Source organism: Hemibagrus wyckioides, linkage group LG27, assembly GCF_019097595.1.
Source record: "Hemibagrus wyckioides isolate EC202008001 linkage group LG27, SWU_Hwy_1.0, whole genome shotgun sequence".
Classification (NCBI taxonomy): Eukaryota; Metazoa; Chordata; class Actinopteri; order Siluriformes; family Bagridae; genus Hemibagrus; species Hemibagrus wyckioides.
In genome coordinates, this window is record NC_080736.1 from 11617953 (window position 1) to 11731658 (window position 113706).

Sequence of the window (113706 nt, forward strand, 5' to 3'; positions counted from 1 at the left end):
TTTTCAAAATTCATCTTAAAGCTTCACGGGCAGTTTTTCGGTCATCTACCATTTTGGCTAAAAGACCTCACAGATATTTATTGTGCACACATACAATTGGACAGAGGTGCAAAATTAAAATGAACACGGTTGTATCTATTGAACATAGAGGAAAGGGGGGTGTCTATCACTTATGCAGTTTGTAGATTTTATATTATTTAGAACAATTCTGAGGACATTTAATATTTATTATTTTATTTTTGTAGAGAGTCACCGTAAAATGAGCAAAAACGTTTGGAAAAAAAAAAAACCCCAAACAACTTAGATTTGATGATGCAATACAGAAAAAGAGAAATAATCACTAAGGACAAGTCTTTGCTGGAGGCAAAGTATCATGTAAATCAACATGAAATCATTACTTTTATTTAACATAAGTCATTACCCTGATTTATGTTGCTCTCTAGACTGTTTGCTATTCGTAATGCAGCATGACTCTGCTATATCTTTATACTTTTTTAAACATTTTTTTAATTTTTTTAATAACAACAACATTTTTAAATTATAAACACACTGTATTTTTTGATGCAATTGCCATTATTATTATTATTAATATTATTATTATTATTATTATTATATTTTTTTCCACATATAGACAATCTATGAATAATAAATAATTTAGACATTAAAGAGTTAATAGGTAGATTAAGTAATTCTCTTATTCAATAAAGTGTAGATTTTAATCGTGCACTGCATCTGCAGCTCTCTGTAGGATGACAATAAAGAGATTTTTATTCGTAATTAGTTTCTAGCGGTCTGGTATTTCTGGCCAATCAGAATGCCGCACATTTAGAGAGGGCGTGGTTTTGTGTGTGTGATTTTTTTTTTTTTTGGGGACCGCGGGTGTGGAACAGAATAGCGGTCGCGGCGCGCGCAGGCTTATTAGCTGCGGATGCACGCGCTGGTCCTGTTCCTTTAAAAGCGCTCGCGCTCCGTTAAGCATCTCGGGGCGCATCCTCTGAGCGCGTGCGGGCTTCTGTGTTCCTCCACAACAGCTGCGGGCGTTTATGTGAAGATCACCGCAGTAACGACGCTCATAAAGGTAACGCGGTATTCTATGTGTCTATCTATGAAACTGGAGGCTTTATTGTGTGTGTGTGTGTGTGTGTGTGTGCGTGTGTGTGTGCGTGCGTGTGAGGTCTGCAGAGTCTTCACGCAGCTTTATGTCTGTACATTAGCCGTAGCCTGGTAATGTTTCGTGATTATTGCGGGCTTTAACCTCACACTGCTTTCTCTCTCCAGTTTATTTAAGCTCATTTAAACTCCCCGACTAACTGTTAAGTGAATGTCCGCCCGAATATAACCGAAAACGACCGAGCATTCTCATTTAAGTTTATTGTTTATTATCACTATTAGCCGCAAACAAACGGTGGCTTTAAACTTGCTTTTAAAATGTTTGCTGTATTTTTATATTATTCTCCGACAAAAACACTGCGACTCCGAAATAAACCTGAAGTCGCCTACTTTAAGGTGCTTTAGTAACTAGTAACAACATGCTTATTAACATTATGTTTAATAATTGCATTACATTATAATTTAATTGTCTGGGATCCTTATATAGCAAAGTAAATTGTATAGAATAAGCGCAATCTTATTAATTATTATGTACCTGATATGTAATAGATGATATTAGGGCTGTTGTTTTGTTTTCCATTCTCTCTTTCCGTTCTAATCGCTGACTGATTATAACGTGTAATAACAGTGTCATAAACACAGGCATGGTTTAATGACTGCTGATAGGAAAAAATATTCATACAGCGCTTTTCTGTCTTTTGTGAACGGCGTTGTCTTAAACAATGTGTGAGTGAGAAGGTGATCCATGTGGGAACCACACCTTCTGACCATCTACTCAAATACTGGATAAGTATATACATTTTATATAGAAATATAGAGCTATCTGTATAGAAATCATGTAAATATTGTGTAAATAGAGAGCGATAGAGAATGAGTTATTGGAGAAAAGGAAAGAGAGAATGAGATGGGCAGTAAGAATGCTGAAGTGATACTTGTTCTGTGCATATGTCCTGTGTGTGTGTGTGTGTGTGTGTGTGTGTGTGTCATGTTCTGTTATCCCACCGGGTAGATGTGTCTCCACGATGGTAACCTGCTGTTAACTTGGCCAAGCTGCAACACATATACGCACACACACACACACACACACACACACACACACACTCACACACACACACACACACACACTCCTCCCCCCAGAGCCCTCGTTATGTCTCTCTGTGCGACTCTGATGATAAAGAACACACCCCGAGTCACATGAGTGCGTCAAGACGTTATTCATGCACCAACAGGAGCAGGAGAATTTTAAATTGGACTCTTGTGGGAGGGAGAGAGTGGAAAGGAGGAGAGAAGAAGAAAGAGAGAGGAAAGGAGGATAGAAGAGAGAGAGAGAGAGAGAGAGAGAGAAAGAGAGAGAGAGAGAGAGAGTGAAAGAGAGACAAGTGGAGACGAAGGAAGAGAGAGGAAAGGAGGATAGAAGAGAGAGAGGGCGTAGAGAAAAGAGAGAGAGAATGGAAGAGAGTGAAAGAGAGAGGTAAGGAGGATAGATAAGAATACAGAGGAGAGAGAAGAGAAGAGAGGCAGAGAGAGAGGAATGGAGGATAGAAGATGGAGAGAGTTGGGGGAGGGGAGAGAGAGGAAAAAGGAGGAGAGGCAAGAGGAGAGAGAGAGAGAGAGAGAGAGAGAGAGGAACGAAGAAAGGAAGAGAGAAATGAATGGAGAAGAGAGAATTTCAGTCTTACCAAAAACATTTTAAGCTGACTGCTGGCTTAAAGAATCCCTGACCACAAAAACGTGACTTGTTAATGGAGGCTCATCCTGAATAGGTAGACTTTTTTTCTTTGAATCAAATTTGTTAATAGAAAAATATTTTTTCCCATTTTAATACAGAGCCTTTCTCAATATGCCTGGAACAGAAATGGATTCCCTGAGTATCCATGAGCTCAATTTTTCTTAAACTTTACAGCTTTAAACCTGTTACATCTGTGACTGGAGGATGATGTGATACCTAGAAACTTTTAGCTTCAGAACCTATATCTATCCCAGCGTCCATAATGTGACAGATATGAGCTACATTAGTGAAAGCTATTTCACTAAGAAACCGGAGAGCTATTTAGGATGATAGGATGTAAGGAGTGAAAGACCTTAGAGTGTACTGTTAATCAACAATGACATATTGTGATGTGGCCTGCCCTGAAGCTGAGTTAATTTTACCATCCAGAAGTTGATTATTTTCCTATTAAACTGTGTTTTATTCCTATTATACCACTAAAGTTGACCATTTCTTATCTTGCTTTTTTTTTTATCAGTTTTTAATTGCATTTAATCTTGAGGTATATTTACAGGGTAAGTTCATGTTATCATGTACATTTTAGCAATTATATGCAGTCTTCACACACTAGTCTCTGTTTCTCTTCAGTCTCCGCTTGAGGTTAATAAGACAAAAAATCCAGTAGAGAAACATCTTTCCTGAAGAAAAAATTACTAGCTGTTTTTCACTGGACACTCCATTCATGGGTGTTAAACATACCACATACAGAAAGCATCACCATAAGAATGGTTATAGATTTTCATTTTCAAGCATTACAGTTTTTTTTTTATTTGCTTATAATTAGTCTCAGACTATAAGGTGTGTCTGTCATACAAGTCCCTGTAAATGAGCTGTTACTGTAGAAATGATGATGTATTTGAAATGAGCTCATTAATATAAAGCTGTCATTTGAATTACAGCCAGCACTACTGTCAGACCTGCTGTTAGAGTGAATTAATCAAAACCTGCTGACTAGATAAACTGGAGAATTCAACAGCACAGTGTTATAAGCATACACCGATCAGGAATAACATTCTGAGCACTGACAGGTGACGTGAATAACACTGATTATCTCCTCATCATGGCACCTGTTAGTGGGTGGGATATATTAGGCAGCAAGTGAACATTTTGTCCTTAAAGTTGATGTGTTAGAAGCAGGAAAAATGGACAAGCGTAAGGATTTGAGCGAGTTTGACAAAGGGCCAAATTGTGATGGCTAGACCACTGGATCAGAGCATCTCCAAAACTGCAGCTCTTGTGGGGTGTTTCCGGTCTGCAGTGGTTGTCAGTATCTATCAAAAGTGGTCCAAGGAAGGAACAGTGGTGAACCGGCGACAGGGTCATGGGTGGACAAGGCTGTGATCCGATCCAACAGACGAGCTACTGTTGCTCAAATGCTAGTGAAGTTAATGCTGGTTCTGATAGAAAGGTGTCAGAATACACAGTGCATGATGGGTCAGGGTTGTTTTAGCAGCAAAAGGGGGACCAACACCAATATCAGGCAGGTGGTCATAATCTTATGCCTGGTGGGTGTATTTATACAGTACTGCAGTTATTTCTGGTACTGCTGTGATGACCTGTGAACGGCCGAACCACAGCTGTACTGAGTTTTCATATAACTGCAATCTTCCTCATGCGATATTGCTTGATTATAGATCATGGCATGTTTAATGTCTGTAAAGGTGTCAAGGTGGTGCAGAGAGAAGCAGTTAATTGAGCATTAAAAAACAAACAGCGGAGTTCCTACAGTGATTATGTGTAATGGATGTATCTGGGTGCACACGGTGTCTTGCAATGGACTGGCATCATCCAGTGTATCCAGGCTCTGGCTGCTCTGCAACTCTGACCAGGAGAAACTGAAGATGAGTGAATGAATGGATTACGTGAAATGGTTTAAAGTGACGTTTAAGATGTGTTAAAGAGACATTTAAGCTTAGGGTGATTTTTAAATTCCAAGTGTGTTGCTTTGCAGATGTGTGTCGTCCTAGCCCAGAGCCACTGTTCTGTACAGCCATTTAATATGTGTTCATTTTGCAGCACTCAGAGCTATGCAGCTGGTTGTCCTAGGAGAAAGAGAGAGAGAGAGTGTGTGTGTATGTGTGTGTGTGTGTGTGTTTGTGTGTATACAGTGAATTGGATCTATGTAATTGAGGTCAACTTTTCCAGCTTCTATTGCTTGTTGAACTAGAGCACATTAACTCTTTGTAATCTACTAGAAAACTACACTGTATTAAACCATTAAACATTCATATTTATTAACCCTTAAACAACAAGCCAGTTAGTCCTTGTTCTTAACTGTGTGTATGACTGATACTTTATCCTGAAATGCATCCAAAAACACACCTGGTTAACTCCACCTGTTAAGATACAGAACAATCAGAATTGTTCAAAAATAAAGGATTATTTTAGAAACACAGTGGTATGGAGTCTCTGAAGCCTCTATTTGTCTGAAATGACTTTTAGCCATTTTATCAAATTTAAGGCATTGAAGATTAAATTGTCTTAAATACAATGACTTAAATTTTATGCTAGAAAGATGCTTATATGAATGCTCGAGCAGATTTTTTAACGGCTCATTAAAACATTTTAGCCCGGAAACAACAAGATAACCACATCAAACATCACAGATTATTATGAACATGAATTATCAGTTTATGACTGCATGCTGATTGTTTTCCACTCATGATTTTCTTTTTTATTTTACTCCTGAACTGAACTGCCATTCATAAATGTCTCAAAATATCAGTTTGAACTGGCTCCTGAGAGTGCTGCTGCTACTGTATGGCTACAGGCTAAAATATAGATCATCTGCAGTAGCTCTTATGGGTATACACTGCAGAAGGTTGTTAATCCAGGCAGATTTACTCTATGGCTGATATGACAAAAATATCATTCTCAAAGGCATTTCCACATGTGTCATGATGCTATAATGGTTTGTTCGCTGATTGCCAGCAATGCAGTAGGATTGCATTTAAAAATGCTGTTTAGATGTTAATGTCTACTATTATTTTATATTGAAAATACCACAAATACAAAAAGTACAAAATTTCAACTACAGATCAGTTGCAGTTATATCACTAAGACCTTCTAATCAAAAATGTCCTATTAAAAAAACCCAAGCAGTATTTTTAGCTGTTACAAATAAATCTTATTTATCACTTTAAATGCTCCTCATTTCTAAGAATCAGCATCTCATTTATTATTTACCTTGATAAAAAAAAAATCTGTGGAAGCTGTGTGTTTGTAGACTTTCAGGGAACGGCCACATTTGCTCTGCAGTGTGAGATATGCTGTTATTTTAATTGAATTCTGACAGTTTCATGATATATCAAATTTTTCAGTATGTATTTACTGTATTTTTCCGTTGTCGTTATACTGTATGACATCGAAGGAAACTGATAGCATTGGTTTAGCATAAGCTTCCTTCCACTGAAATATCGAGAGGAAAGGCAAGGCGTTTGTCCATTATCAGTTCAGATGCTAATTTTTCTTAAGTTCAGGAGGTTAAATATGGAGGGAAGCAATAGTTTGTAATCTCAGAGTGCTGTAGAAAGATGAGTCTTTGGGAAGGGTAGGGCATTAGAGGATGTTATCTGATGAATGTCGCCGTTTAATCAGGGTCTTAAGAGCTGCCACTTTATTAACCTCACTGCCAGGATTCTCTGATTCTGCTCCAACCTGGCTCACTCTGAATTTCAATCAGTGTTAAGGCCGACTCTTTTTAGCTGGGCAGTATTTCAGAATATTTTGGCATTGCTTTTAAGTCTACTTTTGTGTGTGTGTGTGTGTGTGTCTTTGTGCCATGTTATATTGTTTACTTAATATTCTTAGTTTGAGCAAACAAGGCTCTCTGGAGGCTTTTCTGTCCTTGTGCATGTCGTGAATATGCCTGTGTTGATATTAAGTTTTATCTTATATGTTTTTTTTTTCCAGCAGTTTATGATATTGTAATCGGTACTAAATAACAAATTATAAATTATTCATCAGTTCGGGTTCTGTCCTCCTCTTGTCTGGTGACACAATTATGGGATTGACTACTCTAGAAAAGGTGTATATTCTTCCTTCAGATATGTTAAAATAAGGAATTGCAGATGACAGCAGTCCCCAAGCGATGATATCTATTCCCTTTAGTATACACTATATTGCCCAAAGTTTTGGAACACCCCTCCAAATCACTGAATTCAGGGGTTAGGCTTGGCCCCTTAGTTCCAGTGAAAGGAACTCTTAATGCTTCAGCATACCAAGACATTTTGGACAATTTCAGTTCCAACTTTGTGGGAACAGTTTAGGGATGACCGCTTCCTGTTCCATCATGACTGCGAGCCAGACCTTCTCATCCAGCATCAGTGCCTAACCACACAAATGCGCATCTAGCGGAATGGTCAAATATTCCCATAAACACACTCCTAAACCTTGTGGAGAGCCTTCCCAGAAGAGTTGAAGCTATTATAGCTGCAAAGAGCGTGCTCCATATTAAATTCATGTGCATATAAAGGCAGACATCCCAGTTTTGGAATGGCTCACAGTCTCCGCTAAAATTCAGCCCTAAGTTGTTCTATCAGGTTGACAGGCCAGTCAAGTTCCTCCACACCACACTCACTTATCCATGTGTTTATGGACCTTGCTTTGTGCACTGGTGCGCAGTCATGTTGGAACACAATTTCCTGAATGCATAGTGATGAGATTTTAAATATATAGTATGGTTAGTTACCATTATGGATCACCTTTGTGCTCCTTTTATCAGAACTTTGTATAGTTCACAGTTAGATGAAGTATTCTTTTACCTTCAGATTTCTTTTTTTTTTCTCTGTTCCCCTTCACAAGGGACTGATGTTTACCTTTTACATGAAAGAGCCGTTAAATATGGGAGAATACCAGGTTCTATTCAAAAGCAAAAATGAAAACTGGCATCTGCAATTATGCACTTGGAGCGAGACGGGCTAATTTTGAGCAGTGTCTGCCTGGGCTAATGTTGTAGGGGCTTTGATGTTTCGGACGGACACTCTTTCTCTCCGTCCCTACTGCAGTGGACTAACTGCTTCCTTTAAGGACGAATAACCTTTGTAGATATTTAATTAGTCACAGTTATTATTCAGTATTTTCTCAAGGCTTTTATGCTTTCACTGCGCACAATTGATTTGGGCTGCCCAAGGAAATTGTATTAAATGTACAGTCTCCATTTGTTTCTCAATGCAGTTTGATTTAAGAGCAGTGTCGATTTTGCAGCATTTACTTATAGAGAACATTCCATGTCAGTGCAAAAAGCAATCACAGGTGAAATAATGTGAAATGCAAAACTCACAACAAACAGTAATATGAACCAACTTTTACACAACACTTTGATTCTGTTTAAAATGACGGTGGTGAGACAGCATGAAATACTATACACAAACAGTAGCCTATTGCTTTTTGTTAGTGACATGAGGAAAACGCTGTACAATGAAAAGCCTCATGGCTTGATGACTTCAGTTGAAAACAATCAACAAGGGATTGCTTTTCCTAAAAACCAAATGTTGACTTTGAACCATAAGAAAATTAAATTCTCAGTGGCATCTCCTTTTACTGACATCTCCTTTTACTGACTCAGCATGTCTACAGAAGTAACAATAACTCAAACACCTGCTCATATTGAGAAGGAACACTTTTCATAAATAGAGGTTTAATATTATTTATTGATTCCTAATTATTATACTGATGCTGACTAAATGTATGAAATCAATGAATGGGGCACCTGAGTCATGTTTGCACTTGCTGTCTCTCTCCCAAAACCTGGTCGTGATATATTACCGTAAAACCATTTTACCCCTGAGTGGTGTTATGAATTGATATCATCTGAAGTACAGAAACAGAAAAGTTCAGGAGGACACACTGTGCTCGTCTAGGTATTTCTAATATTGAACTCTCACTATATCAGTCATTCAAAATGCAGATGAACTTTTGTATGGAGTAATGCAAGAATCGAATAAACATATGTACATATTGTTCCTTAAAAAATTGCTCAAATAATCACGATCTAAATTCTAAGCCCAATTCCCGTTTCACGGAGAATGGTGCAGCTATTGAATTGATGAGCACTGCAGTGGAAAATGATTAATATTGTGCTCTCAATCTCACAAAGGTCACTTTTGCATTATTGAATTCTCATTCAGTTGGGTTTGTAAAGATTATGAGTCATGTTCAAGGTTTAACTTTTTTGTTGTTTTTTTCTCTTTGTATTTGCCCCTGAAATCTCTCAACACTGGTCTTGCATTCCAATACGTTTTTCAACACATTCATGTGTGGCTTTTTTTTTTTTTTTTTTTTCAATTTTCTTTGAAAAAGATAGAGATAAAAATGCTACCTACACTTCCTATACATACAGTTATTCTCTTGGGGTCTGAGTGAACTTTACTTGACCTGACAATCTATTGGCGTAGAATCGATCTTAAAGTTGTCAAAAAAAAGTGACTTAAGGAGAAAATAAGACCAAACTAAGACCACTTTTAAACAGTGTTAGAACTCAGGGTGATACATCAGTGTTGTGTGTGCTTTAAACCAACAGGTATAAAAAGCATTAATTTTTTCCTTCTTTTGGCTGCTCACATTAGGGGTTGATACAGATCAGATCACTGATCTGTATATTTGATTTGGCACAAGTTTTTTTACTGGATGCCCTCCCATTTTTTTCTAGTCTTGAGACCGGGACTGAGAGTTGTGCAACCTCCAGCAGCTGGGTTGGTTCCCTGCTCAGGAACCAAACCCCAGCCAGGAAAGTGAGAGCACCAGGAAACCAACAGGCGTACAGAGAAATGTAGTTCAAGTATTTATCACCATGTTTGTGTGCCATTTATGCCTTCTTATTCAGGGATACTTTTCAAAGGTAATAATACAGTAAATACAGAGCAGTTACTCTAAATACTTAAAACACACTATCCAGAATAACACTAAATTCTTAATTAAATAGTGCATATGAAAAATCAAATAATGCACATATCAAGGTATGATTTTTTTTTTTTTTATCACATAAAAGCTACCTGTCTGGGAGGTGAAGGCTGACATGAACAGCTCTGCTAATGTAATGCCACAGAGAAGCTGAATGCACTTAAAAGAAAGAACTAACTTTACATGAGCCCATCAATGCATGCCATTGGCTATTCTCACTCTAATCAATGGAGAGGGAGAGCAACACTCTCATTCTCACCCAGAGAGTGACTTACGTTTTCTCTTACATTTTTCCAGGCTGTGGCAATGTCAGAATTTGTATATATGGTGTATAAAGCTTCACCCTATTCTCTGAACAAATCCTAGCAGTGCCAGAACCATCTACAGCCAGGAGTCTTAGAAGGCATTGTTGGCCGTGGTGGAAAGGACGCTTCCTTCTCTGTCATTTAGTGTGACACAGTTGCAGGTGTCTAGAACTGGAGGCAACAGCATGTAATATGTATTCTTTTAATTAGGGCTGTTCCAAATATAATTGTGAGAATCTATGGTTTGGTCAAGGCACAGGCAGACACACTTAACACAAGCGTATCCATAATCATTATACAAATTCAGGTCAGGCAGGAAAAGGTCAGAGCACGATTATAACCAGGATCTAAGAATAAACGAGTACAAGAAACTAGGAAATAACATTACGAAGATCCTTCAGAGTCATAGCAAAACCCACTTTCAAATATACACAAACTACACACTAGACAAGTGTGACAAACTAAACATAACTTAATTACAAGGAACATGTACAAACAATAATCAGGCTGAAGAGCGAGGCAGGTGCTAAAGAAACAAAGAAGTACATCGGATCCTTTTGAGGCAGCTGGGGTGTTACACTAACAAATAATGAAGCCATATTCATCTTCTGGCTGTGAATAATGTGAAGCAGCAATGCTGACTAAGAAAAGCTCAACACCATATTTTAAAAAAAAGAGAAAGAAATCCATCAGATTGGGACAGGCAGCTGAAGTTGCATTTTCCGCACGCGCCTTAACATTAGCCTCAACTGAGTAGTGTAACCTCGCCTTCAGACATCAGCATTCAGCCTGTGTTTGTGCTCAAATGAAAATGCCTGGCAGAATTTGTGAGCTTGGCAGAAGTCTGCCTTATTTGACAATCACAGCTATTTTTTGGAAAATTCACCTTGAAAAGTCAGAGCTATCACGCTAGGCACATCATTGATTGAGAGAAAGATATCCATTGTATTCAGATAACAGCTCCATGATATGGAAGGAACATCTGGACTTGATTTGAATTTTTAGACCAACTAATGTGACATTTAGCATCAACTTTTCAGGCATCAACTATTCAGAAGAGTTCTTTAATATAATTATTAGAATCGAGGGAGAGTAATCTGTTTCACTCTTTGTTGCAGAGTAATTTCCATTATTTTTACACAGTCAAGCAAATACAAATCAACTGACAGGATGAAAAATCAGGTCAGGTGATATGCAAACGGCAACATAGACAAATGACAAATCCATAAACCAGTGAAACATGAAGATCTATACCCGATAGCAGATACAGTAAATTAAAGTTTGACAAACTACAGGTACGGGACATGAGATGTATACTTAATGTACACATTTAAACAGAGCCTATGAATGTGTATAATTAGAGTACTGTGTTGATGACGTTTAGGTGTAGACATCAGTATTTTGGTCATGTGAGAGGGAGTGTATTGCGAATATTGTACTTTTAGGCCATGATGCAGGTTGGAAGTAGTTTTTGGTCACTCTGTGGGCTGCAATACTTATTCTGGTGACAGCAAGGTCTTGTTTGCTCGCTGTTTTCAAGCTGAATAAGCTTCACATCACTGAAAGTAGTCATAATGCAGTATAAGGTATTGAATACAGTAATACCTCGCAGATCCGTGTCTCACGATTCGCGGCTTCATTAACTAATTAACTAACCTAACTAATTTGCACCTGCGAATTTTTTGCAGACCGGCGAAATCCTCGCAAAATCCTGCAAAAGTGTTTATGGCTAATTTCGTTGCCATTTATACATTTTCATGCTTTTTAATGCGAAATTATATGAATATATTAATAATTATATAAATAAAATATAAATGTTATTTTAATGATATTGAACATCCCCGATATCACATACGTATAGTACAGCCACGACACGCTATTGGCTGGAAGTAGCCAATCACAGAGCATTAACAGTTTTACCTAGCTGCTGATTGGCTGGTAGCTACGATGCTTTGTATGCGTGATGGTGCGGTTCATCTCCCCGGACCTTGTACTCGGTGTTTTGGGAGCATGATTGGGGTAATATTTAAGGTTTAAACTCTAGAAATAAGCATTTACAGTACAGTATTAGCATTTTTAGTGACTCCACCAAACACCCGCGAAACCTCATCATTCGCGATGGGTCCTGGAACGTATCCTCGTGGATGTGTGAGGTATTAATGTACATGGAATTGAAAAGTTTTTTAATTAAGTTTCAGCCTTCCACTGAAATGGTATACCTGCTTGTGTATGTGTGTGTGAGGGTTCTGCCCCCACACAGAAAAGGAAATGCAGTACATGCCTCTCACATGTATCTCACTTACTCAGAATGAGTCATGTACCTCAAGTGGAACAGTTCTCACTTGCCGCAAATGCCTGTTGTGTATCTGTCGAACGAAATGCCTGAAACAGTACAAATTGTGCTCACAGCCTCCAGACAGTGTACTTAAATTGTGGATGAATTACACAATATTGTTATTGCAGACCCTTCAAAATATCAGTGTGTTTTATTATTCAATTAGCATTTTTACTGTGGTCTATTCGCTCCTAAGATCAAATCATTCTGTTTAGAATGTTTTTAATATTCTTTTTCTCACTGATTTACACACGAAAACACTGATAATTGAAGCACACTAATGAGTAAAGCAGCTAAAAGAAATTAAGGCAAGAGCTAAACTCTTCAAGTGGCACTTTTTAGGGGTTTTATATATTAAGCACTGTAATTTCTTATAGCAGCAGCCATAAGCAGGACCAAGTGATCACTTATGAATCAATCTTCAGCCATGTCTACTCTAGATACATTTTTTTAAGTAATTCAGAAATAAAAATGTATGAAAAATATTTTGTTATGAGAACTGTGTTTTGAAATGTTTCCACATTAGTGTTATTGCAGTTTTACCGACCTTATTCACATTCAGATTCTAACTGTAAAATGCTAATTCACATGTCAATTTGCCATTGCATTTCTCTTGAGTGTGAATAATTTGAGACATAATTTAAATTAAATTGCAAAACATATATTTAAACTTTCATTTTAGTGCACAGCTGCCAAGCATTGGCTATACTATGGCTGCCTAAATGGAAATGCTAATTTATGCAAAACTGTTTAAAGAGAAAATAAAATAAAATAAATTTGTGAATACATCAACAGCAAAAAAAGACTTTTTTAACAGTCCTGATGGCACACACAAAATGTTCACACAGCCAAAGGTAATTTTTCCAAAGAAATCCAAAAAAACTAATGGATATCCATAGTGAAGTTCATCCATGGTTCTCCTTTATAAAGAATAAAAACATTTCTCAGTCATGGTCATTGTTCACTGGTCACTGAATATTGCAGCATTACAATATCATGTAGGAATATTAAACTGAAATTTCACACAAGAATAAGCTAATGCCATGGTTATATTTACTGGCTGAGAAATCGATGACATTTTGAACAATGTCACATAGAATGCTCTTGTCATGAGACGGAGATATTGAGGCATCTGTCATGCTAGCGGAGTGAAACACGGAGGCGGATGCAAGTGCAGGTGTAGAAGGCTTTAATGAACACTAGAACAAATAATCCAAAGCGTAAGGCACAGTCGAAATCCAAATAACAAGCCGAGGTCCGGCAATCAGCAAACAGAGAAGAACAGGCCAGAGTGAAAACTAGGAACTCTCTTGGTACAGAGCTTTCATGCAGAAACAACACTGATATTTAAACATCAGGAGACGATACATGAGGGTTTAAGTACACAGACTAATCACAGACAAAACTACAAACTGTCATGACACAACCGGAGAACTACCAATAACAAGACAGGGGTGGACAGACATGGCACAGTAAACATGAGGAACAGAGTATAACAAAAAACAAAATATAAATGGACTAGAGATCGCACTGCCCCAATCAGCACCGGAGCATGAGCTCAGGAAAAAGTAACAACTTAGGCTTAACTTAGGTTGAAGGTTTTTGTAAGGTAGTATTTTTAAGTACAGGCTGATGATAATATTAAACCTGTAATAAACTTTAAGCAATTACTAGGCTTTGAAAATATAATGCACACAGGAGTCAGAAGTTTTTGGGTGTTTTAAAAGTCATGAGCTGTGTTTCACTGCATTAATTGAATATCTGATGTAGCCTGTACTGTACTCTTCTGATGAGTGATGGTGCTGTGCTGTTCATTATAGAGGTTGCTGGGTCAATTCAGAAGTGCTGACTGTGCCGTTCACTGCCTGCATTCGCTGTGTTGTTGAGGTCAAGGAGGCTGCTACCCACATCTATAATGTTCTCTTACTGAATGCAGAGACTGGGCTTCTGCAGAATGATGCTGTTAAAAATCTTTTACCATTTTGACATATAATAATCACTGTTATTCCGTTGTTATTCCTCTAGTCCCAGTGATAGAGGACTGGTCTCTCTTTCTGTCAGATTTAATGAAAGAAAAATGTAGCTTCTCAAAGAGAAAATGTTTGCCAATCCTACCCTCCCATGAGGGATTTGCTGGTCCAAATGTTCTTCTCCAGATTTCCATGAAACAGTGTTAAGACTTTGTTAGCCACAAAAGCTAACCTTGCTGAGTCTCATCCACCCCTACAGCTTTGCCTCTGAAAGTTTCTAACCACACACCAAAACACCAGAGATTTCAGGCACTGTCTCCTGAAAGAATGCCATGCACACTAGGTTATGGAGCTCCTCTAAGTGATCTTTCCATTGTTCAGCGACATCCCCAGTAGAGGTCATCACTCCACATGCTTAATAGAGCATGTGTATGGTCTCATCTTCCCTTCTTGGGGGCTAAATGATTTAAGACCACCTTAAGGGCACTTACATGGCCTTTGCAAGCACCTCCTAATGCCTAAGCTTTCACATCTGCAGCTGCTCTTGCTGCAGCTTTTCAGGTCGTCCAATACATCTCAACTGAATCAGTAGAGCACTTGGAAAGAGCATTACTTGGATAGCCTCTTGCTTCAAGTTGATGTCTTCTCTGACCCCTGGTGTCCACCAGCATGTCTTAGGGTTACCATCATGCCCACAGCTGCCTCTGTAACTGAGAAATTTCCCTTAATTACCAAAGCTTCTATCAGATTCTCCCAAGCAACCAGAAAAGGTCTCCTGTTAATTCTGTCTGGCAAGTAAGTGTCCAAATCTTATGGCCTAAATTCTGAAGATACGATCTCTAAATTGATTAGTGACCTTTGACCCAAGTTGCTCTGGGACCTAGTACACTTATGAGAAATGTGTTGGAACACAGTGTTTGATATTGACAATCCATGGTTTGCACAGATATTTGCTCAGGTTTAGATCATGATTAGGCCATTACTCCCAGTCACAACCTTCTAAGTATGTGTCATACCCAGCAGTCCCCAAGTAGCACTATAAAGATCAGCTCTACCCACTCTAGAAAGTCTGATTACTCCAAAGTGCTGTTTAGTGCATATTCGCAAACAAGAGTCATTTTCTTTTCTCATAGTGGTAATTTCACAGTGGCAACCATTTTGTCCACTGGGAAAAACTCATGCGAGACAATCAGCCTGAGACTAGTGTGTATCTTCACACATACTCAAGGCCAATTTATTGTGGGATCTTTGGAGAAGAAGAGACACCACCCTGATTAAGAATTTTGCTACTGAGCCATACTCTGTGTGGATATAAAGCGAAGCTATGCTAAACTGATACCTTTTTTCATACGTTATCTTAGGTTCTTTCCTTGTTAGTGAAGTCTGTGTTCTCAAAGCCAGTTTCCAGTGCAAGAGTCTAAGTCTGTCCATCGCGTTCTTGTCATCCAGCTAGCATTGTGCCCTTGACCCCCAATCTTGCAGGTTGTGAGCTTTGAAGATGGCTCCATGTCACCATTTCAGGGTATAGTTAATCTTTTTTCTGTCTTTGATAGCGATCTTTATAGGATCACCCTTTGTCTGAGCCCTCTCCTCAGATCTGTTCACCAAAGGGGGACTTTACTGGGAGCACTAAGTACTGAGGCCTTCACTACCATGAGGTTTCAATCCATGAAGCGATCAATATCGAATCATATCATAACATAATGCATCAACTAAGTTTAAACAATTTAAATGAATGAAACAATTTAAATTAATTTTACCAATGAATTGCGCTTGGTCAGTACCAATGTATTTTAATTTGTGTTTCAAGATGTGTTCTTTATATGTAAGGACATGAGTAAAATGAGTTGAACATTACAGTCAAATAAATTTATTAGGCAAAGTACATGTATACTGCTAATGCTAGATAAAAGACATTAACTGATATACTGATTTGTTCGTTTAGGTAGGACTTATTTGAATATATCTAGGCATTCATTAGTATATTACTCATTCACAATTTTCTCCATTACCAGCTTAGATATTCATTGTTAAGCATGTGTGCATATGATTGGTCAGATCAAGCAGAGAGGAGTACATTAGCATTTAAATGAGCTAACTTATTTTCACTTCTATGAGTTCTATTATTATCATCTGCTCATGAGTAAGTCCATCCTTGGCAAGCAGATGTATTGAGTTGGAATGAGATGAAATGAATCCATTTAACAGGATGTTCCTGCCTTCATTCTCCACTAGATCATTGCTTTCACTAAGCAGAGGTGGCAGAGGTGAAGCCGGAACATTTCTCCATGTCACAATTACTTCCCTAACTCGTCTCAGTCTTCACACTTAAAGATCAGTATATTCTTCTTCCAGTATAAAGGAGATCCAAATTCCCAAAAGAATATGAGCTACCTTGGTTATTACTTAATTCACATCTTGTTAGTTTGGATTCAAGAGGTGAGATTGACTGCTGGTGGTTCATTAAAAGAGCTGTTGCATCTACTGTTTCCAGCACCATGAAGCCTTTCATAACAAATTCAGATGCGTCACTCACTTGTGAACCTGTTTCTCAAAAGTGTTGTACAGAGTATTTTTTTATACTTTCCTGGAACTCTCATAAGGTTCATGGAATTATTATATTGTGAACTTCACTGTGATTTTTTTCTTTTTCTTTAACTCTTACTGCCACTTGGGGCTGGTACTCTGTTAGCCTTGTTAACCACTGCTGGGCTCAAGCCTAAATGATGATATTGTTAAGTGTCCAGGATATCAGTTTGAGTTTATTTAATATTACTGAATATTATACAACCAGTTACTGGCTGTTTAAATGAGTTCAGCATGGTGACAACAAATTAAACCTGAGGCCTAGTGATGTAATGTTGGCTATGTCTTTTCCTGGCATTTCTGTAACCAGATTCCACTCCACTGTGTTCCAGTAATGGTGGGTCTTCCTGCATGCTGAATCACTCGATGAGATCTTGATGTATATCTTGTTTCATTATAATTGTGGTGTAATGCCTGTATGTAGAGCAAGGAATATGAAAAAAAAATCATTGCAAGATATCCGCCCATCCATCCATTTTCCGTAACACGACAAAAGGATTGCAGGGAACCTGGAGTCTATCCCATGGGATTTGGGGCACAAGATGGGGACAACCTGGAAACCCCATCGCAGGGCACAGTCACACACCCAGCCATTCACACATTACAGTCTATTCAGAGGATGTCATTCAGCCTACAACAAATGCTATTAGGACTCGGGGTGGAAAACCGTGAGCATGCACAATTCACACACACACACAAGGTGGAGGCAGGAATTGAACACAGAGCCACTGTGTCCTCCATCACTGCAAGATTTATTTTGATTAAGTCCCTTAATAAACAAATTCTGAATAGAACAAATCCTGTTTTATGTTGTTTTTGCATGTGGTGAAAAATGGCATACACATTTTAATCAATTTTAATTAAACATTAAGTTAACAATAAACATTTAATTTCCACATTAAGCAGTAAATCCTTTGCATTTCCTTGAACAATTTTAAATATAGTACACATGTTGCTGTATTATGAGTCGAGGAAAACTTGCAGTAGAAATGCAAGTAATGCATATAAACAGGTCAAATAGATTTTTTTTTTTTTTTTTTAGAAATTAATCATCATGCATTAGGCTCTTTTGCTGTAGTAGGTATGGCCTTGTTTGATGTCTGTATTCTGCTCTTCAGGTTTCTCTAGACCTGTTGTTTATCTCCAGCCTCGTTATGCCTCTGTTAGGTCATTATTAGAACTCAAGCACTCAGGCTATTCACTGGGCTCCATCATTAGCAGCCCTGTTCCTGTGACTGTGTGTACCATTAGCATACAGATGAGGCAGGGGGACTCGCACACCACTTATCCATTGTCCTGAAATCAGTGTTCAGAGCAAGAGTAACGAGGACTCAGATATATATTACCAAAGAAATCAGCTCAGGCTTCAACATTTTAATTTGCATTTGACATTTTTGTGCCAAAACCTTTATAATTAATGCTACTTAAATTAAGATTTTGAAATGAATGATATTGCAATCAGAGTGGCACAGTGTTGTGGCTTAGCTCAGTTTACTGTGTGCATGGAGTTTTGCACGTTCTCCCAGCGAGCAAATTAATAATATGCATTAATGAATGTCACATTGCATGGCAAATATAGGCAATTGTATTCTTACATAGATTGTGTTTAGTCAGAGTGTAACGATTCACAGATTTGAAACAGTACCAATATTACTGATTCAGAGCAGCGTGTATGAGGAGACAGTTGGTGGTGACTGGATGGATCCAGGCTTCTCTGAAATGTTAAAGTTCAGTAACCAGGGAAGGAGGCGTGGTCTCTGCGGCTGTCAGTCTCAGCTTGTAACCCTGGCCTCGGATGGCTGAAGTGGCAGATGATAGGGGAAATGCTGTTCTGTTGCTCTACTCCAGAGCTCCACAGATGAGATTGTTGATCATGTATTGAGATATAATTGTATCACCTCTGAAGATGAGGCACACACCGTAACATAACAACTTTCATGTTTTTTTGCTTTAGCTACAATTTTGCAGAACTTCCTCTAACACACTTACATTTTGTTTTTGCAAATCTGTGACATCCAGAGCTTATGCCTTCCGTATGACTTCTTGTAGTTTTGAGCTTCTGTTCCACATTGAGACAGCGAGTCCTAAATGCAGGAGATTATGCAGGTTTATTCTGGTACCTTTTCAGTCTAGTGTCCTCTTTACATAAATGCTAAAGGATCATTAAAATCCAGTAAAGCTAGAGCGTGGCAGTGCTTCCGACGCCAAGAAAGAGAAGAAGCAGAGAATCTGGTCGCAAGGTATGTCTGAAACAAAGAACCTTAGAAGACAGCTGACTTTATCTCTCCTTCAGCCACAACACAGGGAAAGTGAATATTAGAAAACCGCCATGATAAGAATATTGTTGGGTATTGTGGTATATTGCATATGGTAAATGCCTAATTTGTAATCATTTCAATTTAGCTAGTCAACTAATTAACTAGTCTAAAATTTGTGTTAGTCAAAATGACAGCTATCCAAAAAGCATCTGTTTACAGTCAGTTTGGTGCAATGAGAAAAGTAAAAGGAGATATGTGATCTGAATTTTAACCATCTATCGCTTCTTCCCTCCTTTGATCTCGCCTCTCTTCTGTCTTCTCCCATCTTCTCTCATCTCTACTTTACTCTTTCCTCTTTTCTATTGATTGAAAAGAGTCTGGTCTGTGTATGTGCATTCGGAGATGTGTGTGTTTGTGAACGCATGTCTCTGACAAAACCCAAATCTCTGCTGCCTACAAATGAATTCCAATTTGGTTTTGTATCTTTGAGAAACCTGAGAGAAAGAGTGTCCAACGGAGCCTAGGCACTGTACTTTTAGCCCTATCTTGATGAGAAGTACTGCTTTGTTGTCTATATGAATAGTGTTTGTGCCCTTTGAGCTCAGCATGACTGACATTTACATTGAATATTTAAGTTGCCGGATTATGTAAAGTGCGCCAGGTTGAAAAAAATGCATCGTGCAGTTGCCTGGTATTTCCATTATAACCCCCACTTCACCTTCGAGGGTCTGTGTGTAAAGGGACAATCTGCTACTGTATCACAAAAGCTTTTCATAGTAAGCCTATGAAATGATGCATGCTGTCTGATATGCTGGGATGAAGTGTCAAGTATAAATGTTCATCCTGGACAAGTACATCATTGTTCGTTATAGTATTATCTCGAGTTAGTACAGATGAACCTAACTGAGAGTAGGTCTGGCTCTCGGCATGACACTGATAACTTCTTTGCTTCATAACCGGCTTGGTATTTATTACAGAAATTAATTAAATAATTACAAATTATTTGTGGTAATGCCACATAAGCTGAATGTATCGCAATTACAGATTTGTGAATAAATGAGACAGCTCTCTGTATTTTATGTAGATGTAATTACATCTCTAACACCAGGAACTGCAGTAAAGAAACCATTCTGCCCCCAGAGTGATAATTTCCATTTCTTTTGTTTCATGAAGGCGTCATACACAGTGCACTATGGCACATGAAGTGTTCAGGATGAGACTTTCTGATTGTTTCTGATGTTTTGTCAGGATCGACTTGAATGCAGTGAGGGGGTGTTCCCTTGGGTCAAGTGTACGATGAGAGAAGAAATAACAGTGTGTGGAGTGTTTGAAAAGGCTGAGGCGAGACGTTTTTCCCAGCATGGGCTTTTTGTTTCTTACAGTGGCACCTCCTGAATTCCGATGAGCAAATTAAAAGAAGTCATTTAAAGTTAAAAGATAATGACTTGAAAATAATAACGGGAGCAGTCTTGTCAGCAGTGAATATTGTTCAGCTTATTTGTCACCCTTGGTTTAGCTCTAATCTAATTCTGTGTCTCTTTAATGGAGGGCCTTTAACCTCAGCACCTGACACTGACATGCCTTCATCTCTACACTGACTCATCGGTCTAATATATGAGGTACATTATTGTTCATTACTTTTGATTCAATAAGAACATGAGTGCACATAAAAAGGTCAGGTCTGAACTGTGTGAGTAGATCAGCATTCAGATTCTCATGTCTGAGCTTCAAATCAAGATAAATGTCTACATGTTATCATGGTCTACATTAGCATCTTAACATTATGTTTGAAAACAATATGCTAAATATCTTGATACATTGCTGTATGCTTTTATTAGCTCTACAGTAGTTTTATGGCTGCACAAAGTACTCACACAAGAAGTAAGATGACAGATGCTGTATTTTCTATTGAATACTATTCCATTGGCTAGGGCAATAGTAGCCCATTGCTACTGCTTGGAAGATCATGGATTGTTGTCTTTATAAAACTTAATAAATAAAATATGGATACAAACAATGCTTTATTTAATTTTGTAAACAGAATGTACTACAGGTTAACTATGTTAGTTGAAAAAAAATTGAATTAAATTAACAAGGTTTCTGACACTGGGAACTCTTTTTATCCAAATGGTTGTGTAACAGTATCACCTATATGTGTTGGTCAATCTGGAGCTATGGGAATTCACATTCCTACTTTGCACAGTGTTGGATTTTTGCATCACGATGCATCGTGTCACAATGTATTGTTACACCCCTAGTGAAGGTTCATCAACATAAACAATGTATGCTTTATTAGACTAATAGTAATTGTCTCCTGATTGTCCAGCAACAGGATCCCGAATTCACATTGCTGCCACGTGGGTTCGATTCCTGGGCAGGGAGCGAACCCAGCCACTGAAGAGATATCTCTCAGTGCCTTTCCCGAGCTTAGATAAAATGGGAGGGTTGCGTCAAGAAGGGCATCCGGCGTAAAACCTGTGCCAAATCAAATATGTGGCCCAGATGATCTGCTGTGGCGACGCTGAACAGGGAGCAGCTGGAAGAAGAACAACAACAGACTATCAGTAATTAATAGGAAAAAGTGTAAGATGAACTAGATACAAACACTGACAGTGATTAGCAGAGCTGAGATCCGGAGAAATTAATTAAAATGTAAAGGTTTAAAATGTATGCTTGTTGCAGACAAACCAAGTGTAATAAGGCATCATTTGTTCTTGTTTGTCTCATTAGATATGCACTGAACATTGGTTATATGATATGTTGTGATACTTAATACAAACATACACATACACATACACACACACAGTATTATCATTAAAGCTACCGTTAGCTCCTCAATGGCTCTTCAGAGGCTGAGTAGGCAGGCCAGTGTTTGTGGTCTTGAGATAAAGTCTGACCCATTCAGGAGACACAAGAGCAGCATTCTCCTTAGGTTCTGTAGTTTGACGAAAATTTAAAGGAGCATCAAATTTATCCTCCTCAGGGAGCACAATAACATAATTCTGTTCCATGACAAACAAGTGTAACTAATATATTATTTCATTTCGTGATAAAAGGTTAGAAGATTATCATGATATGAATATTTAATATCAGTATAGTCTGAGTGATTCATCCATTGTGTATCAACTTGACCAGTCACAGCATGATTATTACCCTTGTGCCTAGAGTAATTTCCTGCCAGCCATCTTCAGTACGTGTGTGTAATGTAGAGCAGGATGCAATGTTCACTAAGGGACAGCCAACAGCCTCCTAACCAGCAAGAGGGAGAGAGTAAAATATCAGAGAAGGACTCTGTGAAAGCTTTTTAAAATGAAAGGTGTTTTTATAAAGGAAGCCTGGAGGAGGAGAGATTGATGGGAATAGATTTCCTCTCTCCAGCAATGGCTGCTTGGCTGGACACCTGGCACCAAATCAGCTTCAGTGAACGATGACTGCAAGACAACGGCCGGGGGGAGAAAGAGGGAGAGAGAGAGAGAAAGAGAGAGAGAGGGTAGGAGAGAGGGATGGTATCAGAGGATAGTAGCAAGGGGAGAAATAGAAAGAACAGAAAAGAGAAATATCAAATTCCATGTACGCTACATATTAAATTGTCCTACCAAAGATGTGAAATAAAACACATTTCTTTCAGATTTATATTATGTATGAAAAGGTTCATATCCAGCAAAGCTCTCATTTCAAGTCACAGGCAAGTAGTTGGATGATATATTGTGTTATTTGAAATGTATGATTTTATCATGAACAATTAAATGTAACAGAATTGTTCCTGGGTTCCATGATGCTTATTTTCTATAAGGACAAAGCTTAAAGTGACCATCTGGCTGCAACTTGTTTAGTTTCATGTTTTTTCCTCCAATTTCTCTCCCTAATATAGTCATAGCCAATACCCACCCTTCAGCATCTCTTCCCTATCACGTCAGCTACCAAACAGGGAAGCCAAATCCTATGAAATGCTTCCTTCGAGACGCATGAAACCAGCTGAGCACATGTTTTTCAACTGCTGCTCATGAAATGTCAGGGGGCAGGTAACACATATGAAGGGAAGTATATGCCCACATGAGCTCACGTACATTCATGATTGGCTAGTGTTGCTGTGATTGAGAGCATGTCTCTCTCTCTCTTGGCCATGAGCTCTGGATGTTAGGGTGAATGATTTTCTGTTGGGAAACCACATGCTGTTCGTGTTAATAATGAACCTATTAAAAATGAACTGAGTCTGAGTTTAGGGATTTTATATATAGTAGAAATTTAAATCTCAGGATTCCACATAATTTGGTGCAATTTGAATTCATGAGGCAACGATTCCATATTTGATGATACCACTGAATCTGTTATGAGTCGATTCAATTTAGTATCCTCTGATCGATATGTGACTGACCTTTTCAGAATCTGGGGTAGGTCTGCAATTAATTAGGGATGAAATAGAGACTATTTTAAGCATCAGAGTTACTGTCAAATCACCTTACTAGCCTATGAACATTTATTTAAAATATAAATTACATTTTGTACACTACTTGTGTCTTACAATAATGATAATAATAATAATAATAATAATAATAATAATAATAATAATAATAATAATAATAATAATAATAATAATGACATGTATAATCAATTATAACTTATAATGCCTTTTAAAATGAGACATAGTGATTGAACTCATGATTGAAATGGGGATTCATTGTGCCTCCACTACTGTGCCTCCATAAGGGAAGTGCTGCAACATTTATTTTTATTTTTTTAATTATAATTATTATTTTCATAATCAGTAATACACCGATCAGGCATAACATCCTGAGCCCTGACAGGTGAAGTGAATAACACTGATTATCTCCTCATCATGACATCTGTTAGTGGGTGGGATATATTAGGCAGCAAGTAAACATTTTGTCCTCAAAGTTGATGTGTTAGAAGCATTTGAGCGAGTTTGACAAGGGCCAAATTGTGATGGCTAGACGACTGGATCAGAGCATCTCCAAAACTGCAGCTCTTGTGGGGTGTTCCCGGTCTGCAGTGGTCAGTATCTATCAAAAGTGGTCCAAGGAAGGAACAGTGGTGAACCGGTGACTGGGTCATGGGCGGCCAAGGCTCACTGATACACGTGGGGAGAGAAGGCTGGCCTGTTTGGTGCGATCCAACAGACGAGCTACTGTTGCTCAAATTGCTGAAGAAGTTAATGCTGGTTCTGATAGAAAGGTCAGGGCTTTTTTGGCAGCACAAGGGGGACCAACACCGTATTAGGCAGGTGGTCATAATGATATGCCTGATTGGTGTATGTTGATATTATGCTGACATGAAAATTCACATTAATGTTTTGGAATTAATGGCCATAACTGTTAATAAATGACGGAAGAAGAAATGACCATTTTAGTAGCAGTAGCAGTCATTGTTCCTATATCAGGAAGGTTGAGAGAGGAGAGATAAGTGGGTGAGGGAGAGAGTGAATGAGAAACAACAGGAAAATGAAAGTAGCAAAGTGAGAAACACAAAGTGGGGGAAGCAGATGAAAGAGAAAGGAAGTGGGTGGCACTAGGAGAGAGATAGACAGGAAAAGATTGCTAGATTACTGGAGAGTGTTAGTCATCCATGAACATGGCCTTTGAATCTTTGACAGAGCCATCATTACTCATCTGTAGCACACTTTCTGAATTTCTATTTACTCTGTGTATGTGTATACAATTCAGGGTTTGGATACAACCCTTGGCTTTGTCACATGAAGTCTGCATTTTGTACCGTGTTATATTTTGTGTGCTTTTAATCGAGATCATGGTTTTAAATTTTAAAGAATTCAAAGATCTTTCAATATATTTTATATTTTGAGGAGTTCATTTCATGCTTTTTTCATTACAGATATTGTATGTTTTATTAAATGCTCATAATTGGAATCAAAATATTAATATGTACGCAACAAACAGGAATTCTGCACAGCATACAGCAAACATATAATGTAAGATGATACATTATGAGGAAGTTATTTGAGGAGTTCACTATGATGTCTAGACTGATTCTTAAACAGTCCAGGATCATGTGTAGCTAAATATATTGCTTCCAAGCACGCTTGTATTTCAGCACCATAGACAGCTATATATTTCATACCACTGCACTGTAGATACTGTAGTACTGTGACCATCTCGTATCTGTTGCCTATTGTTGTGTTAAATGATTAAAGCACATGAGCTGAAAGAATGCAAATGAGATGTGAATGTTTTCCTGTAAAGTAGCTCTAGTGTGAGAGGATGCAGCTCTAGTGTGAGAGGATGTTGCACAGGGTGTGTGAGTTTGTGTGTGTGTGTGTATGTGTGTGTGTGTGTGTGTATTTGAGAATAGCAGTGCCTCAGGCTGGATCTGACACTAGAGAGGATGGATCCTTATGAAGAACGGCCAAGACCCTGAGAGATGGATTTGTCTGCATATGTGCTTGTAATGTGTCATTTTTTACATTTTAAATAGTTTGTAATGTAAGTATTATTATTATTATTATTATTATTATTATTATTATTTATGATTACAACATATCTATAACATATAACAGTGCATTGTAGTGCATATAAAACAGTAGTATGTATTGAGTTTGTGTAATGCTGTGTGTGTGTGTGTTATGAAGTTGTGTCTGAATGTGTGTGTGAAAATGTAGTGTTTTTGTACGTAAACGTGTGTAGTGTGTCTCTATGCTGCATGCACATGTAATTAGGGTTAACAGTGTATGTGGGTTTACAATGCATTTGTATTGTCTTATTTATGTATGCTAGTAGTGCATATGTATTGTGTGTGTGTGTGTGTGTTTATAGTGTGGCTGTATTGTGTTTATAGTACGTCTGGAGGCTGATTCAGCTTCCTGATCATTACTTGTGAAAGCCCCACAGTGTGGAGTAAACCCATTAATGCCTTTAGAGGACATACTAATAGGGCTCTTTCTCTTTCTCTCACTCTGTGATTTGATGCTGCTGCTTCCCCTTTAAAAAGCGCTGCAGGTTGTTTTTGTCCTCCCTCTGCTGAACTGCATCGTCCCCTGGGAGGCTGAGTCAGGCAGCGCCCGGCGCTCTGAACACTCCACCAGCTCTAAACACGATACACTCTTGCTGTGTCTGAAAGACATACATGCACTGTGTTTACATTCATCTGCTGTGTTACATTGAGGATGGACAATAGTATTAGAGGAACCCAGTGAAGGTCCATGATATACTTTAATGAGAGTTGAATGTAGAGAACGGCAACTGAAAGTTACTTATACTGAGAAATCTGGGTGCTGAATAATAAATGATGCAAGTAGACTAGCAAAATCGACTGTAGTGCAAAAAAAAATGGACTGTTTCCATGTGTTAGTCTCAGCTTGTACAATACAGCTGCATTAATTTAAAACTAGATCAATAGAGACTGGATGGATCCGGGCGTCTGTATATAAAGTAGGTGTAATAGAATAACACACTGCTCTCTTTGTTATTAGTGTTCTTTTATGTGGAAACCTTATCAAATATGTTTCTTTTCTGCACTGTGCATTCTCTTCTCTCTTCTTTCATCCTGCTCTGTGTCAGTCACAGTAAAAAAAAAAAGGTGTGGCCCCTGTTCCGATCAGACAGTGAAGAAGGTGCAGCTTCTGATTCTGTCAGTTACAATGAAAACGTCATGAGTGCTAGCAGTGAACGTATACGCTATATCACACTGTATAATATTGAAGGGTCATGTATATCAGTATGATGTAGCAGATCAATGATTGATTGAGACATGTGCAGCGATTTGTCTACTAAAAATGCTGCTCATTCTCTGTAACTAATAGCTAAATAGATGTTTTTCATTATCATTTGCCTGTCAAGAGTGTCTTTTATTGCATGTCAGTTGTTGAGAAATAAAGAATTCTTTAGTGAGATTTTTGTGACATTATGCTTGTGAGTATTTTAGCAGGTTTGTAATGTTTAGCTGGACGTGACCCATGCTAAATGTATTCTGCATGTGATATCGGCATGATAGCATGCTTCAAGGATTATTGAGTACAACCGTGTAAGCAAAATATTGAGTATGGGGACAGCCAGAGTTGAGCAGCTATAATTATAACACAGCTCAGTAAAAACGTGACATGAAGCAGGAGTCAATGGGACTTTAAAGCTGTGTAGTTTGCAATTAGATGCTAATTATCTAAGCAATTACCTGTTTGTGCTCACAGCAATAATACATGTAGCCTATTGATAATTGGTGTTAAAATTACTGCTTATTACTTACCTATGCAATATAGCCAGGAAAAAATGCTATACATTTTTCTGCTCTCTGTAATTTTGGGTTTTCACGTCTGGGCATAACTCAAACTCATGCATCACTATTACATACTAATTGCATTTATCTGGTTTGGAGGAGGCGTACAGAGCTGGCAGGCGTTTTTAAGCAGTGTTACAGTAGATATGGCGTCTGATGGCTCTGAATAGACCTTTGATGTCTGCTCGACAAGAAACGGTGGCAGTGGACTGTTCTGTCACCGTTCATGGACCGTCTGGTGTACTGATGAGTGTCAGCCTGTCCCTCCTTTCCTTTTGCTTTCTTCTCTTCTGTTGCGGTGATCCTGAAGAGAGCATTACACCGACATAAATGCCAGGATTTGTGAAGAGGTGAGGAAGAGTGCTGAGGAAAACAGAAAGAAGAGTGAGGGATTGTGAGAGTGGATGTGATAGAGAGATTGAGAAGAGACAAAGAGGAAAATTCAACTTTTTGGCATGGCACATGGCATTTGCCATTTGTCATGATTTGGGCAGGAAATTGCCCTTGGTGTGTTTTCCAGATGGCAACTTTCTTCCAGAAAGTCTCTTAGGATCCAGCTGGGCAATAGAAAGGGGAAAAAAAAATATCTAGTGGCTCTTTTTCCTCTCCTATGCAGTTCTCTCGTTCTATTGCCCAGACTGCTGTGAGAGAATGGGCATTGTGCCAGACACTGAGCTTAACAGTCTTGCTCTCGTTCAGCTCTGGATATCCACAGATCTCTTGATGCTACTTTTTTTTGCCTCTATGCTGCTGCTGTTGACCCGTGTTTTATTGGGCTCATGTAAGTGACAGGGATCCTGTAGCTGTAAGGTTGGTATAAAACCCAGTAACAAAGAATGTAGTTCCAGGAAGATAGTACAATGCAGGTGAGATTAGGTGAATGCATCTTTGTGGCTCCAAATCATTTAAAGTAGTTACAGTCATTGTGCTTGTGTGTAGTGTAGATTGTAAGGACTACAGAAGGTGTGTACAGTGAGCTTGGAAAGTGTTTAATCCTTGAGTTTTTCCACACGGTTTGGCATCACGTTCAATTGAACACACATGAATTTGCAATCCTTGAAAACCTGAGCAATTCAAGTCAAGATAGTGAGCCATGCACAACTTAATAACTAAAATGAGGGCATGCTGCTACTAAATTTGTCAAAACACGCACAGCAATAGTTTATTAACAGCTTGATTAGTATTTCAGTATTTACTCTGGGTTTCTTTAATAAGTATTAGCATGCATCCTGCACCGACCTCCTCATTTTGGGTATATGAAGAGTTTCTTATTGAAATGATGAGTTGTGACAAGTGTGTTAGAGCGGAAAAACCCGAACTATGCAGAGTAACAAGAGGATTGGGAAACACTTAATTAGAAGTTTAACGATGCAGAATGGTGATAAGCCGGTGAAGAGGAAGAGTGTATGGTGGCATCACAGCTGGGAGAACACTTACACGTTACAGTATGCCTGCATGCTGACAGAGCTTCAGTGTTCAAATGGAGATATTTTCCACCATAATGGTGACTGCACTGATAAGGATATAGCTGCATTTTCCTTTCGCTTGTATAAGTCTGTAAACAGGGACAACTGTTGTCTTCCTGCTGCTGGAAGGCTAATCTCTTAGGATGGACACGTTAAAATGACACAGCAGTAATTAGCCATTCAAATTCACAGGGAGTCATCCAGGTCTGCAGGGGATCAGCTTGGCCTTATCATGCGAAAAACATCTGCTCAGTCGGATTTGTCTCTGCAGGATAACAAACATTAGTGTCAAGGTAAAGGATGAGAGGCAGGTTCCCCAACAGAAGGTCTGGGTTGGGACGGCCCACTCTCCTCATTTTCCTCATGCTGTGATAGGAGGATAAGACAGGTGAATGAATTACAGTTTTTATGAGCAAGAGCTCAATAATCTCATCCTGCTTGACTACTATACACATACCAGTCTCTTTAACCAAGGTCTGTTAAAGATGCTGCTTCGAGATGGCGAGGAGATTCGGATGGTTTAATTGGCAGCAGTTCCTTTTCAACATGTTACCTAATCTCTCTAGACATGCAGGAAATTAGTGCTGAAATATGTATCCGAGACTGAATCTATATGAGCCATAGCCTTGCCAAGAAATACTGCAGGCTAGGGCACTGTATTCATCAGTTCACAATTAGCCTTTGGGTAAAGGGTAAAACATCTTTAAAATTTCACTGCAAGTCTAATCACCATTACAGTGGTCAGACCTCACAAAAATAAATTGACTTGAGAATAGGACAGGATGCAAGAATGTAAAAAGAATTAGCTTCCAGTGGAGGTTAATTTTGCTTTGTGCCAAATTTGTCTTAGTGAGCTTCCCCTGTAGATATGTGTAGTTAGGAAATGTGAGAGGCTGTAATCTCTATAAAAATTATAAATAGAGTATTAATTAATAATAGAATTAATTATAATGGCGCATGTAGACTTGCTTTATTTGCTTGCTTTGTTCTTCGTGCTGAATTTCTCCTTCACCCCAGTAAAAAAATATAAGTCTTCTGCTAGATTTGTGTTCTGAAATTACATAGACGGTTGAAAAGCTTCATAGCCGTCTGGATTACATTTTGTCACAACGGAAATATTTCTGAAGTTGTGTTTCTTATAGTACACCCCTTATTGATCTGATGGATCAACGTGTCACCAGGATTTTTGAAGCACTCCTCTCATACACTCTTTTTTCTTTGTTCCAGGTTTGTGCTTGAAAAATAAAGAACCCCTTCATCTAATAGCTCTTGGTAAGTGTAAACTAAATGTTCTGCATTGGCATGATTGTTGCAAATAGAAAGCACAAATAGTTACATAGGAGTGCTTATTTTATCAGCAGTGTTCCTTAGGAAGTTAAACAAGATCTCAGCTTGCCTTGGTTTTACTTTCAAAACACAATCTTCCACTGAAAACCTGCTGTGTGATTTTATTTATGTGCTGATTACGTATGTAACAATTTCCTTTTCCATTTTTTACTCTTCATTGCGGCGTTTTTAACCTTTAGTGAACACAGTGACATGCCATGTCAATGAACTGAATATATATTTTTAAACTTATCTAGTGATATAAAGAAAGCATGCTACAGCATATTTTCTGAACCAAATGCCACTGAAAAATGCCATTTCTGTGTAAAACGGTTATATAAAGTAAACATTACACACACAAATTGTTCAAGAAGTTTCTACTTGTAATTTTCAGAATTTCATTTTTCTGTTTTTCAAATGCAAACAAATGGTCTTAAACATTTCATTTCACACAGGAAAAAAATAGCAACATTAGAAAAATGTAAACACAAAATTAATATAATTCCTGCACACATGAGGCAATTTTCTGCTCTTTTATGAAGATTTTGCTAATAAATTTGCTACAGCACTGGCAGACAAGGGTAATGAGGGCAAATCCATAACTCATAACAGAAGCAGGCAGACAAGGGTACAAGCTGGAAAGCACTAGAACTAGACACAGGAGGAACAACAGAAAGTGTTACTCTGTAATCATGTAACTTCTTAGTGCTATTAATAGTTCATGTGAACAAGCTTCCAATGTTAATATATCTGTGCAGATGTTTTTATACAGGGTGTGTTTTTCCTTAACAAAAGTTTGTTAATAGAAGAAAGAAATACTGTATTCGGTGTTGCCATATCTGCAGATTTGATGTAAAACAGAGATATATATATATTTTAATGTGTGGTTACTAGAGGATTTTTGATCAAATACAGATGATGAATTTCCTCAGCGGACTGAGCCGTGCATAGACACGTGTTCAATTCTTCAGATTACCTGCTGAAACATAATCAGACTATGTAAGATATGTAATTTTTAAATAAGCAGTTTAGCTGGTCAGTATCATTTACAGTTGTCAGTTCTTTCTTGGGGTGAAAGGATCTAGGGAGTTGAGGAAAAACCACCTTGGTCTTCTCAATGGTATTAAGTTCAGCATTTAAGGTTATAGCCTTTAACGACACAGGCAGTGTTATTAAAGGTAGTGACATAGGTGAGCGTGATAGGTCATCTGGACCTATCAGGAAACTGATGCTTGCTTTCATACAATTTTTAAAGCTTAAATATTGGAATTGTGCACAGAAATCATGCAGCAAGAAGTATACAGCAGCTAAACCAATAATAATTATGTAGGATTAGTGTCCTGAAATGGTAATCTGATATTCGACACTGCAGCACTCCTGAGAAATAATACTGTCCAAAAATTATATTTAATGAATATTCCACTTGGTGGTCTGGGTTTTTTTGGTGCTATAAAGTTAAAGTAGCTAAAAAATAATGACAGTCATATCCTTTAGTTTCACATGATACCAAACCAAAAAATATAGGTATAAACCTACAATTGGTGGAGAATACAGAAGTATTTCTGACTTAACCCTTTCGCAGCATTCAGAAAACTTCTAATATACTTATTTCCAATATTGGCCTCATGGATAAAGTGCAAAATGAAAGATGCAAAATATGTTTTGGGTTTGGAAGAAAGACTGTTTCTTTAATATATAAATATTCATGTACATGATCTGATCGAGTAGCATTGGGTGTTGAAAAGAAGCTTCAAGTTGTTTTTTTTTTTTAATGAATCTTCTATCTTCTTTGAGGTTGGGATGCTGAATGTGTTTCTTTATCAGACAGAGCTGCTCTTGTCCAGACCTTTAATGTGTTTTAATAATGACACTTGTTTGGCTGCACTGATTTTATCGTACCTCAAGCCTCTGAGGTTATGCAGCAATGCAGTGTTTCTCAAGACGGAAATTGTCCAGATCAGTTTCGGTCTCTGTGTCTGTTGTGTGGTGAGATAAACAGATGCAGTGAATCTTGGTAGGTGAAGTACACTACAGTACTAGCCCATACACATATAAATTTGTTTTAAACAGTACTTGTACGAGGTGGAGACAAGAGCATACTTTTGGGTTTCTTTGAAGATGAAGAGGGTGGAGGGTGGAGAGAAAAACAACAGCTGAGCAACTCCAGACCACTGCTCCCCTCTCAACAGCAGCCAGCCCACCTTCATCAATTATTCATCCTTTTCTTCATTGCATAATTTATAGCAGTGCTTTTCCACCCGAGTCCCGGACACCCCAGTATATGCATTGAATGGTTTAAGTTTTCCTGCTCTAAGTGAAAGGCTTCTGCATTTTCATTGCTGATAGAAAGGTGTCACTCTTTGACTGATAAGAAACACATGCAAACAAAAACACACAGGTAGTATGACAATCAACAACCTGTTCCCAGGTCATCTCCTTGGAAGTCAAAATAATGTAAACAGCAAATCACATTGCGTCATGCGAAGAAAGTATGACCCAGAACTGTTGGAAGGATAATACTGAGTGTCTATCACTGAAACTCAGATGTCACAAAACACAATAGAGCTGTAATCAGCTAAAAGGTGAGAGTGACATTGAAACAAATGTGAGCCAAAAGCTGCTGGACATAACCACATAGTGTTTTTTGGGGAAGCGTTGAAGAATCAGGTTCAATAACACTAAATACAAAATCCAAAGACCTGAATAACAAGGAGACTAAGAATATATGAGGACACTGAGGAATTGCACAACAAAGAACATAGGCAAGCACGGAGGTATACATGGAAAATAAGGAGACAAAACAAGAATAATTATAAAGGACGGTGGGTGTTTTCAGAGGGAGCGGGAGCAGGAGAAACAGATATTATGCAAAAACAGGAAGTAGAACAGGAAGCAAACAGGATTCTAGCCATGTATCGTATCATAGTAATATATGCTGGTTTAGTTATAAACATAATTCTTAATAGTTTTTATCTATCCTACTTTAACTGATACCTAACTGGGTGGGGTAAGGACTGCTTTATCCTGATGAGGGACAAGGTTGAGCCTATCCTGGGAACACAGCGTGAGGCAGGTATATGCCCTAGATGGTAGGCCAATCCATTGCAGGGTACCATACACACACACACACACACACACTCATAATTCTGCACCTCAAATAGTGCACCGTATGGTGAATAGTCTCCTATCTAATATCTCCTATCTAAAGTCTCCTTCTCTAAATGATAAGACAGTTTCCAAAAAAAGTTTCCAATATCACATTTGTTCATATTTTTCAGTGCTAGAAAGTTAGATATAGGCAGAAATGTAGCATTGTTACATAAGTATTGAGAAACTTTTGTTTTCTCACTGTGAGTTTTAATTTGAGACGAATTTCAGCTTTCTTTTGTTCAAATGGAAACACCTGTAACACAGTATGAGATTAGTACAGGAGTAAAGAAGGATATAAGATTAGCATTCCTGGATAGGAGGATATAATCTTTTAAAAGCGCACTGTCAGCATGCTGTCATGTGGCTTTTGCTTATTCAGTACCTGTGCATAAATGTTTGTGTACATAATTTTTGTAGTTGAGTTTGATGGAGCGGGATCTGAACTGGTATATGATAGACTAGATGGCAGGATATATTCCCAGGGACACTTTAAAATGACATAATGCAGGATTTTATTCAGACGTGTATACAGTTTTATAGATAGATAGATAGATAGATAGATAGATAGATAGATAGATAGATAGATAGATAGATAGATAGATAGATAGATAGATAGATAGATAGATAGATAGATAGATAGATAGATAGATAGATAGATAGAGAGAGAGTGTTGCCACATCTGCAGGTTTCATACAAAACTGGGCTACAATTTTTAATGTGTAGCCACTGGAGGATTTTACAGACTAATCGAAAGAGGAGGATTTTTAATAATGACTTTTCCCACATGACTGGAACTAATTACTCCATCCACCCTTTCTAATAGATCACACTGAAGGGGGGGACCGACTGTTTCAGCCCTATAGTGCTTTGACAGCTCAGAGGATTATATATGAACACTTCTAGCCAGACTGGAAAACAGTATATAAATTCTATACAGCATTTACAGTACTGTGCTTATTGGCAGGAGAGGAACCTGATGAGGTCTTCTGCTGTAGAAGCCGATCCTCATCAAGGTTTGAAGTGTTGTGCATTCCAGGATGCTTTCCTACCCACCGTGGTTGTGAAGTAGTAATTTAAGTTACTGTAACCTTCCTATCAGCTTGAAAGACTATTTTTATCTGACCTCTCTCAACTGCAGGGCTTTATGCCAACAGGACCTTTGCTCACTGAGTAGTATAGTTTTTTGCTCCATCCTTTGCACAGTCTAGAGACTGTTGTATGTGAAATTTCCAGGAGAACAACAGATTCTGAGTACAATATATGCAGTCTATAAGAGGTCCAGGACGGGGTGACTTAAGCAGGGTTTCATTATAAATTTGCGCATTCTAAAAATCTGGTTTTCTAGATGTGGCTAAAACTGGAGCAGATACTTTATCCATAGAAGTCCAGGGTGGGATCGGGCTAGTTTGTCTATCAGAGAGCCTTGGTTGCCTCTGACCCTGTTGCCAGTTCTTCTTCTTTTGGAAGTACAAATCATTGCATACCACTGACAAGTGCCTTGTAATGAGATAATCAGTGTTATTCACCGTAGCTGTCAGTGGTTTTAATGTTATGGCTGATCGTTTATTATTTATTATAGAAAATATGGCACTGAATGCAGGGGTTGTAGGGTGTGGTAAAGTCTTCTAATATTATATTACTAATCTGTAAATTTATATATCATAGAGCTGCAGTGTGCAGAAATACGGGAATGGAAGATTTGCACTCACTAAATCACTTGAAGCTGTAATAGTATAGAAAAAAAGGAATGGAAAGGAAAGAAAAGCTTTGGAATGTAATTATTAGATGGAAATGACAAAAAAAATCCTGAAAGAATCAGAGCAGCAAAAAGAATCTGTCAGTTATTCTACACAAACCTATTTGATGACTAGACCAAGAGTATATGAGATCTGCCCATCACTTGTCAAATTTAAAATAAAAGCCAGTCTTATTATATTACTCCTCCTCCACACTGTGTTTGGTCATTGCACTGCTGCTTGGGTAATTGTTACGATACCTGCTGCATTGTGGACCGTAGATTGCTGTTGTTATTTTTATGTAAATGGCTACATCTGTCTCCCATTTTGTGCGAAGCGCAGCAACATATTGGCTCAAAGTTTGAAGTAAAGTGTTGCACAAAACATTGACGATGTAATGAAACATTTGTATAGAGATGTAAGGTAATGTGAGCGAGAGGACAGTTTTCATTTTGCGCTGTGCCCGCAAGCAATTTACATCTTTGCTGTTAAAGGCAGATGGTAAAGATAAGGAAGCCATGTGGCCTGCGTAGTGTTTTGACGTTAAATAAATGACTATTAGCCAAAGTAAATTGCATTTCGCTTTTATAATCCAAGTTGTTCATCGATTTCTATATGGTTCTTTGATTGTAATTAAGTGATTGCTTTCCATTTTATTTTAATACTGCATATTGAAATGTGTCTGAATATCTAAACTAAAATGCCCCAGAAACCTTTCCCAGGTTGATTTTGACTCATTTTTTCTTCTTTTGTCTTGTTCTCATTTAGTTTCATGATTAATTGCACACCAAAAAAGATTAGCGGTTAAAAAGAACAAGGATTTCTTAGTCGCTTACCTTGTGTCCCTTCAGAAGTCAGTTAAGTCAGATAGCCCACACACTATTTCTAAACCAGCACACATAATCTCCTTTTAAATACTCACAATTCATCTGCATTACACAGATAGAGACACCAGGATGGCAGCCAGCGAGTCCCTCATCCCTTCCCATCTTCCTCTAATCCACCTGTATTCCAGCTCTGCTTTGATAGACAGATTTGACATTTGAGTCAACATGCTCTCCGGCTGTTTAGCCTGGACTCTGTGCTCTTTAAAAGGCTCGTAAATAACAAGCACTACACAGATTTGGTTATTAAATCACCTGCAATGGCGAATAGCTGAGGATAAACTGATGATATGCTTTCTGCAGTAATGATAGGCTCAGGCTCCTAATCCTCCATGCATTTAGTGGAGAGCTCAGATTCAGTGTCAAGAGAAGAGAGCAAGTTTGTTGCATGTTCTTACATGCATAAAAATCAATTTCTTTCCCCGGTCTGTGCTGGCAATAAGCCATGATGCTCTGTCACATTGGCGGTGTGTAATGGAGGTGTTCTGTATTCATGCCGTCTCTTCCAGATATTTGAGTGTGTGTGTGTGTGAGTGTGTGTGTAGTATGTTTGCCTATATGTGTGCTGTGGCATGTGATCATATTCAGCTTGTTCAAAGTCATTTAGGCAATTTAGTTTTGCCAAGCAATGAATGTCACTCTAAATGAATCAGATCCCTGCGGAAAAACAGCAGAATAATTTGATATTTGCAGACTATGGAAAATGTTTTGTCTTTTACTGCAAATGTTTTAGCTGTTATGTTTTGGCTAACAGCTAATAGAAGCAGTGCCGCTTCGGATGCAGAATTACTGCTATCAGATGTGCATTTTTATATACACTTTTTGCATAAAACTGCTATGCAGAGATTCAGTAAAATCAATCAAATTTCAGCAAATCTATTTCTGTAGGAACACATAAAACATCTTTTTCACGGGGAATATCATGCAAAATTATTTAAAAATAACAAAATTATATAAAAAATTTCAGCCCTGAATTAAATTTTGAAACACATTTTACAGGACACATTTATATTCAGTGTTTGGTCTATTAGAATTGAACCCTGGTGTGTTTTCCTCTTTGATATTGTTTGTGCAGGTGTGAACACAGCAATTGCACCTCTTTGCAGACGAAAATAACCACAGAAATGTGACGTGTTCAGACTGATGAACAAAACTAAAATAAAATGAATGGAGGGTACGATATATAAAGTAATTCAAAATAGGCTTGTTTATAATTATTCTCTAATATATTGAGCTGTTTTATGGTTGTCTGTGCTCAGGTGATTTTTATGATATCTAAATATCAATGCATAAATGGATTTAAAGGTGTGAAAGCATCCTAAAAATGATCATTACTGTTCTATCTAAGCCTGGTCCCTTAAGACCATGGATGTTGTACCATGTGACCTCATACACGCATTTCTTGCTGTCAAGCACCTTATTGTGGATGCTTTTATTAAGAAATAATGCCAGCAACATTTATTCAAATATACTGAGATATTTGAAAGCAGAAAAAACAAAACAAAAAAAAACTTGTCTGGGCTAGACTGGGCAAACTTTTAGTAGAAATGAGAGGGAGTGGGATTAAAAAAACCGTTCCACACAACTCTACCTCAAAACATTCCTTTCAAACAACCATCTTAAAATAGCACTGAATCATGCACTATTCATTCTGGAAGAGCCGATGCTGTCAGACTTCATGAACTGCTGAAGAATTTTTGTGTCCACCTCTATTTTTCACAAATCCTCAATCTCAAAAGAGTCTTCAACTAATTTGCATAGCTATAGAGGTCATTGTCACAATGACTAATTTTCTGGTCAGGGCTGATAGAAGCGGCGAGTCTGGATGCCATTTCTGCCCGCTGCTCTTTTTTTTTCAGTGATTTCCTCTGAGGCAGAATAAACCAGTAAGCATGTGGAGAAAAGCTTTCAATGTTGTGATGATGGAGGACTGTGTTTCTACCTCTTTTTATGCCCTCTCGTACCCCACCAGGGAGGCTCACATTCTCACAGCTGCTGGGTAGCTTATAGTGGCAGCATACACTGATCAAATTCTTCTCAACGGCATGTAACACATTGCATACACACAGCAGTAGTGTCACACAGCTGCATGCAGGTGTGAGTACATGTGTCACGAATACCCCCTCTCAGCTACAGCAATGTTCTGAGCATTGCTATTAAGTTTAATTTGGAGTTACCTCCATGTACCGTTTGTTTTACGTTCACTTGTCCTGTCTCCACCCCTGCCCCATCACTGCTCTGTTACCTAATGTGTGTAGGTGAGTTCAGTGTTTCCGTTTTTGTCTGTTTATAGTGGAAGAAGCCAATACTTCAAAACTGATATAAAAAACCCAGACTAAAGTTTAAAGCTCAACTGAGAAGGATGAAGTTGGCAGTATCATGTTGTGGAGGTGTTGTGCTGGAAAGGGGGCCGGTGCATTTCAGAAAATAGATCACATAATGAGGAAGGATGATTATCTAGAGATACCGAAGCAACCCTTCAAAACTTCAGCCAGAAATCAGAGCAATCAGAACAATCATACCTAAGCATAACCTCCAAAGCTGTAACAAAATCACATCAATGTGAAAGTATTTTAGTGGCCCATATGTACATACGCATTGTATATCACAGAATATCTGATCTGTGTGTGTGTGTGTGTGTGTGTGTAAACTCATGTATACTTCAATACCAGAGACAGTATTGTCAGTGGATCAATGCAGGAGCTGTGTGTTGCAGTTTTGCTATGCTGCTCTCTTTCTCTACTCTAGATCTATTTATCCAGCTGGGCATTGTCCTGGGCATCTTACACTCAGGGTCTATGAACACATTTAGATTTAATAGTTAAAAAGAAAATATAGATTGAACTGTATAAGTGAAACAGGGACACAGACAGAAAGAAAGATTAGACAGAGGAAGGGGAGACAGTCATATAGAGAAATAGACAAATAGTCCTGGCAGACTAACTGTGGCTTATAGCTTCTGTAATCATTGCTCTGCAATATTACAGAGACCTCCAGGGCATGTCCCTTTCTCTGTCTCTGTGTCTTCCACTTCTGCCCCCCCACCACTACTGTCTCCCCATCTCCTGTCCCACTGCCTCGGCCCTGTCTGTGTTTATTTCTGTCTCTGCACTCTCAGTCCATCTTCCTCTTCCTGAATCTCTCTCTCTCTCTCTCTCTCTGGACTTATTTTTTTGGTTTAGTCTTTTGCTTTCATTGTCCATCTACTGCTCCATTTGCATGTCTCTCTTTCCTCTCTTTCTTTCAGTTTTCTTCACCCTCTCACTGTATCTCTCTCTCTCTCTCTCTCTGTCACTCTTTCTTTCACTGTCTCACTTTCCTTTCCTTGTGTCTCTCTCTTTATCTCTTCATTTTCCTCTCTGTCCCTCTCACTAACTGTAGTCCCTTTGTCTTTCTTTCACTCTCCCAATCCCACCCTTTCTGATTGTCTCTGTCTTCTATGACTGTCTCTGCTGTTCCTCCTTAACCACACAATTCTACAAATTTAGTAGCCCAGCTATTCTAAAGGTTGGTGTTTATTCTGTAATGGTCACATAGATGTAAGAGCACCAACAGTAAAACATCTGCTGTACAATACCATATATAATCCCGTACCATATATAATCTCTGTTGCCCTTCAGGCCCACTTTATTTAAAGTACAGAGCTTTATTATAGGTGTAACAGTTGCGGATGCATTGTTATGCTTCACTTTTCCTGTGTATAAAACAGTAACACAACTCGTGTTCATTTCCAATCAGTTAACACAATACAAGTTCATGACCACTACCTTTGTGTACAGTGGGTTGATGCTTGGAAGTGAGATGCCGGTGTGATCTTTGTCTCATCCTGCATGATTGTAAGGATTTTAAATCGTTAGTGACTGATTTTGTTGTATATTGAAATAGTCAGGACATGTTGGTCCTCAATCTGTCAGTAAACACACTTAAGCTTTTATATCAACAGTCTGCCATGTCGACATACATCATCTGCTCAACGGTTCGAAATTCATGAGACAAACATTCACAAAGACAAGGGTGTAGTGAGGATATAGGGGGAAATAGATCAGTAAAGCTTTGTAATAACTCAAATGATCACGATTCTTGCAAATATTTAGGACTTTTGTAAATAAAAAATTGCTTTATTTTTGTTAAATTGTTTTTTTTTTTCTTTTTCAATATGAAATTGGTCAAAAAAGAATTCAAACTTTAACCAAAGTATTCAACTTTAGAAATGGTGAGAAATAAGTCATTTGATCCAAAGAAAATCCATTCACTCCTGTGTGCCTTTAAGCCAGGTTCAGAAGTGTAGCGTTTGCAGAAATTGAAGAATCAGCAGGTAGTGTTGCTGCCTCACACCTCTAGGGTCTGTGTCGAGCTGGACATGTTTGGACAGTCTTCCTGTGTCCGTGTTAGTTTCCTGCAGGTGCCTGGGCTACTCTGAAATACTCATAGGTATAAACCAATGTGTGTGCATCCGGCCATGCTTAAATGTCTTGGTTGGACACCAAATGTTTGACAATCCATCTATTTAACAGCTTTCTTACAAGAAATACAAGTGTACTTTTTTATGAAAGACGCAAACAAATCATATAAAATAAAGATTTAGGTGTGGCTTAACATTAACTAGCTGCATTATCAATTATGCATATCACTTATATCAAGGAACACAAACATGTGCTTGTGTTTGGGTGACCAGGATAATGCACTTAGTGTTTATAGAAGTATATTATTAAAAAGAAAAGAAAAGTAACATGGTAGTACAGTATGTAAAAATTACAGTAGTACAGATTTTATCCCTTACCATTGTTTTATATAGTGTGTTTATAAGAGTTGCCTTAAATGTACACACAAATGCATAAAATAAGATTTTTGTGAGTATGAGGGACATCAAGGTTTGAGCCCTGAATCACAGTTCCCAATCTCATTTCATTTAATAGCAAAACTATACCTATGCATAGAGAAGGAGTTTATGAATTTGTAAATGGAGTGGGGTTGATGTAGAATTTGCTGCATCAGTTAAATATGCTCAGGGCTCCTCGATTGGCTTGGTTGTAATCATCTAAATATCATCATTTTCTTTGTTAACAAGCTGGAGGAAATGAACTGTGTCAGGTTGCCTATTGCTGTTTGCTGTTATATATATATATATATATATATATATATATATTTCCTGTAACTGTGTGATTCCTCAGTCTTCACTTCCTCTCTTTTACCTTGCCTCCTTTCTCTCTCTCATTACCCAATTACCATCCCCTCTTCTCTCACTTTCTTGCTATATCAGTTTTTTCCGTTTGACCAATTTCTTTCTCTTATCTTTGCTGCTCGGTTCTCACTGGTCATGGTCTCGCTTCTACTGCTGAGTGGATATGAGCTTGTCTGTGTATTTGTGCATGTTGGGTTCGAGGTGGTTGTGTTTGTTTTTGACAGAAAAGAGAATATTTTATTTATTTATTTATTTATTTTTCTTTTACAAATCACTGTGCCACATGGGCTCAGCTTTTCCCAGACATTCACTTTTTCTTACTGCAGTGAGGCAGGTAAAGAAGCACTAACTTCGTCTATGCTCTGTTCTCTTTTTCTCCTCTCATCATTTGAGGCCATCTGTGGTTTGCTTGTTTTTCCGCAAGTGTGTAGTATTGATAAAAAGCCTGGTGAGACACACAGCATGTGTTTATTGTATAGGATGGAAACTTACAGTGCCTAACACTGTAAATTTTCTGACATGGGCATGTGGGGGAAGAGAGGAAATAATCTCTCTCTCTCTCTCTCTCTCTCTCTCTCATGATCATTTTCTTACTATAATTAATTCTCTGGAACAGACACAACACCACACATATAGATATGCAAGCAGCTCTGAATGTGATGGACTGGGAACATGGGCGCGGCTTTGAATAGACAAGAGAATGAAATGAATTAACCCAACAGGGTTGGATGTAACATAACACTAGGGATGATGAGGAATAGAAGATGCAGTTAAGAAATAAAACACACAGTTAAGAAACAATCCAATAGCGTGTTTGTTTCTTTTTATCATTGTCTACTTCTCTGCATGCACACATTTCATCCTTTCGTTTTTCTTTTTAACAGAAACTGATCTAAACTCTTTCTAAAAGCATTACTTTCTCCTAGCTGATTGTATAACAAAATGGATTGTCTGTGATCAAATTTCTAATTATCACAATATGAGCAAGTTTCAGGTGCTTGCATCACACACCGAGATGTGATCGCTTTACTGTGTCATGAATTTATTTCCCGAAAACTAGCAGTGATAGTGAGGCTCTACACCTGCTGTAGCTGTCTGTAAAACGAGCAATTCAAAGCCTGTGGAATCATGCTTTCAGGATTCTTTTTTTTTTTCTCTTTCTAATGGCTTCTAGTGAAGACACAATGTATTTTCCAAAGCATTTATTATTCTTGTCATTACTCGGGCAGTTAATAACCAGGTTGTATTCGAAGCTGGTTGAAATGAAGCATTAGTGTAGCAGTCATGTTGTTAGGAAATTAACTACATGCCTTTTTCCGGTGTTGCTAAATGATTTAAAGTTTAATGCTTGAGCACGTGGGACTTTCGTTTTATCTGTTTGTATTTGATTGGTTTGTGAAAATTGGCCACTCAAATAAGCAAAATTGGAGTCGGAGCAGGATATTAACTTGAACCTGTGGAGGATTGCTTGCTTGTTTCCTACAACACCACCTGTATTCTTATTAGAAACAAAGGCAAGGGAAAATGATCAGATTTTTCTCCCAGGAGTGAGGCCATATTTGTTCCAGCATGTACCTGCAGCTGGGAAAGTGTTGACTGAAGAGAGAGTAAGCATCTCAAACTGCCGCAGTAGACGGTGATTGATTATTATTCTTGTTTTTACTTTAACAGTGAGTATGAGCAATGAGAGGAAAAAAGTCAGTCTGTTGTTATGAGAGAATCGGGAGTGTCTTCATGAAGTATGCATGCTTGACACACATAGAAATTCCACGTGTACTACACACATCACATTTGGTCCGTTTGATTTGACATTTATTATAAGCTATTGGTAATGCGTGATTGGCTAAGCAACCATACCATGTATATAGGCTATACTTGTGCTTCATTCTTCTTTCATTTCAGTTTGGCAGTAGATGATAGAATAGGAAGCTTTATATTGAAAGAAAGTATAAAACTACACCAGGTTATGTATGTAACCCGGTTCCCTGGGAAGGAAACAAGACATTGAGTTCGCTTGAAAGGGAACTTCTTTTCCCACAGGATAAAATGAAATATTGACTGACATGTTTGGATGTGATGCACAATATACATATAACTTGGAAATATTTCCACTGTTCTTGTACAGTACATACAATATGGCGTAATGTTTTCAGACATGTGCATGCACATATATGTAAAAAGACTGACATGATGAATTCAGATAGGAAAAGGTCCCAGAGACTAATAATTATGTTGCTTCACCTCTCATGTAAAACGAATCCTATCCAAATAGGGCTAAAGAAATAAATAAAAACTTTGTCTTTTAAGCAGTACATACAGATGAACCCTATGCATCTGTTCAAGATATAACTACCAAAGTAAAAAAAAATAACCCTTAGCTTTGATTTATGGTCTTTAAGAAAGATCATCTGATAATGGGTTAATATACAGTCAGTTATTTGGTCCTGTGTAGTATTCATTTGTAATACTGACACCACTAATTGATAGTATTTAGTAATATTTCTTAACTTGAGTATTAAGTAATATTTCATGACATACTAATAATTTTGTAAAATGAAAGATATAATAAAATTGTATCAAATGCATCATTTCTTACTGTAACCTGATTGTATTTGCCATCCAGGTCTGGTGTGTTATTGAGCTGTTTCCTTTTTGTTTGTTTTTGTTTAAGAATTCAGTTTGTCTGCCCATTGCTTTGCTCTGTGAGACCTTATGTGCTAAGAAAGCAGCTCTGATTTTGCAAAGGTCTTTAATTTGTATGTGTTAATGTGGTCCTGTAACCGATGTGGCCATTCAATTGCATTTTCTGATTCACAGCTTGATAATGCTTAATAATGAAGATCTAATGACCACCAGTTCCAACACGCGTGTTTTTCTCAGCAGGCAATAACACTGACATGGCAATGTGTGTGGTGCAAAAAAATGAATTGAGTAAATCATGAACAGTTCAGTATGTTATGGCCAAATAGGTTAGTAATTCTATCTTTCTCACTCTGTTTTTGTTTTATGCCTTCTGTCTTCCTCTTTCAATAATACTGTCCTTCTTTTCCTTCTGTCTCTCAATCTCATGCATTCTCTCACTTCTCTAATATATCCTCTCTTTTCTTTCTGTCCCACTCTTAGTCTCTTTTCAATCTTTATTCTGTCCCCCAGTTTAGTTTTTTTTGTCAATTTTACTTTCAATTTCTCTCTCTCTCTCTCTCTCTCTCTCTCTCTCTCTCATTTACTCTTATTCTTTCTGGGTATATTGGACTGGTTTTCTTTTAAAATATGCCAATTGTAGGTAAATAATCGAGTAAAGAGCTTTCATAGTTCATCTTCCTCTCACTATCTCACTGTTCTCCCTCGATAGCTTTCTCTCTCTCTTTTTCTCACTATTTGCCACTCCCTAAGCTAATCAGGAAACAGACTATAATGGTAGGCAGATACAGAGAGACAGAAAGAGAGTGAGTGACAGAAAGCTTGATGTAGGCTCTTGCTGAAATCTTGACGTAAGCAGTGAGTTGTGAAGCAATGGCTCGGGCCCTTTCATTAGCATGTTAGCCTTGGGCACTTAATTATAACCAAAATACAGCAACCTATTTTCCCCATTAGATTTTAATTCACACTTCTATGGGCACCTGGAGGCCTGGAATATGAAGACATTTCTTTACTCAGCTACACATTTAGTTTTGACATGACACATGAAATTAACGAAACATTATTTCTTATTTATATGTGAAGGTGCTAAAAGCAAAATTCAGCTTAGTTAGCTTGAGCACAAAGAGCAGCGGGGGCCGGCCTTGAGCCTTTCAGAGAGGCCCCAGCAGCGTGCGGTCGCTTTAGGAACAAACACTACAGACCGATGAGGGCCAACTGAGAGTGCTCCTACTCCCTGCAGTGTGTGGGAGTCAGACATGAAAGCGGCTGCAGAATCTCAATGAGACAGGGTCCCTCTTTTCACATTGAGGGAGAGAAATTAGACGAATTTGAAGCTCATTGCTGCACATTGCTTCCAAAAAGACGCTCAGTTTTTTTTCATAAGACATGATTTGTTATTTAAGAGACACACATTCTAAATTGTGACTCAATAGCTGTAAATTCCTTAAGGTCTTTTATGCGGCAGATGAACGGCTATGAGCGACAGTTGGGCCTGTCGTTAGGGGAAGAGGAAAATGTCACGTATTGTAAAGTTGCCCACTGAGGACGAGCAATGGCTAAGACGAAATGAAAGAGAGAGAGATTGAGAGGATATTATAAATCTCAGGAAACTCGGAGAACTGGCCAACTCATTCAAGTCATTACACGAGGAGAAAGAAAAGCGTAGTATGGACAAGATTCCGTGACAGAGTGAAAATCATTACATGAGCAAAATACAATACAAAAATGGTACTGCTTTTCATTTGTGACACAGTGAGCCACATTGAAATGCAAAACCTCCATTGCTTTGCTCTTACAGCTCTTGTTCTCTTTAATAAAAAACAACCTGCAGGGGATTACTTTTTCAAAATTAAATGCTAAATTTGTGTCGGAAGTGGCTGTGATGTACTTTTAAACATAATCCATGCTGCTGCATTTAATTTTGCCGTGCAATTCTGATTAGGATGGAAAAGCAATCGCAAAAGCAATCACAATATATAGTCAGTGGTGCAATAACTGAAACCCGGCTATCATCATAACCCTACTATCAATAATCAGAGCAATAAGAAGAGCAAATGGCTGATTGGCTACATTTGTAGGATGTGCTTAATTACATACATTTTATTCATTTTCATCAAACCTTTCCTTTTATTTAATCTTCGCTTGCTACTCTCGGAGGTCCAGAGGAAATAGGAAATGACATAATTGCATTCAGATCATATTTAGACTTTCATTTTCACATCCCACGCTTACGTCAGCAGTGTGGATATGAGTGGAGCATGAGAAATGAACACACTCTCCTGAAGTACTTCATGTATTTGTCTAGTAGAAGTCTAATTTTTCCAGCTGACTACATTTCATGACTTTAATTTGCTTTTTAATGACTCAGGCACGCATGATAAAGCAGCTCCATTAAGAGGTGCTGTATTCCACTGGCTCACGATTGCTGATGCCACCAGATTCAGTGCTCTGCCCACCTCAGGATTCATTTTGTAGGTCAGGAGATGCTTAGAGACACATCTTCTGTAAAGAAAGACAACAGATGACCTTGGATTCATTAATACCACCACATGTCAGCTGTGCCTTAAGGGAGCATGAGCGAAAGTAATAACAAGGAATCCATAAATATAAAATTGGTGAAAATGCATAAAGTTAGTCATCTGAAATGCATTTGGTTTTAAAAAAAATAGCAATAAGCAGTTATTTAATTAATATCATTTATATAATACATTAAAAAAGAACACAGATCACTGAGGTTCTGTTAAAGATTTAGTATGATACAAAGAAGTCAGTGAAAAATGGGGTAATTACAAAGTAATCCAGATAATAGAAAGTATTTATCTTTTTGTGCTGTGAGTGTTAAATGAACAAGACAACCTGAACAACACGATGATAAATCGTAAAATATAATTTTATGGAACTTGGTTTGTTCTTTCCATATAGAAATCTGTCCAATTCAGTATAATTCAGGTAAACATGCATTTATTCTTTATGAAGGTCATAACATTATTCCTCTTTGAACATGCAGTCTCTGATTATATTTACCGAACAGCCTAGCACTAACACTTTCCTGCTCAATCCATACAAAGAGATGATGGTGGGCTTAGTGTTCAGGGAGCACTGGCTGCTATTTCTCATTAGTGTAGTAGAGGAAGAACCAAAACTATTTAATCCCCAACACTCTGACTGGGAAAGATATCTCCCGAGAAAGATAAGCTTGATTGTGATTGGTGGAGCTTTTGGGAGTTGATTCTGAATCTCTAGCCTGAGTAGAAGACAATTAATATCCGAAAAAGTGGAACAAATCTGTGCAACTGGAGCTCATCACTGTAGTCACTCTGTTTTACACAGGAAGCTCTTTTACATATGAACTTTCATAAACTGGTGGATGGGACATTTTGTCAGCAGGGAAATGAACAAGCGATTCAAGTTTGTTTGTTTTTTTATTCCCAATAAAAGAAAATCATTGAACACTAAAAAGGGTTTATAGATAAATAAATAAATAGACTAAAGACTTGTGTAAAAAAGCCCTTAAAATCTTGATAACATCTACAAAAACATAAAAACTGAGCACAATAGCATATATTGACTATTCTGCATTTTTCTTTAAACAATGTGCAATTTGGAGCATTTATACCTAATGGTGCAACACTTAGTATTGTTAATGCAAATTGATTAATTTTGCACTCACAGTGCAATTGACTAAGCCTGAAAGTCACTTTGGGAACAAGAAGCGAATGCGATAATTAATACATCCAGAGACCTTTATTAAGTTATGTATTAAATTTGCAGAAATGCAGCCTGTTATTAACAAAGCTAATACAATTAACAGTACAAATAACAATGATCTTAATAATGAGAAAGTTTATCTCAATCATGTGAAATAGTAAAATAAGGTTTTTCATGTTTCATATGAGACATTGACCACATCCAGTGGCATCAGCTTTTAAACAGAGCATTTGAAGACTTTCTTTCACTTTCGTACCTCTCATGTCATACGAATATCAGACAATCCAGATTAGCTAACCTTCGAGTAAGCTAGCTACCAAGCAGAGCTGCAGGGCAAATCCAAAATAGCTTCAACAGCCCACATAGTGTGCTAGATAGGGTGCAGAAAGCACTATGTAGGGAGTAGGAAGCCATTTGGGATTTAGCCTACTTTCTGGTCTGACAATCATTGCAATAGAAACAGCAGTCTGTATGGTCTAGCCTTTGTTCCGCTCGTTATGGGAAAATGCACAGGTGCCTTAGCTGGAGCAACATGAACACATATGTTTTTTGATACTTTTCAGATTGGTGTCCTCATTTTGTTAACAGTTTCAAAAGTTTGTGTTTAAAACATATTTTTATATGTTATCTATTTATCTATTTATAGCATATAATTCCCTCCTCTTACTGCAGCACTTAGTGCAAAATTGCAATAGACACTGGCAAAAATGACAATGGACTACTAAACCCTTCAGAGCTCCTCACCTTGCATGTTCCCAGATAGCTACCCTGGTTGTCCTCCATGTATATATATATATATATCCCCATGTGCATCAATAAGCCTTGGCCGCCCATGACCCTGTCGCCGGTTCACCACTGTTCCTTCCTTGCAGACCAGGGACACCCCAGAAGAGCTGCAGTTTTGGAGATGATCTGTAACCAGTGGTCTAGCCATCACAATTTGGCCCTTTGTCAAACTCGCTCAAATCCTTACGCTTGCCCATTTTTCCTGCTTTTAACACATCAACTTTGAGGAAAAAATGTTCACTTGCTGCCTAATGTATCCCACCTAGTGTAGAATATATATATATATATATATATATATATATATATATATATATATATATATATATATATATATATATGTATATATATATATATATATATATATAGTCAGAAACAGCTGGACAGTTCCCTGCCAAGCCCAGAGAGGGCGCTGGCAGGTGAACCTTGGAAGTCTGTTTCTTTGTGTGTCTTTTGTGCCACGCCCTTTTGTGCCTATGGATCCTTGTGTTTGTGTCCTTGTCCATGATTGTTAACTGTGCCGTGGTGTTATGTTCAGGTTTTGTTTTGCCATGTTTAAGTTTTGTTTCTCCATGTTCAGGTTTTGTCTTTTGTTTAGTTTTACACCATACAATGTCTAGTGTTAAGTTAGTTACCTTCTGTCTTGTATTTATGTAATAAAAGTAGTGCTTTGCTGAATCCTGCCTATGGGTCTCTATCTCCACAGCGTGCAGGCATGTATATATATATATATATATATACACACACACAAACTTTGACTCAGTGAACCACACATAGGCTGACTGTGAGCTTATGCAGGTCACATTCTCATGTGCTGCAGTGTCACTGCATCCCTCTGTGGTTTCCTAAACCTCTTAGTCTGTGAAATTCGATGGTGTTGTTCACAACACCAAGGACAAGTGCTGATTAGTCTTCATCTGTGCCTGGGAGAGTCGTCCTTTTTTTAGTTGAGACAGCAGTAATGACGACGCCTGTCAACAATTAGTGAAAATATTATCCATAGTGCAGGCATAATGGAGAGATCAAGCGTTTATTAGTAACATGTTCTTCTACTGTCAGTTCCAATGCAAACTTTCTTACCTGATAATGTGTGTCGTTATGGCGGCTACTCCTAAAAGCACAACAATCAATTGTAACAACTATATAAATGCTGTGCAGTGATGATTACATTACATACTCTCATCATTATCTTGCAGCTGTCATTTTGCTCTGATGTTTTTGAGAAGCTGGGAACTGGTCTGAGAGCCACAATGTTCCAATCAGAGCTTGGCGGATATCCAAACCATCTGCACGTCTTCACGTTCACACAGACTTTTTGCAGGATTGCTGATGGGCATCTTTCCCCGAGGTCCATTTTATGATCAGGCAATAACATAATCATCTAAACACTAAAATTAAAGTGAGGATTATTGAATATTCCAGAAGTTTATTTTAATGACCAGACTGATCCAACAGTAGCGAAACAGCCATAAATAACCAGTAAAGTTTACACTCCTGAGCTATCTTCTATTTTTATAAGTTTGCACAATAGCATTTCGTGAGCACTCCTGTACATGCGTACGTGTACAACGTTCTTGCTGCGGAATAAAATTTGCATATTGTGGACACTGCGCTTATTTTTCTGTGCTCATTGTTCTGTCTACAATAGTTGCTTGTGCATAAGCTACAAGAGACATAAAAGAATCAGAAAAGGTTGAGTTGTTTGTGGAAGCTTTGTATTTTAATTAGTTTTTGGAGTGTAATTTGTCTTCTGGTTCACATTCCTCTTGTTTCATAAGCGACTGAGCTTGGCCTTCGGCATCAGCATGTACAAACTGTACGGAATTGTGCTGCCACTCAGCTTAGGGTTCAGCTTTGAGCTGCTTTTATAGACTTGGCAGAAAAACCCATAATTAAATGCACACACAAAGCCGTAAACATGCTTCAGTGCCTGAAAGTCTTGTTACTACATTGAGTGTGTAAAGCGGTGGTGTCCTGTCTTATGGTGCGGGTGTGAGAGCATGTGTTCATTCCAATCACCCACGAGCCACGCCTGATTCCACCTGTTTAATCAGTTGATCATGGCTTTCAATAGACTCAGGTATGGCGACTGCTTGGTTGGAATGAAAGCATGCACTCCTGGTGTAAACACTGTGCATCGGACGTAATTTTGGGCAAATCATCTTTAAAAGATGACAAAATGAAGGTGTGATCTATAGACACCCGAAGGCTAAAAATGAAATCCTGTTTTGTATTGATAGACCCGCTTCAGTATTTACAGTTTTGCAGCACTAATTTCATAACAGGCTGTATTTATGCACATTTTGGCAGCTGTGACTGAATTGGGCTTGACATCTCTGGTAAAGACACACAGCTCTTTTTATTACCCCCATATATTAAAATCTGATGAAATGAATTTGCTTCAGCAGTGCATTGTATAAACAATATTGAAAGAAATAGATCTTGATTTCAGGTGTGTGTGTCTGGGAGCAGTGGAAGCAGGAGAGAGGAAGTAGGATGGCCATCGACATCGCCTTTTCATACTTTATATACAAATATACTGAATTTGAATTTGATATGATTTGAATATTTTTTAGAATTAATGGATTTATTGACAGTATCTGATCATAGTGCCAATTATTTTATAACAATCTCACTTAACTGTGCATGGAAATACAAAACTTGCAAACCCAAGATACTTGAACTGTGTTCATTGTAGTTAAAGTGTGTGAATAATTAAGATAGAGGTATTCTGACCAGTCCCACTAGCTTCTTCAGAAGGTTTAATCACTACCCCATGATTATTTTTGTTTGCACCATCCTCTAATATTTTAATCCATCCTCTAATATTTTCTAACGAACTTGGTCGGGTCTGTTTCTCAGAATATGAAGAAACAACAAATTTAAACCAATGTAACCCTGACTGAGATACTGAGGGTGAACAGTATGTATGTATACACACCATATAACCATTCATTTTAATAAACTTTTAATAGGCTTTTCTTTGACCTGAGAGCGTCAATGCAGAATGCATTATGCACAGTGAATAATGCTCAGAATGTTTAATCAAGTGCTCAGATATCCTTATTCGGGTGAGTGAACACTGTCTATATGAAACAGTCGTTCTACAGCGCAATTATTTATAGCTTATTTGAAGCTTGTGTTCTCAGCCTGCTTTTGATTGCATTTACATATTACTTAATCCACATGACCAAGCAATCATATAGTCCACATAGCCTGCTTTGTTTATACTGGTTTCCTCCTTTGCCACAATGATACATATCTGATAAATAGTGTCCCCTTGTGGAGAATACTCCTTCTGATAAATATGAGTGACTTAGAGTGTGAGCCAGGAACATGGCGTTGTACATCTGCATAGCACAGTGGAGAAATCTACCATTTATTGTAGGATAACTGTACCTGTGTGGCACTGTACGTCCTAGATGTAGCTCCTCACTCTTTTCCAGAGACTTGAGGAGTAGCAACTGATTGCTGCAATGTTTTCTCTACCTCTCTGCAGTGCCACATTTTCATTCTTCATTCCAGCGTGAGAACAGAGAGGCTGTAAATCCTCTAGAAATTTTTATGGTTTCTGTGGCTGTTAAATTGAAATCATGCATCACAGTGCAGGGCTTTAATACACTGGGCTCTCCTTTTCCAGTATACTGATGAATGAACATGTGTGCCTGGATATAAGCTGCAAAGGTTTCTCTTCTTGTGTTTCAGGGTTTTTAAACAGTGCTCTAGAAATTAACGTGGAATGGTTTCTGGTTTAAAGGAGCAAGAATTCTGAGTAAATATTCAGTTTCTCATCATTTTTATGTCATTTCATAATATAATATGTGTTTTTTTCCAAAATGGTTATAAACATGTGATTATTTAGTAAGATACAATTGTCATATAATGATTTTTAAGTATGTCTGTGTGTGTGTGTGTGTGTGTGCGCTTACATAGTGCTCTGCTAATTGGATTAAATTGAATAAAATTCAGTCACAGACATCATGTTGTGGTTTTTGCCCACAAATTTTTTGATAAAATTTTTTAATACACTGTTATCATAGTCTTAGCCAAGTAGGTGTGTCTCTTTGTGTCTATCAGTCCCAGTAAAGAAGGTGTGGTCTCTTTGTGTTTGTAAGTCCAGTAAAGGAGGTGTGGCTTCTTGTGTCTGTTGCCTCAGTAATTGGGATGTGGCCTGTTTGTGTCCAGTAAAGCATGCATGGATTTTTTGTATCTTGTCAGTATCAGTGAAGGAGGTGTGTCCTCTTTGTTATACCCAGTGACCCAGTGAATGAGGTGTGGCTTCTGTTTATGACAGTCCTAGTGAAGAAGGATCAGCCTCTTTGTCTGTCTCTGTGTTTGTATATTCCAGTGAAGGAAACATGGCTCTTATGTCTTTTAGTCTCAGTGAAGCTTCTTTGTGTCAAAGCTACCACTTTTATTAATATGAGCTGACGTGCAATTAATATTGCATCGTAATTTATTATATAGTATTTCACTAGTGAAATCAGAGGAAGAGATAAACACACTAACTATGACTTTGATAGTCAGGTAAATTTAATTAACTAGTTTCTATGTGACACTTATTCATTCTTAGAAGTAATTTGCTCAGTCTGTGGGACATTTTTCATGTGGATTGATTTTAATCTTTTCAAAATATCTCATATGCATTTTTGGCCATTTTATATTTAAGGCTTTTTTTTTTTCATTAGAAAAAGATCCTGACAAGGAAATGCTCTGAAGCAGATGAAGAATTTCAAAGCTATTCAATCTGATTTGATCAGCAAAAGTGTGAAATGAAAGAAAACCTACTCAAAGATTACTAAAAAAAGACTCAACATAGCAGGAAGGTGGATGGTGTCAGCTTTCCTTGTGGTGATGGAGATGAAGGACCACTGGGAAAACTCTTACCAGAGGCAATCAGAACACCATCTGACCTTTTTCTCCTCCTCAACCAGCTTTTCTTTCATTTCTTTTAATCCCTGCCATTTATTTTTTTGCATCAAACAAACAAACCTACTCTTATTGGTGTCTGGTAGAGGTTAATTGGTTGTGTTAATGAGCTGTTCTGGATCATTTCAGGGCAAAATAACTGTGACTGTTACTTATTTTGAAGGGAAATGTCTTTGGTTATTAGATGACAGATTGTTGACACGTCTCTTCTGTTTTAACCATGCTGCTGTTGTGTTTGATTATATAGGCTGCTTATTTACACACACAGTTTTGTAATCAGATTGATCAATATCCAGATCTCTGACACTGATTCCTACAGCAACTGAAAAGATTCATTTATAATGAGTCTCCTTTTTGCACCAGTATAGCTCTGCAAGATACCACATTCACCCATTATCTGTTCCTGTAGACTGAGCATTACTGTCTCTGTATGGTCATTGATTATTTTCTGTTCTTGTTGCCCTGTTGCTATGGGTGTTTTTAGTCTAACATGTTGCTTCACACCCGTGAGCAGTTTGTATTTTTCAATCCTCCATCCCTTTCATGTTTATTATATGTGTTTTGCATGTGTATTACTGCGATTCTAAGCAGTGACTTTCACAGTCTTGTCTTTTTCAAGTCTTTGGTGTTTAGATGCTTACTCCGATTTATCTCCTGCATGTTGCACAGACTACAGACTACAAACATCCTGTCCTGCACCTCCTACATTCACACATTACAGTGACAACAGTGTTTTTTTTTTTTTTTTTATAAATAGACCATAGTCTTCAGATCATCTCCAAAGTCACCCACAATGTTCACAGAATGCCATTACTTACATTTTTGTTATGATAACATTATCATTATTTTTTAACAAGTATTATATTATTTAAAACTATGTTCTTAGGATGGCAGCAATTATGGCAGAAACGTTGTGCTCCATGCACTTGTACAGTGATAATTAATGTATAGTTGATACTCTCCACAGTTTTTGATGATCTCTCATTAGCTGTGATAGACCATCAGCGAGAGAGAGAGAGAGAGAGAGAGAGAGAGAGAGACGAGCTTATACTGTATACCATAGATTGACTTATTGTGGATTTGAGAGCTTATTTTGGCATGACAGGAATTTTAAAAGTCTGTTGTATAAATCCCATTTGTATAAATCCCAGTTGGATAAATCCCAGTTGAAGGACTAGGCTCAAACAGGCTCTCTATGCTCTTTTTTTTATACATTTATTTTTTGAATAAAATAACCTTGCCTTGTAAACATGCTTTTTAGTCATGAAATGAAAAGCAAAGAACAATAAAGTACAATGCCATCAGTAGTCCTAAAGTGGGAAACATATGGTGTTTAGGCACTTCATTAGTACTTCTGAAACATTTTACTTAAATGAGATGACCTCATTTACAGACCTGTCCAGGGTGTCCCTGCCTTTCGCCCTATGTGCGCTGGGATAGGCTCCAGCAGAACCCCATGACCCTAGTTAGGAATAAAGTGGGTATAGACAATGGATGGATGGATGGATGGATGGAGATGTTTTACACAAGGGCCAACTCATTTCAAAACTTTTTTAAATACAATTAATCTTTGTAGTACTGTAATGTATATAATTAGAGCTCTGTAGAATCAATACATTTAATACAGAAAGAAATTGATTCAAAGTTTGAACTCTGAATAAACGTCATTACATCCTAATATACTGTATATGTATTAGTTGTAGTAGCAGTAAGGAAACACCTCTCAGATGGGAATTTGTTACTTCTCTCTCTCTCTCTCTCTCTCTCTCTCTCTCTCGCTCTCTCTCTCTCTCCTTGCTTTTTGTCAAGAGAGATTGCAGTGCAGTCATATATATGCCACCGTCATTTCCCTCAGTTGTGTTGTAGGAATTGTTTGGAATTTACAGGGCCTGCAAGTCTGAATTTTATACTCTATTAATTTCGGTCTCCTCTGCTTCCTTTTGTGTTTCATTTTGAACTGATGTCAGGATGCGATCCTGGTTTTACAGAGCAGGTGGAATTGATTTTTCATGCATGTGCCCTCAGAGGCAATTGATATGGTAATGTATTCCAATTCGGTAAAAGCCATAAGGATGTATGCAGCATCAATTTAGTAAATTGTCACTGTGCCAATATTTTGGGTTCAAGGAATAGATTGGAATATTGGACATGTAAGGAACAAGCAACATGTATTCGCACTGCATAGAAATATTTGGTGGATATGTGCATGAATCAAGTACACTATACATTTTTATTTTATTACAGAGTATATACATTTTTCATATCATTCCACACTTTCTTCTCTGATCTATTGTGGTGTTAATGAACAAAAAATATGGCATGTAATATAACTGAGTTTCTAGACAAAGCTGTAGAATAGGCGTGGTTAATGCATTCAGGGGTGAACAAAGAGGCAAAGGGTCATGGGTCCCCAGAGGTGGTGTTTAGCTTTTAGTTATGCCATTCAGAGCTAGGATTGGACAGGACTTTTAGAGTAGGAGGGATGTGGAGCAGCAGGACAATGGGGGGATTCAAGGCATAGCAGTCAATCATCTCTACACGGCTGCTTAGTTCTTTGCACGTCAATGTTATACCAGTATCCAGGAGAAACAGGTAGGACATAGAAGTCTTATTCACCTGCATGATTTGTAGGTGCCATGGCATTGGGCTGGAGCTGCACAGTGATTGAAACAGCAGCTTGAGAGGTGTGATTTCCCCGGAGAGCTCTTTTGTTGAGGTGTGTACAGAATGCGATCTAAGAGTGCTGACATGCTGTGAAAGGTGATACGAGTAATATGAGAGAGCTTGGTCAAAGTGTAAAGAATCTGTGGAGTGTTGGTGTAAGTGTGGTTTGTAAGTCTGATGTCAGGGCACGTGTGTGGGGTGGTGGTGGGGTCTTCTCTGTCCTCCTCACGTTCATGCGTCTTTGTGCAGACGTTTGGTTGATTATCAGCTGTAATGTCTGGTGATGGAAGGCATAATAATGGCTGTGTGTGTGTGTGTGTGTGTGTGAGCAAGAGAGAGAGAGAAAGAGAGAGAAAGGAAAGCAGTAACAAAAGCCCCTCTGAGAGGCTGCTGGTGGAGATGGCACAGTGTGTGTGTGTTAGAGTGTGACTCAGAATATAGAACATGTTCTTATTCTCTTTACCTCAATCATTTGGTTTGATTATATAGCGTGCATCAATAATTCCTAACATAATTGATCTGCTTCCACTGGTATTTAAGTTTTTTAAATTAGGTTCAGTTTATCACCATACACTTGTAGCACAGCACAACTCTTCACACTAATTTCTTACAATCACTGCCACACCCTTTCCAGCTGGAATTCTGGGATGCAAGATTCATTCTGCCTCTCTGACCATGTGATTGCCCACCTCGCTGTGCTTAAATCAATTAACCACCATCCCTGATAATAACCATCCAAAAACCCATCACCAACTCTACTACCAGCAAATACTTTGACTGCTTTGATTGTATATATGGATGTCCTCAATATATTATGCTATTCTAGGCTGTTAGAACCTAATCAAGTAGAAAAATAAATGCAGACTCTTTTTTGTTCGGAATGAGTCCAGACCCCAGTTCTATGGACATCACAGGCAACCTTCTAAATGAAGATCTGTCCCGCTCAATAATAGTAATTGATCAGGCACTGAGCAGTTAAAGTGATCCAGTGTCCTACCGTGTATGAGTGAGGCATTGCTGCTTGGCTGAGAGGATCGATGGGATTCAACAGAGCTTGAATCTATGGCCGTAATTTGGTCTGATTTGTTATTGTCTGTAGTTGTCTAGGCATTTGGTTTTGTGTTATTTGTACTTTGTGGCATAATTTTCTAAGGGTACTTTGTTCAGTTAATTGAACTTGTACTAGTTAGTATGAATGGTGAAGATGAACACACTCTCTGCTAAGGGTCTGAGGCATGGCGATAGAACTTTCTCAAAAGACTTGCAGCTGCTTATGTGTTTATTGCATCATCGGAAAATTGTGAGATTGAATCACAATAATTTGTGGTCATTTGTGGTCATTTGTGGTCTAAGAGAGCATAATTGGCCCTGCCCTCTGGGTGGAAGGAATACTGATGCTAACAATTTACAGGCTGGATGTTATCTTAGGTGTACAGATTAGAAGAATTATTACATATTCAGTAGTTCAATAAGATATAATGGCTTCATCAAGGGTCAAATATTGTACAACACTCCTGGAGTAATTCAGCCTTAATGGTCCATCACTGTTAGTGTGCTAGTTCTAGGATTTGAACTTTCAAATGTGTGTAGAAAACCCCATTCATGATAATGTCTTTCCTTTGTGTCTCAGGATCCCTAGAGATGGAAGGTCAGTGAGTGTCTCTCTCTATGGCTCAGAGGAAGAGGCCTGGGCCCAGCAGCAGCATGGCCTCAGCAGAGCTTCATGCTCCAGCACCATGCCCCTGCCCCGCCACCTATCCTAGCAAAGAGTGTGAAGAGCGACAAGACACTGAAACCCCTGTACCCCCTTATTGTGAGCAGGAAGAGGTGGACTTGCCCAGCAGCCATCCTGCCACTCCAGAGCACACCCACTCTAATTATCATGGCCATCCAGACAGCCTTGATGGAGACTCCAGCTCAGACTACGTCAACAATACATCCGAGGATGAAGAGGATTATGATGAAGGTTTGCCTGAAGAAGATGAGGGAGTGACGTACTACATCCGTTATTGTCCGGAGGATGACAGTTACATGGAGGGAATGGACTGTAATGAGGGCAGGTATGAGCGTGCTGAGCCACCTCCAGACACAGATGAGTGCCAAGAAGCAGTGGAGGAGTGGGTGGAGGGTGAGGGTGAGGTGCGCTGTGAAGTTCTGGAGCAGGACTCTGACCAGCAGATATATGACGGGAGACCTGAACCAGTCCTCGATCACCATCTGCACCATAAGTACCATCACCAGGACCAAGCTCTTCCTCAAACCCAGGAACAAGAGGAGGAGGATGAGGAGAGTGAGGAGTACTGCGCTAATGAAGAAGAGGAACCAGAGGAGGAGCAAGACAGAGAGGCCTACACAGGGGACTACTATGCCCCAGAGGACAATGGGAACTCCATGTATGCAGTCCACAAGGTCATAGAAGGTGAAACAGGTGAAGAAACGGAGGAAGACATTGATCAAATTGTGGCTGAGATTAAGATGAGCATGAGCATGGGCAGCCTTAGCAGTGGGGCTGATCAGAGCCCAGAGGAGTTGGCACCCGTGCCTGGGCGTTACCAGGCTGAAGCTGAGCCCAAAGCTGAACCAGCACCTTATCCCCCACCACACCGCCATGATGGAAGACCGAAAACCCTCAACATCCCCCCTGCCGGGCACAACCCACAGCCACAGAGAAGCTCAAAAGGGCACTTGCACACTCCAGAGGAGAGGAGGAGATGGCCACAAGAGCAGCACAGGGAACAGGTACGAGAAGGTGGTCACACATAGCTAAAAATAAGATCAAACATCTTACAGCTAGTTAATGAATCTCATCATTGAGGTGTATAATATAATGAATTTGTCTTTCTGCATAATGCTGTCATTAGATGGCTGTGTCTGTTTCAGTGTCATAGCAGTGACATCTATCACCCACATTTTTCACAAAGATACAATTTTCAGTGGTTTTCTAAGCTAAAACAAAAAAAATCATCTGCAATGCTTACAGCTTAGTAGGAATTTGTAGTTTATCTAAGAGATGACTGACCATAATATTCAGTTCTTAGGAAAGGATGGGATTATTATTTTGGGATACTGGAGTCAGAGGGAATCTGCCAATATCACAATCTAGTGTGGAATAAAAGTGGTACACTTGTAACTAATCAAAAAGGTCATTAATGTATGGCATTGGGCACATGTCCAATTTAGACACCAAGCTGACTTTTACCTACAGAGCCACTCTGACCCCTCAGTCTTCAAGCACCAAAACCACAGGGCTACTGCATTCACTTTGTGACTTCATCATTACCTATGTTGAGCATAGCCTTGACTTCCTTCCAAACTACCTTCATTTGTGTTGAGGTAAATAATAGGGGTGGCTGTGGGCCTGGAGTCTATGAGGTTTATGCAGTGGGGTAGAGGTGAAAACATATTTGAAATTCCCCCTGCAACACAGCAACCTTGCTGTCCAGAATGGCAAAAACATTGGGGTGAAATTTAATTCAATTCAATTCAATTCAATTTCTTTGTATAGCACTTTTAACAATGGACATGTCTCAAAGCAGATTTACAGAATTACAGAAACCTAATCAAAATTATAAAGTTAAAATTAAGTTACTATTTATCTGTAACATTTATCCCTAATGATCAAACCTTAGGCAACAGAATGAGATCAGTTATTTGAGGTGGTGTATTTGTAGCATGTCGCCTCTATGTTTGACTGACCTCGTAGTTGACATCCTCAACTTCGTAAACAGTGGTGCAAATCAGAATTATCTCTAATAATTTGTGAAGGTGCATGACATACATTTTTTAAGGGTGCATGACTTGAAAGAAGTGACCCAGCCAGTCAGGATCCTTGTTTTTATTGCTTCTTGGTATTGCATTGTGTAGTCCACTAAAACTAGCATAAAGTGATGCCCTTATGTTTAATGGTTCAATGATGTCCATGCCAATTCTGCCAAAGGAACCCTCAATCAATGGAATGGGGCACAATGGCACTTTTGAGGTGGCCAACGGAATCACCAGCTGACATTTCCGACATGCCGCACACCACTTGCAAACATCACTGCAAATGCCCAGCCAATAGAAAAAAACCAGGAGTTGGTTTAGAGTTTTATCTAGCCCCACATATCCAGCCATGGGATTATGATAGGCTGCATGGAATAGCATTTCTGTATGACTTTTCAGTACAAATGACTGGATTGTCTATTCCTTGGTTGACTGTCCTGTGTTAATTGATATACCCTATTAATAAGTACCTCTACTCAATGCTTATGCCCTCAGAGTTTAATGATAACTTGCACCAGTGGATACTTGTGAACATGCCAGTGAACACACTTCATTATCAGCAATCACGCTTTTCCAACACCCTGCCCTGAATCTCTTTGATAGACAGTTGTCTGGTTACAGTACATCCCAAGTCCACTAAGGCCTGATGTGTACTCCCTAGTACACTCACTGCCACGAGGTATGTTCCTGCTCAATCTGGGAGGCCTGAGTTGCATCAGGGATCCAGGTTATGGAAATGCCCGGTTTCCCCTGTGTCCCAGCAAAGCTGCCTGCACTTTTCCATAGTCCTGATGGGCAATGAAGGGTCTACCTTTGTTGGGACAAAGAGAGCTGTCGGGGCAGAAGTAGAGGAAGGGGCATGGGAACTGGGATTGGGGTTTCTGTTTTGGGGCCCTAGCATCTCATTTGTGGGGTGGTGGAACCAGAGGGGGAAGAGAGAGTGATAGAGAGAGAGAGAGAGAGAGAGAGGCTTAATTTATCTTTGGTTCTTGGAGATTGATTAGAGGACTTGTTTACATATTGCAAACATCTGCACTATTACGACTGCAAAAGCCAATATTCTTATAACAGCATATAGGGATTTGAAAGTTACAACAAATATTGCTTTTGAAATATCACAAGGGAGTGCATTCAGACAGTTCAGTTAGGCCTGGGCCTAGCAGCGGTACTCTTTGTACTGATATCGAGTTTAGTGCGTCATATAATATAATGGAACTGCATTTTTGTTGGGTTTATATTGTATAAGGATGTGTGTAATTTTAATTATGTTCTCCAGAAATAGCTCTGTTTTTTGAACATATTCTAAAGGATTATTGTACTTGTTGTACACAGTGTATATCTACTATATTGTAATGCCATTTTTCCCATGAAGAGCAGTGGAGGTGATGAGAGCAATATGCAGTCCTCTAAAGATCATGCTTCTCTGATTGTGTGCTAAGTCAAGGAAATAATCAAAGTGTTTTCAGCTTATTTCAGACCTGTAATTTATTGATTTGGTCGATTTTTCATATTGCACCTGATAAACAGCATTTTTAGCACAATATTGTCTTTTTTATTATTTCGAGACAGAAAAGGGTTTGATTAACTGCGTTCAACATTCTCCTTGGCAAACGCATTCAAAGGACATATCTATAGTATTTATTTATCTAGGGCTACACAAAGTGGGGTTAGAGATTGTGATATTTGGCAAAGTTCTCTAGACATTCATAAAATATCTATACAAAGGACACACTCTTGTCTCTTTGGTGTGGCAGAATCTTTAAACAGAACTGAAAATAAATTATGTTGACCAGTACAAAGATGTGTCTCCACTTGCCTGTAAATTCTGTAAGCTCCCCCTATTTCAATATTATTTATACTTTCTTCTCTAGGGAGGCTGTGGTTTTTTTGAGCATGGCTTTGGAAAAACTCTGAATTACTTTAGGTGAATTTCTATTTAGGGTTATGAGTTTCAAAGCAGCAAATTTTGATTAGCAACTAATCACTGACTTTGTCATGTTTAAAATTGAAATATATGCAAATGAGTCTTCACAATGCCTTTATAGTGTTCTTTGAGACTATCTCTGATGTTAAAGATCACCAGTCTGGTGTTGTGATCATTGTTTTAGACAAATTAATGCTGATTTATCTATAACAATGAAACACGATGGGCTCATCAGTTACTGTGAGGCATATTGTAATCTCAATGTGTAGAAATACTGACAAATATTAATGAGCGTAGGAAGTGACAGCACTGTTCCCAGAACATCTGGTTGCTGGTAAACATCTTATAAATAGTGAAACACTAGTGGAGATCCATTAAATGACAGAATGTCCAAAAATTAGGACCATGTTCTGTTGTTAGATGTTCCTTCAAGCCAGGAACAAACTTGCTTTCACAAGTTAAAGTGTATAGAATTCTTAAAGACAACACTCAAATAATTATTAAATATTACATACTTAAAAGTGGACACAACACAAGTGAGGAGTTTTTAAGAGATGTTTTTAAGAGAAGAGTTTTTATGAGTTTTTAAGAGATATATTAAATTATTTTACTCTGCTGTGTGTATTCATTTAACAAACAAGAAAGCTAACCAGCTAGCTAGCTAACTCACTCAGCTTGGAACTCTTCTCCCTTTTTATTATTTGTTTGCCTTTTTCCGTAGTCAAGAAATATCTACTAGCGATATTGTTTTTTGACAGCTTTAGATGGCGCCATTAGAAATGCTTTACTGGCTAATTTGTTTACCTTGTAGAAAATGCCTATAATCACAACATACATAATAATGTATACTTCCCCTGGCTCAAGATTAATCCAGATCTCTAAGCAAGTAATTTTAGTTTGACTGAAATTCTGGGCACGTGGCCTGTTCTGTGCTATGCCAGGGATATGCAGTTATCTGTCCATGACAAAGTTCAGTTAAAAGTATATATACCAAGAAGCTTTTGCTTTCTTTGTTGTTGCGTGTTAGTTTTGTCGCATAGTGGAACTTAAATTAGTGTAACTGTGACTGGGGGTGATATGGGTCAGACCATTCCACCGAGGAACAGGCCACAAAGGGCTTCCCAAGGGCTGTCAAATTGCTTTTTTCACTTCTCCTTTTGATCTTTTCTATTCTTCATCTTTTGTTATCTGACAAGCTTTGTATTGCTTCTCTGGTATCCAGAGGGTTTATATCCCTGGAGGAAGCAGACTGAACCTTATATAGTGTGCTGATGGGGTCCTGTTTCATTTCTCTCTCTCTCTCTCTCTCTCTCTCACCTCTCTGTGTCTCTCTAGGTGTCAAACAGTGCAGAGCAGCCAAGAAAACAGCAACGCTCAGATCTCAATGGACCTCTGGAGAACAACAACGTCTCTGAGGTGGATCCATTATTAAAATTTGACCTACAGAACCAATTTTAGTTCTTATAAAAATATTCATTATTCATAATACATATCATAATTGAACAAATGTAGAAAAAGACATGTCTTAAAGGAAGTGTCTATTATTTTCTCTGCTGCCTGAAAGGTGAATTGCAGCTGAAATGAAACACAAGCAATCATTCTTCCCCTCTAAATAAAATCACCTCGGCCACTGTTGAATGTACATAGTTGCCTCTCCTCAGTTGCCTTGTTAATGAAATGGAGCATAAACAAGATGTTCTGTTCCAGGCGGAGATGGAGCTATTTTTAAGCCAATGATGAAAAATTAAAACAAAATGCTGAATACACGAACCTAGCTTGATTTCGTTGAATCACAGTTTTCCTAATTCTTCTATAATTACACACAAATTGAAGGCAGCATGAAGTGTCTAAGAAAGCGAAAAACAACCTAAAGTGTCTTCAAAACATTCTCCAAAAGTTATTCCCTCAGTCTGTGTTTTGATGATGCTGGCGATGATGTTGGCGATGTACAGCACCAAACACATTACTCCAAAATTTCCCACTGCTGTTCTTAATTTTTCCTTTAATTTGTCATCTGTGGTTAATATTAGCTGTATGATTATTACAGGAATTGAACCACATTTTTACAAATTCCATTTAGCTAGTCTATTGTTTTCCTGTTACTCTGTGCTATGTGAGTGAAGGAATTGCCTCTTCATCTGTTGATATAGGTAATAAGGAGACCTTAATACACACACACACACACACACAAACACACACTCTCTCTCTCTCTCTCTCTCTCTCTCTCTCACACACACACACACACACACACACTAGTTGGCTTTACTTGAGGTAGTTTAAATAGCAAGAAAATCAGATCCTTTTGTCTCTTAGAGTCATACAGTCTAATGTGTTAATTTCAGCTAATGTCGCTTTTGGAGGAGCAGAAATTGTTTGAGTAGAGTCATTCTTACTGGGTAATTGCCTTGAGAATAATTAGTGTATCATTGGTATTCAGATGCATTCAACGAAGTCTGCAAATTTGGCCCCTCACCGAGCAGAACAATGTCTCTATTAAAGCTGCTGGGTGTTGTATTTGATTGGAGAGGTCTTCATCTTCTTAAGGTCCTTCTTCTGAGTGCTCCACAAGTCTGTCTCAATTTGTGGGGCAATTTGAAAATCAGGTTTCTATAATTTATGTTTCAAACTCCTGTATCGGGTGCATGGTGGCTAAGTGGTTAACATTTGCCTCACACCCCTAGGAACACAATTCCTGCCTTTGCCCTGCATGTGTGGAGTTTGTATGTGCACAGAATGCTTTCCTACCCCATGTTCAAAGACATATGCTGTAGGCTGACAACTCTAAATTGTCTGTAGTGTGTAAATGCCCTGATTCCCCTGAGATAGGTTCCCTACAACCCTGTGAAGATCCTGTACTTTATGCAGCACTTCATTCTCAGGGATATGAAACTTGGTAAACTGTATTTTTCTGCAGTGTTATCTAGTGGGGAAGTTTCTAGGTCATTGTGCATGGATCTGAGAAAACAGAAGCAAAGCCAAGGACATATGGCATTTTTATTTCTAAAAGGCTATACATCTCCTCTTGAATGCCCTTCATTTAATTACCCTGACTGATGCAGCTTTTGGTCTCTTCTCTTAGACTGCAATTAATGGTCATGGATACTCTCTCAGTGCTGTATTTCCATTTGGATGGCTGTAACAAAGTGATTGCTATTACTCAGTCTGCTGCGGTATCTCTCACTCAGACACATCACCACAAGCTTGTAGAGATCAGAGGCTGAATAATTGACATGATCCTGTATGTTGTGAATGCTGATTTAACATTGGATGACTGGGTCATGAGCCATTCAACACTTAGAATCAGTGCATTTGCTGTTGTTCTGTGTTCACCAAAGCTTCTTGTTTCCATTTTGTTTTGCTGGAATTTTTGTTTTAATTATAATAAAAGAAATGTTTTTGTAGCCAAGCTCATTATACACACATTTCTTCTTCATTTCTTATGTGGATGTTTATTCTTGTTTCCCAGCCAGCGAAGAAGACAGCATCTTTCCCCAGCTTTGTTGATGGTAAGTGGCCACTTTGTACTTCCCTCTTTTCTGCTTTTGGTGATCTGCTCAAAAGGCAGAAAAAAGAGATGTCACATCATATCATCTCTACAACAAAATTAAAACATAAACCACCAAGCTATACAGTGCCATAATGAAAGAAGCAGAAATTAAAGCATTAGGCTTTTTTTTTTGGCATGATGACTGAAAGTATTTTAAAATGTTTAATTAGAAAGTTTTTTGCAGATGAGGATATCTCCACTTGAAGATTTCATTTGAAGAAAACACTTTATAGTTTGTCACTGTGTTCCTTAGCAGCATGCACATGAAAAAAGGACACTACATTAGCTAACGCTGGAAACCAAAAGAAGAGTAGCTTATTTCCATTTTCTCAATGACTCAATCACAAGGATGTTTCCAGTGGGGAAAACTGATTAATATATTCTGTTCTGATCTTAATAACTCTGTAAGGCCCAGGAAATAAATTCCTGTGTCCGTCCTTGCACAAATACAATCACAATATTTAGTCTAGCTTTTTTTGCTACCAGGAGGACCAGTGCACTAGCGTTACTCCTGCAATATACATGCTAGAAGACAGAAACCTTGTACATTCTTTAAAATATACTACATGGCTTGGCACAAGCTCACAGGCAAATATACACTTCCAGGCATACATATTTATATAGGATATTTTTATCTGGAGATGTCAAACGATATTAGGAAGGGAGTCAGATTTAGCTTATAAGGAGTTTGTATTACTCCACTGTGGGTGGCTCTAACAGACAGAAAAAAAACATGACTAGAGTTAAACAATTAAAAACATGCAGCGAAACTTTACGTTTTGAAAATGGCATCTCTGGCATTTGTAAAAGAAGTGTCTGTTTTTTCAAGAATGATTTCTTCCATTTTATTCTGTCATAGCAGTTATCTCTTTTTCTAGTGCTTTAAACAAATGAGGTGGTAAAGATTTCCAGCACCTGATCTTTTTTTGTGCTTAATTCTGTCAGTTCCAGGGCCGTGTGAGCCTGAGGACCTTATTGATGGGATCATCTTTGCTGCCAACTACCTGGGTTCCACGCAGTTGCTGTCGGAGAGAAACCCGTCTAAAAACATCCGCATGATGCAGGCACAGGAAGCTGTGAGCCGAGTCAAGGTACAGAGTCAGACTATATCAGTTATTTCAGAAAGCTTCGAATGCAACAAAAGTTTTTTTTTGTGCATATTGGTGGTAGTTAAACATGATGCATTACTTTTGCTGAGACCCAGAAGTTGGTAGAAACAGTAGGTTCTGTCTTAGGTTGAGACAGATCGGGTTGACTGACCTGAGCATGGAGCTGGTGTAGCATTAGTGGTGTAGCATTGGTGTAGCGTTTACCTGTCCTGTCCTGTCTTACCATCGCTGGGTCCTTGAGTGACACTCTGCAGCCCAAAATGCTCAAAGGGCCTCAAAGGTACAAAAGTCAAAAGAGGAAGACACAAATTACTTTCCAAGCAATTTCTATTCAATTAAAGAACTCTGGTAAACCATGGTGAATGTAAATTACCGAAAAAATAATTTTTCAATATACAGTATACTATACATTAAAGAGACAAACCTTGTCTTTAGTTTCTTTAGTTTAGCACTGGAGCTATGAGTTTAATTTTGCTAACAACTAACAACTAGGGGAATCTAGCAGTGTAGCCCTGTACAGACAACATGTCTAAAGCAACACTCATTCACCTCATCTCAGTAATACCGTTATTAAACAATTAACTGTTTTATAGAATATCAGACTTCCATAGCTGTGTTATGGATGTATGCTAGTATTCATGTATGTATTTCTTTTTCTTATGAATCTCAGTGCAGTGCTTGTTTGCAGCAGTAAACTTTGTTCTGAAGAAGAAAAAATGTCTAGCTTCTTTTTACAGCTAACAGAAGCATACACTGTCAGAAGTCAGAAGAAAGTCTGCCAGAGCTATTAAACTTGACCTGGTTTGAGGCAAGCGTGTCTAGATGAGGGGAGGCAGTAGCTTAGTGGTTAAAGTGCTGGACTACTGGAAGGTTGTGAGTTCAAATCCCAGGTCCACCAAGCTACCACTGCTGGCTCCTTGAGCAAGGCCCTTAACCTTCATTTGTATAAAACGAGATAAAATGTAAGTTGCTCTAGGTAAAGGCATCTGCCAAATGCTGTGAATGTAATGTAGATTTAGGCATTCTGTTGGCAAAGTAATAAACAACTGACTGTAAGCTTCCTTTACTTGTTAGTTATAGGACAACTTTGCAGTAGGACTTGGCTGATTAAGAGGGAAATAATATGAATTATATGCTTGACTGAACTAATAATTAATATATTCATACAGAGTATATTGTCATATACAGTGTGAAATTGCAATCTCATTATATAGCAACATAATTGTAAGACATACAGTCCCAAGTTTGGGATCACTCAAAAATTTTACTGTTTTCCAAGGAAACACACATGAAATTAGTCTTAATAGAAATTATAGCAAAAGAACAGGACATGCTGACATTTCAGAGTTAGAAATAATTATTTTGATGGAAATGATGAATGTTTTCTTCAAACGTTGCCTTTATCAAAAAAAAAAAAACACCTTTTGCAGCAATTACAGCCTGGGCATTCATTCACCCCATGCTTCCTGGAGCATCTCCCACAAGACGGATTGGCTGATGGAGTCTTCCTCCGTAGCTAAAATCAAGCTGAAATATGCAAGTGATCCCAAACTTTTGAGCGGTAGTGTACATTTGTACTTCTGTAACTGTGCTAACTCCGGGAAATCTATGGTGTGCACCACTTTACTATAAAAACATTAATATAATATATTGATTTATTTTATTGTTATTATTTTATTCTGTTTTATATATTTGCAAGTGCAGTAAGATAAATTGTGTTCACAATTACTGGGCATATATATAGTGATTAAAGGCAGTGAGTCATAAGTGTGTTCTCTGTTTATAAGGTAGAATAGATATAAAATGCCTACACACCCCTGTTGCAGGTCTTGGCAGGTCTTTGTGATATAAATATATGAATATACTAGGAGAAATCATGTTATGTTTTTCCACCATGCTCTTTACGCACCCTGACTTCTGCAGTCAGAATAATCCAAGATCTTACAGAAAATCTTACAGAAACAACTGGTCTTTATTTGGGGTTAATTAAAGAATAATTTAATTGACGGCAGCTATAGCTTAATTAGTTTTGAACATGAGATTGAATGTGATTGATTCATTCTGAACACAGCCACATCCCCTATAATAAATGGGTGTGCATACTTATGCAATCAGGTTATTACCTTTTTTAAGTATATTTTCCTTTAAAAATCCGTATTTCAGATTTTTATTTTTATTTGTTGTAATTTCACAGTGAAGATGGAAAAATCCATATATATATATATATATATATATATATTTATATATATATATATATATATATATATATATATACATATATATATATCTGTTGTATACGTGAAAGTAAACCTCTTGGATTTGGAGGTGTGATGAAGATCTAGTATTTACTGCAACAATTATGCCATCATTTTTGAAAACACCCTGATTTTTGAGACACTACCGCATGATTTGGATAAGATTTCTCATTATTTAGACAAAGTAAAAGCTTTAATTCAGTCTTTATCCAGAGGAAACAGCTTCCACAAATGCACCACTTGCTCTTTGGTCGTACTAATTCGTGCACTCCGTTGCTATCCTAGAGGAGGCTTTTAGGATGAGTAAATCACACTGTGGAGGCAAAATGAATCAATTTGCACACAACCTTGGATTTTGCACCATAGGGTTAAATTGCATGTTCATTAAGGCAAAATGGACAAGCTGTACTATTTTGCTCATGTGAAACACTTAATAATTATATGGAGTGTCTGATAATCCTGCGTGAGGCTTAGAGACTATAGGGCTTTTCTGTTTTATTAGTATTGTAGCAGGGAGTTTAAAGCTGAAACTCTCTGTCTAAACCTTTTCATAACCTTTCCTTCTTTCCCCCAAAAACTGCCATTGTTTGCATTTTCCAGTGACTCCAATAATATGTCATTTAATATGGCTGAGTCCTGGTTTTATGAGTTGAGATGAGATTTGTTTGTTTACACCCCAGGAGATGTTGTCTAATCAGTGTTTATGGGATTAGTTGTGGCAGGGTGTAATCTCTTTCCTTCTCTGTGTGCTAGGACGACAGCATTTTAACTGCCACGCTCTGTGCCAACTGCAAGTGCATTTGTGAATGCATTATGATGCCCTGCCGCTGAATCAAAGTGACTAGTTTATTTGTGGGTTTTTCTTCAGAACTTTTTATTTGACGTATAAAAGCAGGGAACTTGAATGGCATTATTGAAAATGGATATATTCTCAGAAACAATTTTAATTAAATGCGGGTTGCCAGATTGGCCATCACACACCAGTGATCCCAGGACTGTTTATCTTGCCAATGCAGTTTTAAGTCAGGGTCCGAATTAGCCCATAGTGTGGAAACACACTCTGTGACAGATGGGAAGGAAACCAGCTCCATGTGGACCCCATAATGTAAAATCTGGCACACAGAGATCAGGATGCTGGTTACATCTGTGTTTCTACATGCCTGCCATTCTTTCAACAGTGTAAAAGGCTTGATTTTCAATGAAGAGCTGCTGATAAATGTCCATTTCATTATTTTTGTTTTATTATATTATTTCTTATATAGATATTAGATGTAGCATGATACACTTTCTCTCTTCCCCTATTTTCTGGTCTCACCTATTTATGAGCTGCATATAGGATGAGGCAATAATACCAGAGCTACCCTTGACTATAACAAATTGTACACTAGATTCCTGCCCATGTGTCCTGCACCATCTTGGTCAATCACCTGATTCAAACAGCTTATTAATACTAGATATGCAGTGCTGTCATGAACTGTGATAGCAAAGATAGAGCAAACAAGTGTTTTGAAAAGCTCAACATATGATCTGTGACAGCTCCATGCCACTCAGCAGAAACAAATACGCCAGTGTCAACATTATAACTTTACAGATCAACAACATGGCTTGTTATAGTTTTGTCTACCCCAGAGTGGCTATTGTTTTTATTCCTCCAGATACACAGAAGGTACACAGTGAGCAGTGGCACTCATGTAGCAGCTGTGTGGAACATGTTTGAGTAGTCAGACATGAGTGTACACATGTGTGTGAGTACTGCAGAAGTAGCCCTACCTCTAAACACACTCACAGTCTCAGCTCCACAGGGGGTGGAGCTTTACGGCTGAAACTCTTCCACTGGACTTGAATCTGTAAATGTGCCTCATCCATCAAAAGCCATTCCAAATGAAACCATGGCAACGCTTCACTGCCACTCTATCTCTCTCTCTCTCTCTCTCTCTCTTTCTCTCTCTCTCTCTCTCTCTCTCTTTCTCTCTCATTCTCATTTTCTCTCATTCTCTTCTTTTCTAATGTTCGGATGGACATTAACATGAGAGCCGAAACGACTTTCCATCAAGCTATAAAAAATTTGTTTGCAGTGGAGAAAAAAGTGTTGTTGGTACTTGCAGGGATATATGGGATATATCTCATTTTATTCAAAATGTCCTTATGCATAAATAATACATGAATCAAGGGCTTTTAAAGCAACATCTCTTCTCACCACTGTTCTCACTAATTTTACTGTCCATTTTGTAATCGCTATCTCTCCCATCTCCCTCATTTTCTCTTTCTTTGTGTCTTGCTTTTTGTCCCCACTTACCATTTCAGTTTTTTTCACTCGCCATTCTTCTTCTGTATCAGGACCACAATTTATTGTTCACTATATTTATTTTTCTTACATCTATCTTTGTCTCTCTTCACTTTATACGCTATTCTATCGCTATTTTTCTTTTGAGCTCTTTCAGTCTCTCACATTTTTCAATTTTATTTTTCTGTTTCTTTCAGCCTCTCTCTCTCTCTCTCTCTCTCTCTCTCTCTCTCTCTTTCTCTCTCTCTCTCTCTCTCTCTCTCTCTCTCTCTCCACTCCACTCAATCTCTATTTTTCCTACAGCAACCTATTAACACTGCATCTGTGCCTGATTCTCTATTGCTGGATTTCCATTCAAAGTTTTCACAGTCTTAATCAAATATCTAAAAGAGTCGAAAGAAATTGTGAATTAATTTGCATTTTCATTAATTACCGCTCTGCAAAATTCCTGAAGCTGTCAAAGTGATTAGGAGGGGGAAAAAAAACACACCATTTGAATAGTGAAATAAATAAATTTGACATCTGATGTTCATTCGTCAGTATCTACTTTATCCTGGTCACAGTGACATTTAATGTAGTTTATGTTGATTAAATCAGGAAAAACTTTAATTGTTTGTTTGAAAATTTCTCTGTCACGCTTTTCTGCATCGCATCTTTAGTAATAGAACAACTTTCTTACCTCAGGCGTGTGTAAAACATTTTTCTACATATTTAATTTTACATATTTTTTCAGTATTTTGGGTTTCTCGCTACAATCCTACTTAAGCTTAATATGAATTCAGATTAATTCTGGTGTCTATTGTACTATTGTATGCCAGCCATGAAAACAAGATGTGTGGCTGCTTTAGGTGTTGAGTGTTCAAGATGCACGGAATAAAGCTTCATGTTTTATTGAACTGGATCTTTCAGTCAAAGTTGATGCAGTATTGATGCAATGCTTATTGCCTGCCCCTTCTTATTTCTTCAGTCTCTGTGTATAACTTCGTCTTTCTCTCTCAGTTTCTCTCAGGAGTTTTTTTTTTTTTGTATGCCAGTCGAAGAGAGAAATACGGTAGAAACAAGAATGCATCTGAATGTAAAATAATCTCAGCAAGTTTGGCCCTGTAGGCTATTTTGCTGTTTCTCATACATCTAAATAAAGAGGGAGAATGAAGCAGCGCTTATCCAGAAGCCAGCCAGGGGTCTGCAAACTGAGGAAGTGGACATCAGTGTGAGAGGCAGGTTCATGCCCTCTGTTAAATGGAAAGTGAGAGAGAGAGAGAGAGAGAGAGAGAGAGAAAGGGAGAGTGGGAGAAAGCTGAATGTTTTTGAGACGTGATGTGATTACTAAATGAGTATCCTTGTACAAAGATGCTAACTTGGTCTACTGCATGAAAAACAAAGTTGCAAAGGACTGAGGGTGTGTGCATAATGCACGCCAGGGGGTAAAGCATTAAATAAATTAAATAATTTTCATATAACAACATGTTCCGCCTGTGTTATTCCTCTTGTACCACAATGTCTTGACAGTGATTACAGTGCCCAAGTCACATGTTAGTTCCTGTTCTCACTTAAGTTATAGCTGCCTAAACATTCATATTAAAACCACATCAGTAATTATAGTTTTTACTTTGTGAAACAACAATAAAAAATACATTTATTATTATTAATATTCTTAGATTATCTGGAGTGTCTGTAGAGACAATAACATATTAGAACGAGTGCATTAATAATAATCAATCGTTCAAGTTACAGCCAAAACTATTTTCCAAGCTGTGCGGTTATATATATAGTGTATATAGTATATATATATATATACTCACCCATCCAAATAATCAGAATCAGGTGTTCCAATCACTTCCATGGCCACAGGTGTATAAAATCAAGCACCTAGGCATGCAGACTGTTTTTACAAACATTTGTGAAAGAATGGGTCGCTCTCAGGAGCTCAGTGAATTCCAGCGTGGAACTGTGATAGGATGCCACCTGTGCAACAAATCCAGTCGTGAAATTTCCTCGCTCCTAAATATTCCACAGTCAACTGTCAGCTGTATTATAAGAACGTGGAAGTGTTTGGGAACGACAGCAACTCAGCCACGAAGTGGTAGGCCACGTAAACTGACGGAGCGGGGTCAGCGGATGCTGAGGCGCATAGTGCGAAGAGGTCGCCAACTTTCTGCAGAGTCAATCGCTACAGACCTCCAAACTTCATGTGGCCTTCAGATTAGCTCAAGAACAGTGCGCAGAGAGCTTCATGGAATGGGTTTCCATGGCCCAGCAGCTGCATCCAAGCCATACATCACCAAGTGCAATGCAAAGCGTCGGATGCAGTGGTGTAAAGCACGCCGCCACTGGACTCTAGAGCAGTGGAGACGCATTCTCTGGAGTGACGAATCGCGCTTCTCCATCTGGCAATCTGATGGACGAGTCTGGGTTTGGCGGTTGCCAGGAGAACGGTACTTGTCTGACTGCATTGTGCCAAGTGTAAAGTTTGGTGGAGGGGGGATTATGGTGTGGGGTTGTTTTTCAGGAGCTGGGCTTGGCCCCTTAGTTCCAGTGAAAGGAACTCTGAATGCTTCAGCATACCAAGACATTTTGGACAATTCCATGTTCCCAACATTGTGGGAACAGTTTGGAGCTGGCCCCTTCCTCTTCCAACATGACTGTGCACCAGTGCACAAAGCAAGGTCCATAAAGACATGGATGACAGAGTCTGGTGTGGATGAACTTGACTGGCCTGCACAGAGTCCTGACCTCAACCCGATAGAACACCTTTGGGATGAATTAGAGCGGAGACTGAGAGCCAGGCCTTCTCGTCCAACATCAGTGTGTGACCTCACAAATGCGCTTCTGGAAGAATGGTCAAAAATTCCCATAAACACACTCCTAAACCTTGTGGACCGCCTTCCCAGAAGAGTTGAAGCTGTTATAGCTGCAAAGGGTGGACCGACGTCATATTGAACTCTATGGATTAGGAATGGGATGTCACTTAAGTTCATATGCGAGTCAAGGCAGGTGAGCGAATACTTTTGGCAATATAGTGTATATATATATATATATATATATATATATATATATATATATATATATATACACTCTACTGTGCGGATTAGCTGGCTCATGGTCTCATTTCTAAATCTGAATAATCTTTAAATTATTCAAAATCCTCCAAGCATAATCCTCTTAACAAGAATTACAATGTGATCAAACAATCAAACAATAGGCCCAGTGTTGTTTTATTCATTTGTACCAAACATTATGCAGTAGGTTGTTTCTTTCTGTTTCTGAATGTCTAATGCAGTCACTGTATAACTCTTTTCTGCTAATTGTCATATTAGGAAAATTAGAAGTAGTAAATTCCACATGTATTCACTCGAATTAACTTAGACACACGAGACAGGTCGACTGGAAATCTGTGGAAACTTTTATTTATCATAATGTTGAGATGTCAGGTAAAACCATATGCTTTTCCTGCTTCTCGCTCAGTTCAGTCTTCCTGGGTTTAAATGACTGAATAAGGATTTTCATTGTTTCTTTATTTACGGTGTCTAAATTACCAGTGAACAGAATGAAAAACACAGAGGCTAAGAGATTCAGAACTGTGCTGCAGAATACTGCATAACAAATAACAAGTAACATTAAACGCCAGTTTTATGCTGGAACGCTCTGTAAACTCCCCTGTGACAGATTGCATCTGTGTGATCCAGACAACAAATGCAGCATGGTATCTTTATCAAACAAACACCATTTGTGTTGCATTTTAAGTGTGAAGTCTGCGCAGTAAACAAGGTGTCATACATACTCAGGCTGCCTCGTAACAGATGAGAGATGTTTGAATCAAATACGTATTCAGCATGCATAATCCTTCTTATCTTTCCCAGCTCAAATCTGAATGTATAATATAATTAACCTTTTCCTGCTCGTGTTATGATGGTTGTCAGCCCCATATTTGCATGCCAGGTGAATTAGTCTGTCTGTATGGGAGCAAACGAGTGCCTGTTTGATTTGGACAGAACATGTGTCATCAAATGGATCACATGGATCAATTTTTCCACACCTGATGTTTTGCCTGTTTACTTTCCTGTTTGTTCTAACATGCTTATTTGTTTCTTTTGGCTTCCTGCCACCTCCTTTGCGCCTCCCACATGTGGCGACCCCTGTACCACCCCAACGCTGCACAGAGAGTTCAGAAGGCAGCCAAAATCAAGAAAAAGGCGGTGTGTAATCAAAAACCTGAGCACTAAAAGCACACTACCCATTAAACACCAAGAGAAAAATCAATCTCATCTCCCTTCCTCTCCCTGCATGTCACATGAAGTTTTTGGCACCATTTCTTTTTCACCTGACATCGGTGTGGCATCGTATCATCTGAGATGTAGCAAATAGGGAAAACTAGAGAGAAAGCTTGGTAGATTCACACAAATTCAGTTGTCATGGGTCCTTATTGAGTTTCATGATATCAGAGGTATGAATCACCCGCAGCCACTGAAATGGCAGGAGAACTGTTCTCACCCTGCAGGAGAACAGCTCACAAACAGGACTTTAGTCATGGAGATGTTTTCTTATAGCTGAAATTATTATGATTGGTTGGTTCAGGTCAATTAAAACAGAAATTTAAATTACCATGCACTAAGAAAAACTAACTATTCAATTTGATTACATGTAATTAACTAAATTACACAAGTGTTAAAATTTAATCTAAATCTAATTTGATTTATTTAATTAGGTCTTGTGCGTTTTATTTTAAGCTGATTAATGTTGTTAGTTTGCTTTTTAAAATAAAACTCACTTACGTATTTGCATAATGGTAATGAGGGTCAGGTTTTTTAGTGTGTAATTAGAAATGCCCTTGTTTTTTTTTTTAACTACAGTGATTAACTTAGTGCAGAAGCTAGAGAAGCTGCAGGGAGGCAAAGCTAGCGTGATATGAGAGAAAGCAGCTAAGTGGTTCTGCATACGATTATTTTTACTATACTTATACTGATAAATAAATATTGCCTAGATAAACGTAAACTCCGCTAATACAGGTTAATTCCTAATGAGATTAGAGAGTACTTTTGCTTTTTGTTGGTCACAGTGAAAATTTCAATAATTAAAAGATTAAAAGATGAATTTAGTTGATTAGTATTCACAAACATATAAAAGGGACCATAATGACTAGAGACTTTTATATACTGTTAATGTACTAGTCCAATTGCTAAAGCTACGCCTAAAACAATTCTTCAAGACTGATTTTGACTGAGAGAAGTCGTGTGTCTTTTGACTTATTGTAGTCACACCTTGGTCTTCTTCTAACCAACTAATCATTGTGCCAGCTTACCCCTATGTCTCCTCTCTGCATCTTCCTGCATCATGCCATCTCACATACATCTCTCGATTTCTCTTGAACTCCTGAACTCCTGCTTGGTTGATTTTTACGTACATCAGTTATTTGTTTGTTTGCTTTGTTAATCTCTTCGTTCCCTAAGCATGTGCTCAGTGTTTATTAATGAAGGAAATGGCTGTCTGACTATGCTGTGTGTTCAGATGTATCAGATGTAAAATATATATATTTTTAATGATTTTATAAGTTGTTGCTGACAAGCACTGCTATTTAACATTTTACACAAGCAGTCACCATTCCATTTCCTGTCCTATGTGGAATATTAATAGCTCAATTTACTTCAGCTGGCCTGTCCTGGCCCTCGGAAGCCCAGCCTGTGTTAATTTCTGATTTATGAATTAAGCATTTAAAATGCTTTCAATGGAGGCCAAGGAGCACATTATCTCCAGGCCCCAGTGGTCTTTATAAGAGGTTCAGAGGGCTTCAGGGTGCCACCTGGGAGCGTTCTCTCATCTGTACTTTGTCTGGGTTTCTCTACAGAACTCTGAAGGGGACACACAGACACTGACGGAGGTGGACCTCTTCATCTCCACCCAGAGGATCAAAGTCCTCAATGCAGACACACAGGTAAGCGAAATCGTGTTTTTAGGAACTATTGTAGAAATCCGTAGTGCAACATGAGAGACAAATTAATTTATTAATTTGACAAACATGTTGGAATTTTGCCACAATCATTAATAAGACAAAATGATTGCATGTTGTTTTTATAATTTTTCTCATAACATTAAACACTCTCTAATTGTGATTTCTACTCCCCTGTACGTGCAATTTTTATTTTTACAGTTTAACATATTGTATTCAATTACTATTACTCTATTATTTAATGTTAAAAGTAATCGAATGTACATATTTATTTCAAGAGGGTTGGTTCTGAGGGATACATCTGCAGCATCATGTTCACCTGGTGATGGCAGAGCTTTGCTGCAGTCTGTTAAAAAGCCTCTTACATATTGATGTAATCACAGGGCAATCCAGAATGTCTCAGGTCTCATCAGAATGCTGCTAGAATGAGTGTCTGCATTATAAACGATCCTTAAAAGTATAAGACACATCTCCAAGGTTTTGCCTAGGAGGGATGAACTTTATAGGTTGTGTAAGTCTCATTATTTTAGGAAATATATTTGTACTGTCCCGAGAGTTCCCTCTAGAATTATTGTATTAAATCTAAAAAAGTAAATAAATCAGTCTGAACCACTTTTATATAATAGTATTTTCTCTCATATAAATTCCTTAATAAGTGACACCCCCAAGATATCTTTGAAAATAAAGATATATAATTTGTCATATGCTTTCAGCTCCCATAAGCAGTTAAATCTACAGGGGAAATGACTACAGTTTTAAAATTGCAGAGTTTAGTTGATGCTTGTGTTTATTAAGTTTGAAAATACGTATTTTTAAATGCAGTGTTTAAAACAGCAAGCTATTTGGAATTTCTTCCTGAGAGCAACCATCAAAATGCAAAGCCTGTACTTCACCAGGTATCATTAGAGCTATGGTCATGAACATTATCAGCATGTTCAGCAACAAAAGATGACTATATACAAAGAAAAGCACCTCATAAAAAAATATGGAGGTTCAGCAGTGATACTTTGAGGCTGTTTTGAGGATGTGGTTGGTGGATTTTTCTAAAAAATGATGCCATCATGATATTTCAGCCCAAAAGCTGGTTCTCTCTGCCAGTAGACTCAGACTTGGACATAAATAGAGTTTTTCAACAAGATGATGAAAACAAAAATTCATTCCTTGGACCCTACTGAAAACCTGTGGTCTGTATTAATGCAGGTAGTCCACATGCACAGACCTACGGATATAAAGGTGTTTATACAGTATATTACGCATGAAAGAGTTTTCAAGTCAAATCAAGTAGCTTTTATTGTCATTTCAACCTTATATAGCTGACGCAGTACATAGTAAAATGAAACAATGTTCCTCTTATTGCTTTTGATTTCAGTAAGAGGGAGGCAAAACACATATGCATACCACTGCCATTGAGTGAGATTCCTTTCAGAAAAGTTCACCTGAGATGAAGTTCTGTTGTCGATAATCAGTGTGAGGCTGCAGGTCATTTACACCAAAGTTCAAGAAGAAACATAACAGCAGCTCTGAGTTTACTTTCAGAAGCCAAAGTCTGCTCTGCAAGCTGTCAGTGTGTGTGTACAGCTCTCTCATAAACTGTGTTGATGTAAAATAAAAGGCTTTAGTTTTTGTCTAATTCTTTGAATGTGTGTGTGTGCATTGTATATGACCATGACCGTTCACTCATACTGAGGCATTATTTGTGTCAGTCTTTATATCTCTGTATGGCTAGGTTTGGGTGTGCTCTCAGCCTAACTGAACAGCAGTGTGTGGGCAGCCTGGCACGGACGTTGTGCATTTCTGTATGTACTGCAATGCAGTGTCTCTCCCTGCCTGACACGGCTCTGTTTCCTTCACACACCAAACAAGAGAGGAAGCATGCAGCAACAGATACTGCACGTTCCCAGACCTGCCTTGTTCTTTTCCATGAGACAGTATTCTAGATTATTAATTAATTTTCATTCCCATGTTTCTTACAGAAGTCATTTGCAGTAATAGTACACAGTTAGCATCATGCTACATTGTCACTAGGTGCACCATATCCCCGATAAGACCAGTATAATTCATTGCAAGTGCAATAATTGAAATTGATAAACACACTGACATGTCCAACTGACCCCACTGATGCTGTGGATGCTATGTGTATGCCTTCTGGGTGTCCTTTGAGGGTGGGGCTAATTTCTGTGCCAGACAAAATGTAAACAGAAGCCTGTACGATTCCCATACAGGACTTTAATGCATCCTTGGGTATCAAATAATTCTTCAAGCTACCATCAATAATTTCATAATACAATTCTGTGATATTATGTGTATGGTAATATAATTACATTGATCTAGATCCTGATAGTAGTTACATTATTACATTCTTTTACTTACATTACAAATAATAGTGATAAATTTAACACTTGCTACTTGTAGGTTGCCACTGATATCATAGGCAATGAATTAAGACAGGAACTGTTAGGTTGTGTCCTGGTGTTCGTTTATTGTAAAGCCAGTAGCCTTGTCCCTGGGGGAACATAGAGAGCAGGGCTGATTAGGGCAGCGATTGTCTTCTCCTGGCCTGCAGCCTGGTGTGTGATCAGAATGAAAATGTATGGATCTGATCTGTACTCTCTCTATCTGGAAAAGGTTAAAGGCTGTGTGTGGCCTGCATGCACGCACAAATTAGATCATTTATTGTGCTGACTGAGTAATGATGTTTATCTGAGCAGGTGTAAGAGGGAGAGAAAGTGAAATGCTGCTACAACATGCTGTTAACTGACCCACATTCACCTTGTTAATCAGGTTAAAACACAACAGGTGTTGCCATAATGTATAACCAAATAATGAATGCTTTATTGTTTTCCAGAAAATCAGAGAAGAGCTCAGACTGGGTTTTGTGCTTGTTATGTCTTTGGATTGAACCGCTTGTCCTACTGAAATCATCACATGAGGAATTTTTGCGAGATATTTAATGAATATTTATGCCAGACTAATAGAAGGTTACCTAATGGCATTGTTGTTCTCTTGAAGTAGACTAGCTAGCATTTAAAGCAGATCAACTTCTCATGGGTTAAATGACATCAAACTATAACATATAAACTAAATACATACATCAGACTATACACTGGTACATGGTGTAATTGCAGTGTTGTGATTTAATAGATGCTCTCTGTAGGTAAAACCAGAGAAAATTAAATAAGTCTTTGAAATGCAACATGAATCCCCTGGCAATTGCACAGATGACATTTAATTTCCGAGTTTAAACTGAATTATGAGCAGGTAGAGTAAATTTAGAACTACATAAAACATAGGCTACAGATGTCAGATAACAAGGAATAAAGCACAACTTGTTATGGGAATATAAGAAAATAATTACAATTAAAATGATTAACAATTAAAGTAAATCATATGAGAAATGGGTTGTGGTCCAGATTACCACAGTCAATGCACCAGGGGAGCTCTTATCAATAACATTGTGTGATAATGAACAGTATTTTCAGATTGGAGCAAGTATGAGCCCACAGTGTAAGAAACAATATGTAGTTTGAGGTTGAAATAGGCAGATTCCTGTCCTGACTGTCAGTCCTTGTGTAGTAGATATGATGAATTATGTAAGCCTGGTGAAAAAAAAAAGTCTTGATAAAAATGGTCTTAAATATTATGGATGTCTGGAAGAGAAGTGATGCTGTCATTATGGCTGTTGTTGTTGTTTTTTACAGGAGACGATGATGGACAATGCCCTGCGTACTATCTCATACATCGCTGACATTGGAAACATCGTGGTTCTGATGGCACGCAGACGCATGCCGCGCTCCGCCTCACAGGACTGCATTGAGACCACCCCGGGTGCTCCAGAGGCCAAGAAACAGTACAAGATGATCTGCCATGTCTTCGAGTCTGAAGATGTAAGACTGAAAACAAAAATTACATGGACAAAACATCTTGATTCCACTTATTGGTAGCACTGGCTAATACTAGTCTAGCATTTGAGATAGTGTGAAAGTGTTTGTGTGTATATGTGGTGTTTGATGTGTTTTCTGTCATCTACACATGCCAGCATGTTGTCGCTTCTCATTCATTAAGTTTCCATGGTTTTAACTATAGACTAAGGATTTTTTTTCTGTCAGGTTAATTGTACATAAATACACTGATGAACTCTCATGATGAAGATTTGTAAATTTTTGGAACTATTGTAACTTATTCCCAAAGGTAAACTAAATTTATTTCATGAATCCATTCTTCAGTAACTACTTTATCCTCTAGGTTCTTCAGAAGTATCTACCCCCAAAAAAACATGCCAGAAGCTGAACTGGCTATACTTAATCACCCCTAGGTGTGAATTAGTGTGTGAATGTGTGTGACACCCTGCGGTAGACTGGCACCCCATCTAGGGTTGAATCCTGCCTTGTACACAGTTTTCTGGAATATCCCTTATGACCTTGGCTAAGATAAATGAGATCTGCAGTTGCTGAGTTGATTGAATGAACAGTGTTCATACTGTGATTATGAACTACATTTTCACAGCATTGCATTACAAAATTATTTGAATTATACAATTATAAATAGTGGTTAAACTGTTAACACAGTTGATTACCCCTTAAAGTTTTTTACTAAGACATCCTGCTTTTGTAAACTTTTGAGGGTGGAGCCTGAAGAGGCAGGGCGGAAACCAATAATCTACCCAAAAATAGAAATGTTTCATTGAATTTTTTTTACTAGATTCTCTACTGCAGACTTGTGAAGCAGTTTTAGTTTTAGTCAATCACATTGCAGTTAGCATGCAGTTCATGTAGACTACAAATCTATTAGTAAAACCTATGTTTTTAATATATATTTGTTAGTCCAATGTGTTTGAACATATTGTACAAAATTTACAATAGTTTGTTGCAGATATTTTTTTTACATTCGACTAGAAATCCTGTGAATGTAAACTCATCCCAGTATGGATGCCCTACGAAACAGTATGTCCAGTAGGATGGCACGTGATCATGATGGTGAAAATGGATGATAATTTTGCACTGCTTATGTTGTTGCATGTGGTCCTTAAGATCAATAGCAGGAGGTGATTTTTTTTTTTTTTTGCAAATAACATTGAATCATAAAATGACTATTCTGGCATTGCCTTTATGTATGATTACTTTTAACTTGCATAAATAGAAGTTAGAAATCCAGTCTCAGGAAGTTGCTGTGTAGTTCAGAAAACCAACCAGCTCTCCTCCTCAGCACAGCTGCTGCTCACTCTTACTGACTCATTACCCTCTCTGATATACAAACCAAGTGAAAAAGTTTGAGTGTGCCTGTGTGCTATTAGATGAGTCATTCAGACTGCATCCTGCACTTTCACACTGAACAAAGTTATTTTTAGTCCCATCACAGCCTTCAACACTGTTCAGCTGGCTATGCAATAACACTCCCGCATATCTGATGCGGTTCTGCAGGTGCTGAATCGACCATTCCTGCACAGTCCAGCAGCCTGGTTTCATGTTTTAATCCGATCACATGAACATGTTGCAAAATGATCTTGTATTACAGCGCATGTCATGAAGAGGCCAATAGAAAAACAAGCATGGCAATGAGACAGCATCTGCAGTTATTATTTTCCTTGACTCTGATTTTTCCTGTATAAAAAATGTAATTATCTTTAAAGCATTTAAGCAAACCTTTGTGTAGGCATGTCCTCAAAGAGACTAAGTGGTTTATAATGGTTTCGATATTACACAAGTGGGTAACAGCATTAAGTAGTAACTGAATCGTCCCAATTTTGGTCTGAAATACTGGAGAGATTTTGGAACAGATGTTTTATTTCTGATTTATTTTTTTAATTTTTTTTAGTTTTTCATTTCACTTTTCTGAAACATATTGATTGACAAACATAAACATAAACATAGCATATCACGTCATGATGTTTTGTAAAACAAAAGAGTAGGCAATGTGTATCAGATCAGATTCAAGTACAGTATTTGCCAATCCTCAGATCGTGTGTGTGTGTGTGTGTGTGTGTACACAAAGCATACCTGCTTTCAAGTGTACAAATCGATGAAAGTGATCCAGGCCAGAGTAGTGCCATCAGTCTAAAATCAGAGATTTGACACATCTCATCTGTTATACTGAGCAGCATTATACAGGTTTGAATGAAGTCTGGCCAGCTTTGAATAAGCATAGCTACATGCTACAACCATCTGTTATAATAGTAAAAGGCACAGTTCTTACAGTATTATGCAGAATTACATGAAGTCTTGCATCTTAATACTTGTTCATACTGAAAGTCACATGCTGATTTGGCCTGTCCTGTTTCTCTTCTGTCCTCTGTTGTGGTCCAGGCCCAGCTCATAGCACAGTCTATCGGTCAGGCGTTCAGCGTGGCCTACCAGGAGTTCCTCCGAGCTAACGGCATCAACCCAGAGGACCTGAGCCAGAAAGAGTACAGTGACATCATCAACACACAGGAAATGTACAACGATGACCTCATCCACTTCTCCAACTCAGAGAACTGCAAGGAGGTCAGTGCATATTCCACACTTGACCATCTCTGAATGGCTCTGCTCTGTCTGAGCCTAGTAATATTACAAAATTCTTTCATTTGAGTGTTCTATAAAGAAAAGAGCCGTTAGAGAGAAATCACTTGCATAATAGATGGTTAAAGCTTTTACAGACTTGCATACATACAGAAAGCTGTGTATATTCAGTAAGCTGGATCACCATTACATTAGTCAATATGTGCTGCCTCTTGCACTATATCACTTACAGCACTAAGCTGTCACTGCACTGCTGTTCGTATTGTTTATATCTTGCTTTTAATGTTATTTTGGCTTCTATTTATTATTATTTCATGATTCTTTTGTCTTTTTAATATCAGAGCTGCTAAACACATTTCTTTTTTTTTTTGTACCATTGTGTATGCACAATGACAATGATTATAAAAGCAGGTACTTAAGCAGGAATAAGTCTGGAATCTGGACCTGGAAATAACACTGGCATCTACACCTCCACAGCAAAGCTAAACCTCAGCTGGGTCATCCATATCCAAACTTACTGTAATATAAGTTGAACCACTATGTCTTTTGGCAATGTAATTATCTTCACTGTGTCATCAACTGAGATCCAATGGCCAGTGGAAATGACTTACACCACCTTGCTGTATGATTGTTTTCAAACTGAAACGGACACACTGAATCAGATTTGTTTCAAACTGCAAAAAAGAGCTCGACTGCTCTAAAAATACACAACAAATCAATACAACATCTAGATATTTGCTTGCAGCACAGAAGGGTTTAGTCAAGACCTTTCAAAGTGCTTTATTTTAGAGCATCTATCCTGTGGCTGTTGTGCTTCTTGGATTGACATTAGGGCAGTGCTGCAGAGTTTCTGATGTGCAGTAAAACACCTAGGCTAATGCCTTTCCGGCTGAGTATGCATCAGCCTCAGACTGCTGCGAAGCTTGCTGGTTATTGTGGCTGCTGGTACAAATATCTCCTTCTTACTCAACAGTCCTTTCAGTCCAAGAGAATAGTCAATGAGCTGCTGTGTCCAATTTTTTGGGGGGTACTATAGTGTAGTCGATTGTGTTCCTTAATTGCCTCCTATTGTCTCTCTTCAGTGCAGTCAGTACTTTAGCACTTAACACTACTCATTACAAGTCTTGTTGCACTGTCTTTGCCTTTCTAATTTTTTGTTTACTGATTCCGCCTTTCTTACTGTATCTCTTTAATGTATCTCTGCCTGTATTAAAATGTCAAATTCACATCTGAACAGAATCAGTCAAATTATTACTGGTGTATTCATTTGCAAGCGAAACAGAACAGTCTGATACTCCGAATGGAGGAAATTATCCATGATCATTTTCTAAAAGACGAGTTACAGTTAATCACTGACTCGCTGTTTGTGGAAGATTATTATACAGATCAGAAATAATAGCCATTTTTCTCGGATAAAATGATGAACTGCAGTTTTGATCGTACCCTAACTGGGGAATTTTGGGGAATAGGTTTGTTAATTAATAAAAACAAATGTTTCATTTCAAAGATTTCTTTTTACACTGAAGCAAACAATAATTGCATTCTTGCACTTTATTGCACTGGCTTTACTCTGATTTGAGTTTGGTCAGCAGTATTGCTCTGAACTTGCTGCGTCGTATTTTGTAAGTTAGTTTCAGAACCAGCTGACTGAGAGGCATTATCACTTCTGGATCTCTGAAGATATGTGAAAAAATATGCTCTGGTCTGGAGGGTGCTTTCTTTGAAGATTTTGTGTATTTCTGCTTTCTCCAATTTAGTATTTTTGCTTTGGGAATTTGCAACATATTACTCTATTAATGTAACAATGCTGTGGAATATTTTACTGCAGATGTTTGTTAATTGAATAAATGTTGCCCATTTCTTGCCCCCCACAGCTGCTGTTGGAAAAGCAGAAGGGTGAAATTCTGGGTGTAGTAATAGTGGAGTCTGGCTGGGGCTCCATCCTGCCCACAGTGATTCTAGCCAACATGATGAACGGAGGACCAGCTGCACGCTCAGGGAAGCTCAGCATCGGAGATCAGATCATGTCCATCAACAACACTAGTCTGGTGGGGCTGCCACTCGCCACCTGTCAAGGCATCATTAAGGTGAGCAGGGGTCAGGAGGTCACAGGGCCAGAGTCTTTCACTTGTGTCATTTTGTCTATGCACCATTCTGAAGTTATCATAACTATACCTTGGTCTGCACTCTTCACACTGACAACTATGATGCACACAAGTAAATAGGCACATGTTAAAGGCTATTACCCAAGAAAGAGATAAATCATTAAGTGCTTATAAAGAAGAGATTATTGCTGAAGAACTAGGGAGGTTGAAGGCTATCAAGTGCTAACCCCGGAGACACATTGCCAGCCAACTGCATCTTCAAACTGCTTGGTGGAAAGCACTGTCTGCCCTCTACCTCATGCAAGAGCTAGTGTTGCTTCATCTAGAAGCATAGAGAAGGATGGCTGTGGTATCATGGGGATATGCACACTCACGATCTGCAGCCAAACACTTCTCTGTTGTGTCACTTGGGAGCCCTAGAAGTAATTATTTTTTATTGCTCAGGTTGGAACAGCTCTATAAATGGCTGCTATGGGCAGTCTCCCATCAAAGTGGGATGTGTAGGCTTTATCACTTCATAATCAACCACAGCCTTTATGGATTACTCATTTTGCTGTGCATGTACATACGCAGTGGCATAAATGAATGGTGATTTTAATTACAGGTAATGAAGATGAAATATCTATACAGTAATTTTGATGCATGGACAATACTAGAGTAATAATAACCAAAAGCTGCAGTTAAGTTGGTGTATTTCTTAAACTGTGCTCCCTTTGATCCCTCAGGGTCTAAAGAACCAGGTGCAGGTGAAACTGAACATCGTAAGCTGCCCTCCTGTGACCACAGTCCTCATCAAAAGACCTGACCTCAAATACCAGCTGGGCTTTAGCGTGCAGAATGGCATCGTGAGTAACAGAGCGCCGACCTTTGACCACTCCAAATAACCAGGAGTTATACTGCTAATGTATCAGCAGTGGGGATTCTAGCCACCTGTTTGTATGCAGATTTTAAATTTGCAAATGGAAACACGCAGTCTGGCTTCAGTGTTCAGTGTCTGGCTTCAGTGTCTCCATGAATGTTTTTTATATAAAGCAACTAAACTGCACATAGGTGTACAGATATCAAATTATATACACTATATTGAATATTATCGCTCTAAATGAAACAGCCAGATGCAAATAAATGTCTACTAATGCTACAGTGCTGAGTTCACTATGTGTGTGTGTGTGTGTGTGTGTGCAGATATGTAGTCTGATGCGTGGCGGTATAGCTGAGCGAGGAGGAGTCCGGGTTGGCCATCGGATTATTGAAATAAATGGGCAAAGCGTGGTGGCTACAGCCCATGAGAAGATTGTCCAAGCATTGTCCAACTCTGTGGGCGAGGTGAGGATAAATTCGGTGCTATTTCAGACTCGCATTCATCAGACAATTCGCTAGAAAGAACTTCCACACGTTTTGATATAAAATAGTAAAACAATATGAATGCTGCCATTATGAATAAATGTTGGCACTAGATAACTTTTGGATACAGAATATTAGCTTACAGTGTGACTAATATCCTGAAGTCAGAAGCTCATACACAAGAACTGCACTCCACATAATCAAGACTAATAATTATGAATTTTTTTACAGTGTTATTTAACAAGCAAAACATGTATACTCGTACAAATGAGGTAATTTTGTTGGGAGACATTTTTCCCAGCACAGAAAGGTCTTTCTGGGTTCTTGGTAAAATGACAAGAGATTAATGTAGGTACAACACAAGTAATTAAAAGACCTAACTTGTCTCTTGGATGTTCGTCAAATTAAAACTGTTACACTTAATTGCATACATATTTATTTTAGAAAAGTAAATTGCAGTTAAGTACAGTTTGCGTTAAAACTATGGCCTTGTATCTGTTGATCATTTATGAATGATTATTGTTAAGCTTAGCTTGGGTGTGCTTCATCATGATTAACTTACTGGAGCTTCAAGCATCGAAACTTTGCACAATGGCACATTTGTTTTTCTCCTCTGAACAGATCCATATGAAGACAATGCCAGCGGCCATGTTTAGGCTCCTAACTGGCCAGGAGACTCCCATGTACATCTGAATGAATGATATAAGACTTTTAATGGACACATCTTTGTCTAAGGATCTCTGTCTTTTGTCAGATCATCTCTCTTCTTTTGATTCACAGATAATAACTCTCTTGTCTCTCTTGTTTTCTCCTAACCCCCATATAACAGTTGGCCATTTTCCAATGATTCTGTGGATTTTGTTTGTGGCATTGTGTGTATACTCAGTGGGCGTTCAGTCGGATGATAAAAGACTGAACCAATGCATCATTTTTTTCTTATATGCAAATAAAAAGGGGAGCTTATGTATATTTATTTCAGCTTCCCTTACAGCTCTTTTATTTATTTTAATTATCGATAAAGTGTCTTGCTCCTGTCTGTGAACTATGTCGGAAAGTTTGTGCTGTAAATATTTATTCATTCTGTCAGCGGATGGGAAAAGCAAAGCCAGGGTGAAAAGTCCACCCATGTAATACCCAAAAATAGTGAGAACGGTGACTGTATCTGGATTGGGAAGAGTTGTGCCAAAAAAAACTCTAGCTATATACAACTTTTTTTTAAAAATAAGCTCATGTAACAGTGTACCTTTTCTTTTCAATAATCACCATTTTGCTGTAGAACAAGTTTCGCTTTCCCTCTAGCAGGTGCAGAGAGATATATTAAAGTCATGTATCATTTCATTAGTCTAATGTCTAACACATGAATAAAAACCAAATGATAAATGACATGAAGTTACAAGCATTTATAATTATTATTACCCCTTGTAAAAACTTGTTACAGAGAAAGCAGAATGCAAGCAGAAATCACTAAAGTACAGCCACATGTGAACTTGCACTCTTGAAAAGTTAGACAAGGCTTTATAATGCAAGATATTGAATTTGGTCAGTTAGTGCTGTAAGCATTGTATCAGCGATTTTGTGTATACAAGCTTTAACATTTGTTAAGCATGACTTATACATCATGTACTGAGACAGATACATCCTGTCCCAACATTAAATGACCACAGTGGATGTTTTAATGATACAAACACTCTAACTATCATATATCTCTATTTTTCTCTTACTTTATGAAATGTAGCACTTGCTAGATGGGAAAGCACATCTTTTGTGCAGGCAGAATTTAGTGCTAAATTAACCGACCTACAAACTATACTGATGGGAAACCCATACGCTTCTGTTTTAGATTATTTTGCAGAGCATTTCATAAGGTATACAGCCACAAACATACCCTCGCATTATCTCCTTACTTTCCAAGTGATATTAGAAATCCAGTGCAATTGTATGGCAATGTGTTTAATTATAAGGGGTTGTCACTTGCTTGCAGTTGCTAGCCATATTTATTTAAAAAAAAGTTATAACACTTTAAACTTTCCTTACAGTGAATTTTCATTTGATTTGATATTTGCGTAAACATATCGAGGGCTATATTTGACCATGTGTATATACAGGCATTACTTCAGACTGTCAGCAGGGGAAGCTGCTTTTCAATGGTCATATTGGTGACTCTCTGAATTCGGTCACTTTTACTTGAATCTATCCGGGAGGTTGATAGGGATGTCTAAATAAACAGTTTTGAATGTCTCAATAAGTAAATAATAACTGGCATCGCAAGACATATTAATAGCTGCAGTTAACCTCAATACAATATATGGCACAATGAAATGGCTTTTCTACATCATTACAAGAATATACCCCACAATAAATCTTTAGAACGTTATAAGTCCAGAGTTTGGAAGAATCACAAATCTGTTGTACATACAAAGCAACTCCAAACAGAAAGGAACATTTTTATATTCTGATTCATCACCAAAAAATAAGAGTCGACTTCATTTGGTGGGCATTAAATCGTGTTTGTTTGGGTTTTTTTTAAACATGGCAGTGCACAAACTTTTTGTAACCTACCACATGTTAAACACAATTATCCCACCATATCATAATAATCCAATAAACCTAACAATAACCATCATGTAAAGTACTTTTTTTTTTTTTTTTTGAAACTGTATCATATCTAAAAGTTTATTTTTTATGTGTTTTATGTCCATTTTTGTGCGTGCTTGACGAAAACTCATTCGAGTTGTGAATGTAAACGTGTTGTTAATAGTGCATCCATTACCTTGCGCAGTATTAGAATGTCTGTACATAAACACGAACATTGTTTAGTAAAAGTGCCCAGATTAGGATGGCACTGACTCTGTTAACTCTCCCTCTCCCTGCTTCGTGTCAGGCTTCTGCCTTGAGGAAATAAATTCACACTGTGATCAGAAGCCTTACTGCAGAGTAAGAGCTTTGGGGAATATGAGAAAAGGTGAAACAAGGAAAGTCACAAAGATTAATAGTTACCTGTTTGCATGCAGCATAAATGTCAAAATGGGGAAAAAAAAGACAAAAAAACAAACAAACAAACAAAAACAATAACAATAAAATGTAACATAAGCCATTGCTGGACTGTTTGTGCTTTTGATTTACAGTTTTTGTGCAAGTGAGGATCTATAACAGAGACAAGGTTCTAAATTTTCATTCACTCTTTCATTTATCGCCTGCTTTTCTAATGGTCATAGATGTAAATGTTATTTACATCGTTGTTTGTGGATTCAGTTTCTGAGTCTGTGTAGCTGACTCTTTAACTCTGATACAGTTACAGATTTGGGACTTTTAATGCCGCTTTAAGGAATGGACACAATCACATATGAGTTTAGGGGCAAAGGTCTAATCTCTAGCATACCTGATGGCTTATATATGTTTATTTGCAATGAGAAAAGAACAGAAAACAATTTGATTAAACTCACTTATAACAGAGGTATAAGGGCAATCGTTCAATACTGCCTTATATTAGGGTTCTTTTAACAGATATTATTTAATTGCAGTGACCAAGCCATAAACTTAACGCTTAATATATTGTAACAAAGCAACTTAATACCTTTATATGATTTTTTTTAAATACAAAAAAAAAATAAAATAAAGCCAAATAATCAAAACCAATGTTTTACCATTAATGAGTAAAATAACACCCACAATGACCAAGATGAATTAATGAACAGGAATCTTATTGTACAGCTGAAAAGCTCCAATATTTAACAAGAGTTAAGGAATTTTAGGAACATCCTGTCCTTTAGTGTTGAACTTAATTATGGATTAGTCAGTGCAGATATTATTTGTTATCGTTCATCAATGAATAGGCATGTTTACTTTGTTACTGTCATTAGATTCATTTTTATAATAGTGTCATAATAGTGTATGAATCAGTAAATTGGATGTCTGCTTTCAGAATATCAGTATAATCAGTGAATAATGTTATAAGAGAAGCTTTTGTTTGTTTTTGCATTAGTTGAATCAATGGCCTGAACGTTTGGCCTCAATATGAATATCACAAAACTTTTGGGAAAGTCTTAAGTAGCTGGATTTACTTTTGACGATATTGCTCCACTGTTGCAGGAAGACTTTTGGTAAGAGCTTGTCACACATCGACCTCCTAAGGCTTTTGTATTGTAAAGCTGTAAGTTTCAAAGTTGCACCAATTTTTTAAATAAACATTGATCTTTTGTTCCTTCACTTAAGAATGATTCCACACAACACGAGTGTTAAGCTGTTCTCTGAGTACAGTGGAGTGTGTTGAAATCGCTGTCTTTGGTAATCACACACACACTACAGACGCAGTAAATAGAGACCAGCTTACTTTTCTTTAATAGTAGTGTATTTTACTTCCATATCTGGAAACATTTCTGAAATAAATACATTTCAATTCCAGTTTCTAAACTACACATTCACAGAGGTCTCTCTGAGATGATAACTTGGCTTATCTTTGGCTTATTACCTGCCTGTCTTCCTGCAGCCTCCAGAGGCCTCTTAAGATAAGTGGAGCCCATTCTCATAACAATTTGCAGAGTTGAACCCTACCCACATCTGTAGTCATGGCAACCTATTCTTATTTCACCAAAATGAAACCCATATTTCTATAAGACAGATCATAATTTTTTTTTTTTCTTTTTAGCCAGGGACACCTTCAATTCCACAGACCCACAGAGTACAGATTCATTTTGTGAATTATGTAAATTTATACAATAAGATTTTATTTGTTTATTTATCAGAGCTGTAGGGATTTGTATTCCCTAACCATCCACCAGCAGAATACATTAGGTTCAAGTTGACTTCATTTATGTTATGGTGGTTTGGTTTAAACTCATTCAATTTATTTAAACAGGCTAACTATAAAAACTCAATAATAAATATGACTTTCATCATGGTTGAGGGTTGTGTTTATCACCACTGTTATTAATTTAAAAACAGACAATAAATAAATAAATAAATAAATAAATGGACCCCTGGCAAACACCTACAGCTCTCTGGACTCCACTTTGAGAAACACTGCTATAATGGTCATGGAGTCATGACCGTCCGTGAATATTCATTACTCCAGTATGTAGAGTTCTGTTACCCCCTGGTGGTTATTATCACAACATACAACATCTAGCAAAATACTCTTTAATCAGTGTGTATATACAGTATGTCTGGTGTTTCATCCAGTCTTATAAAAGGAACATGAGGGGGGAACAGGGCAAAACAATGATCTATTAACTTATGCAGGCTTAACATATAGAAATGCAGCCCCAAAGTTACTGTAACACTTGATTATAAAAATTCTCGTTTAATTTGTCCACAATATCCATTACAGTATGTTTATAAATTCATGATATAATTGATTTGTTAGGCAGTAATAATTCTAAAGTAAAAATCAGATCAGTTTAAATTGCTTTATTTATGAGGAAGAATTTCATTTCCTCCATTTCTTATGGGTTCTGGTCATTTTTGTCACATTTCAGCATGACTTTGATCCCAATGCCTTGTCTAGTCGTCTCAAACGCCTGCACAGCTTGCTCCAATGGAAAGCGGTGTGTGACCAGAGGCTTTACATTCACACGCTTTGATGCCAGCATAGAAATAGCCATAGGCCACCTGGACAGAGAACACAAAACAAACTTAACAGTGCATTATATAAGATTTGTTGGGGGAAAACAGGTTAAATGAGTGGAGTTGAATGAGATTTGACTTCAGACATTTTTAACAGTTTTCTAACTAGAGTTACCATTAACACTGACATTCAAATGCTTGAGGGCCAAGTGACAACATAATGATTTAGGATGATGTGACGGGACGTCTAAATCACACACCTGTCTCAAAACCAGTCAAGCTGTTCAGTATGTCCTGAACTTATAAATGGAATGCATTAAAATCATGGATACAAGTCTGGTAATGGTTGCAGATTCAGTTAATGTTCATATCAAGCATTAGAATGAGGAAAACTGTGACCTCTGTGACTTGGTTATTGGTGCTATGGTACGGTTATCAGTACCAGATGGAATCATTTGAGAATTTCAAGAACTGCAGATCTCTGCTGCGATTTTCACACATTATAGTTCCTAGAGTTTACACAGAATGGTGCAAAAATCCTCATTGATCTGACAGATCAGATGAAAATGGCCAAACAGGTCTGAGGTGAAGGCTGTGGTAACTCAAATAACCTAATAATCTTGGACATAAGACAGCAGAACATTATCTCAGAACTCACCATGAGTTACAGCAATTATGTAATGAAATCATTTCAACATGGACCAGAATATAAAAGGAACATTTCCCAAAAATCTCATTATGCCACAAAGAACTGAGGCAGTTCTGAGCAGATGTGCTTACAAAGTATTACTATGCTGTTCATAATACAGTGGCCAGTGAGTGTAGTGTAGTTTCAGTCTGATTTTCCTATTTCATTGTGATTCTGTTATTTTATTAAACTGTTCATTGCACATAGAATTACTGAGACAGATATCTTTGGAGGTGAGTATGTATGTGATGATTTAGATGTGCAGGATGCTAAACTGATCGCTTCTTTCAGGTCCAATGCTGACTAAAAAACTGAACTTCACTTCTCATTACTATTTGGGTAAAGATGAATACTGTATACATTTCATGGTGTTTTATTCAATTTTCATTTAATGATAGTCATGAAATGAAATTTATTTGGTGTACTGGATTTTACTGACTGTTATCGTTATTTTTGGTATATAAAGCTCTTAGTGGGTTTAGTTTCTCATCACTGAGAGCAATCTGCTATATTGGTTGTGCATCGATTACACAGATTCTGTATACTGTTTAACTCACGTGTTGCAGTAGCGGAACATGCCTCGGATGTCCACTTCTCTGACAGCAGCGTTAACGAGAGGCACTGTGGTCATTTCAGCACCAAGTCCAACCAAAACTACTACACCTCCAGAGCGCGTGGCCTGTAAACACAAACAATATGTGGACAAAAAAAGTACTGGTGTACTATCATTAATAACTTAATTAATAGTTTAACATGAATCTAACTGAGCTAAACAGGAGAAGGCTAATATTGCTATTATTAATATCGTATTATAGGTGATAGATAATAACTAATAATAATTGGCAAATGAGAAGAAGAAGAAGAAGAAAAAGAAGATGACATTATTAATATTGTTGTAGTTGTTGTTGTTGGTGGTGGTGGTGTAAGAATGTAGCAAGGAATAATGATAGTTTTGATGTAGGATACTCACAAAGATTGCAGTTTGGATGCTACTCTCAACACCAGTACACTCTATTGTGATGTGAGGCATGCCCCCCAGGATGCCTCCCACGCGTTTGGCCATTTCCTGTGGTATATCCTCTTTCTTAACAGGAAAAAGAAAGTCAGCACCAAGCTCTTTTGCCTTGGCCAGCCTATCAGCGGAGAGGTCTGATGGCAAAAGAAGTCATTGAATGACCGGATGTCACATGATTTACAACGGTTTTGTACATTTTTTTTGTTTGAGTTATATCCTTCAAGTTGCTTAAAAAAATAGTAAATGATTACTAGGGTGAGGAGAATTATATACCTAGTGCACAGTAAATTATTAGTTTACAGAGAAACCAGAGCTCAGTCCTTCATCAGCGCTGCAAGTGGGGATTTTTTTGAGTACACTGCAATATTATTAATGTTCTTACTGCCCACTTTATTTACCATCTTATCAGATAGATTTTATCATTTGTATACGACCCAAGCCTGACTGCAATAATTATATATATAATTTTATCACCCAGCTGGCACAGGTTATGACCACAGCACCTTACCGCTTATAAGCACTTGAGAGGCTCCCATGGATTTAGCTACCAACAGGGTGACCAGGCCGATCGGTCCTACAGTAAACAAAACAGAGGCTGTTTAAGGAAATGATTCATATCAGTGATACAATTGTGTGTAAGCTTTGGACAGGAGCAAAGTGCATCTCCTTTAAGATGTTTTATAATGATCAGTACCTTAAATTTAGACTGCCACCAATTCAAATAAAAATAAAAAGATTTAAAGTCCTTATTAAACAGAAAGTAATATATCGAAGTGTCACGGAACAAACCAGAATTTACTGTGTGGACTTTAGTTGAAACTGTCTGAAATCTGTTTTTATCCAGCCACAACTTAGTGGTACTGTATATCTCACTGTGCTAATTTGGTTGAGCCTAAATGCAGTGGTCAGAAATAAAGGTCCCTGTACTGAGGTAGAGAAAGATGCTTTGTCTAAAATTACTTAAAATGAGACCACTCATTTTAAGTAACCTTGTTTCCTCATTTCTGACCTTAACTGAAGGCGTAAAAGTCTTCTGATATTGGTGTATTTTTGTGTTTGCACTATGATCATGAAAAATGAGCCCTTTAAGTGAAACATTCTACATAATGTAAAGGGAAAAGCACTGCTGGCCCAGCAGAAAGGGTTAGTAACCTGCTCCACAGATGAACACAGAGCTTCCCAGAGTAACTCCGGCTCTCCTGCATGCGTGAATCCCCACAGAGAGCGGCTCAATCAAAGCCCCTTCCTCATAAGTCACATTATCAGGAAGCCTGCACACAGAAATGCAGATGATTAACTGAGGAGCACACCAGCATTAAACCTGTCCTCTGTCCTTTATGCTTGCAATATTCCTGTGGATTTTAAAACCAGCAAAATATATCCAAAAGATGGAACAATTTCAAGACAATAGTAAAGCGCATTGCATTTTGGGGAAACCGACTTGTAGCAGAAATTGGCGTTATGTTTGTAGTATCTGCAGAGGTTCCCGTCATCAGGTGGTGTGGCACAGAAGAATATGGTGGGTGATAGGTTGTAGCGTCCAGATTTGAAAAACTCGTCCATTTCTCTGGGAACTCCAGGTTCAATAGCCACCCTGTCACCTAAATGGACAACAAATAGCAAACATAAGCAGGATTCAAAAGTGTCTTATCATAGAGCTTCACAATTTATCATTTGTTAATTATTAACACAATATTCACCTTTGCAACTCTAATAACAATGAAGGCTGCAATATGCAAATAAGTTCAATATCTGACCAGTCGTACACATTGCTTCTTGTTGTGTGGCTGCGTAAAACCAACAAACATGAATCATTTTGGCCTAAACAATGCGGGTTAATCTTTATTCATGCTTTTCTCCAGCAAACCTGGTTTGAGGTGAGTGACTGCAGATCCCACTTTAACCACTCGCCCTGCTGCCTCATGGCCCAGGACCATCGGCTTCTGAAGGACAAAGTCCCCAATCCGTCCATGCTGCCAGTAGTGCACATCAGAGCCGCAGATCCCCACTGAATGCATCTGAAGTAAAACCTCTGAAGGACAAAACACAGATCTCATTACCACAGAGTTAATTAACATGTTTAACAAAAAAGTAGGAAAATTTAAAAAAAACAAAAAAAAAAACACGCTGGTCAAGGAACAACTGTTATAGCTGCTATAACATACGTAAGAACAGTAAGAACTTATTTTTAATGGACATCCATAACATTATAAATAACTAGTAATGCATAAAAGGCATGATGTGTCCTTCATTAATAAATAAAATGTAGTATAAGAGGAATAATCCACTTCAGTATGGTGACATTAACACCGCCTGGCAAACTGCATCATACACCACATGTGGATTATTTTCTGTTTTATTCCTTATATTCAGGAACAAAAGAGAAAACTAAAGTCAAGGCAGTTATTATGCAATTAGTCGTTATGAAGAAGTACTGATTATAATAAACTCATTAGAGCACTGAAATAATGTTTCAACATCAGTGTCAGATCACCTGCCTCTGGCTAACATGACACAAGAAACAGCTGCTTATTTTCGGACAATGATTATTAGTTTAAAACAGAACTTTATGATGGAAATAAAGTGCTGTCCAAATTATTTTATTCTATATTGCCATCAGGCCATAATCAAACACTGGATAACTTCAACACTGCAGTCAAGGGGCAAAGGGCAAAAAAAAAACAGAGTTCATGTATTTGCAATGTCAACTTTCACATTCAGTAAAAATTGTGAATTAGTGTTTGATCATACCATCAGCTCCAGGCTCTGGTATGGGACGTTGCTCCTGCAAATAACAAGATTAAGATTAAATATGCGCATCACCATGATTCAGTGACTGAATGCAATCTTTCAAACACATAAACGTTAGTTATTAAGGATAGCTGGGTTAGAACGACTTTGCCATACCAGCCTTAGATCGTCTTTACTGTGCAAGACCAGTGAAAGGTTGTCTTTCTCCATTTTCTCCTTTGGAGCACTTCAGTGTTTTATGGAAAGTTGCTTTAATAAACCTAGCAGCGATTGCGCGTGAAACTCCCACTCTTGTTTTTCTCACCCGTGTTCCGATAAATCCCGCCCCCTATACTGGGATTGGCTAAAAGATCCCGCCCCTGCGCCATGATTGGTTAGTGTCTAAGGTCCGTCCATACAGCTTCACGTCACTGTATCAACACAACGACGTTGCGGAACTAGAGAAGACTTTTATTTTTTTCCTATAGCATATACAAAAAGTAGCAGGCAAAATCAAACTTTCTGTATTTCTTATTTGTGTTACCTTAGAAACAGTCATTAAAAGGACAGTCCCTGTTTTACATTTTAATTGGTTCTATTCATTTAACCAGTGAATCAGGATTAAAGAAGACCAGCATGGTATTTCCGTATCTAGGCGACCTGATATACCACTAGCCAATCATGGCCCTGGAGGTAGATGCTAGTATCCAATGAAAGCACAAATTTACCCGAATAAGGTGGGAAGATAACGGTCATATGACTTGCACCTCCTGCTTACCGGTTTTATAATCAGCCTTGTTTGAAATCCACAGAAATAAACAGACAGACAGACAGACAGATAGATAGATAGATAGATAGATAGATAGATAGATAGATAGATAGACAGACAGACAGACAGACAGACAGATAGATAGATAGATAGATAGATAGATAGATAGATAGATAGATAGACAGACAGACAGACAGACAGATAGATAGATAGATAGATAGATAGATAGATAGATAGATAGATAGATAGATAGATAGATAGATAGATAGATAGATAGACACACAGATTTAAATATATTAATGATGACGAGCCCACAAGCACAATACACGTACTTTACACTGGGAAATGTATGTAAGTATGAATACTTAGTTAGTTAGTCAGTCAGTCTGGTGTACCACAAGCCAATCATGGCGGGGAAGGAGGATACTACTAGCCAATCAATGCACAGTAGGCGGATCTTAATTGTCTTTTGTCTGTCCAGAGGGATTTCCCCCGAATAATGGCGGGGAAAATAACGGTCATATTTCTCCCAATTTTTCCGATTTTCTAAGCAGCCCTGTGATATCTAATATCTCCGGGTACGATCATGACACTCAAAAATCCCCGCCTGCTCTTCTGCATTTGGCATTTTTGTTTATAACACAGTACCACAGTGCCTCACAAGGTCATAACTGCAGTTTGCATATGTACTATCTGACCGGAAATTGCCCAGACTGTGTAACCATGGTGACGCCACGCGCGTTCCGTCTGCAATTCACATCCTGCTGTAGGTCCACTATCACCTCTTGGTTATTATTTTTCTGAAGCCAAATGAATGTAGATGATATACTCGATGAATGTCAGAGCAAGAAGTGGGAGTCGTTGAATATCAGTCACCGTGGTTTAGTTTTACTTCCAGCTCGTATTTCAGAGCTGGTGACTTTAAAGAAGTTACTCCTGAACAACAACCGTCTTATTTTACCCCCTGAGGAGGTAAGAAGGCAACTGAAGGTGCCGAGTTATACATCTGTCACTATATTAATCTATATTTCTTTATAATACCAGAGAATAAATTGTTATATTAAATATACTTAAATATAACTAAAATAGTAGTTATTATGACTCTTTATGAGTAAAATTGCATTAACATACATGTTACTAGAAGTAGCTGATCTAGTTCCGTACGAATCATGAAGTTGCCAATACTTTTTAGATTTTTTAATGTAAATATTTAATTTAAAAAAAGTTTTTAGACTCTGCTTTGTTCATACTTTGTTAAGTATCACTAGCAATGTTATCTATGTGGCCATCAATAATAGAGAGCCAACATTTGATCTATGTGCAAGACCTTAAACTGTGTAGCTCTTTCATTAGATTAGATGTTACTTCATTTTGGCCAAAAGTCGCTTTGAATAAAAACATTTGCTAAATGCATATAAAAAATGTAAATTTTATTTTGTCTTACAGATTCTGCACCTTGATCAGCTTGAAGAACTCATCCTGGATCAAAACCAGCTGACTGTGCTTCCCGATAACATCAGCTCACTGAAACACCTGACGTACCTGGGAGTAAACCACAATCCACTCTCAGTCCTCCCTGAGGCTTTGGGAGAACTCGGAGAACTCAGAGAGCTTTGGGCCATAAACTGTGGACTTATTTCTATCCCGGCATCTATTGGCAAACTCAGCAAGTTGCAAAAACTTGGTCTGAGTAGCAATTCCATCACGACATTGCCACCACAATTTGGGAACCTCAAAAATCTGCAGTGGTTGAACTTGGCTGATAATAAAATAGAAGATATTCCAGAGAATTTGAAGAACTTACAATCACTAGTCTTCATCAACTTGAATAAGAACAATTTCAAAAAGATTCCAGTGGCACTCACAGGTTAGTTACCTGTCTGCATTATGTGCTGGACCAGTTTCCAAATGTTTTCTTCTGAAAAATATCATGTAAAAAAGTGCTACACAAAGAGAGATATAAAAATGTGAGTCTTTATGTGATTCCTAATAGAAAAAATTCTGAAAGTATAAGTTGCCTAACAGGTAGTAATGTCAGAATGGATCAGTGGCTTGACTTTAGTGCATTTTTTTTTTCTACATTTGTAGATAAATCAGTAGCCTAATGCTTGCAGATGGATGTCTTTATTTGGTATTTTAAATCTCTTTTTCAGAAATGCCAAGTCTTCAAGTTCTTCTTATTAACTTCAACAGTATTACCTCACTGGAGGACGATTTAATCCTTGGTTTCAGCAGACTTATAAAACTTGACATGAGACAGAATCCATTAACTCTCAGACCACATCACTGGCTGGTAAAAACATAAAATGTCATCTGATGAGCATTTAGAGATTTTTGTATGTACAATCTTACAACTTTGTAATTGCTTTTCTACCCACTTTAACTATTATTTTAATCTCTCTCTCTCTCTCTCTCTCTCTCTCTCGCTCTCTGTTTTATTACAGGGTCTGGATTTTATATTGCTAGGCAGCACAGAAACTGCAATGGATGACATATGATGAATACACCATAAATCTGAATTGTCCATTGTTTGGTTTTCACATGACTGATTATATCAGAAGGAACTACAGTGAAAGATATATAATAAACACACAACGGAATACAAACAAGTCATTTTATTACGGTGAAATAAATCTATCTTCAGTTGGTCAGGCAGGAATCAGTCTTGACCGATAAATATATATTCATCTTAAGAATATACTCACTCAGAACAGGTTACAATATAGCACTTATAGGAAATAGGCGTTGTTTTCCTGGTAACATATAATGTTGTAAAATAAAATTGAGGTTTCTAAAGTGAAGCATTACACTGATAGATATATAACAGTGTCAGTAGACAGCAGATGGTGCTGTATTGTGAGTCATTACCATTTGATAGACTCTGTTTAAACACTACACCTATACTATGCAGATTGAAGTGTCTTCATTTGAAAGCTGATCACAAGCTGTCATATGGCAATATTACATTTTCACATCAATACTTGTCTTTATTGCATTCTCAAAAATATGTTATTTGTGGATTATATTCCTTTATAGGTTTATGTATTATGATTGTATTATTAGAGCATTGTATTAAAATACTGTCATGATTCAGTAATTTAGAAAACACAACAAGATGCGCACCTATACCTGTTTTCATTAAGCAGCAAAATGAGACAAATATTTTCTACATAGAGCGCATGATAACAGTGTACATAGTAATGTTACTATGTATGTTGATTCTTGATACACTACTAATAATTGGCGCATTCCTACACATGCCTTCATCCAAAAAAGGTGATTACAACTGCTTCAGGAAAAGACAAAAATTTCTGACCACGTGATACCTCAAAGTTACAAAAGATTTTATTTTATCTACAAAGCCATCACATGGTCACGTCACACCTCTTTATGCAATTTCATAATCCAATAAAAAAAAAAAACTCCACAACCACCTATTCCCAAAACTCTGTTTTGTGTAATGTGAATAAATGTATTGTGAACAAATAGTCAAAAACAAGTACTTGTCTATGTGTACTTGCATGACCATTAGTTGAATACTGCCATAGATGATTTCTGAAAATGATGTTAGAATTGTGTTTAATTTAATACGTCTAACTGAAAGCTGCTTGGTATAATAGAAAGTCTCTAGCTGTAATATTTAACACCATGTGAATCACACATGCTGTGCTTCCATATGCTGTATGGTGCATATCACAATAGGTTTCTCTTTCACACAAAAGATTTACATGGTAAAACTGGCTCCCTCCTCTGTTTTATTAGAGTCACAAACATTGATAATTCATGACATCCACACCATTTGTCTGTGAGTGTCTTATATAAAAGGTAGCACTAACAATTTGACTGCAAGTTTTATTTTTTCTTAAAAGTAGCTGGTTTATCAGACATGCTGTATGTTATATAGTCCAGATATCACCACCTGTACCACTTTTTGTCCATAAATACAAGTCTAGTACAAGCTGAGGATTTAGTGACCATGTCTGTTGTCAGTTCAGGGGAAGAACTGTCAGCTGCAGTAAAAAAAAAAAAAAAAAGAGAAACAGAACCATAAAATCTGTAGGGTTATGGCCAAACACCAAAGTGTGATTTACATCCTGAGAAACTTACCTGATGGTATATTTCACAATTGACACACAGCAGTTTAAACAGGGATTTTGCTTGACTGTATATTATTTATTCTATACTGTATATCTGATGTTTCTAATATTCTCATGCGGACTGCAAACTGATCCAGTGCTCAGTACAGTGGAATATCATTTATGTCTTGTTGATCATAGCAACAAACACACACACATAGGACTAACAAACAAAACCTTCTCATTTTGAAGATGCCTAATGATAATAAATGTTAGATTCGCCAGGTTTGTTTATCCATTAGGTCGTAAAGAGCAACTCATTGTCACTATAGTCAGACGTGGTCCTTTATTATTATGATTAGCTTTATTATTTATATTGGAGCGTCTAGCCATAGACTTATGAAAAAAAAAAATAGCGTCCATTTTATGGTTCCGATTTGAGCATACAGCTTATAAATAAATGTCTATGATACTTTACCTTTCTCTTAATTTAGATGCTTTCCCACCCGGTCACTTTGTTTATCAGGCGAGTTTTTAGGGGCGTGGCAAAGGAGAGAGTGTGAACTTTTAGGGTTGCCAAGTTGCATGCAGTCTTTCCAACAGACATTATTCGCGCCGTTACAGTTTGAGTTCCACTCCAGCGAACAAGTAGTGGAGTATCTGAAACATTAAACCTGACCAATCTGGCAACCCTAACTCTAACGCTATCTTCTGCCTCTACCCATAAGAATGAAACCGCTCTACCTGGCTGCATTTACACACAACCACTAAAGAAGCAACAAGTCATTTGTCTTCTATCTGCTGTCTTCTATTTTTTTCCCCAGCTTTTTTTCACCGCTGAAGGGAAATTCACAATGACTGGCCATAAATGGGGTTATGGTGAAGAGGATGGTAAGGAGACTTTTACCAGGCTTTTGCTATCGGCTCTCAATAGCTGGGTTCGAGTCAAATAATCATAATGGTTTGCAGCTTGTATATTCTGTAACTTAGTGTTTGTGTCAATGCAACATTATTTGTAGCATCGACCACTGTTTCACAAACACAGGATGGATTAGTTCACCGAGAGTCAGTGTTGATCTATTCTAATCTGGTGAAGACTCTTTAATGCAAAGAGGCCATTAGGTTAAAGAGAGATTAAGCAAAGTGTCAGGGATAAACTACACTATTCCTGTTCTAACACTAAAAGGCTTTATGGTGAGTTAAAATGGCCATACAATGAATGATTCCAAAATATATGTTCAGCCAGCACATGCAAGTCCTGTTTTTATTATGCTCAGGCTATCCACTAGGGCATTTGACTTGGCTAAACACATTCATTCTGCATTGCCTATTGCTTTTGAAAATTTTGGCAGGTCCATCTGCATGGCACAAATCGTACCCCATTGCCCAAGGTGCACGCCAATCCCCAATTAACATTGTACCTGAAGAGGCAGTTTATGACAGCCGCCTGCCGGCCATCTCACTCAGCTATGAGAACTGCACTTCTCTTACCATATCCAACAACGGCCACTCAGTGGTGGTGGAGTTTGAGGATATGGATGATCGATCAGGTTGGTGTCAATCATTTGGTTTTTGTCTGAAAATTTTGTTACGTAAAATGTTGCTTTCCGTTCTGAACTGCATCTGGTTGTCTGTAGCATTTTATTATTTGTTGAATGTAAAGGTAAGGGCAAGATGATTTAACATGCCTTAACGATTAACATGTTTTTCTTACACCCTTGGGGTTGGGGGCTCGTTTCCTGTCTTTTCCTGTGTAGTCAGACTTTGCAACCCCCATCATTTGGGGTTTCCTTTGGGTACTTTGGTTTTAGTTCCTCACTTAGTTCAAAGGTCAGCAAAAAATCAAATAAAAGTTGTGGGCTGTTCGGCATCTCTAAACTGTCCAGTGTGTGTGTGTGAGAGAGATTGTTCCCTGAGGAAGAGGAACACAGTAGTGAACTCTAGGCAAACACTACTGTACTTTTTACTGGTTTATAGTACACATAAAATTTATGATAATTAATGCTGTCCAATTTAGGACTTATTTTAAAATGTAAATACGACTAAAGGTCATCACTTATACATGAAACTTCATCTGATTAAACTTATTCTAACAAAAGGCCAGTTGATACAATACCTGGAAGACTGAAAACCTTCATAGGAATTAGGGATGGACAAATTCACCATCAAAAGATAGATTTAACGCATGCTGACTGATGGAACGGAAAAAAGCATGCAGCCATCTCATGTGTAAGCTTGCAGTAAATCACCTTGGGTCATCTGCAGTCAGTATCAGACTGGCTAACAAACATAGCTCTTATCTTAGTATCATTTTTTAAAATAAGAAATTGTGCAGTATTGTGCAATGGTGTAGTTTTTGGAACTTATGGACATCATCAAGTGCTGAGTGACAAAATTACAAAAATTGTTTCACTGTCCAAACACTTATGAGCCTGGCTGTATAGTTAAAGTGTCTGATTCAGAAACACTATTATGCCATTACCTCAGCATGATTTTGGCTGACACATGTAATTTCTCCTCTGACCTTGTCTGACCACTCCTCTGTGTAATTATTGCGCTCAGTTTTTAGTATGTGTCAGTATTTTAAGCAAAGTTATAATTGTGCCTATGGAACAAATAACACTAAGGAACGGACACAGACTTGGGTGTTTCTCTGTATTTAAATTAGTTTGTGAGTGCTTGTGTACTTGCATGACATCATCTTTCATTTGCATGAGGTCACTAAAACGTCCTGAAGAAAACTTGTACTGAGAACAGTTAAAACATCTTTAAGATTTCATGATCCAACCCAAACATTCAAGTTTATGTTTTACATGGTAATCTAGCAAGAACATTTTCCTAGGAATGCAAATCTGTACAAATTCTTGGTTTAGAGAAACAGGTACACACTCTATATTAACAGGTGGGTCTCCACAGGGGGTGATAAGGATTCCCTTGGTTTTTTGTATAATTTATTGGGGCGTATTTGTGTCTTTAAAGAAAGAGACAAATTCTTATGTCGCATCACTTGGCATGCTTAACAGTAACAGACTATTAGTACATCCTTCACATTGTCCTTATACTGCATAACTAAACTTAATACCTGTAGAAATGAAGGAAAAAAGGATCTCTTAGGCATTCATTCCTTAGACCTAGATTCAGTTCAACTAAAAGAGTTACATTATCCTATAAATCAAATGTAGATAACCAACCAAGAAGTGCTTGGTTTTGAACATTTTAAAACAATCAAATATGTGAAATATACAAATGCAGACTTTATTTAGATATTATCATTTGAATAACTTGGTAGGATTTCACAAAAATGTAGAGTATATTTAGAGTAACGTTGGAAATTGTGTAAATGTGATTGTCTCATTTAAGCTGTACAGTAAAGTGTTTTCAGTTTGCCCAGTCACAGAGATCATGAAATCTGATCACCAGCTGAATCACTCTTCTCTCATGACAGTGATCCAAGGAGGCCCACTTGAAAATGTATACCGACTCAAACAGTTCCACTTCCACTGGGGAGGAAAAGACTGTGATGGCTCTGAACACACTGTCAGTGGGAAGACCTACGTGTCTGAGGTGTGAAGACAAAAATGGGATTAAAAAATAATCACCTGAGCCAATCTCTCTCTGTCTTATTTATATCTTACTGCTCTCTCTCTTTTCCTTCCTGCAGCTACATCTGGTGCATTGGAATGCTGTGCGCTATCGCACGTTTGGTGAAGCCGCTGCAGCTCCTGATGGCTTGGCTGTGCTGGGCATCTTTTTGGAGGTTAGAATGTCTTAGCTGCTGGTTATATTTTACAGGAGCTATTTAAAAATAATAACCCTAAAATTTATAAAAACCATTGTACATTAAACATTATTTAGGGGGATTCATTTAAAATATACTAATTGGTCAAAATGAGAATATTGTTATTGACAAAAAGCTAATTGAAACCTTTTCCTTGTATTTTGGTGTGGTTATTTACAGAAAGGAGATGAACACGGAGATCTAAACATCTTAACTGATGCCTTGTATATGGTCAAATTCAAGGTTTGTCTTTTTTTCTTTTTTTTTTTACATGAATATTCAGTATTGTGCATAAGTTAAAAGGGCACATAGAGAGAAATACTGTGAAGCAAAGATGCTTTCACATTAATGCATAAAATATACTATAATGTACCAGTGCAGCAGAAAACTGCATGAACTAAATAAACTAAACAAAGTCCAAAGACTCTGATGGCATCAAAATGTTGAGATAGAGATGATGTTTGCCGTTTGCTGTATACAATCAAGCCTTGACCAGTGTTATTCTTTGATTTCAAGGGAAGCATCGCAAATTTCAAAGGTTTCAACCCAAAGTGCCTCCTGCCTTCTAGTCTAAGGTTTTGGACCTACCCTGGCTCTCTGACCACTCCTCCACTGTATGAAAGTGTCACATGGATTGTTCTCGCTGAACCTATTAGAGTCTCGGATAAGCAGGTGGGTTACGTAGCATTAAACACCTGCAGGTCTGTGTGTTCTTACATTTACATACTGCAACAGCACTTCCTCATGGTTGACAGATTTTCATCTGGTCCTCTGACCATCATATTGGTTTTAATCATTTGGGTACTTAATATAGAGGTTAACCAATGGAAATGGATGGAGAGTCCATAAAAAAAATGAGCCAAAAACTTTCCCCAAGTGAAGATAGGTTTGATGCTTGACTTTTGTTCCTTTAGTTTTACACTGGTGTCTAATAATATGTCTATAATGTTAAGTAGATGGTTTCCAGTATACCATCTTGTATTATCATACACTTGCATCAAAACTGTGTTAAGTTGTTGAGAAGCTCAAACTGACCTGTGCTGTGTCGAATATTTTTTTTAACCTTTTGGAGGAAAAAAAGGATTAAAAACAACACTGTCATCTGCATTTATTAAAAACCAGTACAGACATTGCACTGCAGAGCTGAAAACAGCTGAAAATCACAATAGCAGCCATGTTGAACTTGGAATCACTTTTCTATTTCAGCACGTAATTTAGTGTTATTTCATGCAAGCATTAGATTCATGTGGCCGTAACCTATTTGTTTGATTTGCATGATCATTTATTTCAGAATTAATTTCATGTTCTTAAGTTTTATTACTGAGCTAGAAAATGTCATTTGGGCTAGTATCTTGTAGCTGTTACATGCCTTATATTGTAATAGTTAATAAGTAGCTTTGAAGCATTAGTGTTTTCATTTTCTATAAATAATCATTTTAATCCTTTTTTTTTTATTTTATTAATTCAGCACAACAGTATCTATTTTATGCTCTGTGTGTTCAGATACACACATGTCCATGCTTTATCATGTTTTTTTGGGCTTGACACACAGCATTTCAGTCTGCACATTTGGTCAGTGCGGCATTTATCCAGCTAGCATTTAATCGCTGCTGACTTTGTAAAGTCCCAGCTAACAGTTTCAGATCTTGAAATTGAGGTATTTGGAAACCTGCCAATTAAAGAAGAACTGAAATTCATTTTTCAAGTCAAGGTAGTGGAACAGCATGGCAAAGCATGACTCCTAATTATAATTTTCTATTTTATATTAATTAAATTAAAACTATACATCCATAGGTATAATAAGAAATATAATAAAATATTTATTTACCTACAAAAATTGCATAGTATAGCCCTTGTGATGGACTGATGTCCGATCCTAGATGTATTTCTGCCTTACTCACGGGACATGCTCCAGATCCACTGCAAGTCTGATGCGAACGGAATTGTTACTGAAGCCGAACAGATGAGTGAATGAATGTCTAATGTGTGACTTGATCCAGCTCGTGTTACTTTTATCAATGGCTGTTGTAAAGAAAAATTCACTCGAGTAATTACAGGTCACTCAATGATATAAACTTTTAGGCTTTTGCTACAGTCATATTCCTGCAGTTGATTTGTGAGCATGTTCCTGTCATGACCTGTGAATAAGCAACAAAACAAAATAACAAAATAGACTGAACATTTTGCTATCCTTATGGTTTCTTTCTAACATCTTTGCCTAGCAAATTCATTCCAGGAATGCCAGCCTTTTCTGTGCATTCTTTTTTTTTTGAAAGGCAGCTTTTGTGTCTTTGTGTCCCGTTAATGATTTTTTTATTTTTATTTTTTGACTCAGAAGTCAACTCTCCAGTTATATATCAGTGTTACTGATTACATAGTGGTTAATAGTCATCTATGAGTGTTATGACACATTTATCTGATCTCTTATCGAGCCTGGCACATGGATAGGTGTCAGTACAGCACTCAGTAAAGAGCAAATTGCAATTCTGAGATGCTTTCAAGTCTCAGGAATTTAGGTCAAAGGTTTTAGCTTTTATTCAGAGAATCTGTCACTCCTAGTGTGAGCCGCTGCAGTGGAGTCCTGCATGTGTGCACAGCAGTAAATCTCATTCTTCACGTCTCCTCACAGACACCACTATTTAATCTGAGCGTAAAACTGAGGCGGTTTATATATGCATACAAATGAACTAACAGAGCAGTTAGCTAATAAATGTATTATTTTTTTCTATACAGTTTTTCAATGTAGATTTGTAACGAAAAACATAATGATGGTTGCCCAATACTGAAATCGGTAGATACTAGATAAGATACTAGATAAGACAAAAACAATTCTCGCCGTCAAAATCTGAATACTTTTACAGCAATAATCATCAGATAAACTACAGTTATGTGATTTGAAAAATGTAATAATAAAGGGATTTATTTTGTCATATATCCCCGTGAACTGGTTCAGACTCCATGCATTAAAAAACTACTGGGCTAGATTAACCTGTCCCTGTTGACCAGTGCGTGTGTCTGTGTGCGGGTGTGTGGTTTCTGTGTGGGTCTCTGTGAGTGTGTACATGTTCGCCTCTGTGCATATGAGTGTACATGTGTATAGTTGCAACACTTTAATCCATGCATGTTTCCCAAGTTGAAACCCTATGGATTACAATGGCTCATGTCCATTAACTGTGCTGGCTTATGAAATGTTTTGGAGATACTCAGCAGGGAACATGTATTAGAGTATATTGTAATTTTTCACCCCCTATGGCCAAGTGACACACTTGACTATATACACTACTGTAGGTGAAGGTGTGGGTTCAGGTGTAACTGTGCTGAATGGGAAGCGTTCAGAGTAATGACTAATATGACACACATAAACCCTCATACACCAATCTGTTACACAGAGAAGAATGCTAGTCAGGAAGCTAAGAAAGCTTAGGAAGCCATTAGGAACCCTTGTGTACTTCATGTAACCTAGCTTTCCAGAGCTTTCTGTCCTTGCGAAACTTTCAAGAGGTGTTTCTAAAGGAATCCTTGTTGTCGTCATCTTAAAGGTATTTGTTATACTTTATCAACTTTATTATTCCCAAGGTGTTGCATCAAAGAATTGTGTTGTATTGCTTTCTAATGGAATTCTCTGTTAAAAAAATAAATAAATAAAAAATTCGTAAGTACGCAAGTGTACTGTATATTGATTGGGCATCAGTTGTCTCTCAGGGTTAATGCACTGAGGATAATTACATTAGCATGATCTACTGGATTTCTTCTTCTTGAATGTGATTCTATTTATGTAGAAGCCGATAGGTTTGGAAAAAAAGTGCCATATTCCAATTTCAGTACCAGATGTAAATTTTAAAGAAATAAAAGGTGAAATTCTGATCTTGCTTAACATATTCATTTTTTGATCTCCAGTCCTAATGTCTTTAGGGTATAGTAATAACAGAAAAGTTGGCTTTGCTGTTCCAATAATTTCAGAGGGGACTGTAGCAGTTTTACACTGCTGACTACTTAACATTTCAGCCAGTTAGCAAAGCCATATCGGAGGAAATTCTGTAAAGATTGGCAAGAAAAATTCTTCAAATCCTTGTTTTAATTTTTTTGATGCCAAAAGCAAGCAAATTCCAATGCATATAAAACAGGGTTTATTATTTCTAATCAGCATTGGCTATTAAGCTATTAGCTTTTCCAAAACAACATTTTCTAATGCTTTCCATCTTCTTCCCACTGGCTTTAGATGGGGAAGTTCAGGATGTTGCTCTTCAGTGCTGAAGAGGAGGATCAGAGGAAACGCATGGAGAACAACTTCCGCCCTCCACAGCCCCTGAAGGGCAGGACGGTCCGTGCCTCCTTTAAGTAGCCCATCAGTCACGATATTGACATTGACATGTTTTAGCATCATCTTTCTGCAACTTGGAAGTCTAGACACTGTTTTTCTTTAACTGAAGTCAGGCACATTGTGAGACTCAGAAAAAAGATCAACCCAGCCCTAATAAGCACTGTGAAAGCACTTGCTGTGTAGGTGTACCTACCATGCTGTAGCCTGCCAGGAAACATGGAAAAATCATGTTAGATTTAATATGAGCAGAAGATGCAAAAAAGGATTCTTTCCTAAAACACATTGAGGTCCTAAGTCATTTTACAGATCTTCTATAATCCATCAGGATCAGACTTGTGCTGGTGATCCACTCTCAGGTGCGTGCAGTGACTCAGAGACCGCATGACCCGAGACAAGCCTTCTGATTTTCCACATCATTTGGATAGTAACCAACCTCTGGCAAGCCACACTTAATCTCTTCACCACTTATTATCCTGACCAAATGATGCAATTCATTACGAAATTCTCCAGAGATTTCTGGGATTGTAATCTAACAAAAGGTTCCATTGTTTATTATTGTAAGTGATTTGTTGTCCTGTCGTGTACAAATGAATGAATGAAAGAATTTTGCTAAGCTAGTGCTGTTTTCACTATACAGTGCTCTCGTTCTCCTTGTGATTCGTAATGTACCATTGATTCATATGCATTCATAATGTACCATTTTGACCTGGTTTTAACCCCACTGATTAGCAAGTTAGTTAAAATGGGTCACTGAATTGTTAATGCTTATAGACATAATAGTAAAATTAGTAGAATTTTTCTCGTCCAAATATATTAGCTTTCATTTAAAAGTGGAATTATTAAGATTGTTGGTGCAACTGGGTGTGTGAGGTCTTACATTGCACTCTATACTAAAGCCTGACAGAATGAACAAGTTTGAAGCCACTGGACAACGACGGGTACTAAGTCAAAAAAAAAAAAAAAATCAGGCTTCCCCTCTTGACTTAATAACAATTCTGTAGTCTGTTTTGCAGGAATGCTGGTATAACTCATACTGCTTTTTCTTAGGTGTGGGGTTTCCTTAAAATCCAGACCAAATTCATTAATATATATTTACATGTACAGAAACCTGGAATCCTTTTATCAGAAATGATTGAATTTGCATTAGAAATGAATGCTGCTGCAGTATGTTCTTCACAGGGATCTCTGTGGCTGCTTCAACATGTCTACAGTTTATATCGAATCGATTATATAGCTGGGTGAATTGCGTGTAATGGATGATAAAAAAAAACTCTTTCAACACTTTGAATAGAATTTCACCAGTGTAACCCTTAAAGAATATCTGGGCATTACTCCAAGAGAGTTTGTTGGCAGCTTTATATTCTGTTTTAAGTGTAATTAAAAATTTGTCATTTTGGCTTGACTTTATCTATGAATTGCTAGCAGGCATATGCTTACACCAGGCTTACAGATTTAACTAAGTTTGTCACATGTTTCTGTTTAGTCATATTATTTGTTTAGTCATAATATGGTTTACAAAGAGTTATCTGATAATTGAATGCCTTTTAGGATAAATGGATAAATTTGTGGTTGAAATTATTAATTTATTGTCATTTTATTTTTCTATTCAAAATATAAGAATATGGTTGTGTTAATCACAATAAAATTAAAATAATTACATTTTCACAGTTGTTTTTTCTTTTCTACTTCATGCATCATGCATTAGAAATACACTCCCTACACTCAGTAGATTGAGAGACTCTTCTCTCGCTTTATTTACTTATTCATGTTTTGTCATCTAAGACTGGTGTCAGGAGTTTCACTGTGAGGATCTTCTTGGATCCAGTTACCCGAATGTCTTGAACCATGAGTGCATTTCACTCTAAGAGACAGTGTCAAAGAACCTGTGTTCAGTTTTTGTAGTATGATGCTTTAGGGAATCTCATATGATGAAATGCACATGCAAGTCTGGAACTTTGCATTGCTCCTTGCTGCCACTTTGTGGCAAAGGAAGAATTAACAGTGCATCAATTTTTTAACAGTGGAGAGTCATCTATTTTTGCAAAAGTGTATACACTCCTGGATGTTTCCAATTCAGGGAATGTGTAAATAACCAGTGTATGCAGTTGTGTTGCAATATAGCTATGTGTAAGAGGGATTTCTGGTCAAATCAGTATCCAAAATGTTAGTTTAGTACTAATAAATTAATAGTCATTAAAAAATATCTGTTTATTTTGGCAGCAAAAAGGGGAGCAACATATTAGTCAGGTGGTGTTATATATACACAATAGACATCGCTTTACAGAAGAATATAAATGTATAAAACAATTAGAGGAACTAGACTCAAAATGGAGCAAGTCCTCATCTTGGTGATTATAAATAATTTCTCTAATTTCTCCAATTGCATTAACAAGTAATAATAGGGTAAACATCATACAATTGCAATAATGTACTTATGTAGTTAAAAAACTAGCTTAAAATTAGGACACAAGTGAGCTGTACAACAATACACACACACACACACACACACACACACACACACACATACATACATATATTATATATTTTATATATATATATATATATATATATAAAATGTCCTTGATGGGCAAACCAGTGGTGAGCAAAACTGAAATAAGACAAAGAAAATAAAAATTAAAAAAATTTCATGGGTCTTTTTACATTCAAGGCAGCATTACATTTTTACAGAGAAAAAAATCAAGTGGACATTTTTAGACAAAGCAAATTCAAGTAAGAAAGAATCCAAGCCAAGCACAGAGATGACCAACTAAGGGTTAAAAGCCTGATTGCTGCATTGCTCAAAGACCCAAAAGTGGCTTGCTGACAACTGTGGAATGTGAATTTGACCTCGCGACATTCTGGTTAATTACATTCTTTGAGGAAGCTGAGAAGTTAAAGTTGAAGAAAAACTAAGAGAAAAGTTGTACTTGATTAAAATATTAAAATATCTGTCTTAAAGGCAGATTGAAGAACAGCAGTGATAGACTATAAAATCTGCACCCAGAATGTTGAGCAAATAGCAGCTCTATGTTGCTTTGATCAGTTTTATATATTGACAATCAGGAGTTCATCCTAAATCCACATTTTATTGAGGATCTTACGAGTAGGTGCAGTTTTCAAACTGATGGTCAGGAAGCTGGATGTCCACAAAGTTGGCAACCTGAGTGAATCTTTAACCTTGTCAGACTGTGATTCATATCTCGGCCTTGGGAACAGGCTGCAGCCGCAGGCGGTGTACTTTAGTATGTTCATGCTGTGAGTGGAATATTCTCAGGCTGTGATTTGTTCCATTAGGTAATCAGGCCAAGGCTCATTTCACAGAGAGAGACAGACTAATGAGGAGTGGAAGTGCAGCAAACCAAAAAAAAACCTGTTGTTACTTACACAAGAACACACCATCTAATGCTTGTAATCAGTCGAGACATTTATTCAGAGTGAACTGATTTGAATATTCCCTATTTTATACGTGGCTTTCAAAAAGAAACGAACAAAACAATAAAGTCATTTTTAGCTCGAACAATTTAACAACTTTTTTAAATGATCGTTTATTCAGTGGAAATTTTCTAATCGCCTTCATCCTTTTTTCAAAATGTGTATTTGGGTGTATAAAATGTGCAATCAGATTTGTTTACCTGTTTGTTTGCTTGCTTGCTTGAATTGCATATGCTGCATAATTTTTTGCTTGTTGTTTGTCATGTTGTCCACCAGGTGGCAGTGTATACCAAAGTTTATCATTTCCCCTGACAAGTTGCCCAGACCAGAAAAGGCTCTGATAAATTACTGTAATTAAAATAAAGCGCTAATTAAAAGAGTTTCATTAAATGATCACACACTATTTTTACACAATAAACATATTAACCATAAATGTGAAGCTAGTCTGATCAAATCGGATGTTCACTATCACCATTCATATTCATATTCCACTGCACTTAAGTTCTAGTTACTGTTTTTTTCCTATTCAGTCCTATCCAATATTTTCTATTGGGATGAGGTGTTAGAGTTATTCGAATGAAGCCACATCTCCATTTACAAGGTCATGCTCCAATAATGATCTCTCAGCA

The 113706-nt window shown here is 37.8% G+C and overlaps 4 protein-coding genes across 7 annotated transcripts; 3 read left to right on the top strand and 1 right to left on the bottom strand.

Annotated features, from left to right (window-relative positions):
* Window positions 1-892: 892 nt before the first annotated feature.
* apba2b (amyloid beta (A4) precursor protein-binding, family A, member 2b) lies at window positions 893-89801 on the top strand. Of its 4 annotated transcripts, XM_058382437.1 has the most exons (14): window positions 893-1078; window positions 30167-30211; window positions 57572-58680; window positions 62963-63043; window positions 65094-65133; window positions 66120-66265; window positions 74983-75018; window positions 76665-76751; window positions 80465-80650; window positions 83066-83245; window positions 85135-85347; window positions 86091-86210; window positions 86548-86688; window positions 87328-89801. In XM_058382437.1, the coding sequence occupies exons 3-14, from the start codon at window positions 57610-57612 to the stop codon at window positions 87397-87399; spliced, it is 2373 nt and encodes a 790-aa protein (XP_058238420.1). In that variant the 5' UTR covers window positions 893-1078; window positions 30167-30211; window positions 57572-57609; the 3' UTR covers window positions 87400-89801. The 4 variants fall into 4 exon arrangements, with proteins under 4 accessions (XP_058238420.1, XP_058238423.1, XP_058238421.1 ...); XM_058382440.1 differs by lacking the exon at window positions 74983-75018; XM_058382438.1 differs by lacking the exon at window positions 30167-30211.
* A 2296-nt stretch (window positions 89802-92097) lies between these two features.
* On the bottom strand, window positions 92098-97039 carry sord (sorbitol dehydrogenase). Its single transcript, XM_058382201.1, has 9 exons — window positions 96879-97039; window positions 96723-96756; window positions 95839-96003; window positions 95413-95572; window positions 95124-95242; window positions 94480-94545; window positions 93927-94105; window positions 93514-93635; window positions 92098-92313 (listed from the first exon to the last, which is right to left on the bottom strand). Exons 1-9 carry the CDS (start codon window positions 96930-96932, stop codon window positions 92148-92150), a joined length of 1065 nt encoding a protein of 354 aa, XP_058238184.1. The 5' UTR covers window positions 96933-97039; the 3' UTR covers window positions 92098-92147.
* A 749-nt stretch (window positions 97040-97788) lies between these two features.
* Window positions 97789-100831, top strand: si:dkey-1h4.4 (leucine-rich repeat protein SHOC-2). The gene is made up of 4 exons (XM_058382203.1): window positions 97789-98442; window positions 98917-99337; window positions 99624-99763; window positions 99915-100831. The coding sequence occupies exons 1-4, from the start codon at window positions 98281-98283 to the stop codon at window positions 99966-99968; spliced, it is 777 nt and encodes a 258-aa protein (XP_058238186.1). The 5' UTR covers window positions 97789-98280; the 3' UTR covers window positions 99969-100831.
* A 1379-nt stretch (window positions 100832-102210) lies between these two features.
* ca7 (carbonic anhydrase VII) lies at window positions 102211-111274 on the top strand. The gene is made up of 7 exons (XM_058382202.1): window positions 102211-102437; window positions 102899-103096; window positions 104992-105110; window positions 105208-105303; window positions 105505-105567; window positions 105841-105996; window positions 109544-111274. The coding sequence occupies exons 1-7, from the start codon at window positions 102401-102403 to the stop codon at window positions 109664-109666; spliced, it is 792 nt and encodes a 263-aa protein (XP_058238185.1). The 5' UTR covers window positions 102211-102400; the 3' UTR covers window positions 109667-111274.
* The last annotated feature ends 2432 nt before the right edge of the window (window positions 111275-113706 follow it).

Coding starts and splice junctions, on each gene's coding strand:
- apba2b (XM_058382437.1), top strand. CDS start 57,610: ATGGCTCAGAGGAAGAGGCCTGGGCCCAGCAGCAGCATGGCCTCAGCA. Junction 85,348..86,090: donor CCTGTCAAGGCATCATTAAG/GTGAGCAGGGGT, acceptor TTGATCCCTCAG/GGTCTAAAGAACCAGGTGCA. Junction 86,689..87,327: donor TGTCCAACTCTGTGGGCGAG/GTGAGGATAAAT, acceptor TCCTCTGAACAG/ATCCATATGAAGACAATGCC.
- sord (XM_058382201.1), bottom strand. CDS start 96,932: ATGGAGAAAGACAACCTTTCACTGGTCTTGCACAGTAAAGACGATCTA. Junction 95,573..95,838: donor AGTCACTCACCTCAAACCAG/GTTTGCTGGAGA, acceptor TTGTCCATTTAG/GTGACAGGGTGGCTATTGAA. Junction 92,314..93,513: donor ATGTTCCGCTACTGCAACAC/GTGAGTTAAACA, acceptor TTCTCTGTCCAG/GTGGCCTATGGCTATTTCTA.
- si:dkey-1h4.4 (XM_058382203.1), top strand. CDS start 98,281: ATGAATGTAGATGATATACTCGATGAATGTCAGAGCAAGAAGTGGGAG. Junction 98,443..98,916: donor TTATTTTACCCCCTGAGGAG/GTAAGAAGGCAA, acceptor TTTGTCTTACAG/ATTCTGCACCTTGATCAGCT. Junction 99,764..99,914: donor TCAGACCACATCACTGGCTG/GTAAAAACATAA, acceptor GTTTTATTACAG/GGTCTGGATTTTATATTGCT.
- ca7 (XM_058382202.1), top strand. CDS start 102,401: ATGACTGGCCATAAATGGGGTTATGGTGAAGAGGATG. Junction 103,097..104,991: donor GGATATGGATGATCGATCAG/GTTGGTGTCAAT, acceptor CTCTCATGACAG/TGATCCAAGGAGGCCCACTT. Junction 105,111..105,207: donor GGAAGACCTACGTGTCTGAG/GTGTGAAGACAA, acceptor TCCTTCCTGCAG/CTACATCTGGTGCATTGGAA.